The sequence below is a fragment of the Lutra lutra genome, chromosome 9 (genome assembly GCF_902655055.1).
Source record: "Lutra lutra chromosome 9, mLutLut1.2, whole genome shotgun sequence".
In the NCBI taxonomy this organism is placed as follows: Eukaryota; Metazoa; Chordata; class Mammalia; order Carnivora; family Mustelidae; genus Lutra; species Lutra lutra.
In genome coordinates this window covers 118,578,971-118,719,264 of record NC_062286.1, presented here as the reverse complement: position 1 = coordinate 118,719,264, position 140,294 = coordinate 118,578,971, and the positions used below count along the sequence as shown (strand labels likewise).

Here is a 140,294-nt window from a genome sequence, read left to right as displayed (position 1 = left end):
AAGGACTGGTCTGTCTGGAATATAGTGGTACAGAATCTGATTAACCCTTAGCCTATTGCTCTTAAACTAAGTGAGCATGCATTTTCAGACCTCATCTAGTGAACCTAGCTTAGGTTTTTAGGAGAGACCACAAAAGTGCTTTTGAGTCATCAGTTTAATTTTTACCCTTCAGTCCATCCCTCCATCCATATACCTCCTCCATCTATCCATCCAACCATCCATCCATCCATCTATACTGTATCCATCCATCCATCCATCCTCCCAGCCACCCATCCTCTCACTCATCCATTCATCTGCCCAGCCAGCCATCTACTCATTCTTTTCTGTCTTTTGCTCCAGTGTATCTCCAGGAACAACACTGTGGTGACTGGTTGAATATTTGTTGAGTAAATAAATGAACAAATGAATAATAAATATAAGGCAGCTTCTGCTCTCACAGAGCTCCTGTAGGGATATGCACTCAGTTACAACATAATGTGAGAAGTGATATGACAGAGATCCTGCCCAGGATCTCTCTGTCCAGGATCCTGCGCAGAAAAGGGACCATGCAACACTCATGGCCACTTTCAGGGAAGACATGTGCTTCCAGTGAGAAGCTAAACTCTCTTGTTTAGAAATCTAGGTTCCCTGGTGGTTGAAATGAGAAGAGAGATGCTCTGGTGGTGTGGCTTGCTGCATCCTGGCTGTGGTCCCCAGTGAGCCTGGTAGTTGCCACTATGCACAGCATCGCCCCCCACTACTCCCGCACAGCACTCAGCTCTCCCTGCATGGCACCTACCGTGTTTGGGTGTAGATCCCGGTGAAGACGGGCTGGCAGTTCTGTAGAGCGAGTGACACTTGGCCGGATGTGGTCTGGGACAGTGCTAAGGGAGCCTTGATGGTCACATCCAGTGTGGAGCCGCTCAGGAAGCTGAGCATCCTGGACACCCAGCAGAGGGCAGTGTGAGCTGAGTTGCTGGGGAAGCTGCCGATAGGGGCCGAAGGGGGGTGGCCTGGGACGTCATAGCCAAGACACTCTCTGGGTCCCAGGACTGTCTTAGGGGCAGGTCACTGGACTTGTTTCTTCCAAGCGATGCAGGAAACCCTCCCCTTCCAGAGCAAATGTTTGGGGGCTGTTCTAAAGATGTCCCTCAAGCTTGGAAATAACCACTGGCATTTGTGGGCTTGAAAGGTGACCTACACACATTTATATTTTTAAATGATATCTGCTCTTGGGCACCTGGGTGGCTCAATCAGTTAAATGTTTGCTTTTGGCTCAGGTCATGATCCCAGGGTCCTGGGATCAAGTCCCACATCCGGCTTCCTTCTCACTGGGGAGTTGACTTCTCTTTCCCCCTCCCCCCCTTCCCCTGCTCGTTCTCTCTCTCATTCTCAAATAAATTAAAAATAAATAATCATGCCTGCTCTTCAGTATATATTTTTAACTTAATTTGTTTTTGAATATATATTTGAAAGTTAAAGAAATGCTTGCTTTTGTTTCCTGTTCTGTAAAATGGGCCTAATAGCAGAACTTTCCTCCTAAGGTTATGGTGAATAATATATTTTATATATATTTAATAATAATTCATATATTATATAAATATAATTCATAAACCTCATCATGGTGCCTGGAATATATTAAGCACTCAATAATATTAGTTATGTCATATCACCATAGTCATCTCTTTGGAGGACAATTTGGCAATACTCACCAAAAGCTATAAATTAACGCTTATGAGAATTTCTAAGTAAATAATCAGAGATCTGAAAGGAGATCAATTGATTTATTCGTTTTTAAAGATTTTATTTATTTGAGAGACAGAGAGTGAGCAAGTAAGAGAAAGAGAGAACATGCACGAGCAGGGGGAAGGGCGGAGGGAGAGGGAGAAGCAGACTTTCTGCTGAGCAGGGAGCCCAGTGTGGGACTTGATCTCAGGACTCCAAGATCATGACCTGAGCCGAAGGCCAGGTCATAACTGACTGAGCCACCCAGGTGCCCTATGAACAAAGATTTATAAGGCAAGACAGTAGTCACAGAATTATATATCAGAATGAAAATTCAGGGGTGGTGTCTGTGGCTCAATCAGTTAGACATCTGACTCTTGATTTCGGCTCAGGTCATGATCTTGGGGTCATGAGATTGAACCCCATGTTGGACTCTGTACTCAGCAGGGAGTCTGCTTGAAATGTTCTCCCTCCCTCTACCCCTAACTCACTCTTTTCTTCTCTCTCTCTCTCTCTGAAATAAATAAATAAATAAATATTAGAAAAAAAAAGAATGAAAATTGGGAACACCTTAAGTGTCTAACAATAGAAGAATGGTGAAAATGTATCATGGTATATCTATGTGATGGGATATTTATTGCCATTCAAAATGGTGCTGAACAAAGTCTGAAAAGGAGCAAACTGAAATGTTAATGGCCATTGTCTTTGGGCTGTGAATTTAGGTTTATACTTCAATTTTTTCTCCACGTTTATTACAACAAACCATGCAAAAATGGCAGAAAAAGAACAGATTTACTCTCACACCTATCTTCCTCTTAACAACCACCCCTGAGTAGCTTGTATGTTTAGAAAGATACTGTCAAGAACCTCGGGTGGGTAATTTAAGTAGCCAAAGCACATTTTGCCAGTTGTTTAAAAATTGCTCCTATCTCCAGGGATTCCCTTCTACGCCCCCTTCTCTAGCTAGAAATGGTTACTTAACCTTGGGAAAGTGATAGTCAGTCTCGTCTGAAATTGCAGTTGGAGATCGGAGAAAGGATGGACCTTCCACGATACCTGGACAGTGTCAAAGTCAGTGATTGTGAGCCTGCAGAATGGGAAGCATGAGGGAAAGTGAACAAACAGGAATTCCCAGTCTTCTCAACTCAACACCCAAACTTCAATGTGGCCTTTCCTCCATCCTGGGTCCTCCCTTTCTTAACCTGGGTTTCCATTCTGAATCCCACCCCTCCAAGGAAAGCATTAGTCATCAACTGAGATGTTTCTCAGTTCATTAAAATGCTAAAGGAAAATGAAGACCTAAGATTCAAAGCATCCCTGGGAACTATGGTCTTAGCTTATATACAGAGATGCTCTTTTAAACTCTGGGGGTATTAAGAGATATCTAAGATGTCAGCTGGGAAGGGCTTCCTCTGTACCCTTTTCCAGAGCCATTTGTAACTCAGTTGGGGCATGGACAAGCCTACATAAATCCAAGAGATGAAGCCATATGGCGGAGTGTCGGGTGGTGGGTTGACAGTTTGGACGAGGAAGCCGTGTCTGATGCTGCCTTCTCAATATCTACTTTCCAAGCAGGTGAGTGAAACTCTGATGCTTATAGTGCAGGGTGATATCTTTCAGATACCTGCAACCTTCACTAAGCAATGCTTTGGAGAATTATTTTATTGCTAAAGGACTCAAACTCACCAGCTGTTGAGTTTCCCCAAAGGAATCGTGCTCTTCAGAACATCGTTGATGCCAGCAAGACTCCCATGGCCACAGAGGCCCCCAAGAGAACCTTTGCAGAGCAGGCCTTCCAGAGCCAAGGACCCAGCTGCCTCCAGGAGGTGCTCTTTGCCTTACTTTGCAGGTAAGGTCCTGCTGCCCAGGAGGATCTTAAGTAGCATATCCCTCTCCCCAACCAGATTCTGACTGTTGAGAATGATGACTCCCAGCAGCCCTTCCTGAGCCAGGAGATCTTTGTTGAGGACATTTGTTTGGCCAAGAGGGTCTCCAGATTCCATTTCAATACCTTTTCCTTGACTGTGATGAACCAGGGGAGGCAGCCCACCGCCATTGGTTGGACTCCTGTGTTGGGGAGCCCTGCCATTCACTGGAGTCCCCATGTGGCCAGGATTTCCAGATTGTACCTCTATAGTGGGACCAGAGGGGCCAGGGATGCCATATCCAAACTGGTCATGACCTAAGGATGACCCAGCCTCAGACTTGCCATAATCATTATGTGTCTTAGCTCCAAAATAGCCATAGCCAAAAGTTACTCCAGCCCCAAATTGATTGTAAGCTCCAGATGGTCCAGCTCCAGGCTGACCATGACCACTAGGTGACTTAACTCTAAACCGACCATAGCCAAAAGATACTCCAGCCCCAAACTGACCAGAATCTAGAGATGATGCAGCACCAGAATGAGTATAATGATTAGATATCCTTTCTCCAAGCTGAACATTTCCTCCTGGTGACCTGGGCCCAGAAGGAATATAACCATCAGATGGTCCAGCCTTGAGCTGACCATTCACTGACCAAGCCCCAGACTGACCCACACCAGATGACCCGCCTCTAGGCTGATCCAGTCCATTCATTGATCTAGTCTCAGATTGACTAAAATGACTAAATGACCCATACCCAGGTTGGCCATATCCTCCATGTGATCTTGCCTCAAACTGACTGTCACCAGCAGATGTTCTGTGCCCAAGATGACCATTCATTGACCTTGCCCCAGATTGACTATTCTTTCCATATGACTCTGTCCTAATTTGATTGTACCTGTTAAATGACCTATCCTCACTCTGACCACTCATTAACCCCACCCCAGACTGACCAAAACGACCAGTTTTCCCTGATCCGAGATGATCATTCCTTAACTCTCGTATAGTTTGACTGTAACAACCAGATAACCCAGCCCCAGACAGACTATTTAGTGCCCCTGCCTCAGATAGATCATAACCACTAGATGACCCATCCCCTATTGGACTACTCATTGACCCTGTTCCAGGTTGACCCAAACCACCAGATGATTCAGGTTCAGACTGACCATACTGTCCAAATGACACTGTCCCAAAGTGACCATGACCACCAGATGACCCAAACTCAGTTTGACTATATCCTTCTGATGATCCAGCCCTTAGCTGATCATAGCCATCAGATGATCTATCCCTACTTTGACTATAACCACCAGATGACCTATCCCCAATATGACCACTAGCTGATTGATCCCCAGTCTGACTACTCATTAACCCCATGCCAGACTGACCAAAACCACCAGTTTTCCCTGACTCAGGCTGACTATTCACTGGTCTTTCCCCAGATTGACCAAAACCACCAAATGACCCAAGCCCAGGCTGACCATTTAGTGCCCCTGCCCCAGATAGACCATAACCATTAGATGACCTATCTACAGTTGGACCACTCCTTGGCTCTGTTCCAGATCGATCCAAAACCCCAGGTGACCCAGACTCAGGCTGACCATTTATTGACTCTCCCCCATACTGACCATACCTTCCAGATGACCCACTCCCTAGTTGACTAGAGCCATCAGAGAGCCTATCCTCACTTTGACTATAATCATCAGATGACCTATCCCCAGTTTGACTATAATCACTAGATGATCTATCATCAGACTGACCGCTCATTAACCCCATCCCAGACTGACCAAAACCACCAGCTTTCCCTGACCCAAGCTGAGCATTTATTGACTCTTCCCTAGATTGACCAAAACCACCAGGTGACCCAGGCCCAGACTGACCATAACTGCCAGGCACAGATGCCCTAGACATGACAGCACTTCCTAGAGAAGCACCTGTGGGAAGACCACTGCCTGAGACACTCAGACTTCTCACACCTGGAATGTCAAGGTGGGCTGGTGACATATGGTCAGAGTAGCCAGGGCTCTTCACAACCTCTTGACCAAACTGTCCGGGGGGAGTCACTCCTTTGTGGTCTAAAGATCCTTGGTTAATCACATCACTTTTGTCAGCAGAACCTTGACCCCTCATCTCACTTTGACCAGGGTAACCCATGGTGACCTGATTGGCCACATAGGTTCTCATGGGTGGAATAAGACTGGGCCCAGCCATTCTTACTGGAGGTGTGGTCACCAGGTTGGTTTTCAGGGGCAGGGCTGGGAGCACACTGGATTTCTTAGGCTGGACACTGTACTCAGTGACATCTTCAGTATCAGGGTCCTTCAGAGAAATGTACTGGTCATTCTTAGGGGAGTTCTGTTCATAGAAGTGGGCATTTCCTCTGCTACTTGAAGAATTGCTGGTGGTCCGAACCTGCTGGTTGCTCCCACTGAGAAGGCCTGTGCCAAGCACACCACCATTGCCAAGCACCTGGCCAGTCTTGAGAAGGCCTGTGCTCAACAGACCGCCGCTGCCCAGGAGACCTCTGCTCCTACTACCTGCTGGGACAAAGGCACATAGGTGAGTCCTAGGCCATGCCCTCCCACTAGAGCCACAGGAATGAGGAGCTCAGCTCCAGACCAGCTCTGTGACCATGGCCAGGAACCAGATAAGGATTACCCTTCGAGATTTAGAACTGAGACTCAATCTCTTACTAGATTTTTTTCAGCATTTGACCCAAGGGGCAATGACAAGTCATACAGAAGGTAGTCACATTGGGGCCATCTATGGTGGAACAGAGAGAATGATGATACAGTTGTGCTCTGAGAAATAAGCACTGTGGCTTCATGGGAGGTAGTGGGTAACCACTTAGTCGTTGACAGCTTCCCAGATCTTGGTATTAGTGCCCTGGGAGGCCCAGGGAATTCTGAACTTCAAAATCACTGGGATAACACCTCTCCTCTTTTTATAAATCAATTTTTTTACTCAACTGCTTTGTAGGGAAAGTTTCTGTTCCTTGCAACCAAACAATCTCTAAGACAGAAATTGATGTCAGGAGTGGGGTTCCAGACAAGAAAACTTCAGAGAAAAATATGGTCCAAATTTTGGACTTAAGGCATGTGAGTGGTTTCCAAAGTCTTTTATCAAAAGATTGCAAACTTTAAGTCTGCAATATGTGGTTCCAAAGAAGCTGGCTAAGTACTCACCTGCCATCTCACTGGACGTAGGTCATCAGAGACTAAAGCTGGAAAGATTTGCCTGGGAACTCAGTGTAAGCGGGGAAGACCACAATCAGAGGGCAGAGAGGTGACAAGTGGTTTGCATTAAACATATGATCTAGACACCAAGTGGGATCTGAAAAGTACTTCTGGGAACTTCTGGGAACTTCTGGGAAAGGCAAAGTGCCTCCTATTTCCCCTGCATATCTAAGCACTAATAATGAAATAGCCTTGGTGACAGGTGTCAGCTTGTCCAGCAGAAAGGAGTTTGTTTCTGGAATCTTCTTGGGGCTTCCAGGAAGGATGGAACAACTCACCTGTTTGGGAGCTGGAACCTCCGAGCTGAGCATGGCTTGTGCTAAGCAGGTACCAGCGGGGGAGGAGAGCCCACAAAAACAACCCCATGTTGACTCCAAGTACCTGTGGACACAAGAGTCGGTCAGCAGGGAAACACTGTTCTGGGGCCCAGGAGCCCTGGCGTCTTATCTGATCTTCACCATCACTTTCTATGTGGCTTAATCTAAGCCTCTATTTCTCAGAGGCTCAGTTTCTTTATCTGTACAACTGGCTATCTTTACTTGCCCCACCTCTTGATAGGAAAACACAATAGCACAGAAGCATTTCAGAAACGTGCGGCAGGTTCCCCTGTGCCTGGAGTCCTCATGATGGCTAGCACTTAGTAAGCGAGTTATGTGCCTGACATTGTGCTTTGACAGCGCTTTGTCTGCATTACCCCATTCCATCTTCCTAAGGACCTTATGAAACAAGTGCTTTTATCCTGCCTGTTTTATGGGTGGAGAAAGGAGGACAGCTGGAAAGTGGCAGTTAGAACTCAGAGCCAGGCAGGCTGGCCTCGGAGCGCACACTATGGTATGGTGCTTCCGTTGGTAGACATGCTTGAAGTGGGAGTCACCATTTACTGAGGGCCTACGCTGTGCCAGTCCCCCTGCCAAGGGATCTCCATTTACCATTTCACTTCGTCCAAACTTCTTAACAACCCTGAGAGGCACGCACTATTAACTCCAAGTTACAGACTAAGAAATGGGAGTAAATGATTTTGCCCAAGGTCACTCTGTGGTAATGACAGAGCTAGAACTATGAGAGATGGTTATTGTTTGAATTCACTCTAATATTTGGGCTAGTGGGTAAGGACGTTATGCTAGACTGCCTTTTCCAAAGATGACCACGGCTGTATATTTATCCTGGCCCACATGTTCTTTATACAGTATCATTGATATTTCCCCCATGGAGGCGGGGGGGGGTCTGTATTCCTTCTCTTCGAGTTGGGAGGAAGCTGGTGATTGCTCCAAAGAATGCAGCATGACCATAGTGATGCTATGTGACTTCTGAAGCTAGGTCATTAAAAGAACACAGCTTCTAGACTGGACTTCAGTCACTGTGTTGGGAGGCAGTCCAGGCCACACACTGTTCACAGGTAGGCACTCCAGCTGACAGGCCCAGGTAAGGACCTGGCTAACTGCCAGCATCACCCACCATACATGTAAATGAGCAAGTCTTCAGGCGACTACAAGCCCAGCCAATACCTAATTCCAACCTTATGAGATGTTGGGCTGGAGCTGTCCAGCTGAACTGCTCCTGAATTCCTGATAGAGACCACCGAGCGTTGGGGGCAGTTTGCTGTGCAGCAATGTATAACCAGATCAGATGCAAAGGAAATGGCAATGAGAGGTAAGCCCAATGACATCCCTTATCACAGTCATTACAGCAACCTACTGCCCCTTGGGTGTCACCTCCTAAAGGAAGGCTTTGATCTGCTATCTCCAGATCTCAGCGCAGGACCTATGTGTATGCAGTAGGCATTAATAGTGGGAATATTCTTCTCTACCAGTTTCCTTCAGCTTAGTCCCATCATGGGGGTGGGTGGGCAGTGAGACCGTGGCAGGAGGGGTGGTGAGCTGTGCTCTCCTCCTCAGCTCCAGAGAAAAGCAGCAAGGACTCCCCTTGGGCAAGGATGGGAGTGGATCAGAGTAGGGGCTTGTAGGTGGTTATGGGGGACAAGTAGATCTGCCTCTCGATTCCAGCTCCACCTTCTAATTGCTGGGTGCCTTTGACTGAGGTCACTTTCCCTCTTTGAGCTTTAGCCTCCCTAGCTGTAAAATGGGGCTTAGAGCAGGTCCTTCATTGGAGGGAGGTTGGAGGACAGAGTGAGATAAGGTGCACAAAGCCCCTGGCATGGCACTGGGCCCATGAGAAACCCTCAGTGGATGGCAATGACCATGGAAAAGTCATTTCCTAATAATCCAGTGGAGCTGGTGGCCTCTTGAAAATCACCTGGAATTTATTTTTCATACTGTGGAAACTGGAAAGGAATATTCTCTCCCCCTAACCCTAGGCCTGGGCTTTTTCTGTGCATGTTGGGGATGGGGAGGAGACAGTGTGAGCAAAGTGGGGAGGGGAGAAGGCAGGAAAGGGTCCTTTTTTCTTTTTTTAAGATTTTATTTATTTATTTGACAGAGAGAGTCAGAGTGAGATAGGGAACACAAGCAGGGGGAGTGGGAGAGAGAGAAGCAGGCTCCCTACTGAGCAGAGAGCCTGATGCGGGGTTGGATCCCAGGACCCTGGGATCATGACCTGAGCCGAAGGCAGAGGCTTAATGACTGAGCCACCCAGGTGCCCCGGGAAGGGTCATTAACAGCCTTTCTTGTAGATGAGGATTGACAGTAGTTGCCTTCCAGAGGTCTAGACCAGGAGGTAAAGAATCCAAATGCCTCCAGGAGCCAGGTGAGTGCACAAGTGCAGGAAGGAGGCTGCCACACACTGGAGGGCAAGTGCCTTTTAAAATGTGCAGCTCTTACAAGACACCAGCCAACTAGTGCCACATGGGAAATGTGGACCCCTTCTGGCTAGAACCTAGAACCTAGAATTTTCAAGAAAAGCAGGGATTGGATTTTTTTTTTTTTTTTTAATTCTTAGGCAAGTGCCTGTAAAAGGTCAGGTCCTTTTTGACGAGGTCCTGGTTTTGTTCACTGTTGTATTCCTAGCTTCCGCAGTAGGGCCTGGCTCACCAGAGACACACCAAACAATTTGTCAAGAGGGTGAATTGAAGCTCTCAATGTTAAGATACTGGTAACTAAGTCAGATTTTGAAAATTATGCAAATATACTTTGTGGAACGAACACACACATGCACACGCGCACGCGCAGGTGCGCACCACACCCCTGTGGAACCATCCCTGAGAATGCTTGTTTGAGAACTCAAGCCCAAAAGTACAGCTAACTGAGCTGAATGGAGGGAAAACAGACCCAAGGAGCTTGGGACTGGAGGTCACTGGGGTAGGGCAGACGCCACCCGCCCTGGGGACCTGATGGTAGATACAGAATGTTGGGTCTGGGCTCTCACCTGAGGGATGCTCATGAAGGCCTGAACATGAGTGAGAAATGCTGGAAAGAATGGCCTGTGGCATTCCTCCAGGCCTCAGGTTGACCAGGAGGCTGAGAGTTCGAGTCACCAGCAGGACCTTCCAGGGCCACTCTGCAGCCTGGGCGAGGGGCAGCGGGCCCAGCCAACACTGACAGGGAGGACTAGTTTGGGGCCCGAGTGCACCCGAGGGAGGGGAGGGCAAGAGAAAGGAGGAGCCAGGGTTCCTGAACTAGATTTCATTTGCTTGAGAAGAACAGGGATGTGAGAGAGAGCTGACAGACAGAGCAAGACGAGTGAGTGGGCCCCACAGGCCTTCTTCGAACAGAAGAAGCCAGTGTGATTCCGCTTACACGGAGCTCATAAACAGCCAAGACAAGACTCACAGGTGGTGACAGAGATCAGAGGAGGAGTCCCCTCTGGGGACAGGTCTGACCAGGATGGAGCCTAAGGGAGCCTAAGGGTAACAGAAATGATGTGTCTCCGGATGGGGGCGCTGATCACATGGGTGTCCAAGCCTAGTCATCAAGCTGTAGGCTTTACTGCATGTGACCTAAGCCTCAACTTAAAACCTGGGACAGAAAGAAAGACATAGGACAGTGGGCAGGTGGGAGGAGAGCGCCTTGCCCCTCCAGGGCTGAGAAGCTTGTCCTATTATGCCTTCACAGTTTTTACTGCCACGTTTCAGTTTTCTCCCATGACTGTTTCTCTGAAATCAAGAGGCATCTTACAATCAATGGGCTTAATTCACAGCGTGTCTCCTTTCTTGGTACATACAAAGGGGTGATGTCCCGCAGTCAGTGGGGCTCCGGTATCCCCCTCTGAATGCTCTGCAGATGGCGGAGGTGGGAATTATGTCCCATACATTGGACAGAGACATGGAACAACTACAGCTATGATTTTTGCAAATACCCAGCGAACAGTCCTCACCCCGCCCTCGGAGCCCTGCAGGAGCTCAGTCCCGTGACACCAGCCTGCGCCCCATTCTCACCCGGGCCCGTGGAGAGGCAGCCAGAACAGTCCCCAACGCGGAACTCTGTTCTCTTTGGGCTAAACATGGTCCTCCAGAACAATGACAATGACAGCAACTGCCATGGGCCAGCAGCTTCCAGATGCCAGGCCCTGCACTCAGCACTCATCTCGCATCATTTCTGTGTCCCCCCCCTCCTGGGTGGGGAGTGTTTGGAATCCTTAATATTTACCATCAATGAGTAAAGTCAACACAGCCTGTCCATAAGCAGACAGGCTTTTGGTCTTTGGACAAGTGGGCTTTGGATTCCCCATAGGTGTGGTGTTGGCTATCTGACAGATGTCATATACCAAAGGTGGAGGGCTCCCATTTGGCGGATCTGGAAACTGAGGCCTCAGGGTCACCTTGCAGGTCAGTGTCAGAGCTAGAACCAGAACCCAGGGCTCCAGCTCCTTCTCACCACCACCTGGCTGCTCTCCAGGCCTCTGAGAACAGGGAAATGTGGGGACCTTACCTGGGTATGGCTCCTGTCTCCTAGGACCTTCGGGTCTCTGCCACCTGCCCCTGCAGTGAGAGCCTGGGCTGGAGAGGAGCTTAAGTAGCAGGCGGGTGAAGGGAGCTGGCGGATGCCCTGGGGGCCTGAGCAGGGCTCTGGCTGATACCAGAACAGGGGTGGAGGGGCAGGGGGTTGGGAAGTTGTTGGAGAGCAGGGCAAAGGCTCTCAGCCCAGGTGGCCTGAGGAGGATGAGGCCATGAGGCCCTCTGGGCCGGCTACCTGGGCAGGGAGTTGTCACTTCCTGAAACCACCCTGAATCCTGGCGTGTGTATCTGAGTGTGTACGTATCTGCGTGTGTGTGCGTGTCTGGAGGGGCTCTCTGTGCGCGTCCACAACCTGTGTGTATCTGCAACGTCCTGGGAGGAGGCCACAGCCGATCGCCTGATGCTCTGAGGCATCCTAAGCGCTCCAGAAGTTAGCTCCTATTTTAAGGCAACTTCCTGTGGAGTCTTAGTTTGCTGGAGAATCCCTGCCTTGGGGAAGACTGTCAGCCCACCTGGGGGTGTCACAAATCTCAGAATTCACAAGGAAACTCGCATTTCTAAGAAGACACTTGAATTCTTAGGGAATGCTAACCTTTCCTTATGATATCTCCCTATTTCTCAGATACTTGGTTTCTAAAAAATTCCTTTTTTTTTTTTTTTTTTTGGTAAAGATTTGTATTTGTTTATTCTAGAGAGAGAGCACTCGTGGGGAGGAGCTGAGGGAGAGAGACAAGCAGACTACGTGCTGAACACAGAGCCCAATGTGGAGCTCAATCTCAGGACCCCGAGATCATGACCCGACCCAAAGCCGAGAGTCAGACGCTGAGCCAACTAGGCCACCAAGACACCCCTATTTATTTGTAAGAGAATTCTAATGACAGCTCAGCGTTTCCTCAGAACCACGAGTGCTCTCTCAGGGTATGATGTCTCTGAGAAAGCTGCGCTAATCCTGTGGGAATTCCAAGGTATCGTCAACATTCCTAAGTATCTCGGTATTCCTGGGAGAATTCCGTTTCTGACTGAGGGAAGTATACTACAGTTTCTCTGGAAATGCCAAGACTCATGCCAGAATTCTCCCTTCACCCAAGGGTCACCAAAGGAGTGTCGGAGCCCCCAGGCTGGACCCAGAGTCCCCACAGTGGCTTTAGGGGTGAGTCCCAGCTCTGCCATTGGCCAGTTGTGGAAGCTGGGGCATCCCTGGGTCTCAGAGTCCCCCAGGCACTGGCCTTAGCTGTGCTTCCCAGACAGTCAGGAAGGGGGACTTGGACACTCTAAAAGGTGGTGCCATTGAAGGGCTGTTTGGGCCTCGAGGACGCATGGGTCTTGCTCTTGCCATTCCCTCTTCCTCGGTGTGTTTCTCCTGGGCCCCTTCTGGGGTAAGAGGAATGTCAGAGGAGAGGAAGCTGCAGCCCAGGAGGCAAAGGGACTCAGCAAGGACACACAGCAAGTCAGTATTGCACAAGAAGGGACCCAGGTCCCCTGATCCCCACAGGCTTCTCTTAATCCACTTCCTCATCCCTCCGAGGCACCCAGGCTGGCCCCAGTGCCCTTAGGGTCTCACTGGTGTGGGAATCTGGAGTCAGTCACAAGGTAGCCAGGCCAAAGGACGCCTGGGTTGGGCAGGCTGCCGGGCAAGAGCTGGCTGGCCTCCTTCCCTGCCTGCAGGCTCCTTGCCCATTTCACAGCTCACTCAGCAGGAGGAAGATAATGGTGGGACAATGCCAGGCCTGAGGCAGCACAGCATGGCCAGGCTCAATCAGGACTGAAGGCTCTCAGAGCCAAAGGGCCAGGGTGGCCCTTGGGAAAGTCCTTTCTTTTGAAGCCTCAGTTTGTACCATCTGTAAAATGGGCATATAAGGGCATGGAGACCTCCATCTGGGAGGGTTGGCTGGGGATTTATCTGCTGAAGATGGCAGAACAGCAGGACCAGCCTCCTCCTACTCCTGCAGGTGGCCGTCCTCCAGAGTCCAGATGTGGAACCTGGTGGACTGTCCCTTTCTCTGGGAATTTATGTGGGGTGTCACCCTAGAACCTTGGAAGACCCACTATGATTTTTAGTCAGAGCAACCTCCCCTGAGCAGACTCCAAATCATTTTGTATGTACTAATAGAGTTTTTTAAAAAACAATGAGGCTCTCACATCTTCCTTACGTAAAAACATAAAACACACAAATCATAAGCCTAGAGCTGGAGGAATTAGTATAAAGGGAAGCTTCCCATGTGTTGTGGGCTGACTTGTGTCTACCTCCCAAACTGATATGTTCAAGTCCCAACTCCCAGGACTGCATTTGGAGAGACAACTCTTAAAGAGGTAACTTAGTTAAAATGAGGTCATGAGGGTCAGCCCTAATCCAATATGACTGGTGTCATTATAAGGAGATTGGTACTGAGAGGGGAAAAAGGGGAGGCAAGATAAAGGGTTGAGAGGAAGGGGGAGATACTTTTGATACAGAGGTCCGAAAAAACCTCACTGAGAGGGTGATTGAGAGCAAAGACAGCAGGAGGTGAGAAAGGAGGCCGAAATTATACCTAGGGGATGAGCAATCTGGGCAGAATGTGCAAGTACCTGGGGTGCTAGTGTGTTAGAGGAATAGTTAGGAGGTCAGCAAAGCTGTTGTGAAGCGAACAAGTGGGAGAAGAATAGGGGATGGGGTTTTAGGAAAAGAGGGAAGCGCACCTCTCCGCATCAAAAACATGTATCTTGATTAAAAGTTTTTCAGATTTTTTTTTTAACCATAAAGCGCTAAGTACTTAAAAATAATCTTTTACATTGTTATCACTCTAACTACCATCCATGTATAGTCTTATTAAACTAATAATAATTATACACAAAGTAATGTTGATTTGGACATGGATGTTTTAAAGCAATAAACAGAGATTTTTCTCCATTTGTTTTTTCATCTGTGAATTAATTTAGTCACTGCGAAGGAGGCAGGATTCAGCAACCCAGCAGAGCCCTAATTTTCAATTTTGGAGAACTAAGCGCTACAAAAAATCACTGTTTATTTGTCTGGCAAATGGGTGGACATGGGAGTTTTTATTAAGGCAGTGTTTCTCAATTCTTGGAACTGCTTCCAACATTTATGCCAAAAATCATGAGATGGTATGTGATCAAAGATTGTTTCTCAATAACTCTAAGTAGATTGTCTGGTAGCAGTAATAACACTCTTTTGTTGAAAGCAAGCTGAAAACCACCTGGCTTGCTTCCCAGACATTGGTGGGCCATCACAGCCTCTTTGTTCCTCTTTGTTCAGAGCCCTGGTGGTGAGGATCGAGGCTTGCGTGGCCAGCCGATGCCCTTGAGTAGGGACTGGGGACAAAGAGGGAAATATCTTTCATAAAGAGGGAAAAGGAGTGTTTGGAAAGGGAAGGTGGGAGGCTTTGTGAGAGAAGCCAATCGAGAGGATGGTTCTTGGGACAGAGAACACAGAAACACTGGGAATCAGGAAATGAGGAAACAGAGTTCCATAAAGAGTCCTACAGATGAACCCATGGAAAGTTCTGTTGTGTCCCTGCTCCGTCCCACCGGACTCGGTGTGGAAGTGCATCTGTGGGCTCTGGGCTTAAATCTCGAATCTTCCCTTCATTATCAGTGTGTTCTCACACTGCTTAACTAACTCAGCTTAGCCTTACTTTCCTCGTCTGCAAATGGAACGAGAATAAGGAAGTAATGAATGGTTTGGGTGAACGGCAGCCCACACAGGGCGGGTGCTCATAGAATCTTCACTGCTTTGGTGAGAATAGTAGTTCGGGACCGCTGTTGTTAACGCTGTTATCCTCATCAGTTAGAGGCCATCTCGGGAGGGAGAGGGGCTGGAGGGGCAGGGCCTCCGAAGCCCACCCGAGCATCCCCTCACCCCAAAAGCTGCTGGGAAACTCTCATTTGGTCAAAGAGCTCAGTCTGAACCCTCTGGTAAGATGTGAGCTGCTGACTCCCAGCCTCACAGCCCCCTCCTCTGGGCACTCTGCATGACCCCGTGTTTGGCTGGGTTTAAATGTCACCCCATAATCCCTGTGGCTTAGGTTAGAAGCACGTGCTCTGAAAACAAGAGAAGCTGCGGTTGAATCTTCGCTCTGCTCTTCACGCACGGGGTAACCTCCAGCTACGTCACTGAGTCCCCGTGTCCTTATCAGTGGGAGTCACAGTATGTCCCCGCTGTGAAGGGCTATTGTGACGGCTGGGCGAATTGCCCGCCAAGAGCTCCTCATGATGCCAGGCACGGCTGCTGGGAGGATGAGGGCGAGCAGGAGCCTTGTAGGCGACATCAAGAGCCCTGGGGTGTCGCTGAGCCCTGCCTTTTCCTCTCCAGGGGGCCTTGGTAAATCCCACCATTCCTGTGCCTCAGTCCCCCATCTGTGAAATGGGAATCCCAACCCCTGCTTTGCCTTACAGCCCCCGGATGAGGGTCAAATAAAACCACAATGACAGCACACTTTGTAACCCTCCAGTCTGGGAGGGTGTGCTCAAGTCTGGGAAGGAACACGGGGGCTGGCACCCGGCTCTCGGTGGTGTAATGGAGAGACGATAGGACCCCGGCAGTTGGAGGCTGTGTAGGGGCCAAGGTTCCAGCACTTGCAGCCCTGGCAAAGCTTTCCAAGTTCAAACATGGCCCCCCAAAACAGTACAGAAATTCAAAGCGCAGTAGGGAGGGGAGGCTGTCTTATTCATCCTGCATCCCAGAACATAGTAGTCATTCAATGAATGATCGTTAGATGAAGAATCAAATGTGTGGCCCACGCTAGGGCAGATCTGGGCAGGGACAGGAGCTGGGAGACTTTTCTGGCACAGAAACCAGGAAACGAGGTCCTGAACCAGGACAGGGACAATGAGCCGTTTGAATGATCTGGGCAACTTGGCGAGGGGGACAGTGGCAAGTCTGGGAGGAGGGAGGAGGGTGCGTAGAGAGAGGACAGAGGGAGCTCTGAGGGTGCAGCCTGCCAGACTGGGTGGGGGAGATGCAGAATTCTCCATGGGGGCGGTGAATGGTGCCGGCCCACAGGGGAGATGGGGCATGGGTGGCAGGGCCTGGGAAGGTCAGCTAAGCCCTGAGAACAAGGGCTGCTTAGAGCTGAGCCCTGCGGCCCCTAGGGCAACAGCCTGAGTTGTTTTTATCAAGCCCAGGCCATGCCAGTTTCTGCATTTGCCCTTTACCGAGTTACCTCTTGCCTGGAAAGCGACTGGGGCAAGGAGCGGACAGCTGAGCGGACTCTTGGTCACAGTCACCTCCGTGCAGCGGAGAGGGGCAGACTCATGGGGTTTGGGAGATGGCTCGAAACACCCTCCAATAAGTCAGGCCCAGCTAGGTTCAGGGCTGGGCATGAATACCTGGCACCTGAAATCAACCCTGTCACCTGCTTGCTATATGCCCCTTGCTCTCTCCCGGCCTCAGTTTCCCTGATTGCACAATTGAGAGTCAACTAAAACAATGTTTTTCCAGGTCTTTCCCCCCAGTCCTCCCGTGAAGCTTATTAAACTCAGATTCTAGTTCCCCATCTTGAAGCTGCTGAGTCAGCAGCGCAGCAGCGCCAAGGAGTGGGGGGCTCGGGGACCCGCCTTTTCCCATGCTGCCCTGGGGATCCCACATTCACCAGGGTCTGAGACAGTGATTTTCACAGTGATGAAATGGGAGGACCTTTGATGTGAACTCAGGAGACTTGGTCCCGACCCTGCCATACTACTGGCATGCGGCTCTTTGCCTCTCTGGGCCTCAGTTTCCCCATCTCCAAAATAAAAAAGGCTATGCTTAGCGATCCGCAAGAGGGTGGGGAGTTGCATTTCTCAGGCACCTGCCAGGTGCCCAGAACCCCACACTGGGGCTTTTAGGCTGATCTGTCATTGAATTGCAGACATTGTCTCTAACCCAGGATTGTGTGCAAAGTGAAAGGTTGAATCATTTGAGAGCAAGCTTTAGTGACATTGGTGGGAATCCCATGTCCAGTCAGAGAGCCTCAGCGTGGCAGCTGTAGCTGGGGGCATGGGACAGCCATTGTGCCAAAGTTCGGACCTCAGGGCTTGGCAGTAGGGACACCTCAGGGATCCAGGCCTCAGACTGGGTGGGCATCCTTTTCACACAAGGAGGTCCTAGGAAAATGAAGTACCAATGTCCAGTTAACCAGGCCTATACCAGTGGTTTCCTGTTTTCCTCCAAGGCCCTCACTGAGACTCCAGACTTTCCTGCTATGGTCTATCTTGTCCACCTCAGCTTAGTCAACATCAACATTAAGTTCCTCTCCTCCTCAAGAACCTTCCATAGCTCCCTACTACCCACAGGAGGAAATCTGAACTTTTCAGCAAAACTTCCAGGCCTCTGCAATCTGGTGCCCACTCACCAGCCCCATCCCCATCTGCTCTGATCGGACCAGTCTTTTTTCTAATCCCCAGGTTCTCTGGGCTTTCCTCCTTCTGTGCCTCTGCTCTGTGTGGTGAAGTGAAAGAGAGCAGGTTCTGAAGTCAAACCTGGGCCATGTTCCAGTTCCTCTGCTCATTTGCTCTGTGAACTTGGGCAAGTCACTTAACCTCTCTGAGTATCACATTCTCATTTGTGAAGTGAAGATAATACCCTTCCCCTCCGAGGATGACTCCAAGGATTTTTGCAAGATAGTGGGTAGGAAATGCCTGCTTCTGCTCCTGGAACTTGCTAGACATTTAATAAATGGTGGCTCCTTTCCATTCCATCCTTCTCTCTTTGCTAAACTTGACCTGCCTTACTGGGTGTAAACTTACAATATCATTTCTCCTCCCGTGCTTTGACCAACCCAAAGACCAATCCAATAACACCAGAAGGAACAAGGTAGGGCTCTGGGGGCTGCCTTCAAAGATTCCCCAATGGCTTTGAGAAGACCAGGACCGGAAGTGTGGGGATAGACAGGGCAGAAGGGGTCTTGGGAGTTTGTATTCAAAGAAGAAGCTCTCGGGGCACCTGGATGGCTCAGTCGGTTAAGTGGCTGACTTTGGCTCAGGTCATGATCCCAGGGTCCTGGGATCCAGCTCCACATCAGGCTCCTTGCTCAGCAGAGAGCCTGATTCTCCCTCTCCCTCTGCCTGTTGATCTGCCTACTTGTGCTCTATTTCTCTATCAAATAAATAAATAGAATCTTAAAAAAAAAAAAAAAAAGGAAGAGGCTCTCTCAGCGGGGATGGTGCTGGCATAGGGAAGGGTCACACTCAGAGCAGAAATGCACCTAAGAGTGGGGAGTATGGGAGCCACGGGCCACGGGCCAGGGAGTGTGGCTCACCACACGGTTTGTTACTTTTCAGATGATGTCATCATCTTGCGAGCAGCCCTTCCAGGGGACCCAATGTGGGTGTCCCACCAAATGGACCACTGGACAACAGAGATGACCACCACCTCCAGGCAAAGCCAACACACAGAAAAGCATGCACTAGGTCTCTCTCTCTCAATCTCCCTCCCCGGTCCCTTTGAGCCTTTTTGTTGCTGTGCCAACTGCTTGTCACCCCTCATAAGACCACCACCACCACTGCTACCCCAGGTGTCTCTCATCCTCACAGCCACGCACCAACAGCTGGAAGCTCTGGGAAGCCGTGGGTCCAGCCATTGCTTCCTGTCCTTAAGGCACTCCTGCAATCGTCCAGGCCCCCCTCTCCCAGATAATAATAAATCAGCAAAACTCATGTATGTATGTGGCACTCAGCATTCTCTGCAGCCACTCACTTAACCCTTACCATGCCGTGGAGAGGTTAAGGCGCCTGCCTGGGTCCTGCAGCGGAGGATGGCAGCATTAGACCAGGCAGCCTTGCTCTAGGCCGCGCTGCTCCCGTGTGATAAACCTCTCTGTGTCCAAGACAAGGAACGAGAACGTGGGACCTGCCCACGTGCCCGACTGAACATCTTTATTTGTCCGGGAGTTTTGCTTGTCAGGTTTCAATGTCTCTAACGAAGACCAGGAACCTCACTGAGGTGCCTCTCAGTGTCCTAAATGAGTTCAGAGAGGTGGATGGGCTATCACCACAGGCCATGGGCTCTGCTCTGAGGAGCTCCGCTGACGGGATCAGAGCACCTCCTCCCTCCGTCCAGCTGGCTGAGGTCAAGTGCCATGGCCGATAGCAGCTCTCATCTTCCCCCAGATCCAGGTGAACTGAGTCGGTTCTGGGGCCTAGACATCTCAAAATCTGAGGGTGCTGGCTTTAGGCAAAAGGCAGCAGTCTTGTAACTAACACCTGAGTTCCTGGCACCATATTTAAAGGGGAATAAAGTCCATAAATCTCCCTGATTGGTTTCTGTCTCCCAGGGTTCTGTAAATTCATCTGATTGTGATAAAATCCAAATACCATCTTGCCTCAGGGTGTCCAACATCTCTAATTTTGGCAGATCATACAGAAATCATGTTCAATTAACAAAAGGTCCTTATAACTCAGAATAATTCTTCCCATTATACACCTGATCAGTGACCTAGAACCAATGTTGACACCATTTTCCCCTAAGTCAAGACTCGTGATGGGGTGGCAGGAGGTGGCTGGCTGATGGGGGATTCTGGCCATGTTGGGGAGTGACAAGCTATAGGTTAAATGAACATCTTCTCTACACCTGGCTCAGAACCTGGTATCCATTTGGTATGTGTTTACTAGGATGATCTTCTGTTCCTTCTGCAAAGAATAGTCCCAGCTTACACCTGTTGTCCAAGGTAAGTATTACTGTGCCCCTTTCCACTCACAAAACTGTCCTAGTTTGAGGGGTGCTTACGTGGCTCCATTGCTTAAGCATCGGACTTCAGCTCAGGTCATGATCCCAGAGTCCTGGGATTGAGCCCCGCATCAGGCTCAGTGCTCCGTGCTCGGTGGAGTGTGTGTCTCCCTGTCCCTTTTCCCCTCCCCACACTCGTGCACATGTTAGCTCTCTCTCTCTCTCAAATAAACAAACAAAATCTTAAAAAAAAAACAACTGCCCCAGTTTGGATGATAGATTAGATGCTACACGAATGTAGCATCTATAATATCATGTGTCTGTTTGGCAGGGGTCTTCCTCGACAGCAGGGCACCCACTTCAGAATGTCACTGGCCTCGGAAGAACCCCAGCGCTGCCACCTGCACACTGAAGGGCAGTGGGAACTTAGCTTCTCAGAGCCTCGGTTGCCTCATCTGTGTAATGGGAAGGATGAGTGACCATGCTTGCATGAATGTGGTTGTGAGTACTCAGCACAGTACCCAGCACACAGTAAGTGCTCAGTAAGTGGCTGTTATTATGGTGATGACCTTGGTGATGGTTGTGGTTGCCATTGGTTGAATCAAAGGACTGACTTTCTCAGATTCTCAGAGAAAGCCCGAGCCTGCACAGTGCAGACCAGATGGGCTCAGCCTTGGCGCCAAAGAGTGTTCTAGTGCCCTTGGGGACCTACTGTCCCCTTCATGGTGTGTCTAAGTCAGAACTGTCTGCTTACATGGGGAGTGCCCCTCCCTGGGATTGGTGATTGGGTCTTGGCACTCCAACCCCAGATGGGACCCGGGCTACAGTGGAGACTGACAGGACTTGCAAGGGCATCAGGCAAACACCAGTGTAGATGGTCTGGGACAAATAGGCTCTACGGAAGGATGCTGGCAGGACCCAACCTTCTCTTGGGATGCATGACAGATCACCAAAAAACTAGCAAGTGGAAGGCCTCAGGCTCAACGCTGAAGCTTGCAGCCATCCCTGGGCCCCCACTTAACACATGTGGCAGAAGAAGGGGCCAGGTAACCAGCAGAAGCAGGATAAATGATGAATTGTTGGGTTTTTTTCAGCCATTAAGTTTGGGAGTGGTCTCTGATGCCGTAATAAATAACGGAAACAGAGTCTTTCCTAGGAATCACCAGCCTCAGAGGCAATTTTATTAAACACACCAGCACCCTGGGCCCTCCCCTTTCTGAGCCTCGATTGACTCAACAGAAAAGTAGGAAGACGGACTAGAACAGGACTCTTCCCAGTAGAAGACCTACAGCTGAGACCGTGCATGTGGGATCGAAGGTCAAGGTGCTATAGATGGGAGGGAATGGAGTGGACTTCAGAGGCAGTACGGTCACTCACAGGTTTCCACGACATTGTGACAAAATGAACTGGAAGGGCCTTTGTGACTGCTTTGACTAAATGAGTCTCACAGAAGTGACACTATGTGACTTCTGGAACGAGATCATAAAACACCATGCAGCTTCCGTGTTGTGTGCCCTTGGGATGCTCACTTTTTGAACTCCGCAAGCACACGGACTGGTGTAGGTGTTCTGGCTGACAGCCACCATCCACCACCAGATGGGTGAGTGAAGGAGCCTCTAAATGAGTCTAGCCCCCGGCCGTCAAGTACCCCCCTTCCCCCTGGCTCTTCTCCCCAGCCTGTGGTCCCAGACAGCCTAGAGCAGAGATAAGCTGTCATGGGCCAGAGACCCTGGGAGGAAACGAAAATCAGGTTTTATGCCACCAAGTTTTGAGATGGCTAGTTATTCGGGAGTAGTAGCAGAAACTACTAAAGGAGTTGGGGGCAGGGGGAGCTTCCAGAGTTTGCTATTGGACTGCTACAGCTGAGAGAGAACATCAGTGAAGTCATAGGAAAAGGCTCCGTGCATGTCCCGCTGTGAATTTGTTCAAGGGCCCCTCCCTCCCGCCTTCACACGCACAGAGCCGGCATTCCTGCCGTTCTGAGGGCCATCCTTGGTTTACCAGTGAAACCTCAGTATCATCCAAAGCTCCTGACATGCCTAGTAAAGGCTCATCTCACTTTTAAATCGAAAACAACAGGACAGGTGCCAGGGTGGCTCAGTGGGTTAAGCCGCTGCCTTCGACTCAGGTTGTGATCCCGAGGTCCTGGGATTGAGGCCCGCATCAGGCTCTCTGCTGAGCGGGGGAGCCTGCTTCTCCCTCTCCCTCTCTTTCTGCCTCTCTGCCTACTTGTGATCTCTGTCAAATAAATAAATAAATCTTTAAAAAAAAAGAAAGAAAGAAAACAACAGTACAGAGGGGCTTGGCTGCCTCAGTTAATGGGGCATGTGGCCCTCGATCTTGGGGTTGTGAGTTCAAGCCTTCTGTTGGGTATAGAGATGTCTTCAAAATAAAATCTTAAAATATATAATTAAACAATGGCTCATTTGGTTTTGTCATTGTCAATTCAGGGTACAGTGGTGATTTCGATCGATGTCGTTGTGAGCTGAAGGAGGAGGGGGCAAAGTGGCTGAGGCTGAGCGGTCCTCTCAGATGTCAGACGTCAAAGATCCTCTCTTGTCAGCTGCACTAACCCACCGTGTCTCACTCCTCCGTCCGTACCTGTCACTGCCCCAGAAGTCCGAAGCATTCTGGGTCATGTGTTATCACTGGGCCTCTCAACCCCATGCTGCCCGGCTCCAGTTCTGATCTGATCCAACCTCGTCTCTTCCTCTCTCCCCACTCTTCCAAATCTTTCCATTTTTCTACTTTCAAGAATGCCCGAGCCCGTCCTTTGAATGTTGAGACACTCTAGTCAACGGAAAATGAAGCGAGTTCTTTATAATCCAAAAGTTTCCCCCCAAAGTTTTAAAGTCCCCTAGAAAATTAAATAGCAGCGGAAATGAGACACGTTGGAGCAGGTGGGTGTGTTTTAATGTCTGAGGAAGGAGTGTGAGGGACTATGGAGGGCTTCACTGCCCCTCCTACAGTGGAGGACCAGGGAGGGGCTAGATGGCGCTGGAGAAGGTTGTGGGGGCAAAGCCGGCAGGGCCTTGTGGGCAGTGATGGGGCATCTGGATTTTGCTCTGGATGCCATGAAAAGCCCATGGAAAGGCTTGAAGCAGGGAAGGGCAGTGATTGTATGCGTGCAGTTTAAAAACCCCTCTGGAGGGGCGCCTGGGTGGCTGAGTGGGTTAAAGCCTCTGCCTTTGGCTCAGGTCATGATCTCAGGGTCCTGGGATCGAGCCTTGCATCGGGCTCTCTGATCAGCACTAGAGTCTGCTTCTCCCTCTCTCTCCATCCCTCCTCTCCCCACACTGCTGCTCCCTCTGTCTCACACAGATAAATAAATAAACCCTTAAAAAAAATCACTGAGAGGAAAAACCATCTTAATTATGTAAAAGGGACTCCAGTATTTCTGTGCCCTCTCAGGGTAGAAGCTGAAACTGCTTTAAATGGGCCCTTTGGCTGTAAACAGAGGCAGAGGTGTTGGGGAGAGCAGCCTCTGCCTTGCTCTGGGAGCGGTTCCTGGGGCGCTGTCTTGTATGTCAACCGCCCTTCCTGGTCCTCCGCTGAGCTCTGGCCAGAAGCAAGGGGTCCCCATGGCCCACACTTTAGAAACTAGCACCAGCCACAGCAAGTACAGACTGAGCCCTTACCGTGTGCCAGCCTCAGGGCTGAGCGGCTCCGGAAAACAAATCTCATTTAAATAGCTTCACACTTGGAGTGTAATAATAATTATTAGGATCCATTTTACAGATGGGAGAACTGAAGCTCAGAAGGCTGAAGGCCTCACCAAGTCAACCAAGTGGCAAAGACGGAAATTGAGCCCCTCCTCCTGACTCCAAGATTTTCATTCTTTAATGACCCCCGAGGCCAGGGTTGAGACTGGTGATGCTCAGAGCTGTCCCGCTGGCCGGGGAATCTCTCTGGAGAATGCAGTTTGATTTTTTTTTTTTTTTTAAGATTTTATTTATGTATTTGACAGACAGAGATCACAAGTAGGCAGAGAGGCAGGCAGAGAGAAAGGAGGAAGCAGGCTCCCCGCTAAGCAGAGAGCCCGATGTGGGGCTCGATCCCAGGACTCTGAGATCATGACCTGAGCCGAAGGCAGAGGCTTAACCCACTGAGCCACCCAGGCGCCCCTGATTGTCTTTTATCTGAAGCCACTGGCTCTTCCCCTCTCTGTCTGGCAGACAGGTTTCCCAGGAGGCTCTGCGTGGGGGTGAGGGAAACAGGTGCTCTGAGAGGACAATACAGGGGCAGGGCCTAGGTTTCCCTGAACCTGTAGTCACTGGGCTTTATTTCTAGAAACCAAGGGCACGCTTGCAAAGAACCAGTTTGTGAGACTCCTTGCTCATTTTCTGGGCTGCTGCTGCATCTGTGCTCCCCAGTTTGGACCTGACGGCCTGGGGCTTTGCTATTCTGCAGAATCTCGATGCAGCAGGAGTTCCACTCAGCCCCTGGCCCTGCTACATCTCCAGCCTCCTCTCCCCAGGAGAACACAGGAGAGTGTGGAAGGCATTTCTTGTGTCCACCAGTATATCTGGTTTTCCTCCCTTCCTCGTCAGAGGAAGGGATCACACGTCCTTTATCCCTGGAGGTCAGGCAGGGTCACATGACCTGTGGTGGCTTCTGAAACTCAAGCAAAGCGATGTGCTTCTCTTTCTAGTAGCTGCACCAAAGTGGTGCTGGTGTGGGATTCCCTGCGCTTTCTCTCTGCTGAGGACTCACAGCCCTGGGGCCAGATTCAGCCCAGCACTTCTCCCTGCAACATTTGATCAGAGGCTATGTGGTGGGTGGTTAAGGCACAGGCTCTGGAGCGAAATCCTCAGGCCCTAACCCCAGCTCTGCTACTTTGCAGCTGTGTGACCTCAGGCAAGTCCCTGCATGTCTCCGTGTCTCTGTTCCCCCATCTGCAAAATAGGGGCCAACCCGGTACCTACCTTATGGTGCTTTCATGATGTTAAAGGAGATCAAATCCCAAAGCCTGAGTGCAGAGCTCAGCAGACAGAAAGCCCTCGATGAACATGTTCTCTCAGAAAGATGGGACAGAAGGGTAGTTTTTGTTTGTCCCTTTCACGGCTCCCCTGGAACCTGGGATACACCCATCCACCCTTCTGGACCTGGGCAAGTCGTGTTGGGAACACAGAAGAGGTGGGGATGGGGAGAGGGCGGCTGGAAGCTGAGAAAAGAGGAGACCCTTGTCATCATGGCACACAGGAGCTGGGCTATAAGGAAATCCCTCTGGTAGTGTGAATCCTGATGGCTCTGACCTTGTTGCTTCCGCATCTGGACCCCTTTCACTGGATGAGGAGTGGTGGGGGAAACTGAGGCAACAGGCATCAGCCAAATGAAGCCCAGAACCAAGGCAGTGAGAACTGAGTAAAATCCCCTCCTGTCCACCTGCAGGGTCCTCAGAGGTGTCTGACGTATTTCGTTCATGAGCTGAACCATCCTCCATCAGCTCGTAGGTGACAGAGGCAACGGCCAGGTGCCCCTGGCACAGCCACGGAGGGAAGAACCACCCAGACCCTGAGGGAGGGTCCTTCCTGGAGACTTACCCCAACTGCAGGGAAATTGGAACCTTTTATTGAAAGTTTAAAGTGCGCAGTGTGGAGTCTGGCATGGGGTCTGAGAGGCCTCAGTCCCCCGGGTGACCTGCTTCCCTCTTCGGGGACAGACTATAGGACTGATTGTGGATGGGACTTTTGCCAAACGAGTCTCTGGCTGGTTCCTTTCTCGGGGTGTGGGGGGAGACAGGTGGGAAGAGGTATGGGAAGCTGGGGGGGAACCTGTTGTAGGGGGCTGAAGGGACTCGGGGCTGGAGACTGTGTTAGCAGAGCCCTTCCAGGGCAAGCTCTGGCTTCTTCTGGGGCTGCAGCAGCGTCCCTGCCCCTGTCTTTCAGGCACTCAGCACCAGAAGGTCCTTGGAGGTCAGAACAGAGAACCCAGTTAGTGGAGGTGATGGCTTCTGCTTACAGCCTCAGCAGTCACCTGCCTGTGGACCAGGCAAGGCACATTTCCAGGAAGGAGCAAATGCGAACAGTGGGGGTTTACTGGGATTAAAGGGGCCCGAGGAGCACCCTGGCCATGTCATTAGCCTGCCCTGTACAGGGGACCTTGGGCAATATACTTCCCTTCCTGCCCCTCATCTCCTACTTCCCCCAAATAAGAGAAGCAAGCTTGAGCCTTTGTCCACATTCTTCCAAAATCCAATTTTCCTAACTCAAAATATATACAACAAAGTAAATAATAAATTTAACCCATAGAACACAGGACGTACCCATAATTTTGTACTGATATAAATAACTGGGTAAATAAATTAATGGAGGAGAAGGGATGGCTCTTCCTTGTAGCAAAATTTCAACTAATAAATGCAGAAGGAATGATCGAAATGGAAAGTCTCCATGAAAGAAACACCACAGTAATAACTCCTGCAGACAAGGGCCATTAAGGAATGCCAAAATGAGTGGGAGAAGGTGTGATGAGAACTAAGATATGTGGGTGGTTGTCTCCAAGTACCTCCTTGTGAGATATTTATTAGTTACAATGGGAAAAATAGTAACTTAACCAACAATGAGGAAACTGGCAGGGACCACCTTAACTGCATGATCAAAGTCAGTATCCCCAGGAACAAGACATTGACATTGCAAGCCCCCCAGACAGTGCACTGCGGGGCACAGCATCACTCCAGTGCCCTTCTTCTTGCCAAAAATACGTAACCTCAATCTCATTGTGAGAAAACATCAGTCAAATCCAAGTTGGAGGACATCTCACACAATGGGCCAGACTCATCAGAAATATCAAAGACATGAAACACAAGGAGAATTTAGGAACTGTCCCATGTTGGAGGGCAATGTCCCAGATTTGGAATGACAATCAAGTGCAAAGTGGGATCCTGGATCCTGAACCAGACCAAGGACGGTGGTGGGAAAACCATTGAGGAAGGTCTGTAGCTGAGTTCACAGTTTTCTATCAACGTGAACTTCCTGGTTTTGATCATTGTATTCTGGTTATAGGTGATGTTAACATTAGGGAAAACTGAGTGAAAAGTATTCTCAAACTCTATGTAGTATTTTTGCAACTCTTCTGTAAGTCTAAAATTGTTTTAAAATGAAAAGTTAAAAAAAAGGTCTAGACCCATACAATTACAGCAGTAATAACGAGAAGAAGAGCGGGGGGAGGGAGAAGGAGGAAAAGTTGCCTGGATATCTCAGTTGGTTGAGCACCCGACTTGGTTTCAGCTCAGGTCATGATCTCAGGGTCATGGGACGAGCCCTGTGTCAGGCTCCGTGCTCAGTGAGGAGTCTGCTTGGGACTCTCTCTCCCTCTGCCCCTCCCCCATACCCACACGCTCTCTCTAAAATAAAGAAATAAATATTTAAAAACAAGAAGAAGGAGGAGAAGAAGAAGGTAGCTATCAATTACAGAGGTTGTACAAGACCAAGTCTGGACTGAGTCTTTATTTTTTTTTTTAAGTTTATTTAAGAAAACTCTACACCTAGTGTGGGGCTCAAACTCACCACCCCGAGATCAAAAGTCACATGCTCCACCCACTGAGCCAGCCAGGTAGCCCAAAGCTGGGTCTCTCTTTAAATCAGTGGTCCTACACATTTCAGACCCAACAACCCTGTTTATATTTTATCACAGGTATTTGTGCTTTATTATTATTCTTTATTATTCTGAAATGAAATTCATAATCTATATAATCTTCTTATATCCCTTGCTGGACTATAAAGAAAAACTAAAAAGTAACATACGTGATATGCTATAATATGTATTTTTTTTAAAGATTTTATTTATTTATTTGACAGAGAGAGATCACAAGTAGGCAGAGAGGCAGGCAGAGAGAGAGGAAGAAGCAGGCTCCCCACTGAGCAGAGAGCCCAATGCGGGGCTCGATCCCAGGACCCTGAGATCATGACCTGAGCCGAAGGCAGCGGCTCAACCCGCTGAGCCACCCAGGCGCCCCTATAATATGTATTTGATGTGAAATACTCAAGCCTGATTATTTAGGAAAGAAAAAAATCATCCCCACGAATTTATTTTTTATTTTTTTTTTCTTTTCTTTTTTTTTTTTTTTTTGACAGAGAGAAATCACAAGTAGGCAGAGAGGCAGGCAGAGAGAGAGGAGGAAGCAGGCTCCCTACTGAGCAGACAGCCCGACGCGGGGCTCGAACCCAGGACCTGGGATCATGACCTGAGCCGAAGGCAGCGGCTTAACCCACTGAGCCACCCAGGTGCCCCCATCCCCACGAATTTAAAAAAGGCCTTTGGGCTGGGGAGGAGGCTGACAATACAACCCCAGTCGAGAACCACTGGCTGGAGTTGCGTCCCTTATTCCAGCACAAAACCCACTTCTCACTAGCTGGGTGACCTTGGGCAAGTGGCCTACCCCTTCTGATATACTGACTATAATGCATTTTATGCATAAAATCTCACTGTATTCTAAAAGCAGCCCTATGGAGAGGTGCTATGATTAACCCCTTTTACAGAGGCGAAAACTAAGCCTCAGAGACATTAAGTGACTTGCCCAGGGTCACCCAGCCAGATACTGGCAGAATCAGGATTGGAACCCAGGCCCTACTGAGCAAAGTCAGTTTAAAAATAAAACTCTAGAAAGATCGGAATGAACACCAGCAAAACACTCTAAGTGGTCATTTCTAGGTTGTAAACATATCTAAGAGGATAAATATGATTGCTTAATCTTTTCTGTATTTTCCAAATTTCAGATAATGAGCATATGTGGTTTTTATTGTGTCAAAAAGACCTCCTAAAACTGAATTTCAAGTCACCTGCCATGATTATAATTAGCAATAATTTCAGGAATATCTGTCCAAAGGCCCATCTTCCCACTGGCTGGGCGAGGTTTGCATGGGCCAGGATTGTCTGTTTTAGTCACTGCTGTATACCCCCCGACCCCGCCATGCACATCGTCTGGCACTCAGTAGATGCTCAATAAAAATTTTTCCAATGAACTATATTCCACTTCTACTGTGGGCGAGCCCCTTCCTGCTCTGAGCCTCAGTATTCCCATCTGCAAGATGGGGGCAATGACATCTCTCCTGGTGATGAAATGAGATGGTGGATGGGGAGGGCTTCACTGAGGGGTTCTTCACCTTTGTTTCTTGTTCCCTTAGACCCATCCTTTGAAGGAAGAGGCCTCCGATGCCCCACCTTTCCCCTCCCTTCTCTTCTTCCTCCCAACTCCTGAGCAGAGGGCAGAACAGAGTTCTCTCCTTACCTCCAAGACGTCGATGTCTGCATTGCTGAAGTCGATGTTGAGGATTTTGGGGAGAGGGACACCAGAGCCCAGCACAGCTGTGAAAAGAAACACCACCACCCAAATGGTCAGGCATAGTCAGTGTGGCTAAGAGGCATTAGCCTTATAGGAGGGCACCAGGATTTTCAAGGAGATGAGCCATTTCTTTTCCATCTCTAGGCCTTTGTTTTCGCAGGTGTTCCTGCCCAGAGCACACGCCCTCACCCTTGCCTGCCTGCCGAGTTCTGAGCCTTCCCCGAGACTCTGCTTGGACGTCAGCTCTTCTGTGAGGTTTCCCCATCCCAGGCCAAGCAACATTTGGCTCCTGCAGCTCCCCTGAACCACCCCCCACCATTACAGAAATCACAGGATATGAATTCTCTCTTTCCCCATCTGTCACCTCTACCCAGACTATGAGTTTTTTGCAGGCCAGAACTGTGTCCCTGGCATCACCCAGCTCTGGGCTGGGCACAGAGGAGAGGACAGATGTTTGCTGAATGGAGGCAAGGAAGGATACACACAGAGTCCTGACATGTGACCTCCCTGGGACATACTGTTTGCTTTTAGATTCATGCTGATTCATGTTCTGGGAAGGAAGGAAAGGAAGGATGTGGTGGGGGGAGGGGACTAGATTAAGTGAAATTCAGCAGATTTCTGCCTGCAGCAGGACTTTTCAGAGAGCTAAGGACATGGCGAACCTACCCCACGGCAGTGTATTCAGAATTTCCCAAACTTGCTTGGCCATGGAACCCTCTTCTTAAGAGCACCCCTTAGGACTAATTTTTCATGGAACCCACTTTGAGAATCACGGTCCTAATCCAGTCTCTCACTTTTGAGAATGGTAAATTGCATTACAGTGAAATTGAGGGACCTGCTGCAAGTTCACACCACCTCTTGGTGACCAAGCCTGGGCTAGAGTCTTCACTTCTTGCTTCAAGGGTCAGTCCGGCCCAGCCTCGCTCCTGACATCACTGGCCTTGGAGACCAGGGCCTTCCTGGAATTGCCATTCAGCCTCCTCTGGTGAGTTTCCAGGATAAAGGTCTGCTGGACACGGAGAGTTCCCCAAATGAAGCCCTGCAGAGCAGCCCCTCTCCATCCTCCACAAAGGGGAAGTGGAGAGAGGGAAGGTGGGACCAGGTTGGCGGAGGCCTTAGGGGTGCGGTTTGCAGTTACAACAGGTTCAGCTCTCCCAGCCTCCAGCGGGCCCGCACAGCTCCAGTAACTTCCTGGTAACATCCCGAGGCACCACAGAGTGGAGAGGTCACACTCCTTCCTTTTGTTCTATGAAGCAGAAAACCCTGTCACTGACACCTGGTTGCCGAGGGGCCAGATTCTGGGTTAGGAAGCTGGGAGATCGGTAAGAGCAATTTCAGCTTTATCTGTACTCACTGAACTTTTTACAACAATAACATATTCACATAGTCCCTATAGAAGTAAAATTAAATACACAATTAAAAATCAATCAGGGCCATCATGCTGTGAATATACCTACCAGTACTAAATTTGCACCTAACAAGGATTAAGCAGGTAAATTTCATGTGATGTGTATTTTACCCCAACTAAAAATAAACACACACCAAAAGAATCAGGAAATATATTGGACTTTTTTTTTTTTTTTAATGGAGAAAAAGAATTTAGAAGTAACTCTAACCAGGTATTGAGATGAATTGCTTCTGGGAGGTGAGGTGTTACTTTCTAAACTGTTCCAGACTTTGGAAAACTTATGCACATATCATTTTCATAGGTAATCAGAATTTTACATAGAAAATGAGAAAAACAAAACAATCAGCCAAATAAGGAAGAAGGAGGAGGAGAAGAAGGAGTAAGAGAACAGAGCAGAAGCAGTAAATAAGGAAGCTGCTGGCCCCCTGGGGCAACATTTGCATTCAGAGGGTTAAATACATAAGCTTAGGATGATGTTCTCAGAAAGACAGTTGAGGCAGAATGGCTATGTGTCAAATATTTCCAGCAAACCAGCAGCTTCCGGGCCCCCGAGCCACACCCCCTTACAGAGGCATGGCCATAGCTCTCACCGTTCATGGCGGGCAGAAATGCCAGGTCAAAGATCTTCTCCACCAGCACCTCCAGGAGGCCAACCTGCAGGGAACAAGGAAAACTCAGTCCTTGCAGCAGTTCACTTGGATCCCCAAGGGCTCCTTGAGGCCCCACCCTGTGGCCCAAGCAGGAGGCGCAGGGTTGCTCTGGGAGAATCTGGGTGCTGCCATGACTCCAGAACCACTGAGTTGGACAGCCACAAGGCACATCAGTCTGCCTGCTGTCTGTGTGGTTAGGAGAGGCCCAGAGCAGGGCCAGTGCTGGTCCAAGGCTTGTGGTAAGGCTGGGACTGGGGGAAGCCCAAGGCCTGTAGTCTCGGTGATGTCACACAGGGCCCCGAGGGCTGTGTCGCCAACACTCCGGGTTCCCATCCAGCTCAGCCTCTGTGGGGCTCTGGGAAGTCTTTCTGACCTCTCGGACTCTCAGCTTCCTCAGCTGTAAAATGGGCCAACAAGCCCCACTTGAAGGAGGCAGCCAGGATGACAGGCAGATCAGCTGAAATGCCCTGTCCTGAGACTTTTCATGTGTGTGTGTGCATCTCAATGTCTCTAAGCCTCGGTTTCCACAGCTGAAAATGGGTGTGAAGAGCTCTCCCTTTGTAGGCTGTAAAAGCCAAATGTAAACTCCTCTATGTAAAGTATGAGTCTTGGCGAGAACCACACGGTAGGACTGTGGCAAGCGCACGGGACTCTTATCCTAGTGCCATGACCTTGGACACGCCGCCCAACTTCTCTCTGCATTTGGCTGCCTTATGTGGAAAATGGGATAATAATTGTACCCAAATCAGAAGTTTGTCGTGAGGATTAAATGAGAGAAATTTGTTTGAATAAAGAAAAAAAAAGAGAGAGAAAGCAAAAGCTTAATTGGGTGCCCCGTGCCCGCATCTGTTATCCCCAAAATATTCTCTAATTTCACACTGTGGGAGCTGCTTCTTCTGCCTGGAGCCTGGAGATTCCAGTTCTGGTCCCCACTGTGTCCCAACCAGCTGCCAAGCATGTCGCTGCCCATGCCCAGGCTCCAGTTCCTCCACTTATGAAACGACGCTGGTGACACCCAGCTCCACAGGTTGGAGCAGCTGGGGTTGCAAACAGGAAGAAGGCAACGCAATGGGTACTTGAGTTTTCTCTGCACAAGTGGAAATCTCACCCCACCTCGTTCTGAAAAGCGGGCACCTGCTTAGTCGTCAATTTGTAAAGAAAAGGGAGGCATGTCTGGAGACTTTGGTGGTGTGGGGGGGGACCCAAGAATCAACAAAGAAATGAGGAAACAGGACCAGATCCTGGAATCTGGGCGTCTCAGATTAGAAAGGCAGCGCTCCGGAGCTCAGAGGTAAAATGGTGGCTAGAAATAAACCCAGACCTGTTTGCTGAGGTTCAGAGTGGGTTGGGGTGACTCAAGATTACATGGGAGTCAGTGACAAAGCCAACCCCTGCTTCCAGAAAGGCAGGGGTCCCGTAGGACATGGCTGTCCCGTAGGACACCGCTTCCCCAGCCTGGAGTGGAGGGATCGGGGCCAAGTGTCCTCCACGGGAGTGGTGGGTTACAATGGGACAGCCTCACTGGCAGAGCTGGAGCTGTGAGTTCATACTCTGCACCTCCCCGGCTTTGTGGGCCTCCGTTTCCCCACCTGTAAATGAGGCCTGCCAGAGATGATGCCAGTGCTTTGACATTCACCACCTCCCTGGGCCCCGGCCAGCCACACGGGGTGGGAGGCCATTCCCAGAAGACCTTGACCTGGGGCCTGAGCTTAGTACTTACATCAAAGTTGCCTACGTTTGAGGTTCTGAGGTTGAGGTGAGTCCTGCCGAGAAAGCAAACAGACCGTTAGAAGGAGCAATTGCTTGAGAGTCGTAAGGGGCTGTATTTCAATAAACTCTCAGAAGCCCCTCCACAAACATCCTCACAAAGGTGTCACGGGATCCCCGGGAGACATAAATAAGAACAGTGTTGAGGTCCAGGGAGTGAGCACCAACTGTATGCCAGACATGGTGCCTGGGCTTTTCTACCATACATGGTAGCCCCCTTCCCCGAGGTCTCGTTGTCCATGGGCTCAGTGGCCTGTGCTCAGCTGTGATCTGACTTATTATCGGAAGGTTCTACGTCATTCACCTGCCTTCATCTCATCACGTGGGCATTTTATTGTCTCACATCATCTCAAGAAGAAGGGTGAGTATAGGGGCACTTGGGTGGCTCAGTCAGTTAAGTGTCTGACTCTTGATTTTGGCTCAGGACACGATCTCAGGATGGTGAGATCAGGCCCCTCGGTGGGCGCTGCACTGAACCTGGAGCCTGCTTGTCCCTCTCCCTCTGCTCCTCCCCCAGCTTGTGCTGTCTCTCTCTCAAATAAATAAATGAATAAAATCTTAAAAAAAAAAAAGAAGGGTGAGTATAGTACAATATTTCGAAAGAGAGAACATTTACATAACTTTTATTACAGTATATTGTTATAATTGTTTTATTTTATTTATGAGTTATTTACTCTCCTGCTGTGCCTAATTTATAAGTTGTTATCACAAGTATGTGTGCTAGGCACACACGTGTAGTTGGGATGTGGTACTCGCTGTGCTTTCAGGCATCCACTGGGGGTCTTAGAGCTTATCTCCCATGGATCAGAAGGGACGGCTATACGTCAGGCTCAAACCATAGCTGTGACTCCTACTGGCTGTGTGTCCCTGTCCTGTGACCTATCGGCTGTGTGTCCCCCTCTGCAAAGAGAGTGGCTGCCAGAACTGAATGAACAATTCAGGTAGAGCCCGTGCCTGGTACACGGCGCAGGCCATGCACTCAGGAGCATTTGTCCCCACCTGGCTTGATCCTTTCTGCCAACCCCTGGGGAGGAACCTGAGGCTCCAGGAAACCCCACCATGTCTACAGAGCTCAGGAGGCAAAGCCCAGGACTCATGCCCTGATATGAGTTCTTGGCCGCTGCACTATTCTGAGGAGGGGGCCTGAGGCCGGGGTTTGAGGTCTCTCTCTGCACGATGAGGGTCTCTGTCTCGCTGTGCTTGAATCTCACCTGCAAAGTGACAGCCCCACCTGAGGGAGGCTGGACCAGACTTGCCTGGGCCAGAACCACTGGAGCCCTTGCACATTTTCAGCACAGAAACCAGGGCTGACTTCCACTCCCGCTCCTCCTTCCCCCTCAGCCACTCCATCCACAGAACCTGAGCTTTTCCCTGTCCTTCCAAGTTTGCCTGCCCTGCTCTCACTGCCTGAGGCCCCCTGCTGGCCCTTTCTCCCCCATCCAGGCCTCAGGTCAGCATCACCTCCTTAGAGACGTTTGGATGCCTCTGATTTGTGTCATGTTCTGAGAAATTCCCACTATTGGGCTTGATGAATATTTGTTGTAAGGAGAACAACTTATAATGAACTAGGCACGTGCTGACAATTGTATACACACTCTCATCTGTCTTGAGGTAGGAAATATAATAGTACTTACTGCCGTAGGCTGAGGTCAGGGATGAAATGAATTGGGACCCACTTAGGGCTTAACTCAATGCCTGGCCCAGAGAGAGCATCTGACGGGTATCGGCTGTTCTCATGAGCCCTACAAGGTAGGGACTATTATCCCCATTTTCAGGTGAGCAAACTGAGTTCCAGAGAGGGAGAGTCACTTGGCCCATGTCACACAGCCAGTCAGTGGTCACATTAGGATTGGAACTCATACTGCTTGGGTCTGAAGTGTGCGCTTGTAACCGAGCAGGGCGGCTCAAGACAGACCTGGGCTGGCCCAGAGCCCCTCTCTGTACCCATGGTGCGGCCCCGAGTCAGTAAACCCTCCTCTCTAAGCCTAGTTGTCTGTCTCCTCTTTAAGATGGGAGAATAGGAGCCTCGACTCTACAAGGCCATTGCAAGGCTAAACAAGGTCATGCATATTAATACCTTGTGCAAAGCCTGGAACCTCATCCTCACGCCCATCACTGTTATTATTATTGACACTGTAGTTGTTGTTGGCTGTGGGTCCTCTTTATGAAGCTCGCGGCATCCCCTGCCCTGCCCAGCTCGCACCAGTGGCCTTGGCGTCATAGCCCAGTTTCACCCCTACAGCCTCTGGGATGGACCCAGCCCCGACAGCCATGTGAGGGGACCTCCAGTGTCCTCCCAGGGGTCCCTTCAGGAGCTGGCTCCAGGCAGGGCAGCACCAAAGAGGCCTTTCTGAGCAGCCGGAGCCCGAGTCCACAAACCCCCTTACTTGTCCAGCTTGGCATCAATCATGAGCTTATCTCCCTCCACGGAAAACATGGCCAAGAGTTCTGTGTCCTGGAAGAAAGGGGGTGACAATGAGGCGCTGCTGGCGGCGGGGGCTGTGTGTGCAGGGTGACCACTAGGTGCTGCATTACACAGGGTGTCTCTCCCCCAAGGTCTTGGTCAAACCTCCCTTTACTAGCCAAGACCCCAATTACGCTCCCTATAGGATGGATATCCCCACTCTGGAGGGAAGGGGTTGGGAATAATAAATTGTCTACGTTCACCAACAAGTGTGTTGCTTTCAAGTAAGTCAGCAGGGCTGAGTGAACATTTGGCAGAAAGACCAGACTTGCAGGGAGCAGCGATCCCTTGGCTGGTGGGGGTGTCTGAGCTGTCTCGGGGTGGGGGGGCTGTAGCTTATGAACCCTGCTCCAGATGAGTCACTGTAGGGGATTGGGTATCATGGATGTCAAGCATAAGTGCCCCACCCCCATTCCCAGCAGAGGGCACGAAAGGTCCAGACTCAACCCCTCTCTGGCAGAGTCTTGGTCATAGGAATGTTCCTCTTTACTTCCCTGCTTCCCCCAGCAAATAATAAAATAAAATAAATATAAAATAAAATAAATTGATCTTATGGGAAAAAGGAAGCTCTAACACATCCAGGTGATGTTATTGCTAGCAACGATAGTTAACAAACATTAGGATGATAGAGGACTGGATGCTCTGGGTGTGTATGGCAGGGACCTGCATGGGCGTGCAAAATCATTCCATCCATACATGAACTGAGGCCTGAAGGGTATGTAGGATTTGACCAGGTGAAAAAGAAGGCATGAAGGTGATCCAGGCACTGGGAAGGGCATGTGCAAAAGCCCCGGGGCAGGAAAGAGGTTGGCATTAGAGGGAAGAGAGAAGGCTAGAGAGCAAGGAGGTAAGAGGACTGCAGGAGACTGGAGTGAGAAGGGGCCAGACCAGGCAGGGCTAGCAGGCTGGAAAGAAGTCATGGCTGCATTCCGGGGCCACTGAGGAGTAATGGTAGGGCTCTGAACTGGATCACATGACATTTGGGATTTGATGGAAATATTTCCACACAGCAGGGACTAAGCAACAAGGGGCAGCCATCTCCACTCCCTGGGTGAGAACCAGCCCTTTTAATCTGGCATCTGTTGATGCCCAGAAAGGACCCTCAGCACGCCCTGGCTTGGCATACTCTTGCTGAGTACGCCCATTTCCTGGATTAGAGGTGACCCATTCGGTCTTGAGCCCTGGGAGGCGAGCCTGATAAGACACAGCACATGGGACAGAAGCCTAAGTGTCTGAATCTTAAGCTTTAGCCATCAAGGGGGAAGTGGTACTTAACACAGCACATTGCTTCAACAAATATTTACTGAGCACCTACTATGTGCGGGACCCTGTGCTAGGCTCTGAGGATCCTGTAGTGAAGAAGACAATGCCCATCTCTGCCCAGCAGTAAACTAACAAGCACATTATACGGTGTCAGGTTAAGTCCATGAACCATGTAAAACAAGGGAGGCAGAGAGAGAGAGAGAGAGAGAGGCCAGGGGTGGGGATATTTTAGACAGCTGGTCTTGGGAAGACCTCTCCGGGAAGGTGACATTTGAGTAGAGACCTAAATGAGGGAATGAGTCATGCAAACATCTGGGGCAAGAGCATTGCAAGCAGCAGATAAAAAACATCCTATGCAAAGGCCCTGGGGTGGAACTCCACCTGGCATGTTGGTGAAAGAGGGAAAGAGTGAGGAGCTGAAGGGTAACCAGGGGATGATCTAGAAGAACTCTGTGGGTCATTGTTAGGGGATGGGCTTTTGGTTTCAGGATTGAAAGTGAAAGTTTTGCCAAAAGGAGCCTCATGGTTTTAAGAGGATTCCCCTCTATAAGATAACTGGAAATTACTGTATTTGTATGTGGGTCCCAAGGACATGAGAATCAGCACCATCTGCTTTGGTTCCCCTTTCTCCATCATCTAGTAGAAAGCGTAACCCAGAGTAGGTGCTCAGCACAAACTGTTGAATGCATGAATTGCCACCTGGGAAGGAACACTTACAGTTTGCCAGGTACCACTCTGAGCATCTTACTAATGCCCGCTGCCATCCCCACGAAGTAGAGGAGAAAATGAAGCCCCGACAGAGGGAGTGATCCAACTAAGGTCATAGCTACAAGTACTAAAGACTGGATTTGAATCAGCTCATCTGGCCCCCGTGGGGCTTGTAGTCACTATAGTTGGTCTGTGGGGATTTGAAGGGGTCTAGGGACTTCAGAAGACTGTGGCATCCCCACCCCGTCACTGATACTTACCACATCGATGAGGCAGATGGTGGTCTCGACGTCATTGGGCTGGGAGACCATGACCTCAGAGGTGGCGAACACCTTCACCAGTGCCTCGTCCTTCTGCAATGTCACTGAAGGTGGGTTTGGCACCTGGATCCTGATGGTGAGTGGGAAGGACTCGGGGTACTGCTGGAACACCTGGGGGTGGACACCAGGTCAGAGTCAGTGGAGCCCTGGAGAGTTGTGGTTCCCAGTGGGTCATCAACCAACCTCTAAACATATGGCCCAGGGTCTCAGACTGGGCATCTTCCAATCCAACAGCATTGCTCAAGCCCTACAAACCACATGTGGGGGCTCTGACCTGCTGCTGGGTTTGGGGAGGGGGCTGCTCTTTCTGAGCCTTTCGCATAGGGTTAATGGGAGAATTAAAAAGTGAGGGGGTGACAGCAAGTCTTCGAGCTCAATGCCCAATGCCTGGAAATGCTCAGAACTTGCTGTTGAACAAGATGGGTTCACTAGGACATTCACGATTGAATCGAGTCATCATAACAACTCCATGGGGTATTTTTTTCTCCATGTTACAGATTTAAAAAACGAAACAAAACTGAGGCTCAAGCAAATGGTCTAAGGCCAGCAGGAGAGCTGAGGCTCCAGCCTAGGTCTACGCCGCTCAGAAGTCTCTGAGCGGCCAGGGTCTCCCTCCCCTCCTGCTGCTTCTGGATGCCCCACCTGGAATGGGAAAGCCACAGTTCAGTGTGCCTCTCGGGGAAGTCCCAGAGCAGGACACAGCCTAGCTGGATCAGCTGGGGTCTCTACAGACCCACGGTGGAATCAGAGCCTGTTTGCTGCAAATGGACTCCCTAAATGCTAATTAGCTAAAAGGACAATTCATCAAGCAATCCATTCCCATATTTGCTAAATAACTATTTCACCAAAAAATTTATTTTAAGGAACGCTTTTCTTTTTTTTTCTTTTTTAAAGATTTTATTTATTTATTTAACAGAGAGAGACAGTGAGAGAGGGAACACCAGCAGGGGGAGAGGGAGAGGGAGAAGAGGCTCCCCACTGAGCAGGGAGCCCGACATGGGACTCGATCCCCGGACTCCAGGATCATGACCTGAGCCGAAGGTAGATGCCTAACCGACTGAGCCAGCCAGGTGCCTTAAGGGGAAATTCTTTTGAACAAACTGGGTCTATTGGCAAATCTAGTAAATTCAGCCAAATGACCACTTAGTGAACTCACCCTTTGGCAAACTGGCTTTCAACAAATCAGGGACTTGGTGGACTGGCTTTTCCGAAGGGATTTTCAGGATAGCTGGAGGGGCCTACCCCAACATACACAGTCTCTAACAATTAGCAACACCTTCCTTCGCAGGGACGTGGAGAGTCCCCCCTCAAACTCTCCCCACAGCAGCAGGAGACCCAGGATGCTCCTCCCAGCTCTGATGAAGCCTCTCATGGTGACTCCACCCCCACCTGCTTCTCCAGGAGATACTCCTTTGCGTCCAGCCTGAATCCTCCCCCTGCTGCAGACCCAGCCCTGCTACTGCTGCATTGTGTGGCTCCTCTGAGCCTCTGTTTCCCTGTCCGTAAAATGGAATGCTCCTCTCTTCTGGCCCCATTAATGCGGGGGAGAGGGGTGATTAAAACCAAATAAAAGAGCGCATTCTTAATTTTTTTTTCACAAGCTGTAAAGTGCAGTTCATATAAGAAGTGACCCAGTAAATGGAAGGTCCAGTTGACTGACAGCTCTCCCTGCCTCCCAGAGCTGCTGCTATTTATGACATTAGATAATGGTGCTTTGCCATTCAGCTTCCAACCACACGAGGGCGATAGTGACCATTTGTTGAGTTGGGTCTCCCTGCCTCTGAATTACCGGAAACAGAACAGGTAGAACAGGGAAATGTCTAAAAAGGTTGTAGGTTACAGCAATGACAGTTACTATGTAAGAAGCTCTTTGCTGCAGGGGCAGGGTAACAGGCTTAGGACCCACACTGGGACAAGAACTGGAATCAGAAAGGCCTTTGTTCCCACTGTACCTAGCTGCTAATCTGTTAAGAGCTCACTTACCCCCACCCCTTTTAAAGAAGATTTTGTTACTATAAAGAAGAACAATAACAGTGAACATTTATCAAATGCCTACTGTGCCTACGTTCAGATCCCAGGTTCACAGCCACACAGCAAAGTGGGCATTGCTATCCCTGTTTTCCAGATGAGAAAACCGAGGCCCAGTGAGAAGTCACTTGCCTATGGTAGTGTGGTTGAGACACGCTGAGCTAGAATTCAAAATCGTTTCTCTGTTCCAAAAACCTGACTCTTCCCGTCTAAGCCATCCTCTACCTGCATGTGCTCTGTGTCAGCATCTTTACATGAATTATCACCTTCAGCCCCTTACTCTCCTAGATGAAGCTGTAGAGCGGGAGTTAGTACCCTTTTTTGACAGATGAGGAAGCTAAGGCTCAGAGATGTTAAGACTCTTACCTGAAGACACACAGCAACAAAGTAGCCAGGGCAAGATTAGAGCTAGGCAGGCCAGTCTACTGTAGAGCTCAGGGTCTTTCCACCTCAACCCTCCATGCTGCCCCTGCCCATAAAAATTTGGATACCACACCTTCATCACTATACTCCTAAGGAGGGTGTCAGATCACCCCACCCTAGTGGTAAATGACTCCCTTCTGACCCAGTTCCTGGGACAGTTAGAAGGAGGGTAGGGCTGAAGACCAGGGGACACATCTGCCTTACCTACCTTGGGAATCAGAGCTCCCAGTGTGGACGTGGTGAGAGGAGGAAGCTCTTCAAACTACAGGACAAGAGAAAGGGTCATGTGAGTCGCTGAGGTTATGGGGATAGACGGAGTTGCTAACACTGATTAAACTTCCACGCACCCTCAGAAAACTGGTGGGGGGCACCTTCTTCTCCTTAAAGAGCCCTTGGGAGGCCCTGCCTGCCCAACAGCAACCACCATACTGATCATGGTAGCTGTTTTGTAGTTAAGTGGACAGGGCCAGCCACATAAGCTCACCGCAGACCTGACTCTTTCTCCTCTAAGTGTAATTCTTGATTAAAACAATTTAGCATCAGTGAGTCCATGTGCATAACCCAGTGTCCAGTAAAGGCATAATTCTGCCATATCTCTGAACAACCTGTATTATTATTTACTTAATTTATTCTTTCAATTGACTTGCTTTTGAAGACCTCAAACACTAAAAAATGAAAATCCAAAAAAAAAAAAAAAGAAAATCCAGTACCATTTGACAGAAAGAAATGGCAACTGGAAAAATAAATGCAATAAAAACAAAATAGTGCCATTACATTCTGCTTGGATATCATTGTCTGTGGAGGGCTATGGGTGTGAGATCTGTTCTCTCTGAGTTAAAAAGAGGACACTTACAAGTTCAAGAGAGGGTTAAGTATATACTAGCACTAAATGGAGACTTTCCTTTTGATGGAACCAAGATGAACACTAATCATATGGTGTTTGTTTTGTTTTGTTTTGTTTTGTTTTGAGAACGTCTTATTCTTAGTAGATAGACACAAGTCTATGGAGTGAAATGTCATGTTTCCAAAAACTTAAATTGTTCAACAATAACTAGCTAGCTAACTAGATGATAGATTAGATAGGTGGATGAATGGAAGGATGGGTGGATGAGAAGATGGATAGATAGATAGAAGGATAGATGGATGGATGGGTGGATGGATGACTAGAATGATAGATATATAGATAAGTAGGTGGGTAGATGGGTGAATAAGCAGATGGATGGATGGATTGGTAGACATGAAACAAATATGGCAAAATATTAACTGGTGAATCTAGGTGAAGGATATTTGGGCATTAATTGTGTTATTTTGTAACTTTTCTGAAGGTTTGAAATTTTCACGAGAAAAGGTTTGGAAAGAAAATTACTCCGGATCTCCTTATTCTTATGTATCACTTAGTTTTTTAATATCAATGTTTACCAAGTGAAAGGGTTCTAAGCATTTATATTGCGATACATATATGGGAATACATTATAAGCCTCTAAAGAAGGATTGGCATAGAATTAAATAGAACTGACTAGGGAGCAACTTTCTCATCATATGACTTGATGTTATTTCATTCCATGACTGTGAATTGCCTAAAATCATCCGAGGCACCATGCTTTGGTGAACACTGACGTAGTCAGTACACGTCCGTGAGTGGGAAATGAGTGGGGGATGGACTGTCTACTACAGTTCTTGCTTTAAAGCAATTTCCCCGAGGTTGTGGGGACTAGACAGGATCAAAGGGGAGCTCTTTGCTGCCCAGCCCAGGCCACCTCTCCATGGGGCCGTGACTCACCATGCCATTGGTGATGTCGATATCCAGTGCCCCCTGCTTCTGCAGGAGGGCCAACACTGAGCCCAGGAAGTTGGCAGAAATGGCCAATTGCGAGTTGGTGTTTTCACCCATGGGGGGCAAGTCTGGCATCCTTTGTCTGGGAGACATGGCTGGCCGCCCCAGTGGATAGTCAACAAGCTCTCCTCCAGCCTCCCCAACCAGAGTCTGGGGAAGCAGAGAGAAAAGGGGTCATAGGGAGGGGTACAGGGAGATGAGTGGAGGAGGAGGCTGAGATTGGGGTGAAGTCCTGAATCTGCCGCCAAGCAACCTTCCTTGATTAGACCCACTGGGTCTGGGTTACCCTTTCTTTCATGGCCCCAACTCTTCTCCATTTGTGATGGAATGGAACTTCTTAGAGTTCTCACTTTATGACCACTTCTAGCCCTCTTTTGCTTTCAAGACACATGTGACATAGATTCTTCCCCTTTCAGTTAGCATGTTTATGGGTCTGCCAAATGCTGTGGCATATCTTCTCTCTAAAGACCAGACACGTTTCCATGGTCTACAAATGCTTCATGGTCTGCCCTTGGGGACTTCTCCACCTTCTGGAGAGTCACTCTGTCCCTAGTGCCCCGGCCAGGCCCTGCCACCCACCATCTCATGACTCCCACCATGCCACCTTCCCCCACACTGTTCCAAACCTCCCCCGCACTCTTCTCTTATAATGGCCAACTTATCTGGCAGGTCTCAGCTTAAGTGTCACTTCCTCCAAGAAGCACTCCATGACCTGCCTGGTTATATCATTTCTCCTTGCTTTAGGCTCTGATATCCTGGGACCCTCATTCACAGTACTCATGAGCCTTAGTTGTGTATTCTTCTGAGTGACTCTTGGATGGCCTATCCGATCCAATGGACTATAAACTCCGTGAGGACAGAGAACTTACCTTGTTCAACCATGCACCTCCATCCACGGCCCAGAGTCTGGCAAACAGCAGGTAACCAACAAATACCTCTTGAATGGCTATTGTTTATGAATAGACGAGGTGTGCCTGTGTATGTGTGCATAAGCAGGCTGTGTCTGGGGCTGCGTGGGTGTTCACCTGCAGCTCTGTCTCTGATGGAGCAAAGTGGGGGGATGCACCCATGTTGGAACAGCCCAGGAGAAGCATGCATGCGTGTGTCCCATGCAGTCAGGGGCCAGATTCTGCTGTGGGCTGGAACCAGCTCACGCTGGCTCATAGTGCTCTTGTGACATTCTGTACTTGTCTTCCCATATCTTTAGTGATATCAAGTTGGTAGCTTGAAAGGCAGTATTTAGACCATGGAAATCCGCAAATACTACAAATCAGGACTTTTTTTTTTTTTTTTTTTTTTTTTAACATCACAAAGAGCTGGCTGTTAGCACTCATCAGCCCCCTACTGGCCGGATTCATTCCTCCAGCAGACCCAAGCCCGCAGCAGCAGAAGGTGGACTGCCTGGGTTTGGATCCAAGGCTCACATTTACTCGCTGTGTGACCGTGGGCAAGTGGCTTGATTTCTGTGCCTCAGTTTCCTCACTAAGGGTTCATCTTATTATGTCCTATGGTTGTGAAGATAGCCTGAGTTCATCTACATAGGACAATTGTAATGTGCCTGAAAAATAGTAAACCCTTGGTAAGTGTTGGTTGTGATTATGTTTCTAATGTGGCTCCTAGAAGGTCCTCAAGTCATCAGAAGAGGGTCCTGCTCAAACGTTGCTTCCCAGACATTGAGTAGAAGCCCATGGGTCTGGCAATCACCCCCTGCCCGCCTCCCCCGGCCCCCAAGCCCTGGCACTCACATTGAGGTCCAGCTCCAGGAATTCCCCAGTCACAAGCGGAAGGCTGGAGAAGGTATACTGGACACTTCCCAATATCCCCAGAGGAACCAGAGCTGTCAGCAAAGGTAGGGGTCACGGGAAGTCCCCTTGACCCTCTGAGATGCCTTCCCTCCTTGTTCCCCAAAGCAGGCAAAGCGGCAAGGCTCCAGATCCAGACAGCATGAAAAGACCAAGAGTTCTGGTTTCAAATTCCAGCTCTGCCTTTTCCTTGCTGTGTGACCTCTGGCAAGACACTGCATCTCTCTGAACTTGTTTCCTCCTCTGTAAAATGGGCTTAACAGAACCCCTTGGACTATACTGTAGGGTCCATGAGATTCTGGATATCGATAAGCTTTGTAAACTGTGAAGTACTGTGACCAGGGAGGAAGTTTTAAGGTTCCACAATGTGGTGCTGAGTTGAAGCTGGGATTTCTCTGACTGACTGCTTGTAACCAACAGCCCCATCATCTGGGCTCTTCCTCCCTTGTTCCTGGCCACAAAGGAAGAGAATTTTACCTGTCTGGGAAAGTCATCCTCAAACTGCCTGGGGTCCCGAGAGATGGGACAGCCACCCCAGAGGGGTGCGCTTTATGGCCGTAGGACCTATAGGCCCTCATAAGTCAGGAGCCTCTGTGATGTTGTGGTCTATATGAAAGGAGATCCCTGGAACAAGCTGTGCATGAACTGCACAACTATATGGGGCAGGTTTGCCTTCAGGAATGTTCACTAAGAAATCTTGGATCATGGGGTGGTGTTGGAGCCTGGTTCTGAGGACCTGGACAGTTGCCACCACGTCTCCTGTTCTTCATTCTCTAGTCCCTCCGCGGGCTGAAGCCAGTCCCCCATTGTAGAGATGAGGAAACTGGAAAGTCTTTCCAAGTCCACACAGTTTTCAGGGCAAAGCCAGGACTCAAACCCAGCACCGCCCCTCCCCCCTCCCCCCATCACAGTCTAGAGCCTGAGACTCCAGGCCAGGTGGGAAGCTCCTCCCTCGGGGGATGCCTGGCCAGGTAACCTCTCTCTAGTGGCACCAGCCACACCACACTATGAGGGCCTCAGCAGGTGTGTCCCCACCACATTGGACCCTCCTCCCAGACACACTATGTCCCCAGTGCCTGGGGACATGGCTGGGCCCAGATCAGGGCTGGCAGATGTTGGCTGAGTGAAGCAAAGCAGGAAGGACTTACAGTCCACGAGACCCAGCTGGTCGTTGACAAGACCCAGAACCACGTCCACGATGGGGCAGAGCTGTATGGGGAGACAGTATGAGGTTCCAGGGCTGGGGAGGGGAAGGGTGCCCAGATACTGACAATAGCCAGCATTTCCTGCCTGCTCGCTCTGTGCCTGGCACGGTCCACCCCACAGCCCTATGGGGAAGGCTCTCTCATAATCCCCATTTTATAGCTAGGAAAACCAAGACTCAGAGAGGGGATAGGATCATCATGCAGCTTGGAAGCGCCCGAGCTGGGATTCAAACCAGAACAGGGAGACCCTTATGCTCCACTTCCTTATGCTTTCACTAATCTGTCCGTCCATGGTCCTCCGGGTCCTCCCCAGACCCCAAGGATATACCCCAGCCCTCTGGCTCCCTCCATCCGTCTGGGTCACCTGCATGCCCACAGGGATGGAGCCAGACTGTGGTCCCTCAGTCTGGGGAATGTCTGTGCTTCCAGCTTCCCGATCCAGGGTGGGTTCTTACCAAGTCAGGGAGGACGTTGGCCAGGACTCGGTTCACTAAGTTGTCCACAAGGTTGGGGAGAAGCCTGAGGAGAGAGGAGTGGAGGGGAGGAGGGAGCTCACCAAGCTTGCCCACACTCAGGGTCCCTAGCCAGGCCCTGAACACCAAGGAAAATTGTTCAGGAAGTCAGAAGGACAGTGGCTGGGCCTGATTGGACAGGCGATTCCAGCAATCACTTGGCTTTTCATTCAATTCTTTCACTCGTCTGTCTGTCGGCCCATCCGTTCGTTCATCCATCCATCCATCTATCCATACATCCAACCAACAAACAAATGCTCCTTGAACTCTGCAGTGGGCCAGGCCCCATCAGGAGTGTAAAAGTCATTCCTTCCTGCTCATCTGGCCCTCTAGTGGGCTGCTTGGTGCAGCTTTGCGCAGTCTTCCCAAAGCCAAATGAACATATTACTTGATCCAAGCACCTAGCAGAGTTTCTGGTGCATAGTAGATGCTCAGTTAATGTCTGTGGAAGGCAGGGGAGGAGAAACACTGGCCAGTAAAACATGCTCATGGGGTCCACAAGCAGAAATGAATTGTTGATTTTGAAAAGCCTGGGACATGTGATCGGTCCTACAAAGAAACAGGTCCAGAGAAGGGGTCCAGAACGAGTTCTAAGTCCATCACCAGCTCTAAATTAACTGTCCTAACCAGTTAGTTAAGTGGTGGCGGTGGGGAAGATCACGGTGTTGATGCAAGGACAAGACACACAGATGGACAGATAGACAGACAGACAGACTTGTAAGACAAGCGTGTGTTTCTGAGGCCTTGCAGTGTGATGGGAAAGTGAGTGGAAACATGGCTTTCCTAACACAAAGAGTAACAAACAGTTTGTCTGCTTAAAAATCTAGCCATCTCTGCCCCCAGCAACCACTACCTGCCTGTGCCTGCCCACGTCGTAGCTGACCATTCAGGACTCGCCAGTTGGACAGAGCCAAGAACTTCTTGAGATCGTGTCCTAATTAGAATGTTTCACGATGCATTTTGGCCTCCTTTTTAAGGGGATGAGTACCTCAGGGGGCCTTATCTTGGTTCCAGTTCTCCTTGGAGGATAAAACCCTTGAGAATTCACCTGCCTGTTTACTCATGCATGGGTGCATGTGCCCACATGTGTGGGCGAGGGAGCCTCGGGATTTCATCTGTGTACACTCAGGGCACAGACTGTTTTCTCTTTCTGGGAAATTATCTGGCAGACACATCGGCCCACGTTTAAAATGTACGTAAATGGTTATTCATTGTAACCTGTTTGTCAGAGCAGAAGTTCAGACAAATTGTCATGTCCCCACACCAGACAACTAGACAAACACATGGTGGTTTGTCTAGACAATGGAATATTACACAGCCATTAAGACAAGGAGGAAACTCTCAATGTTCAAATATAGAAAACTCTCCGAACAGAGTAAAAGAAAAAGACAAAGTGCAAAATGGTGTGTATAGGGTGTACCCATTTGTGTTCAAAGGAGGGTTGGGAATGCGAATTTAAGTTCATGTTTGCTTCGTTTATAGAAAGGAATTGGAAGAAGAATCAGGAGAGAAGCATAGTGAGCTTGCTGGGGAGGGGCAGATGGGAGTCCAGGTGGGAAGGGAGCTCTTCAGTCTGTGCCTTTTTAGTTCTATATATACATATATATTTTTAAAGATTAATTTATTTATTGGCGAGAGAGAGAGCAGGAGAGGGGCAGAGGGAGAGAGAGAGAATCTCAAGCAGACTCCTTGCTTGCAGAGCCCAGTGCAGGGCTTGACCTCATGACCCTTCGATCATGACCTGAGCCAAAATCAGGAGTCAGACACTCAGCCAACTGAGCCACTCAGGCACCCCTATTTTTTTTTTAAATATTTGGAACCATGTATTACCAAACATATTTCCTAGTGAAAATATGAATGTAAAAATCTGTGAGGTTTCTAGGTGTTTCTCTCCGCCTCCTATCCTCACCAAAATATTAGGGGCCAATTTTCTATGTCCTTAACTACCCTAGAGCAGACACAAAGACTCAGAGGAGCTCATGTGAGTTAGAAATTTTTGAGTCCAAATGGCACAATGAGTTTTTCTACTCCCCAAATCTAGGTAGGATGAGCACAGGAGTGATAGGGAGAAAAGATTGATAACACAAGAGGGGAAGGAGTAGGGGGTGGAGGTCTCAACGAGAGAAGCCAAAGAAGCATCTCCCATGATGAGGACCAGGCAGTGAAAAGAAAGGACTCAGCTCTGAGCTGCCCTGATGTGCCCTCATCCAAGACCATCACTTGGGGACAGTGTACCCCTCAATACACAGACACTTGAAACCTCTCCAAACAGAGTATGGGGACTTGGCCATTTTGTGGGGAGAGCATAACAGAAAAAAACTCAACCCCTGACCAACACTGCCTTGGACAGAACCAGCTGGGAAATTTCCCCATGAGTAGGGGCTCCAAGGGACACAAAACTCCCACTAGACATATATTCAGAAAACCCTTAAAATGTACCAGATTCTGTACTAAGTGTTTTGAACTCATTATCTCAATTTCAAAGGGAAAAAAAAATCACCCCCATCCCATAGACAAAGAAACTGGAGTATAGAGAGGGCAACAGAGTAGCTCAAAGTCACACAGCAAGGAATAGTGGAGCTGAGGTTTGAACCCCAGGCTGCTTCTAGAGCCTTTACCCGGAGCCATATGGTTTGTCAAAGACAGACCACTCCACCATCTCCCAAGGCACTCTACTGCCCACTGGTACTCACCCTCGAAGCAGCTTGACTTTGATACCCCCCAGGAGGGTGTCACATCGCTCAATAACTAGCCTAGGGTAGCCCGTGCGGTCCATGGTCAGCCGGACTTTGGCAGTGATGTTCACTTCCACAGCAATGTCCAGGAAGCCAATGAGACTAGAGGAGATCATGGGGCCGGTGAGATAGGGAGTCAACCTCGACTGCCAGGCAGCTCAGCTTCATTCAGTTCTACCCAGAACCTTGCACCTTGGCCTTGAGCCTTGCTGTCCCCGCCTCTTGCTTTTGGGGATCCCTTAAGCCCCTTACTCATCTCTAGGGGTCCCAAACCAGAAGGCTTCCCTACTCCCTCTACATCTCTGAACAAATCTATCTCCCTCTTAGTCCATGAGATGGGTCAATAAATGAGCTCTATACATAAAATCTGGTTTCCAAGGTGACTACCCATTGACCTAGCAATATAGACATGACCTCATCCCACAGGGAGAACTCAGCGCAGAAGTCCACTGTTTGAGGTCTTTGGATAAGCACCTACTTTGTGGCAGGCCCTCTGCTTGCCTTTCCTCACCTGTGGCCACAGCCACCTGGAAAAGGAGATGTCATTACACCCATTGCAGGCGAAGACACAAAGGCTCAGTGACATGACGGGGCTGACCCGAGGTCACACAGCTTTAAAGAGAGTCAGGATTCAAACTCAGGATGTCACAGCTTCCTTCACTGCTGACAGGGACCACAGGATGACCTGAGCTCAAAAGTATAAGCCATGTACTGGTAACAACATTAGGTCTTACTATTCCCCACATTTTGGACAAAGAGGCTGAGGGCCAGAGAAGGGAAATGAGCTGCCCAAGATCACCCAGCCAGGACACAGGGTGACGGGGACCCCTCTGGGGCTGAGGGTACACACCTTTTCCCGTTGATGGCCACGCGGGTGTATAGACTCAAGTAGACACCCACGCCGGGCAGGAGCCGCACAGACACCCGGGGGAGGGTCAACTCCACGATGCGCAGCCTGCATAGGACCCAGGGTGGTAAGATGGGGGTCGTCCCCTCCCCGCCTGCCACCCTCCACTAGGAGTCTCACACCACCTCTTTCTCTGTGCTGCATTCATCCCTCCTGCCTCTAAAGAGACCTGAGCTTTGTGGATAGAACTTGGAAAACACAGAGAAGTCAAAGGGGAAGAATGCATGGCCCATAGTTCTACTGCTTGGAGACGCACTGTTTACATTTCCATGTATTTCCTTTGGATTTTTTTTTTCTCATAATGATGCCATTCCCTCTGCTTGTCCCTGCCCCTTCTTTGCCTGGTTCCTTCCTACATATTCTCAGATTACAGTTTAAGACCCTCTCCCTCCAGGAAGCCTTCCCTGACCTCCCCCATTATACACATCTTCATTTCCCCATAAACTGCTTACCAGCGTTATAATTGTATGATTATTTTCAGGGGTTTTTATGAAAGCCCATATCCCCCATCAGCCTGTAAGCTCCGTAAGGACAAGAGACATGTTTTTGGCTGACCATGTGACTGTGTGCTCAGTGCCAACACAACAGCCTGCACATAGGAGGAGCGCTAAGTATTTGATGAATTAGATAGTGAATGTGAGGAGGAGACTGGGCACAGTTGAAACTACTATATATGTGTAAGTTTAAATCCTTGGGTGTTTTCCACTTGAACTGTGACTAGGACCAGTCTCCAGATGAGGTAATCAAGACTCAGAGTGATGTAAAGTGTGGCCCAGAGTCACACACATATACAAAAAGGTGAGCTGACACTCAAATTCAAGACTGCTTAAGGACAAGACCCCAAGCCATACACCTGGGGACTCCTAAGACCTCCAGTCCTGAGGCCAAGCCTTGAAGTGCATGGGACTCTGAAGACTGTCACCCCTCCAACTCCAGGCCCTTGGGGGTGATCACCCAATTTGTAGGTTCATCATCTGAGTTTGATAGGGAGAACCCAGCCCCTCCTTACCCAGTGATACCCTGCACAGTGCTGATGATGCCGCCCTCGCCGAGCACGCCCAGGACTCCGCCTCCTCCGAGAAGCCCTCCATCACCAAGGAGACCACCTCCACCGAGCAGGCCACCTTGGCCCGCCAGGATGCCTTCGCTTGCCAGCATGCCTCCAGTGCCCAGCAAACCACCTGGGCCCAGCGCCCCGGTGGCTACACCAGGTGGGATCTCTCCAGGCCGCAGCTCTCTCCGGTGAAGCCTGCCCACGGCTACTGCACCTTCGGCTGACCTGTACCGCCCATGGCCCCTGTGGCCGTCATATGCATTCTCGGCATGGCGGTAGTTGCCGCTTCGGAGGTCCCTGATGCTTCCATCTGACTCAAAGATCTCACCGTATCTGTATTTGCCCCCCAGCTGAGCGGTGTTGTCATTGGTCTCGATGTGACCATACTTGTAATTACCGCCAAGCTGGTTGCCATTGGTATATTTTGGGGGGTGCTCTCGGACATGGAAATCGTTGTAGGGAATGCCACCGACACCTCGGGAGAATTCAACGCGTCTGTAGTCATTGTAATGGTGTCGGCCACCACCCAAAAGACCACCACCACTGCCACCCAAGAGACCACCACCACTGCTGCCACCACCACCCAATAAACCTCCCCTGCCTCCACCCAACAGGTTGTCTTCACCCCCTCCACCCCTACCACCAAGCAGGCCCCCCAGAAGACCACCGCCCTTACCACCACCACCACCAGCCAGCAGCACCCCACCCTTGTGTCCTCCGCCACCCAATAGCCCCTCATCCCTGCTGCCTCCGCCACCCAGCAGCCCCCCACCACTACCACCCGGGAGCCCCCGACCACCGCTGCCTCCGCCACCTAGCAGCCCCCCACCACTACCACCCAGAAGCCCCCCACTATTGCTGCCTCCACCACCTAGCAGCCCCCCACCACTACCACCCAGGAGCCCCCGACCACCGCTGCCTCCACCACCGAGCAGCCCCCCACCACTACCACCCAGGAGCCCCCGACCACCGCTGCCTCCACCACCTAGCAGCCCCCCACCACTACCACCCAGAAGCCCCCCACTATTGCTGCCTCCACCACCCCACAACCCCTCATCCCTGCTGCCTCCACCACCTAGCAGCCCCCCACCACTACCACCCAGAAGCCCCCCACCGCTGCTGCCTCCACCACCTAATAAGCCTCCCCCAACTCCACCCAGCAGGTCACCACCACCCCCTCCACCCCCACCACCAAGCAGGCCCCCCAGAAGACCACCGCCCCCACCACCTCCACCTCCACTTCCACCAAGCAGACCCCCCAGGAGCGGTCCACCACCATCACCACCGGCTTTACCCACGGGCACCTCTCTCAGGGCTGAGCGGAGAGCGTCACTCTGCTGCAGGGTGCCTGAAATGGCTGCCAGGAAGCAAAGGTACCGGTCAGGGCTTTCTCCCACAGCCCCTGGGTGCCGCCCTGGAACTGCTCACCTCGTCGGGCCCTCCTTTTCCTCGTGGTAAAACGTCAGGGTCAAATGGGAAGATGCCTCCAGACCAATCCAGCCCTGACGTCCCAGCATTCTCACTAGCTGCTGACCTTGACCTGCTCTCACTTTAAGTAGATTCACACCATTCACCAAACCTGGAAAGATTTTCTTCTTCATCCCCCCTTCCGAGCGCTCCAGACTTTAGAGCTTATAAACCTGCTTAGACGGGAATCAGGACAGGGAGTGTCTTTGTTTGCCAGATGACAAAAATGAGGTCCCAAGAATTAAAGGCAGGACTGATAACAGCTCCTACATTTGAGGGCCTCCTATGCACCAGGAACAGTGCTAAGTTTTCAAAAGGCTTTCTCATTCGTCCTCTAATCTGTCCTCCACGATTCGGCCAAAATCATATAGATTTTGCAGATAAGGAAACTGAGGCTCGGATAATGCAAGTAGTGGACTTAAGGCCACATTGTCCGTATTTGAGCCCCAGGAAGGCCAACTCCAGGACTCCAGGCTCTTAGTTACTGGCGTCTGCTGCCTCGGCTCTAAAGTCCTCAACACGCTATCATGCATACAGTGAGTGCTCAAGAAACGGTACCCAGAAGCAAAAGGCATGATGGGGTGCCTGGGTGGTTCAGTGGGTTAAGCCTCGGCCTTCGGCTCAAGTCAGGATCCCAGGACCCTGGGATCAAGCCCCGCAACAGGCTCTCTGCTTGGCAGGAAGCCTGCTTCCTCCTCTCTCTCTGCCTGCCTCTCTGCCTACTTGTGATCTCTGTCTGTCAAATAAATAAATAAAATCTTAAAAAAAAAAAAAAAGCAAAAGGTGCAATAATTCATCCATCCACCTGACGCAGAACCTGCCAGTGATGAAGGGTGTCCCCGGGCACCTCAGAGGCGGCTGTACAGCCCCACCCACCCCGTGTCATCCCTCACCCCCTGCAGTCCTGGACTCACCGTTGCTCAGCACATCTTTGGTGACCCTGAGGACAGTGTTTGTCTCTGGGCGGGTGCCACAGACAGCTGCCACGGACAGAGCAGCCACGCACCAGGCCGTCCACATGCTGGTGCGGCTTCTCTGCTGAGGAGACAGTGCATGGGATGGCTGTGGCCGGGAGTCACCACCCTGGCCAGCAGGTGGAGCTAGGGACCCCCCTCCCTAGGGTCCTACTAGCACCCTGAGGCCCAGAGACTGAGGGAGAGGGGATGTACTGAGGTCACACATGGGGCGGGTCCAGAATTCCCAATACCATCTTCTAAGTTTTTCAAAATGAAATGAGTCTGGAGATATAAAGCAGACTTATTAACCACCTGTCCTAGAGCCATGGATGTCTGATTATCCCCCAAGATGAAATTTCCAAATGGAGTATCAGGAAGGGGGGTCATATTGATTCCAACCGAAGTAGCAGATTAGTAGCAGACAGGCTCTAGAGGAAATCTCTCCAGTATCTACCCCTCTGTTCACCCACCAAGCCATCCATCCTCCCATCCATCCTTTTTTCCATCTATCCATCCTTTTTTCCATCCATCCAACCATCCTCCCATCCCTCTCTCCATCCATCCATCTATCCATCCATCCATCCATCCTCCCATCCATCCCTCCCTCCTTCCTTCCTTCCATCCATCCATCCATCCATCCATCCATCCTTCTATCAGTTCATCTACCTATTAACACATTAATCTAACCACCCTTTCAGTGCACCCAGCCAGCCAGAAAACATTTCTGCCTCTTTGGAGGAGATAGTCCTACACCATGTAGTTACGATTAAGGGCTCTGGATCAGAGCTATCTGGGTTTTAATCCTTAGACAAGAGACTTTACTTTTCTGAACCTCTGCTCCTAATTACTGACACTGTTTCTAGTATGAGGTAGACACTCAATAAACAGCAGCTGTTGCTGATGTCTTGGTACTATTATCACAGAGCCCTGAAGAGTGGGTGTGGCTTGTTATGAGATTGGAGAGGAGGAAAGCATACGTTTTGGGATGAGCTGCTCAGCCTCTAAGAGACTTTATGCTGCTGCCACCATGCCCTCACCCGCTTCTCTCACTCTTAATTCAGTCTACCCAGTCGTCAGCTTTAGAGGATCATTGACTCCCCTCTGGGCCAAATTGTAAAATCACTAGCTTCAGCCCCCTCCACTTACGTAACCTGTTCTCTTCTCCCAGCCTCCACTTCTCTTAAAGTTCACAAAGCCCCCATGTTTCTTCCCCACTCCCATCTACTTCCAGAATATTGGAAGCACTCACTTATACTAGAATATGAAGGACTAATATATGCAAAAAAATTTTTGTCCTGGCTTCTTCACCTCATCTTTACCTACTACCTAGAAAGTTCTGTGTACAAAAAGGGATCACCATCTTCAGTTAGAAAGATGGGCACCAATGGAGGGGTTTCTGGCAAGCAGCTGAGGAGTCTCAGAGAAGCAGCAAAGGTGCCGGGTACCCCAAATCCCTGGAAATGTAACTGCAGCTCTGTTAACCCATGGTCACTGGTGTGGTTCAGGCCCTTTTGTTGATCCCTGAGAGGCTCTCCTGTCTGTGTCTATGTTATAGGCAAGACAACAGAGGCTCAGAGAGGTGTCACCCTCATAGGTCTCCTGTCTGAGACTCTTCTCCGTGCCTCCCAAGGCCTTAGCCTCCCCCCTACCCAGATACTGAATGGGAAAGGGGCTCCTCCTTACCCCTGAAATGTCCCTGAAGTTCCGGTTTGAGAGGTCCTGTCCACCCAGCCCTCTGCTTTTGGCTGAGTCTAGTTGCAGGCCAAGCTTATATAGCAGCTGGGTCGGAGCCCAGACCTAGAGAGGGAAACACCATGTAATTACGAGAGATTGGTATCCAGATGTGCTCTGCAAATCGGGCATTGAGCCCCCAAACCACAAAGGTTTGCGGTTTGTGGCTAATTCTGAGAGTTATGTTCAGCCCCGGATGGTGTCACAAGAGCTGGGGTTTATCAGCCTCTGTGCACATTACTGGGTTCTCTGTAGAGGCAGGCCCCAGATGGGAGAACTAGAAAACCTAAGACGCATCTGGTTTCAGCTGTGAGTCAAGCCCTGCCCTGCTTCAGATGGCCTGGGCAGCCAGGAAGAGCCCCGGGACTGGACTCAGCCTCAGGCTGACTCAGGTTCAAACTCAGGTTCAACCCCCAACTCACTGCATGACCTTGGGCCAGCCGTTCCCCTTCTCTGGGTCTCTCATCATTTCCATCTGTTAGATGGGTATAATGCCTGCCTCCCGGGACAGATTGGAAGATTCGGGGAGATGCATATAGGTCTGACTCTTCAAACTTGGGGCTGGTGTGAAGAGAACAAGTAGATGGGCTTCTTTTTTCCTGTAGAAGGTTTTCTCCCAGTCCTTCATTCTGAAACGTTCACACATACAGCGAAGTTGAAATAATTGTACCTTGAAGACCCACACACTTGTCACCTTCAGCCCTCCCAGCTACCCTGGCCATCAACGCTGTTCCTCTTACTCCATCTCCTATCCACCCATGCATCTGACAATCCATCTTTTTAAAAAATGTATTTCAAAGTAAACTGCAGGGAACAGTACATTTCCTTCTAAACGCCTCAATACGCATGTCATTGTGACTCTTTTCTGTGGATGTAAAGTATAAACAGTGAAATGCACGGATCTCAAGTGTTTATTTGTTGAATTTTGACAATTTGGTACAATCATGTAGCCCATACCCCATCTCCGAATAGAACTATCTCCATCACCTCAGAATGTTGCCTCCTGCCCCTTCCCAGTCAATGCCTCAGAGGCAGCCACTTCCCCTCCAAGACCTGCCGGGAGAGAGCCCCGGCCCCTTCCTTGGCATCCAAGGTGGATCCACTTCCCACACTCCATCCTGCTCTTCTCCGTACAGTGTGCTGCTCATTCCACCCCACCCCCCACCCCATTCCCTGTCTCTGGGCCTTTGCACGTGCAATATTTGCCACAGGATTCCCTTCTCCAGACTCCATTGGTGATAATTGTACAGAAATGTCGGCTGCTCTAGTGAGCCTTCTGTGACAACCCCAACCCTGACCCTTCCCCTGGGCCACCCAGGGGACTCTATAGCCCATAAGAGATGGTGTTGCTCTGGACAAACTAGACCTGTCCCTCAAAACCCAGCCAGCACGGGCACAGCTGCCAGTGTAGGGAATGAATGTAGGGAATGAATGAATGTGAGCACTCACTCTCCACTGGGCTTGGAGTTCTCAGAGTCCTTGCTTCCCACCCCCAGCCCCCATCAGGGTCCTGCCTCCATGTTTCATTGATGCCACCTCCTCCCTGCCCCCACTAGGTTCTCCTGGTTGGCGGTGGGGGGGCATTTCTTTCTCCATCAAGGCCTGGTCTCAAATCGGGCTGAGAAGAAATGTGTTTCCCTGAATTCTGCAAGGAGATGGCTTCCTCCTCCCTCCCTGGGGGCAGCAGGGGCATCAAGTCCCGCCAAGCTCACTGTCATCACTGGCCCCTGGGTCTGCCCCACTCTGGGACTCTGTTTCCCCATCTGCAGCGGGTGCATCAGTGAACAGACTTTGGAGCTGGATGCTGGATTTGAGTTCTGCTGCCATGTCTCTCCAAGCCTCTGATTCTTCGGTTTTGAGATGGTGACCAGGATGGGTCTGCCTCAAGAGTGTTGTGAGGATGGAGGGACTTAATCACGCGCGGCCTTGAAAACAGGGCTAGACACACAGGGGGTGCTTAGTAGGTGGCCTTCTTATCCCCATCATCCAGGTCCCTGCTGGTTCCACATGGCAACAAATCTGAGCGAGCCGTGAACATTGCGGGGGGAGTGGGCTTTAGCCCCAGCCCTGGGCTCCCTGATCACTTGTGGGGGCTGGAAGGGCTCTAGGGCGGGGGCCCTGAGAACCACGCATACCTGCATTCCTCCCATGTCCCATTTGCTCTCTCCACCCCACACAAGCCCCGCTCCAGGCCCTCAGTCTCGCATAACTTCACTGCCCTAGCTGGGTTTGGAAGGTTACATAGAAGATGCCTGGAATGTGCCTAGAGCCTCGTGAGGGCTCAGCAAACAGCAGCCCCCTTGTTGGTTCCCCATTGTCTGGCATTTAGTGTGATATAAATGCTTCTTAAACAAATATCTTACCTTTAAAAATGGAAATACAATGCAAGAAGGCAATGGTGCTCTGTGCCCCCCTCCTCCCCTGACAAGGACCACTGCGCACTGGAAACTAGAGGGCAGCACACACAGGAAGGTGGTTGGCTAGCGCCCGCCACCTGAGGCTCCGTGCCCTTCCCAGTCCTGAGACCCGCCAGACCCCGGTGGCCATGAGGCTGGCCTGTCCCCTGGAGCCCCAAGAGGATTAGCACAGCTCTGGCGCCAGGGAGATCACCTGGGATTAGTGTCCAAAAGGCACCTTTGTCTAGGGCTGAAGCAACCAGGCCCTGGGAGGTGACGGACTCATCCAAAGGTGACTCAATTGTGCAGGGGGCCACGTGGGGGGCTCAGGCAAGGGGCTGAGGGATCAGGAAACAGAACCAGTCCCATTACTTGCCCTTCCTTCTGCCGGGTCTCGTGGGCTGTCAGCTGCAAGGGGGCTGCCCGTCGAGGGGCTCTCTACATATCTGATTTCATCCCCCTACTCGAAGTGCAAAGGTTCAGAGCTTGGGCTCTGGAGTCAGGGAGCCGGGTTCAAATCCTGACCTTGTCTCTTCCTAGCTGTGCTGGGCTGGGGGCCAGTCACTTAACCTCTCTGTGTCTCAGGGTCCTCAACTATGGATTGAGGGTAAAAACAGTTCCTAGAAAGCAGGGTTGGTTCAAGTAGTCAAAAACACAACATACCTAAAGCCCTTGGAACAGGAAACATAATAAATACAGCAAATACTTTACAGCATGACAGGGGAAACGCCCAGGTGTTAGAAATAGGGTCAGAAGGATCTGGTTCAAATCCTGGCTCTATCACTCTGGGGCTGGCCAGTTCTATTTCCCTGAGCCTCCGTTTCCTCCTCTGTAAAACAGAGCCATCACGTCCACTGATTCCGGTCGCTGTGAAAATTCACAGCGTGAATTTAAGGTGACGGGTGTTAGGCAGGAAATGCCAAGACTGATATACAGTAGGTGCTCAGTGGAGATCAGCTGCTCTCACAGCTACCCCACGAAGCCACGGTGCTCACTGTGATGCAGCAGATACCGTCCCTGATTTGGCAGCGCTCTTGGTCGAGGGGGAAAATGGGACCAAGGAGTGACAACCCAGTGTGGCGGGGATAGTAAGGGACCCTGCCTATAGCACGGGGAGGCCGAAGGCTGCAGGTGTCCTGCATGTGGAGGGCTGGCAAGAGTCTGCCAGGCACACCTAGGTGAGGGGTGCTGCTCCAGGAATAGGGGAGGCCCCACATGAGGGCCTGGCCACATAGCAGGTAGGTCTACCACATGCCAGGCACGCTTCTCTATACTTGATGATGATTTTCTCACATAATCCTCAAACGACCTATGAGTGAGTCCTAGAGTGTTCCCATTTCACAGATGAGGAGCCTGAGGCACAGGGACCACTCTGCTCCTTCTCCATGCTCCCAGAGGAATTGGAGTGCTATCAACGGTGGTGAGATGGTCAGAAGTGGTCAAGGAAGGGCTGGAGGAGGATGGGAGTGGGAGGGAGCGGATGAAGCGTGCTGGGAAGGCAGAGCCATGTAGCAGTAACAGGAGCTCACCGTCCTGAGTGCTGGGTACCCGCAAAACCTCACTACTATCATCCGCAAGTTACCAATGAAGAGATCGAGAGTCAGAGGGATTGAATGACTTGCCCAAAGCCACATGGCTCATGGGCACTTGGGATGGGATTTGAACACAGACAGCTAACTTGGGCCACTCATTGAACCACTGCCCTATTCTGGGTGGGAGTCAAGAGACAAAGGAAGTAAGAAAAGAGGCAAAGATAAACCCCAACATGTCAGTTAGCCCCAGGCTTGGCATACATGCCAATAGGGGCCGATAACTGTAGGGTGAGTGGGTGGGATGAGGAAGGAGGAGGAAGGAAGGAAAGGAAGGAGGCTGGGAGGCTAGCTGGATGGGTGGGTGGTCACAGGGTCATTCCTGTTAATGCAAAACCCTTCAACCTATTAATGCACAAATGCTGCAACTCTCTTCTGTCTCCCCAAATCCTGAGCCACCCCCCTCCAAGACTTCATTGGCACATCTTCCCTCAAGCCCACATGTAAGTGCCAACTTGGGGTCATTCCCCAGAACCCAGGGGGCCAATCCTGAGCAGTGGAGAGGAACCCAGCACTGAGGCAGGACCCCCAGTTTCCCAACGCAACTCTACTGTGGTGTGGTCTTGGGCCAGCCAGGCCCCTCTCTGGCCTCAGTTTCCCCATCCACTCTATGAGCATTTGATGTAGTTTGTTCTGAGGCCTGTCCTGCGGCAAGTCCACCACTGATGTGAAGCCCATAGGGATCCCTTCAGGGCAGAACCAGGTCTTCCTTCCTTCCAAGAATGCTGGCTCCTTTTCTCCCTGAAAAACTCCTATTCACCCTTCTGCTCACAGATCGCTTCTGAGAAGTGTCCCCAAGTCGGAGAGGCAGAGACAGACAGACAGATACAGAATCAGAGAGACTCAGAGTGAAAGATCCAGGTACTTAGAAAACTAGAGATGGGAGGGGAGCAGGGGTCAGGCAAGGGGTACATGAAGAGCCCGAGGCAGAGGTGAAGGAAGGCAGGACAAGACACAGAGGCTTCCCAGGCCAACGAGGTAAGTTTGGGAGGCAAAGCTACAAGGACTAGGCCCCAAGTCCCTCACCCTCCAGGAGCCCCGGCCTGGAGCTGGTGAGGAGGGTTCCACAAAGAGGCCGAGGCAGCCCCCCTCCATGCTCGGGAATAAACAAGCAGGAGGTGCTAAGAGAGAGAGAAGCGGTTTATTGAAAGTTCAAAGCTCTCCACTGAGGCCAGAGTGCTCTTCAAAGCAGTGTCCTGTGGCCAGCCCTGCAGTCCCCACCCCAGACTGGGGGCAGAGCGGCAGGGCCAGAGCACCTGGGTGGTCCTGGGTGGATAAGGGACACTAGCCCTGTCACCGACACAGGCTAGAGACCAGGAGGGAAACTGAGGCCGAGTGGGCAGGGCATGGACTCTGGAAGTCAACGAGGAAGGCAGGTGGCCATTCTCAGCTTCAGGAGGCCACAGTCAGCACAACGGCATTCTGCAAGGAGCAAGGTTTTCAGTTAGCCCATCTGCCATGCCCTCTGTCCCCGGGGTCTCCATGTCGACCCTCCTCCTCCCCGACACCCTGGCCCTAAGTCCTGCCCTGGGGTTAGCACGGAACCTGGAACCCAGCAAGTACTCGTTAACTAAATGAACAAACAAGTGAGTGGATGATGAATGAATGACATCTAGTGTGGGAGAGGTCACTGACTTCGGGACTTAGGTCAAGAGACACAAGTTCAAGTGCCATTTCTCCTGCTAATTTACTGAGTGGCCTTGGGCCAGAAATTTGACCTCCTTCATCCCCCTTCCTCTTCTGAGAAATGGATCCACAATTCCCTGCTCTGTCCACCTCCCAAAGCTGTTCCAAGACTCAGAATGGTGCTGGATTGGAAAGGATAGTGAGGCCATGTTGATACTCAGCAAGAAAAAGTGTCATGATCTATTAGCCATGCCTGCCAATGCCTGCCACAGGCAGAGGATAAAGGAGACACGGGACATAGATTTGCTCCCCCTGGGCCAGGGGAGTTGGGACTCTGCGAGTGAGTCTGAGATCCCATTCTATAGGTCAGTCGCGTGTCTGCATTCAACAGGAGAGGACTCTGTGATCAACTGACAATGTCTACCGTGGGCAAGTGAGGAAGGAGTTGTAGCACCCATCCTATGTTTGACATTCCCAAGTGAACTAACCTATAATGCCCTGAGCAACTTAGAGAATGGTGCAGGGACAGACCAGACGGTGAGGCAGGGCATTCCCCTCAGCTCAAAGCCATACCTGCGTGAGAAGCTTACCTCGATGATCTCCAGGGCTGCATTGGCAAAATTGACATTGAGAACCTTGGGCAGGGGAATTCCAACATCCAGGTCCACTGTGAGGAGGAAATGGTTGAAAACAAAGGTATGTGGGGGACTGGGACCAGTTTCCTTGAGCCAGCCATTTCTGTTCTTGGGGACTCAGTTGTCCTGATGGGCAGACTCCTACTCATCCCACTAAACCCAAACAAAAATGCTCCTGTTCTGAATTGTCATCAGTGGCTGCCTTCAGGTTCTATCAGTCCCTTGCACACTCTGAGTCATCTGTATTTTAATCACTTGTTTATATGACTATTTCCCTCTGGACTGTGAGCTTAAGTCAACATCGGTCAGACAGATTTCAGGGCCCAGGGTCTGGCGTGATGGAGGTGCTCATCAATGCAGTTTGAATGGAAACATCAGTGCCTCAGTTTCTACATCTTAGAAAAGGGGATCAACTCCTCCAGCCTCAGTGTCTCTATCAGAACAATGGACAATCTGATTTTAGGCATTCCATGTTTCCAAGAAGAGAGCAAAGCCCACCCATACCATTGAGCTTCGGCACATAGGCCACCCGGACCACATCACTGAGCCATTCTTCTAAGCGGGTAACCTGCAACAGAGAACAGGGAAGCCTGGGAGGTGTGGCTTCACCAGGAGCAGCACCTCCGTTCCTGGGCAGGGAATTCAGAAGTCCAGCTGCTGAGCCTTCCCCAAGCCTGAGTACACATTCCTGGAGGGCATAGGGCCCACTGGGGTGGCTGTCCATCAACAACCCCAAATGGGACTCTGATTTAGAACAGTTTCATGCAGGCCCCATGAGTTTGAAGAGCTGTCTTCCTAGAGGAAGGGTCTGTGGGGCTGGGAGGGGGAATGCCTGAGAAAGTGCAGAAAACATGCCCAGCTCCAATAGAACTTTGAGTGGTCTACTCTTAGATTCCTATCCATTTAGGGACCCTTAGAATGTTCTAGAACCTGAGACCATTGTGGGACTCCAGATCTTTAGAACTCTGAGACACCAGGGATCTGTGGGGCTCTGAAATGTTAGAACTTTCCAAGTTTAGGAACATTATTACTTGTGTGAAATTCCAGAATTTTGAGCCCTTGTGAGATTCTGGATTTTTACAACTTTGTGAGGTTCCAAGACTTTTAAAGATCATAAGAGTCCCTTTCCTAAGACGATGACACACACGTGCATACTTGCTCTGATGTTTGTCCACTCTGGCTTGCCGGGGCAGAGCCCAGACTGGAGTCAGCTCAGGCATATGAACCATGACTCATCCTGCCCCTCTCCACCCCCCACTTGAAGACCCTCCCCATTGGGAAGCTGCTCCCCCTCCCAGGAACTTACATCAAAGGCGTGGGAGAAGGAGGAGGCCAGCTTGGCACTGAGCCTGGTGGAAAGAAGAGAGCCACTGAGGGGCCACAGCACCCACTTCCCCAGTCTGCCCACCCCACTCCCAGCCTGCCCCACCCCTAGCTCTCCAGGATCAGGAAACAGGGTTACAGCCCCAGCTCTGCCTCTGTTCAGCCTTGACTCAGGGACTCAGTTTTCCCACCTGTAAAATGGACCTGAACAGATCTAACCTTCTGAGAGATCATGACCGCCACCTCTGACTCTGTGGTCCTGTTTTCTTGATCTCCCTCCCAGCTGTTTGGCCCTGAGCAAGTGGCTGAACCTCCCGAAGGAATGGCCCTCCCACAGACTAAGCACTGGACACAGGGTTCCCTGCATCCAGCAGGTGCACACTAAGCAACGCACTGACAGATCACAGTTGGTCCAATATAGGTGCAGCGCCAGAGCCTGGAAACACACCTCTATTTCCTGAAGGTCTGACATTATGAACTATCCCCAGGAAGGAGAAGCAAACCCAGGCAGGGGCCAAGGCTAGAGTTAGGGTGATAATGGAGACTTGCAGGGGGGCCTGCAGAGGACATGAATATGGTGGGGTAGGTGAGCTCTGGGTGCCTACAGTTCAGGACAGGCAGATCCCAGAGACCCCTAGGAAAGCTCTCCACATCTAGGGGAGGGACAGGCAGGTCCCCAGGCCGCAGGCCATGGTAACAGCACTGGGCCTGGAGAGTGGAGGCCCAGACCGCAGCCTGGCTTCTGGGGAAAGACTGCTGTGTGAGCCCGGGCTTTGCTGGCTGTCAAGTGCCATGCATGTGTCAGGAAGGACTGTCACCAACATAACCATCTCGGTTTTTATGGTTATCTTGGGGCCTAGTTACCACGGGCAGCGGAGAGATTAGAGAAGTAACTAGTCCACGGGAATAACAAAGCATTTTGCAGTTATCTCTGTGGCTAGTCTCTGGGGCTGGTAACTCAGATACTGGGGCTCCATGACCTGGAGGCTGGTTTATCTCCCAGGCCAGGTTTGGAGCAGATGTGGAGGAAGAAGCCTGCTCTGGATCCTGCTTCCCTGAGCCCTGGTTGTCCCATCTGTAAAATGGGCTAACACCGACCCCTCCCTGGCAGGTCCTGCAGGTTAAGGAAGAGGCTGGTAGAATACCAGCAACTTAACTGATGCTCCACGAATGGGTGGTGGTTCTAGTTGGCCCTTAATTCTTGTTCCTAAAGACAAGGCCCAGGACCCCATGTTACCGTTCCAGGGACAGTGAAAGGTGCAGCTTGGTAGCCGAGGGAGCCAGCTGGGCATTTAAAGTCAAAACCTGCATGGAAAAAGCAAGCGGAGGTTAACCATGAATGTGGTAGGAGGAGCTTGAGGACAGGTCCGCTTTGGCCAACAGGTGAATTTCCAACATCCGTTCCCTCCATGAATCCCTACTGCAGCCCTACTGTGTGCTAGGGTCCCTCCCGGGGCCAAGAGGAGGTGACTTGAAGGTTCTGGTGTCCAGGAAGCAGAGCACTGAGGGCACCTGGTGTTGCATGAGAGGAAGCTCTGGGGCTCCGGAAGCTTGGAGAGACCCAGACTCCAGCCTACAGGGGGGCAAGGAAAGGCGCTCCCTGTTGACGTGACACCAGAACTGAATCTTGAAAGAGGAAGAATTAGCCAAGGGCAGGGGGAGACGGCACTGCAGGTGGTGGGCCCTGTCTCAGGGAGAGCCCTGAGTCACTGAGGCAGAGGATGGCGGGAAGGCACTGAATGCCAGGCGAAGGTGCTTGGTCCTGGGGGCTCAGGACGGAGGGGGAGCAGGGAAGGACCTGCCTCTCCCAGCTGTGCATTTGGGGAAACCAGCAGAGGTGGAGGGCCAGGAGGAAGCGAGAGGGTCCCCCGAGAGCTATCTGAGCACAGAGAGTCTGAGGAGTTGGGGAGTCCTTCCTGGGATCTGGGGAAGACAGAGCAGACAGGACCAGACAGATGCATGATGGAGCGGGTACCCGGGCCTTGGCTCAGATGACGGCCATGGAGGGGGTGACTTCCTGTGCTGCGTCATGCCGACCCTCCTCCCCAAAATCAGGGTCCTCGACAGTGTAGAACCCCAGTGCCAGGCTCCCATTCCTGGGCCACTCACCGCATTCAGCTCGAAGAGGGCTTCAGGGGTCCCTTTCGGGTGGTAGGAGAGCACATGGATGTTAGCCGGAATAGAGATGATGGCCTTGCCCTTCTGGAGCGTGACTGACGGTGCTTCCTTCACCCGCATGGAGAGCAGGAGCTGCTGGCCAGGGGGCAACTTTCCCAGGGCCTGGGGAGAGGCAGGGGCAGGGCAGGGGGCATGAGGGCAGCTTCAGTGCCCCAATAATACAACCAGTCAGTCAGCAAACACTCCCTGAGCACCTGATGGGCACTGGGCGCCATGTTGGGGGTCTAAGGTTACAGCCTTACCCAGACAGTCCTGCCCATGCCCCCCCAACCCCCCCTCCCGAGCCTGACATTCAAGTGGGGAGATGTCAACCCATGGAACTGAATCAGCCTTCCGTCTCGAAGTCAAAATCCCCCGCCAATCCACAGGCCCTGCGCGACCCATCCTCGGCCCTCCTCTCCATCTCCCCTCCAACCACTGGCCCCTCATTCTGTCCAGCCTCACTGGCCCCTCTGCTGTCCCTCCAGCCTGCCAGCACACTCCTACCTCAGGGCCTTGGCCCTTGCTGTTCCCTCCTCCAGAAACTCACGTGCTGCCCTCCCTCGCTCCTTCGGCCTACTGTTCAAACGTCACCTCCTTAGGTAGGCCTTCGCAAAGCACCTCCTTAAAATCACTACTCCCACCTCTTCCTTGACCTTCACCGCCCTGTCCTCTTCCGCCTTCTGATGCTGCGAATAGTCTCCTTATTCATGTGTCCAATGTCTGTCACCCTTACCAGGATGGCCGCTCCTGAAGCAGACAGACATTGGTCTGCTTTTCCCCTTTGGCTCCTTCTGGATGCCCAGTGCCTAGCGCAGGGCCTGGGACCCAGCAGATGCTCGGTGAGTGCTGCTGACTGAATGAATGAATTTCACAGTTCGGAAATTCCACGCTTCCCAATCACGACACCATGGAAATGCTGGAAGCCAGGGAGTCACCGAGGCTTAAGACCACCTGAATGCTGGAGCCTGGTGACCCATCCAGCCCCGACTGCCAGAGTCACAGGGTCATAAAGACAGAATCGCCAGATTCCATCCTTATGTGTCCAGATTCTGAAGCCACAGAACCAGCCTCAGAGCTGGGGCCACGGGGCTCTGACCCCACAATTACAAATGCTTCTGCCTCCAGACAGGCCCAGCCTCCCCACACTGGAGGGACAAGGCCCAGCTTGCTATAGGCACAGGTCCCCCCCATGCCACCCCTGGCTTCCCCAGGTCCCTCTCCAGCTTCCGACTCCTGCTCTTGGGAGGTTCGTCTTCTTATCTAGCCCCATCCCCTCCCTTGCTGAAGACCTGTATGCACTTTGGCCAAGAACTCCCAGAAACAGCGGCCCCAACCATGCCCACTAAGGTGGATATAAATCACCACCTTTCAAGGACTCAGTTTGTTCTCTGTGCCCCCAAACTCAGCTGCCCCCCTCCATCTTCCCCAGTAGAAACCCAGACCTTCTGGACCTCATTCCAAACTCTATCAGAATCTGCTATTATATAAGGACCTTGTAGTAGTCATTTCAACTTTAGTATGAATTCAGATTCCCATAGCTGGAAAGTAGCTGGTCCAGCCCCAGCTGAACAGTCAGGAAAGCTGGGCCCAGGCCCTGAAGTCACACACAGAGGGATGCCCACTAGACAACCCTCCCTGAATCCTCTCCTTCGCCTTCCCTCCTCAGGGCCAGCACCCGGAATCTTCTCCCTCGGGGTGGAGAAGACCGAGACCAAGATGAAGTTGGGCTGGCGGAAGGAGAGGAAGACTCTCCTGTCCTCTGCCTGACGGAGCGACAGGACAAATGCGCGGTTGACTTTTGGGCAGTTAAACTTTGAGCAGAGTCTGCTGTCAGGAAAGTTTAAGTGGCAGTCATTGAAATTTTAGTGTGAATTTGGGCTCAATGAGAGCTGTGTTGAGAAAGATCCAGGAGTTCACTCAGGCTTATCGGGAAAGAGCAACAAGGATCAAAGCCCATGAGAGGGTCACTCACCTCAGGGACCAAAGCCGCCAGGTCTGTAGTTGTCAGTGGCACATTGCTGGGGACCTGGACCCAAGCCCAAGTGGGGTGTGGGGTGAATAGACAGGACAGGAATTCTTCAGCATACATGAAGGGTTCTGCCCACATCCCACCCACCCCTGCCAGTTATATAAACACACATCCCTACACACACTTAGGTTCCTTCTCTTGGCCAGTGATGAGTGTTTACCACTTGCCAGGCACACGCTAAGGGCTTTGTGTGCCTTTGCTCATGTCAGCATTACATTACACTGCAGGCAGGAAACCTGATGCTCTTGCCCAAGGTCACCCTTGGTAAGTTGCGCTGCAGGATCTGACCTGGGAAGCTGACTCCAGAGCTCTTACACTACTCTGCCAGAGCTTATGATCTGAAGGCCCAGGGATCTGAACCCAGACATTTCTGCCCTTTATCCAAACGGTATTTTCAAAAACTGAGAATTTGTTTCCAGCATTTACAAATCAAGAAATTTCATATAAATTTGCCAGGCTCTGGCTAAGAATTTGGAAAGCCTGATCACACTCGGCCTGCACCCCATCTCCTTGGGGAAACTGAGTGGCAGCTGCCAGAGACATGAGGCACAAGGTCCCTAGCTCACTACAGCCCCATCAGGCCTGTTTTCATCGATAATGGCCCAGCCACCCAGCCCTGACATCTGAGGTCCCTGAACTACACATCTACTTTTCAGAACATAACTGTTCACACAGGATAAACATACAAACACATTCTCTCCTGGTCAGAGGATTCCCAGACACTCACTCAACACACAGCTATCATGCATGGCCACTGAGGTCCCTTCCTCCTTCCCACACACGCACGCATGCGCATGCACGCGCGCGTGCGCACACACACACACACACACACATAAGCTGCTCAGACACACACATTCTCACACTCATAGTCTCTGCCTAGCCTTCCCTGTCTCTTCCCTCCAGCTAGAAGATACATGCCTCCCAGCTCAGGGCCCTATTCCCACCTCCCATAGGCCTTCATGGTACTCTCTGGACCCCACCATCAGGAAGTGAATGATCAACCCTTGCCGCCTTGGGCCTGAGCTGCATGTAGAGGCCTCAGGTGGCTCAGACTCACTGTCTTTGGAAAGGGTGAAACTAAGAAAAATGTCTCTGGGTGAAGCTCCTGAGGGGCTCTCGGACATCTGTGAGGGTAGGAGAAGGGTCAGAATGGAAGCAGAGAGGTCTGAGAAGCTTTAGAACAAATGTCCAACCCTAGTTTTCTTCTCTCCAATGCAAATCTGCCCTTGAGAAAGCAATGGAAATGTCAACCATCCACACTTTAGTATAAAATTGGGCTTTGACTCCAGAAGGTCTCATATGGAATGGGGACAAAAAACTAGCTACATTTCATCTGCCAGTTTTGACCAGTTGAAAGGAACTTCCTGGAGTGCCATGTAGAGAAGGATTCAGAGGTCCCGTTCAGACTTAGCCAAGTAAAGGGCCTTTATTGATTAGCAACAAGAGTGGGCCTCTGTTTGCAGTAAACCTGTCCAACCCTCTCTAGTTATAGAGAAGAGGGCTAGTCAAGGCTGGCTGGTGGTGATAGGACTGGCTTATTGTTAGCACTGTCTGGCCATGGTGGGGCAGGGTGCCACACTTACCAGTTCCGGGGTGATGTCTATGTCAAGGGCACCATTGGTCTGCAGGAGCCCAAATACGGTGCTGAAGAGGTACAGAGGCACAACCACCTGGGATGTGTGGTCCTCCTTGGGGGGCACCTTAATGGGTTTGGGGGGCTTGGGGAAGTCAATGACGTCACCAGCTACGCTTTTCACGATGGGCTGTAGGGGAGGAGACACCATGGCTTGTCCACCTCTCTTGGACCCAGCATCCCCTACCCAGCCTCTGCCAGCAGCCCACACCCCACCCCACCCCCAGCTGTGGGCAGGGCCTGGGTAGGCACTCACATTAATGTCCAACTCTATGTACTGGTTAGAAATAAGAGGCAGCGTGGCCAGAGTAAATTCCACGGATCCAAGAGCCCCAAGGGGCACCAAGCCTGCAGGGGGAGGGGAGGAGGGAAAAAGACCCCATGAGCCCAGCCCCCAATAATAACAAGCCCACCTTCTACATATTGAGTGCCTAGCATTCCACTAAGTGCTCACTTGGGCACTATAGTCATCCACATTTTATAGATAAGGAAACTGAGGCTCACACAGAGGAAGTCACCAGCCCAAAGTCACACAAGCCACAGAATGGCAAAGCCAGGATTTCAGTTTTCCAGAGCTAATTGGCCAGCCATGACATTGTCCTGCCCTGCCTCTCTCCCATAATACCACATAGAGAGACATGTGTGCCTTTAAGTTCTCTATCCTTATCCTGGATATGTTTTTTTTATATTTTTCAAAGGCACCTGTGTCTCCACAAGGCTCAAAGAGACTGGAGGTCACTGTGGCTGTCGGGCTTTGGGTTCCTGACTTAAGCTCTGGGCCTCAGTCATCTTGTCTGTCCAGGTAATAATAGTATCTGCCTCATGCTTCTGACAGCGCCAGACACATGGCCTGTGCTGGACAAGTGGCCCTCAGCCCCTGGCAGGGGGAGACCTGCCTCCAGGCCCCGCAGAACCAGCCTCAGCCCAGAACCCCACCATTACACCTCCTCCAGGTGCCGGCCTCATCAAGTCTGAGGAGGAAGCTAAAGCCCCAGAATTCGGCCCCTTCCTCTGTCCTTGGTACCCGCCCCTCCTTGGGCTAATGGGGTGGGGGAGGGAGAAGGGGCAGGGAGAGGTGGGATGGGCCCCAGCTTACTCAGCACAGTCCCCAGGAGCTCATTCACCACGCCCAGCACACTGTCCACCATGGGGCACAGCTGTGTCCAGAGGAAACTGGTGTTACAGGAAGATAGTGGCCCCAGCCCAGCACAGGGGACAGCTGCCTTTTCTCTAAATCATTTGCTCTGTGGTCCTGGGGTCCAAGGCAAGTCAGAATGTGCAGACGGACTAGGGGACACACAGGCGAGAGGCAGGGGAGGGGCTGGACCTTGGTGTCAGAGGGCAGAGCAGATGGCCTAAAGGGCCAGTTACAGGGGCCCCCTGAGAAAACCTAGAAGGATGCCGGAGGAACAGGGGAGGCATGTTTTAGAGGCCAGCGGGGGTGTGCCCTCCCCGGAGGAGACAAAGGCAGCTGCCCCTCCAAGGTCTCAGGCTCCTCCTGCTCTCCAGGTGGGCTCTGGACAACCTAAAATTCAGACACTGAAGAGGGGAACCCCTCTCCCCCACCCGGAGAGTCAGGCCTGGGCCCATCTAATATGCACGCTACACCACCGTGTGTGTGCTGAAAGCCCCTGGGAGAGGAAGACAGACAGCAGGTAGTTTGGCTCTCAGAACCCCAGGTCTGGGAGTCATAGAGTCTGAATCCCCCGAGCAGGAAACCCAGAGGTGACCCAGTCCAGCCCCTTCATGCCACTGCTGGGGTGGAAGAAAGGCAAACTGCCCAAGGTCACAGCTATTCTCAGACAAGAGAGGGCTGCCTTTTCTTTGACACTCAGGGAGCCCTAACTCCAGGATTTCTGGGGTCAGGCATGTCACAGAAATGAGAGGAGACCAGAGGGGCTCTGCTGGGCCGAAGGAACCCCTCCTCGCCCCCGGCGTACATAACCTGCAGGAAGGAGGGACAGCAGCTGGGCTGGCTGACTGCACCAGAGACTGTTAGGAGAAACCTCCAATCTCAAAATGCTAGTAACCAACCCTCACTTTTAAAACTTCTTTGAGTTACACAAATCCTGCCTTGCACCCAGTTGTCCTAGGGACCCCAGCTAGGGGCTGAGATTAAAATGCACCCACTTGTTAAAGCCTCTGCCTTCAGCTCAGGTCATGATCCCAGGACCTTGGGATCGAGCCCCACATCGGGCTCTCTGCTTAGCAGGGAGCCTGCTTCCTCCTCTCTCTCTGCCTGCCTCTCTGCCTACTTGTAATCTCTGTCTGTAAAATAAATGAATAAAATCTTTAAAAAAAAAAAATGCACCCACTCCATGGTGCTGAAATCCACCTGGGATGGGCCTGGGCTGGGGGTTTGTTGCTGCTGGGAGCTTCCCTTCTCCCCTGAGCTTCATTTCCAATTGGCTTCTTCAAGCCCAGGGCAGTTTTGCTAACCATGGGCTCCAGGTATTCTTTGCAAGGACTCACAAGAGAGGTCCTACCAGGACTGGGGGGCAGGAGGCCTGGCTGCCCTTGGCTCTGTGACTCCAGCAAAGACTGTCCCCTCACTGGTCCCAGTGAAAGGCTGCTTTGGGCAGACCAGCTGTTCTCAGGGGTGCATCATGTCCCCTGGAGGACACCGGGACAGCTGGGGCAGGCCACGCCCGGGCATTCTGGAGCAGCTTAATCATGACATGTTTGACTTAGGTTGTATTAATTGATATATGTGTGCTTTTCGGGACATGTTTGCCAAGCCCAGGGCTCAATTTTAATTCATTTTGAAAATGAGTGACTCAATTTCATTTCAAAGCTAGTTTTAAAGAAAAGTATAAAGTCAATAATCCTACAGGAGGCAAAGACAGAGCAGGGGGCAAGAAAGGGGCTTGGATTTGGGAATGGGGGCTCAGGTCATCTGGAGCTGTCAACTCGGGATCGGGAAGTCTGGGGATGGGTGGTGTCAGGCCCCAGAGAGACTGGCTGGCAGCACCTGGGAGGCTCAGGGGCAGGCCAGGATGGGATTACTCAGTGGGCGTGCAAGGGAAGGACAGCCTAATCCTGCCTGGCGCCCAGATTTACTCAAAGCTGGGGAGGGAGAGGCGCAGTCAAGGGCAGGGGCATGTCTGGCCCGGGGCCCACACACTCACCAGTCCGGGCAGCACCTTGAAGAGTGTCTGCTCCACGACCCCGAAGAGAGGTGGGGGCAGCAGCCTGTGCCAGGAGAGAAGGGTGAGGGTGGGGCCACCACACAGGGACAGCTCCAACTGGGGTGACAGGGAGGAGTGGGCACTGGGGGCTCTGTCTATCTCTGTCTCCTCTCCCGGCGGAAGGGGAGGGGATGACTCAGGCTCTGAGGACCTGGGTTTCAAACTTGACTCCGCCTTGCCGTGGAAACCAGGGGATGACTTCCATTTCCCCATCTGTAAAAGCCCACCTTAAAAGAAACGTTGCTCGGGGTGCCTGGGTGGCTTAGTGGGTTAAAGCCTCTGCCTTCAGCTCAGGGCATGATCCCGGGGTCCTAGGATCAGGCCCCGCATCAGGCTCTCTGCTCAGCAGGGAGCCTGCTTCCTCCTCTCTCTCTCTGCCTGCCTCTATGCCTACTTGTGATCTCTCTCTATCAAATAAATAAATAAAATCTTTTTTAAAAATGTTGCTCGACGTGGATAGAACTAGAGGAGAGAACCCTCGTTCACCCAATTCCTGGGAGTGACCACAGAGCTGTCTGATTACCCCTCCCTGCTCAGAGCCACCCAACAAAGATGGGCTGGGGGCATGGGGTTTGGCCTGAAATGTAGAAACCAATGTGGAGCCGCAAAGAGACAGAGGAGCGGCGGGTGCCCAGTCCTGGGGAAAAGCCTGGGATCTGAGTCCAGAGACCAGCCCATCTCCATCCTTGCTGCAATCTGTGTGTGACCCTCGGCAAGTCTCTTGCCCCTTTAGACCGCAGTTGTCCCACAGAAGTGATGGTTCAACACAAGTGTAGGGAAGGTCACTGTGTCCTGAGCAGTTCAGCAAAAACACGGATGTAAAGGTGCCAAGAGCCTTCTGGATCATCAAATTTAGGTCCCCATTATACAGCTGGGGACACTGGAGCCCAGGCAGAGGAGGAGGTTCCTCTGGGGTCACACAGCGAGTCAGGGGCAGAGCTGGGTCTCTGATGTGCTGAGATGGGGAACTGAGATGGCCAGGGTCTACTCCCTCTGGGAGAGGAGACTACAGGATCTCGGGGTCGGGGGGGGGGGGGGGGGGGGGGTGGGTGGGGGGGTGCCCGGGGAGGAGAAGGGAAGCGCCCAGGAGTGGGTGATGATAGCTGGGGGCTGGGCCGAAGTCCCAGTCCGTGATTGGTCTCAGTCTGCGGGTCCGGGTCTACGCAGCAGGTTGAACAGGTAGGACCGACTGGAAGCTGGGTGACGTCAGGCCCCGCCCACCCGGCGGCTCCCAGGAAGCCCACCCGCGGGTTTGGGCGCTGGCCAGAGGCTGCGGACTCACCCGGAGAGCAGGCTGATGTGGCCCAGGAGCGTGCTGCAGCGCTTGAGGACGAGGATGGGCGTGCCCCGCGAGCTCACGCCCAGCGCCACCCTCGAGGACACGTTCACCTCCGCAGCCAGCTGCAGGAGGCCCCCCAGGGGGCTGCGAGACCGGATGCTGGGGGCGTGGCCAGGCTGCCAGGCCCCACCCAACAGGGCCCGCCTTGGCCACGCCCCCGTGGGCTGCGGGAGCCCTGAGTTGTGGGGGGGTAGTCCTGCGAGTGGGCTAGCCCCTATCCCTTCCTGTCACCCACTGCGTCTCTGCCCCATTTTGCATGTTCCTGTATCCTCTTCTTCCCACCCTGTCCCAGAGCTGTGCAGGGGGTGGGAGGGAGGGAGAGAGAGAAGTCCCTGGGGAGCAGTGGGATGGAGGTCCCTGGGGAGGGTAGTGGGATGGGATCCAGGAAGGGACCAATGTGGAGAGGAAGTACAGTGGGTGGAAGTACAGTGGTCAGTGAGTTGGGGGGGAGGGGCAACAGCGTAGGGGTCCCCAGTGGGCTGGGGTGGGGGCAGAAGGGTAGAGGGACACACTCACCCAGAGCCATGCAGGCCCACCTTGGTGTGCAGGCTCAGCTGCACCCCAAAACCAGGCAGCAGCTTCAGTGACACCTTGGGCAGTGTGAGTTCCTCGATCTTCAGCCTGGGATGGGGGTCAAGGGGAGGGTCGCTCACCTCCAAACGCCCGCACCCCCCAGTGTCAGTCCCGTTAGTGCTTTGACCTTCTCAGACCAGTGGTGCCTAGAGCCTCTCTGGCCTGTGTCCCACATCCTATCTGTAACCCATAAAGCCAACTGTGGGCCCAATTACTTTGTCTACTGGGCCTCAGTCTTTTCAGCTGTAAAGTGGGCCAATACTAATAGATGCCTCAAACGTTGCAAAGGCAAGTGAGATAAATGTGTGTGCTCAAGCTGGTACTGCATGTGTTCAGTAAATGTAATATTGCCCTCATTGGAGGCTCAGTGAATTAAAGTGTTCTCACCCCGTCCCCATGGCCTCCGTCCTGGTTCAGACCTGTCTGTCTGTCTGTCAGATCCAGACAAAGATCTGACCTGGATCATTGTCTCCCTACTTGCACCCCCCAGACTCATGCACATGCAACTCAGCCGGGTTCCCAAACACAGCTCCCCACAGCTCATTGCTTTCTCTGTCCTCTGGGCCTTTGCCCAGGCTGTTCCCTCAGTCTGGAATACTTTTCTGTTGACTTTCCTTCCATTCTGCATCCACCTTCAGCTAGCTGACTCCTCCTGGCTATCCAGGCTGACCTTGCCCTGATCACCACCAACCACCCCCCTGGGGCAGGCAGATAAGGCCTATGATTAATACCCACACCCCCCACCACCATTCTGGCTGGATGAGCTTGAACAGGTACCTTGGCTGCTGAGGGCCTCAATCTCACCTGTTAAATGCTATTGATAACAGTCTTACCTCTAGATTCCATGGGATACTTAATTTACAACGTTCAACACAGTGCTAATTACACAGAAAACCTGGCTAGGTGGTAATTAAGTTAAGTTATTAAAATATTAGCCATTATGTGATTTCATTCATTCATTCAAAAATAACTTTCGAACATCCATTATATATCAAGCACTATTAATGATATTGGGGATATGGCAATAAACCAGCCAAACAGAAGCCCTACCCATCCTGGGGTTTATAACCTAGCAGGGGAGGCAAGAAACAAACCAGTAAAGCATATATGGGGTGGAGGAGGGATTCATCTTCTGGAGAACTTGAAATCAGGCAAGGGGACAAAAAAGGGTTGTTCAGAGCAGGGCTTCTTGGAGTAGACACCCAAAGGATGTGAGGGAGGGAACCAGGCAGATACCTGGATTAGTCCAGAGAGACTAAGCAACTTGCCTTAGCTCACACAGTGAGTAACTGAAGTCAGCCCCAAAACTAGAGCCCTCAGCCACAGGGATGTGCTGCTACACCCATGTTTCCTGATAGGCAGTGAACTCATTATTTCCTGACTCAGGCCCTGGGACTCCCTATCCGGGGCTTCCCACATTACCCCAACTGCCTGCCAACAAATTAAAGACCATCAATCTCTCCTCTCTTCCCTGAAGCAAAGAAAGGCTTTCTATAGGACTCATGGTAGGTGAAGAGTTGCGATGCCACAGGGTACAGACTCACCCAGAAATCTCTTCCACAACGCCAAAAACCCCTCCATAGCTCAATAGGCCACCTCCTCCGAGCAGTCCCCCAGAGCCCAGGAGGCCCTGGTTCACAGATGTGACCGTCCCCAGGACGTTCTGCAGAATGGGCCCCCCAACCAGCGAGTTCTGGATGGCTGCAAGGAGGGTTGAGGGAGGAAGTTCATTTTTCAGAAGGGGGAAGTATGGCCCAGAGAAGGACAGAGACTTGCCCAAAGTTGCACTGCAAATTGGGTTTGGGACCAAAAGTATGACTAGAGCTCCTTGACTCTGGGCCACTCTGTAGCACCAAAAGAAAGGGGAGAGCAAAGGAGGAAGCCCACAGCCACCAGGGCTTGACCAAGATGGAAGAGGTGACCTCTGCTCTTCCTGGATACCCCTGGCCTGACTCTGTAGATTATAAGAAAGGCAGCACAGAAGGGACCTCCTTGGGGAGGCTGGGGCAGGCCGGGTCAATTCCCTGAAGCATTTCCTATTCACGGCTGTCATACACTACCGCTGAGACTGTGACCCTGGGCCGTTGGGCCACGGAGCACCCCATGCCTAGTTGAGTTCCCCCATCCTGGAAACATGGGGCAAAGACGCTGGCCCAGCCAGCCCCCTCCTCTTCACCTCCCCCAGCCCACCCAGCCCCATCCTTGAGGCAGACGCAGCCTCCACAGGGCTGAAGACCACCTCACCCAGCCCACCTCTCAGGAGAAGGTGAGCTGATCACCCACGGGAACCCACAAGCAAACCTTTAGTCCCTGAGCTCTCTGAGTAGATGAGAGTCACTGCTCTTCCTTAAAGCAGCCACCCTAGCATATCAATGCAGACGTCCACACGGCAGCTGGACCCCTTACACACTACCCGCCTCAGGCTCACCTTTGCCAAGTTCATCCTTGTCAATCCGAGCAAGCGTGCCCACCTTCTCGAGCAGCCCCTGGCACGGAGTTGCCAGCCCCCAGAGGAGAAGCAAGGACCACATACCCAACATCTTGGATGGCACACCTAGCAGGGGCAGAACCGGGAACTGAGGCATCCCTTGTGCCCAAGTCTTTGCCTGGCCCCTGGGCCCCATCACCAGCGTGGGGGCCCCCCTGTCCACCCAGCCCAGCTCCGTCCAGCCTCCCTCCAGGAGAGTAGCGGCTAATGTTCCTGACTTAGAAGTCTCAGTCCTTTGAATCCCCGGTGAACGTAGACCTGCAGGTCTCTGAGGGAGAGTGACAGAGGGACCTTCCTTTCAAGGACAGCAGGATGGGAGCTTCGTTTCCTGGCCCTGCTTTCTCATTGGCTCATGAGGCCATTTCAGAAGGTGTGGCTGACTGGGGACCCGCTACTTAACATGTCCCATTTCTCTCCTCCCCGCTTTCTATCCTTCCATGTTGAAAGGAATAAGACAGAAGGTGAAAGCATGGCTGACTTACTAGTTTCATAGGATGAGACTTATCTTTATGGAACAACTGAGAGCAGAGTTACGTTCCCATCTAACCTCTTGTGTAACCTCTGCTTAAACCCTGCTTCCCACTGCCTTTGAGATAGAACCCAGGCTTCTTGCCATGACCCACTAGGTCCCTGCCTGCCTCTTCGACCCCCTTGGTCTTAAACATGCCAAGCCCTTTTCCACCTCAGGGCCTTTGCATATGCTCTTCCTTCTGTTAGGAAGGCTCGTCCCCTGGTTCTTTGCATGACTAACTCTTCGTCTCAGGTTCTGAACAAATATTACCAGCTTGGAAAGGCTTCCCTCCTTTCCTTTGTCTAAAGAAGTCTGTTTGTCACTAGACATCACTCAGAATATTTATTTTAAGGTGCTATCATAATTTACCACTATGCATTATGTGTTTGTGTCCTTGTTTGCCATCTGTGTAAGCTCCATGAGGTCAGGGACTGTGTCTAGGGCCTCTGTGCATGATTGTGTGCTGGCTGGGTACTTGCTGAGGGGGCAAGAGCGGAGGGAAACCCAGCCATACCTTACTAACCTACCATCTGCCCTGGTACAGGATGTGTCTGCCCAGGAGGGCACCCTCCCTTACTTGCACGAATGTACAGATGGATGCTGTAGGCACCGGTAGCAATCTTGGTGGTGTCTATCTTCTTTCTCTAAGAATCGTCCCAGAACAGCTCCCTGTAACCTCAGGGTCCCTTACAGAAGGAAATATTCCCACTAGGGGAAACCAGCTGGTTTCTATGGCTTAAAGAAAAATGGGCCCCCCTCGAGCCCTGTCCGTAGGGTGGTTCGGTCCTCTGTCCTCTGTCGCACCCATCCCTGCCTTTGCCCCTGGCTGAGCCCCAGTTTTCCCATCGGTAAAATGGGATTTTTGTCCCATCACCCTCCAGGTAACCCCAGTGCCCTCCTAGGGTGAATTCTTTCCGTGCCCGTTATTCAGATGAGACAGCAGGATGGTCGCAGGGTCAATGGTTGGGGATCTGGATGAGGCTGGGGCTGCCACAGGCTGCCTTACCCACACCGGCAGCTCCACGAGGGGTGGGTGGAGGTTCCCAGCCTCTTGCCAGCTCCTCCACCCTCTTGGGCCTGGGGGCAGCCCTTATATGCCCACAACAGCTCTGGGGACACAAAGCGGGCACAGCCGCCAGAAATCCATCAATGGGTTATGTCAGAAGCAATTGCGGTTTTTCCTGCGGGCCTGAGCTAAGCCTTCCTCCTTGGGGGAGAGAGAAGGGGGAGGGGGTGGGGGCTGGGGTTATTGCCCAGGGGTGGGAGTGAAGGTGTGGGGTTTTGGAAGCAGCCGGGTCTTCCCAGAGCTGGGGGCAGGGCGGGGCGTTCACCTGTAGAGTCTCTCTTCAGGGTTCCCCGAGGGCCACCCGGATGGCACAGAATCTATTCCGCCTCCCACCGATCCCAGGCCTGGCATGGAGATAGCGGTGGGGTCCGGAGAGAGGAACTCTGCGCTAGCTTGGGGGATGGACACCAACTCCACCCCCACCTCCCAACCCCCAGCGTCCCCAGGCTCCAGAACAGGAGCTTTTCCTCCTTCCTGAGGCTGGTGCCCATGATGGTGGAGAGAAATTCATCCATCCATCCATCCATCCATCCTTCCATCCATCCCTTCCTTCATTCGTTCCCCTTTTAGCAGGCATTTGCAGAATACCTACTGTTTGTTGGGCACCAGGGATCCAGAAATGAACGGAAGGAGCAAACCCCAACCCCGAAGGAGGTGACCCATAGAACCACGACACGAATGCATGTGTTCTAGTAGCCACGTTTTTATAAAGGTAAAAAGAAACAAGTGAATTCATTTTAACAGCACAGTTTATTTAACCCAATATATCCAAAATATTGTCATTCAACATTTAATACATAATTATTAATGAGACGACATAGACTCTTTTTCTCATATTATGTCTGCAAAATCTACTGACCTCACACCAAACTTAGACTCATCACATTTCAAGCGCTCACCTGCCCTATTGGACAGCGCAGCTCTGGAGGAAGGACCAGATAAATCCATGACACAGAAAGGCAGAGGCTGATGACAAGAATAAAGCAGGGATGGGTGCAGCTTTCAATATGGTGGTCAGAGGAGGCCTCCGATAGGCTCAGGTGTGCCTTTGACCTGCACGAGGAGAGGGAGTGGGCCGGGGGGATGTCTGGGAAAGAGCCCATAAGGCCAAGGGCAGGGCAGTGGGAAACAGATGGCCAAGGGGACAATGGGAGCCTACAGGTCACTGTATGGATTTAAGAGACTTTAGCTATTGTTTCGCCATCCTTCTATAGGTACTGGCTCAGGCATCCCCTCCTCCAGGAAGCCTTCCTGACCCCCAAGCCTGCTGTGATCCACAGCCCCCTGGGATTCCCTCTCTCAGAGTCTGTGACACATAGATCTGTTGCCTTGTTTCTGAGTGTTTGTGGGTCTGTCTCCTACCCAGGGCCCGGAACCACTACCTGGTGAGATGGGGAGGAGGGACGGTGTTTGCCACATTCACCCCATAGCCTCAGAACCCCTACAGTATTCATCCTGATGACTTCAGACGCTGAGCCAGGTGACACAATCACACCACTTTTTTAAAATTAACTTTTTATTCAACTAGAAAGCACATACAGAGAAGGGCCCAGATCCTAAGTTACAGCTCGATGCATAATTACTGATTGAGGACTCCAGCAGCCCCTTGTGTCCCCTCCAAATCATTGCCTGTTGAGGGCGACCACAGTCCTGACGTCCAACACAAGGGATGAGTTTCGTGTGCTCTCGAGGGTCCCTGCGTGGAGTCGCGGGTGGGCATGGTTTCCTGTTCTGTGTCTCTGAAACTCATTCATGTTGTGTGACGCAGTGATGTGCTCCCCTTTGCTCTCTACCACTCTGTTCTGTGAACATACCACAGTTTGGTTCTCCCTTCTCCTGCGAGCAGCACCTGGACTTCCCCAGACATCCCCTGGGGTCCTGCAACGCAAGTCCAGCCAGGCTAGCTGACTAACGCTCACCATTACAACCACTGCCCAGCCTGGTCCCTTGGAAGGCAGGAAAGTGCTACCTAGTTTCTGGCCTGCCTTGTCTTCTCCCAACTCCTTCCAAATACCATCCACATCCCAGACACCTGTAAGCTACCTCAGGCCCCCAAGCCGAGTCAGAGATTGCGCCTGCCTTGGGGGAATTAAAATACATATCTCCAGGCCCCACCTGGCCACCGTGACCCAGCAGGGCAGGGCTGGGGGACCTGGGAACTGGCAGATCTAACAAGCCTCTGAGGGCAATCTGATGGGCAGCCATATTGAGAGCCCCAGGGAGGGTGATGGGGAGCCAAGGAAGGGATTAGAGTGGGGAGGGAGGTGGCGGGGTGGGGGGAGGCAGACTTGAGGAGGTCAACTACCTCCAGGCGTTAGCTCCTAGAGTGAAGACTCTGAAGCCAGAATTCTGGGGTTCAAAACCTGAGTCTGACTGTCCAGTGACTTCTCTTGCAGAGCTGTGAGTTCCCCATCTGCAAATTAGGTGCCCACCCTCCCCCGAGCGGTCTGGCTGTGAGGACAAGTATCCTGGAAATGGACTTTAGGGCATTAAGAAAGGGAGCCCAGACTGCCCGAGAAATCCTGGGGATGGCGAGATCCCTGGGAAGTCTTCAAAGAGTTGAAAGTGGGCTGGGACGGTGATTGGGGAGGACACAAATTTGGGGGAGCATTGTGTGGTGTTCCTCTTCCCAAGGCTGGGCTCCTTGGCAGGCCCCTGAGTCGAGAGCTGTGGACCCAGGGTCAGAAACCTGAATCAAAGACTTGCTTCTTCCTCACTCTGTGACCTCGAGCCAGTCACACACCTTCTCTGGATTTCCTTACAGAAGAATGATGCGTCCCACTGCTGAGTGTGGCGTGACAGGGGAAGGAGGAGGTTTAGACGCGGGCAGGCAGGGTTCATGTCCCAGCTGCACATGTGTGTACCCTCGGGCCCGTCACGTCACCCCTCTGAGCTTCCACTTGTTCATGTAGGGCTGGGAGAGAGTGGAAGCTGAGCAGGGCCCATGGGCTGAGAACCTTCAGCGTTACCTTCCGAGGAGGTGGGGTCACAGCACAGGGCTCCCCTGGCCAGCTTAGACCCCATTTCTGCCCTGGGGGAAATCCGGGGTAACTAGCCACTCAAAGAATGTTGAAATCAGATTAAGGTCAGAGCATCCGACCATCATTTCCCAGATGAGAAGACTGAAGTCCAGAGAGGAGCTGTGGCTTGTCCAAGGCCACAGAGTATGTCCCCAGTCATATGGGGGGAGCCCAGACCTCCTGACTCTCACAGATATGTGCCTTGATTTCTCCATCAGAGCACTGGCCTGGGGAAGGTGACGGCGAGGTTTCAAGGGGCCGTGCGTGTACTGTCGGAACATCCAAGGGCGGTCTGGGGGAGTGGAGGGGCGTCTCTGGCATGCCCAGGGTAGGGTATCAGCCAGCGCTGGGTCACCCAGACCTCTGGATCTGCCAGGCCTGCCTCAATGCTGCCATTGTCCTGGCTTTGGGGAAATGATGGGTAATGGGATTAGGCCTGGGACGGGAGATGAGGAGACAGCCCTGGCATCCGGACCGTGGCAAGGGAGGGCCGTCCCTCCTCTGTGGCGTCAGTCCAGGCCAAGCTGGGCCAGGGCAAACCTGCCAGGGCTCCATAGGCTCTGGGAGTGCTGGCCTCCCAACCCGACCTCTGGCCACACCATGCCACCCACAGACATGGAGCCCCCCACCCTCACAGACCCACCCAGACCCCCCACGTACAAAGACTCACCCCTTGGGAGACAAAGAAAGCCTAACAGACACACGCACTGAGGCCCAGACACACAGCTCCATGGCTACCAACCCAGGAATTTTTGGGGCTGGAGCACCAACTGATCACCCCTGATGTACATTTTTTTTTCCCAAGTCATGGATTTTTTTTTTTTTACATTCTAGCAAATGACACCGATTTTTAAGGACCATATAGAGCAGACTTGTTTTAAAATGCGTTGTTCACTTTGTTATGTATAAACATACATATACTTTCTATTTTATATTTATTTTTAATTGAAATATACTTGACATACACCATTGTGTAAATTGAACGTGTACAACATTTACTTGTAAACGGAGTCCATGTAGAGAACAGTAGCCATGCCAATCTTGGAAGAGGTGACGGGGCAGATACGGCAAATCCTGGGAGCCGATCCTCATGCGAGTGTTGTCTGTGAGACACAGAAACGCCCCCACACAGACTCTGTACACGGGAACACACGGACACCCAGACAAGGATGGACACCAGAGCTCCTACCCCATTCAAACCACTACAGTGGACCCTCCCATCCACACACACGCGCCAGACCGCCCTGACCCACAGGCTGTTTATTGACTGGCATGAGCTCACAAACACACAAGTTGGCCCTTGGCCTTATACACGTAGCATCCCCCCACCCACCAATGCCAACCTGACACACCTGTTCACATCTCTCCCTGCCTCAAAAACTCATTTGTGGCTGACACTTATTGAGCACTTACTGTGTGCCAGGCACCGTGCTCATGAGGACTTTTCATCATTTGATTGACTTAAAGTTCAGGAAAACACTGCAGAAGTTGGTACTGCCATCATTCCCATTTTATAGGTGAGAAAACAGAGAGGTGAAATGACTTGCCCAGGGCATATGGCAAGGAGACAAAGCCAGGATTTGAATCCAGGGAGACTGGCCCAAGAGCCCAATTTCCAATCCCAGCCCTGTCTCCTGACTTGCCAGGTGCCTGGGGCCAGTTGTTCAACTTCTCTGAGCCTCATTCTCCTCATCTGTGAAATGGGTACAGTTCTCGTGTCCGTCGGGTGTTGTGAGGGTTGCAGAGGCTGACATGGGAGAGCTTCTGCAGGCTCCTTGTGGATGGGGCCATCCTCAACACAAGATCTGGGGCAAGCAGCTGAGATGGGCCGAGAGGGGCTTTGCCATTTGCTAAGATGTGTGATGTCATGAAGGGAGTTGGCCCTGTGCCTCAACTTCCCCATCTGTAAAATGGGGATGGCCATGGTTGCATGGGTTATTGGGTGGATGAAATGAGATAGTTCAAGTAAAGTCTGGAGCATGGCATTCAGCAGGCGCTCCATATATGCCCACGTCTGCCCCCGAAGGCTGTGACCAGTGTTCCTGTAGACTCTAAGCCAGTCTTACACTCCAAAACCCACTGAAGCGGAAGAAGAGGCAGGTGTCACTTTACTACAAATAAAGAGATCAAACCATCAGATGTTCGTGAGGAGCTTTCTCCTGTTTATTGCCAAGGCCCAGCCCAGGCCGGCCCCGCTCACTCCTTATTAAAGAGGGTGGCCACTCGCAGTAAGAGGCCCTGGCCCACAGGCTCCACTCGGGGGCTCCTCCAGGGGGCGCAGCTGGGCGGGTCCATGGGGGCAACCAACAGGCAAATCCTGCTCTGGTCAGTTCAGCTTCAAGTTCAGCACCAGGGCATTCTGAAAGGAAGCAAAGGGCCAGGTGGGGCTGGGGAACCATCACACAGGATGGCTCAGGCCCGTGGCCAGGAAATGGAAGCCAGGGTGTTGTGTAGGAGCAGAGGATACGCTAGATCTTCCTGTGGCCCTTTGCATCTCTAAGTGTCCGTTTTATCAACGATCAAGTGGGGTCAGCGTCCCTACCTCCCAGAGTGGAGAGGTCAAATGAGAAACATGTACATTTATGCTTGCTATTAAATACTTGGCATGCAGTGTAAAGTTAATATTTATTAAGCACTTACTGTATGCCTTTAGGTGAATTATCTCAATAGTTCTCTGAGGTAGATACACCCATATTATCAACCCTATTTTAAGCCACAGAAAAAGGTGAAGTCATTTGCCAGAGGTACCAGAGAAGGGAAGTAGCAGGACTCAAGTTTCCTTCTGGGGAGCCCCTGGCCAAGGGGAGCCCTAGGTCTGAGGAAGAGGTTCTTGTTCAGGAAAGCAGCAGGATTGTACTGATGGCCGCTGCCCTCCTCAGGCCTCCTCCCTCCAGGCTGACAGAAGCAGGCTTTTGCTCATCATTCACTGGCCAAAAATACTGACTGACCCAGCTTTTCTTAGCTCCTTTCCTCACCTCTACTATGCTCAGCTCTGCCAGGTTGTAATCCATGTCCAGAAGGTCTGGAAGTGGGAACCCAACTTGGAGCACATCTGAGAAACACAGTGGAAGTCATTTGAGCTGATGACTCTGCAGTCGATTGATTATTCCTTAAAGCCACTCCTTGGCCACTGTGAGCAGAGTAGCCGGGAAATAGCACAGGGACGGATTCATGATCTCTGCCAGCCAGCATGGCGTAGAGAATGTAAGTCTGGTCGCCACGTACTCACATCCCAGGTCTGGGGCAAGATCTGACTCATGGTGTGGGGTCCAGAGCCGAGGGTCCCAAACTGTGGGAGGGGCCTTTGTCCCCAGACAGGCGACAGTCAGACGCCAGTAAGTTCAAAGACCCGGCAGTGACGATCCACTCCCTCTTAGCCTCCCTTATCTGGGGCCAATGAAGGGGATTTGAGGCCACCAAGGTGGCATCCCCTCCTTACAGTGTTTCTTGACACCAGTAAAATCAAAGCCCCCTGGAGCCCTCACCATTGACTACTGGGATGTACGCTTCTTGGAGATAATCAGTAATGAAGCCAGTCAACTTCTTCTCCTGGGGGTAAGAGAGAAAGCGAGAACACCCACATCCCATCATTTGACTCAACTCAGTCCAACAGATTTTCGCAGCCCTCACTTCACCCGGGTCTGGGGCCAGAGGAAAGCATATTAGAGACATCAAATTGTTCACCAACCATCAAAACTGGAAGGACCCTGTTTGACTGTATGCTAATGCATACAGTTTGTCCCTGTTGAGTGACTTGATGGGCCTTGGGTCATGGTGCAGGCACGGAGGAATTGAGGACACGGAGGGTGACCTGTGGGTCCCATGTTGCTCCTACAGAAAACTCAGTAGTTTTGATCAGTCATTCATTCACTACCTCTCTGTACCTCAGTTTCCCCATCTGTGAAAATGGAATGTAATAGTGCCTATGCCCAGGGATTCAATGAGTTTGGGTAGAGCACAGAGCACAGAGTAAGTGTTTAGGAAGTGCTATTGTTGTTGTTATTATTATTATTGGAGCCTACTGGTCAGGTTCTGTCCTAGGACCGGGCTACAGAGACTAATAAAAATGACAGCTGGGCCAACCAACCCAGCCCAGGCTGCTGCTATGCACAACAGTGTAATTAAAATCAATCCGCGGAGATGTCTAGATTCTATTCAGAAAGGGAGAGGGACTCAGAGAGGCTAAGTGAGTTTCCCAAGGTCACACAGCAAGCCAGCTGTCCCAAGCCCCAGCGTGAGCTGCTCTATTCCCTCTGCCTCCATTTCAGGGGCCATCCCTGCAGTGCCAAGGGAGAACAAGCACAGTCTTGCCCTCAAACCAGACCAGAAAGAAGCACTTGAGATACTTACATTGAAAGCACCAATCGATGAGGACTCCCGAGACAGGCTCAGTAATCTGCATGGGGTTGCCGGGGCAGGGGACAAGGTGTGGGCAGGGCAGTCAGAGCTACTGCTCCTGGCCACAGATAAAGGGGATCTCCAACACCCACAGACCCTCCCTGAAGCAGAAGTCCCTATACAGCCTTCAGATCAGGTGCTCGTAAGTCCCTACTTGGATACTACCTATGACGGAGCACTCCTCTCCTTTCATTACAGCCTATTTTGTTTCCTACAGCTCAAACCACTCCTTCTTCTCGTGGGTCCTGACTCTTCCCTCTGGGACTCCCAGCCATGTCTCTGCTCCTGCCCAAGGCTAGGCATGCAAGGGTTTGCTGCCCAATGAATCAGTCCCACATCCCTGCAGGGCATCGGATTAAGACCTTTCATGTGACCCCCCCTCCCTGCACAGCCTCCAACAAGCACTAATACACGATGGCACTCGTGACGGTCATCTGATTTTGTCTTCCCAAGTTCTATTCTCTATTCAATAGCAGACCTCCCATTTTCCACTCTCATTCCAAGGCATACAGAGTCCCAGGGTGAGCACGACCCGGACCTGACCAATCAGAACATTCCATCTCTGGCGTCAGTGGCTAGTTTCCTACTGGTGAGGTGATTCATGCTAAACCAATGAGAAGCAGCCTTGGACTTGGAACTGAGCCCCCATTGGACAAGAGGCCTTTCTTGGTGTTGGGGTCACTTAGCCAGCAGAGTGGACAGTGGAGATCAAGGGAGGAGGGAGATCCTGAGGACTTTGTGTACCTAAGATCCAGCCATGCCTGAAAGTAAGAAATTAAGATCTACCTCTAGAATTTTCAATTATGTGAGCCCAAAGATTCTCTTTTGGGCTTAAGCCAGTTAAGTTGGAATTGTCTCTGGCACCGAAAGAATCCTGGCCTGATACAAGTCAGATCCAAGATTAAGACAAATGTAAAAAGTAATGAGGAAGACTACGGTTTTGAAGTAAGATAATGAATATAACGTATGGAGCCAGTGCTTCACATAGAGACAGAGCTCTATTAATGTTAGCTATTAGTAGTAGAAGGACAGGCTTCCAGGAGGAGGTGGCATTTATGGTGGGTGCCAGGTGGCAGGTGGCATTTGGATGACATGGGCAAAAGCTTATTAATGGAAAAGGGGACATGGACCCATGATCCGACTCACTGTGCAAGAGCCTAGAAGAGCAGAAGCAGTGGTGGGAGAATTTGAGCGGGGCCTTGAGTGCCAGGCTAAGATTTAGGAGAAGATCATGCAAATAATGGGGAGCTATTGAGGATTCTAGAAGAGAGATGGTGACCAGAGCAGCCCGGCAGTGTGGGTCATGCTGGATGGATCAGAGGGAGACCCTGGAGCAGAAAAACCAAGCTCTGTGATAATGCCCGTGCAGGGGAACAAGGACACCAGCACGGGCAGCAGAATCTTACCTGTTCAGAGAGGTGACCATCTGCAGACGGTTCTCATGAACTGAGTACTGGATTTTCAGGTTGAAGTGCTGGCAGGTGGCAGAAGGGGACAAAAGCAGGGAGAAGGCAGTGGGTACCCCATAAGGGCTGGTAAAACCCAGGGGCTCCACTATCTTCCCTGCATCATTGCCATGGCAAAGCAGGGGTCTTCCTCTCTGCCCATCCCACCTTCAGGAACTGAATCTAGTAGTCTCCCCCTGCCCCCAGCCCAGGTTCCTTGGCATCTCTGTACCTGCCTCAGGACTAGACTCTTAAAAATATCTGGCACTGGGGCACTTGAGTGGCTCGGTTGGGCATCTGCCTTTGGCTCAGGTCATGATCCCAGGATCCTGAGATCGAGCCCCATGTCGGGTTCCCTGCTCAGTGGGAGCCTGCTTCTCCCTCTCCTCCTTACCCATGCTCTCTTCTCATTATCTCTGTCTGTCTCTCTCTCAAATAATTAAATAAAATAAAAAATATATATCTGGCACCTTGTAGGTCCTTGCACACACCACGTTATTGCTCCAGCCTTTGCACATCCTGTTATATCTATGTGGGGTGCCTTCTATCACCAGCATTAACCCTTTCTGTGGCCAGCTCCTGCTCAACCTTGAAAACATAGCGCAGGCATCACTTCCTCTGGGAAGTCCTCTGTGATTTCTTCAACTAGATTTAAGATCTTTCTAGGCTCCTGTATTTCCCTAGGTGAGCCCTTTTCAGCCCTTGTATATGCTAATGAATGTTGGAGGAAGGAAAGGAGGTAGAAAAGGGGGGAAGAAGATAGGCATGGAGGGAGGAGAGAGAAAGGAAGGACCCAACTATTGACTCTTGGTTTGTTGATCTTTCTATCCATTCAAAGCTTCAGTGGCAGAGCCAAGGATCAGATACCAGGTGACAGCTCCCAGGAGGTTAGGATCACATAATTGGGATTAATTAAGGATATTTCAATACATTACTTGGCTATCAACTAAAATCCTACACTGAAGCCTTGAATATCCATAAGGTGGGGCTTAAATAGGAAAGAGATTGTACTCACACTTTCCAGGAGAAAGAGGGATACAGGAGCCTTGCCCCGCCGCTGAACAGCAAACATCTCCAGGGTGCCATGGAGTTGCAGCAGGCTATTGCCTGTCTCCATGGTGATCTTGGGGGGCTTATTTATCCTGATCTGGGTCACCAAGGGCTTCGGCTTGGGATAAGCCTTAGCTACCTACAGAAACCAGGACACTCCCCTCAGGGCCCACCCTCAGATGGGTGGCTTCAGCTGAAACCAGGAGTCCATCATGAAGTAGGTGATTAGTACCCTGGATACAGGAAACATGACATGAAAGGGCTAGGATGTGTCTACTGGGAAATAAAAGAAACAAAACAAGCAGTCTGGCTCTTTCTTATTAGACATAGAAAGTATAACCCACAAAACCTGAGCTGTTTCTATGCTAGACCCAAAGAGTACTTTATGGAGAAGTCAGGATGATTCTATATCAGACAAGGGAAATGTGACCTTGAAAGTCTGCCTCCCAAATCCCTTGTCCCTTCAACTGGAGAACAGGGCAGGGAGACATGGTGATCATGGGCAATCAGAGCACTCACTTTAGGGATGAAGCCAGCCAGGGTCTTCGTGGTTTGTGGGGGCAGTTGACCAATCTACAAAATAAATCAAGGTTAAGATTACTGAAGTCTTCCCCTGTCCTTCTGAACAGACATCTCCTTTGAGTCTATAAGGTAAGCTCTCTGTGGTTCCCTCCAGCATATTATCACTCTGTGATTAAGTAGATAAGGAGCTCCCGGATAGCCCAGATTGTGGCTTACATGACCCAATGTCCATGGCTCTTAGCATAAGGTCAGATGCTGAGAAAATGTTGGATGAAAAACTGGCAGACAGATGGGAGAATGGATGGATGTGATGCATGAGAGGAGGGTGGGTGGACGGACTTGTGGGTGCATAGATGAATGGGGAAATGGATCAACAAATGAGTGCTGAATGGATTCGTGGATGGATGGATGAGCACTTATGCAAGAGAATGAATAATAAATGGGCAGGTGGATGGGGTGGGTGGAGGGATGAAAGGAATGATGGATGGGAGGCTGGGTAGGTAAGAAGATGTGAGGTGGTCTGATAAATGGAAGGTAGAGTGGATAAGGAATAGACTGATAGGGGGGAAGATGGATGAGAAGGTGCATGGATGGATGGAGGGTATATGGATGGGACGATGAATTGACAGATCAGTGGTGATGGATGGAAAGATGGATGAATGGCCAGATGAGTAGGAGTCTGGATAATGGAGAGTTGGGTAGGTAGATGGGTGTTTGGGTGGTGAAGGACAGATGTATAGACTCCCTTCTTTGGTAGTATCAGACCCTGTGGTTGGATGGCAGCTGGATGGATAGAGTCTAGGGCATGAATACATGACGGTGAGATGGATGGACAAGGGGCTGATGACTGGATAAGAAAATGTGGATGGATGGCCAGAGCATGAGACTTGTAGCTTGATCTATAAATACTTGGTTGCATGGACAGTTGGACGGACGGATGCGTAGATGGTGGTTACGTGGACAGAGAGATGGTCGGTGCTGGGGCATTCTGATGATAGAGACCCAAATCAGTCCCGGCAACTCCAGTCTTGGTGCTTTCCCCAGTCCCAGGATAATTCTCAGAACAGACACACCAAGCAGGGACTGTCATTCTGGGGCAGCTCACCTTAGTATCATGGACATTCACATCGAAAGACTTCTGCAGAAGAGCCAGCTCTGTGGTGAGGAAGGTGGCCGAGAGCAGCAGCTGTGAGGAGCCTTCAGCATAGCCTTCAGGGAACTCGAAAGCCTCCCCAGCATTGGCAGACTGGATGGTGTTGCCCTCTTGCTGTTGCACCGTAGGCTGTGGGGCAGCGGGGAGAGAGATGCTCGGCCTTGGCCATGAAGGTCTGTGGCTGGGGACAAGACTCTGTCCTCCTTGGTGCGCCTAGGTGGCTCAGTGGGTTAAAGCCTCTGCCTTCGGCTCCAATCCTGATCCCAAGGTCCTGGGATAGAGCCCTACATCAGGCTCTCTGCTCAGCGGGGAGCCTGCTTCCCTTCCTCTCTCTCTCTGCCTGCCTCTCTGCCTACTTGTGATCTGTCAAATAAATAAATCTTAAAAAAAAAAAAAAGACTCTGTCCTCCAAACTAAGTGGCACTCAAACCAGCCCTCAAGTCAGCAAGTCACTAGATGGTAGGGCCAAGAGCAGGCTATCCTCCCAGGGTACAGATGGGTAAACTGAGGCCTGTGAGGATAAGGGAATCAGTCACTAAGCCACAGGTGGTCACTCATGGGATTGCTTAAGTAACCCCAGTTAATTTGACTGGGTTGGAGCTCTCATTGATGTAGACATGCTTTCTGCTTATACTCAGAAGGAAGTGAGTGGCAAACAACGAAGGGCCTAGGAGAACCGCACCAGAGGAAGGCTTCACAAGAAGATGATGTTGCATGGTTTTTCTTCCCAATCCTGGAAGAGGTGTCTCACCTAGTCACCTGGAGTCCTGGAGACGTGGCTGAGGACCCACCTCTGCCACCAACTCCCAGTGAGACCCAAGTCCTGTCTCTCCCACCACCTGGCCCCAGTGTTCCCATCAGTACAACTGGGTGAGCCACTCTTTGCAAGAATCAGACAGCCTTCAGAAGGTGTGAGTGTGGGGTCAGCAGTCCTGGGAGTCAGCTCAGGACTCAGGATTCATGTTGAGAGCAGAAAGAGGGAGAAAGCTTCAGTGTCAGGGAACACTCTCCTCATAGGCTTGGTCTGCCAGGGCCGGAAGGATCCTCCCACCCTCCGCAGCCCAGTCCAGCCACCTCCCCAGCAGAAGCAGGCTGGTGAGATCCCAGGCCCCGGGTGGTCCCCTGGCACTTACGCTGAAGTCTACTTGGACGTAGCTGGCCGTGGTGGTCGGCATGGACGTCAAGACATATTTGATCGTGCCCATCTGGCCCACGGGCATGGGGGCTGTGCAAGAGGGGGTCTACTCAGAGAGGGTCCTACTAGGGGCAGGTCATAGATGCTGGCATCAGCCAGCTGCTACCTGAGCTGGCCCGGGTACCAGGAGCCTTGGCCCTCTGTGACCCAAGGCAAGCTGCTTAGCATCTCTGGGCCTCAGTAATTTCATCTGTAGAATGGAGCCAGTGGTGGCTGGCCTGGAAATCCCGCTCCCTTGCATCACTCTGCGGCCACAGAACTCGAGAGTTTCCTGAGGGCTGTTGTGGCTCAGTTCCCACAACAGACTGGCGTGATCAGGATTCTTGGCCCTGTTTTACAGATGGGTAGACTGAGGCTCAGAGGAGTAAAGTGTCCCAGGCCATGCTGCTGAGCACATGGGCCAGTTTTCTTCATTCCCAGCCATTGGGTTTTCCTCTCACCCCACTAAGGAACCCCACGAACACTGAGATAGCAGATGCCATAGATACCCAGGGACAGAAGAAAGAGTCAGGTATCCTCACTATAGGATTACTATTCAGGGTGCGAGTTTTGTGGAAGAGCCCACCATGACTACTGTGCTTGGAGTCTCGGGGGTCATGGATAGAACATTGGATGGAAGACTGAGACAAAAATCCCAGAGTCCCTCAGGCCCTCAGGTTTCCCATCTGGACAGTCGGGGGATGGACAGGCACAGAGACCTTAGACCTCTTCCGTCCCAAGGCTGGGCTTGGAGCAGGTGCTTGAATGTGGAATGAAGGCTGCTAAATCCAGCCATCCTGATGTCCCCATGTGGGAGCGAGGCATGGCTGGGGCCACTCACCATTCAGGCTGGCCCACTTCCTGTTCACGTATACCAGGACTGTGTCGATGGCTGGACACATCTGGAAGCAGAGAAGGCGCTGGGCTGAGGGGGCCCCGGCATGGAGGACCTCATTCCTCACAGCTGAATGGGACTCCATAGGGAGACCCAAGAGTCCTGGAGGAACAGGGACTGGAGGGGAAACCGAGGCGCCAAGTCACACAGAAAGTCAGTGGCAGAGCCTGGCCTAGAGTCCCAAGCTCCGGACCACAGTCTGCAGAATCAGCAAGGACTGGTTCCCCAGCAAATGGTAAGCATTCCTCCTTCTGTACTCGTGGCAGACATCCCTAGATGATCAAAGCACTTTCTCCCCCTGAGGTAGCCATAGCCTCAGAGTCCTCCTCAGTCAGTCAGAGTGGCACTTGCCAGCGCTGGTCCGAGCACTGCCCTGGATGTGGGTGCAGGTGGAGGCTTGCTTCGGGCACTCACCAGGCTTGGAAGAACTTTGTGTAGTGTGCTGTCCAGGAACTTGTTGACAACCTTAGGCAGCATGCTGGACACAGAGGATGGGGCAGGGCATAGATGGTAGGCAGTTAGGCACAGGAGACATACAGGGACACGACAAAGGGAGTGACTCAGGGAGCAGGACACTGGGCAGGGGCAGCAACGTGGACCCCACCCACCTCCCCAGCCACGGAGTCCCTCACTTGCTAGGCATGTTGGTCTTCACGCTGACCAGGATGATCTCACAGCCCTCACTCTTAAACACGGGGAGGCCCGTTTCCTCATCCTGCAGAAGCCGGTCGGTGGCTGTGATGTTCAGAGCCATGATGATCTCCATGTTCCCACCCATGAAGCTGGAGGGGTGGGCAAGCAAGCATCATGGACAGCTATGCCACTGTGGCCACTATCCCTGTCTCATCTTTGCTCTTAGTCTCAGCAGCTCTGGGAGGGGGAAAGGGTAAGAGGCACCACCCCCATAGGACAGAAAAGAGGATGGGACCTGCCCAAGGTCACAAAACCAGCCTTTCTCTTCCCTCTTGCTTTGGGGAATTCCTACACAACCTTTAAAACTCTCCTCAGCTATCATTATCTCCCTGAAGCCTTTTTTGATTGCCCTCACACTGCCAGTGCTTCCTCTGTCCTAGGCTAAGCGCTCAGTCTGTGATATCTGGGTTCAGGTCTCGTTCCCACCCAACACAGGAACCATATGCCCATCTCAGAGCACAGCGCCCAGGCAGTCCATAGTAGGTACTCAATAAATGTACACAGAAGAGTAAGACAAGGGCATTCTCCTCTCCCCCTCCCCTCCTCTGCCATCCTCACCTCTTGCCCGTGATGGTCATGCCAGTGGACACACACTGGAAGATACCCACTCCAGGGATGAAGTTCAAGGTGATGACAGGCAGCTGCACATCCTTCACTTTCACACTGGGAGGGGTCAGACATCCACAGCAATGAGAACCCGACAGTTGAAACCCAGGCCCTGAACCCGTTCCTCCACCACCTTGTCGGGAACTCTTGGACAAATCCCCCCGTCCTGTCACAGGGATAAGCCTGCGTCATGGGGCCATCGTGAGATGCAAAGGCTGGAAACTGTTTCTACACAGTACTTGCCATGTGTGAATCAGGACACTTGGCTGTGTGACCTTGGGCCATACCCTTCCTCTTTGGGGGCTTCAGCTTCCCCATTGGCAAGATGGGGAGGTTTGCCAGTGGTGTCACTGTTGGCATTTTGGACAGAATAACTCTTTGTTGTGGGGGCTGTCCTGTGTCTTGTAGGATGTTTAGCAGCATCGCTGTTTCCCGACATTGCCCAACGTCCCTTGGAGGCAAAATCCCCCATGGTTGAGAACCACCAGTCGAGATCCAGGATAACAAAGATGTGGCTCGTTTAACACCCTCTATCACCACCATTGCTGGCCAGAGCTCTCGGCCGACGCTGCTAATTGGTCACAGTCTATTTCCTGCTCAGTGCAGAGTGCTCAGAGTCCATCCTCCCCAGCATATCCCAGGCAGGCTCCTCTCCCTTCTGCCCTCTCAGGTCCTGGACACAGCATTCCCCACCACCCTCTGCCCTGCCACCCCCAAAGCCCATCCCCTGCTCACTTGGTGATGCCCTTGATGGGCTTCTTGCTTGCCTCAGCTGCCATCTGTTCCAGGATGTGGCTCTCATCCATGGCGCTCTGCACCTCTGGATGGGACAGGGTGGGGGGTGTCACAGAGAGATGCTTAGCGGGGCTCCCCACTGCTTTCCTGTCTGGAGCCAACCTCTCAGACATCCCAGGCATAGGCCACTCACAAGTGGCACGACTCTGTGCCCTTGTGTCCCTGTGTCCCACCCTGGGCTGGGTGATCGGGGGACTCAGAGAAGAGCCACACGTGGCCCCTGTCCTCCTCCAGCCTCATGCAGCAGACAGTCACCAGCGATGACAGTAACAAGTGGCAAGAGCCATAGTATGCAGACAGCTGGAGGAACCGCAGGAGGGGTTTGGTCCAGGAGGAGAAGAGTTAGGGAAGGCTTCCAAGAGGAGGTGCCCCATCGGCTGGTTCTTGAAGGAGGGATAGGAATTTTCACTAGGAGGCAGAGACATAAAGAAGGCTAGTCCATGAAAATGCGTAAGTGGAGAAGTGAGGAAGAAGGCAGCATAGAGAGTTAAGAGAGAAATTCGGCAAGGCTAGAGGGCGGGGCCGGACATGATAGGGAGGAAGCAGTCTGCAGGGGGCATATTATGGAGGTCCGGACCCCAAGCTAGAGTATTGACTGTATCTTGTGGCCCAGCCACCCTCAAAGCTGTGTGATGAGGGAGCATCTGAGAGCTTGTTAAAGATGCAGATGCTGCTGGTTCCCCACTGGGGGGCCCAGCCCTGAATGGCACCATGCCAGAAACACCGTCAGAGACCGATTCCCAAAAAGGGGATGAAGACAGAGCTGGAGGAATTGTCATCGGCTCTTTGCAGCAGCACGTGACTTCATTTCCCCTGATGTCGTGGAGCCAGGAGGTGGCAAGTAACTTTTACTAAAGACCCCCCAGGAGAGTGTAATCTCACACTTCATTGTAAGGACTGGTCACCCTATTTCACATTTCTTTACATTTTACATTTATGGATGAGCAGACCCTAACAGAGCAGTAACACCTTGCCTGAGGTCACACAGCAAATTGTTGGCAGAGCTGGAGTTTGGCTCCGGTCTGTCTTCCCCACAATCCTCTTATGGCCCCAGGCCTACTGTCAGGGCCTGGAGAGGCTCTGGGGAAGCAGGGTTTCCAGCTCTGCCTCCAGCTTGTGGAGGGACCCTGGACAAGTCACCCCATTTTCTCTGGGTCTCAGTTTCCTCCTCAGCCAAATGGAGGAATAATATCATTGCCATTAACTTTTATTTTGAGGATCATGGGATGCTCAAGGCCATGCAAACAGGAGCGGTCACCACGCCCCACCTGCCCCCAGCCCCGAGCCCGGCCTGCCAGCTCACCGCGGTTCATGATGTCCATGCCCAGCCGCAGCCGTGCCCCGGGGTCCGCTCGGGTGTGGGTCAGCAGGCCACAGAGGGCCAGAAACAGGATCAGCATCATGGCTCCACCTGTACCACGGGTCCGCAGTTGGGTGCAGCCCCCCAGGCCCCAGTTTCCCTGGGGACCTCCCATGCTCCAAAAGAGAACAGGTCCCCTGGATGGTCTTGGGGGTCCAGGAGCCTTTGAACTCCATCCAGTTCCACAAACCTCATTGCTGACTTCCAGAGGGGTCAAAAAGTGTCCAGATTAAACAGAGCCTCAGGGGCACCCCAGGAAGGTCACTTCCCTTTTCTAAGCCTCAATTTCCCCATCTGTGGGCATGATGTATTCTGACCAGCCTGCACTATGGGGTTGGTGGGGGGGGTTCAGCTGCCGTTTTTCATAAATTCAAGGGCAGCTCAGTGCCAGGCAATGCTGGGGCCACAGAGGGGACTGGGAACTCCCACCATAGTATGGGAATGGGGGAACCCTCTGCTCCCCCAGTCCTGATACTACAGCCAATGGCATCCCCCACTTCCTTTGGCTCAATCTCACTTCCAGAAATCTCAACTCACAGCTCCTTAAGGTCCCTTGAGATATTACCACACCAGAAAGGAAACTGAGGCATGCACACAGGTCTGATAGGCAGTGAGTAGAGAACTGAATAAGGACCTCCCCGGGCCCTTCAAGGTGTCCAGAAAAGCTTCAACCCAGTCCCAGACCCCCAGAAATCCCACCCTCTTACTTTCCAAGACCTGAAATTCTCCCAAGCAGAGGGCAAGTGATTATTTCAGGTTTGAGCTGAAGACGAGCAGAGAGGACGAGAGGAGGGACCGTGGGGGCCTGGCCTGAGTCACCCAGAGATGGGGAGTTCCAGCTGGACTCCTGCTAACATCATGCTCTATCACTGGGGGCTCCATGGACCCACAGAGCTGGGCGCCTACTGGAGCCGCCTCCCCGGCCAGAGCCCATACCTGCGTTCATTCATTCACCTCACATTTACTGAGTGTCTATTATGTGCCAGGCAGACCAGGCCACAAGTTACACATGGCAGAGATACTCCTACTCCTCCTGAATCTTAAAGAGAAGCAATAGAATGGGATAGTGTGCGTGCATGCGTGCATGCATGTACGTTGGGGGGGGTGTGCGTGCGTGTGTGTGCATGTGGGGGGGTTGTGCGTGTGCGTGTGCATGTGCGTGTATCTGCATGTACATGTGCGTGTGTATGCTCACTCAGGACATGAGGGCTGGGGGGGGGGGTCAGGGAAGACCCCCTTGCTGAGAAGGAGATATTGAGACTGAGACCTGAAGGATGAGAAGCAGCCAGCTTTAATAAGGCCAGGAAGACCATTCAGGCCTACAATCAACATTTGCTAAATGAAAATGTGATCCCTTTCTCTCTCATTCAATTTTTTTTTAATTTTTAAATTTTTTATTAACATATAATGTATTATTAGCCCCAGGGGTACAGGTCTGTGAATTACCAGGTTTACACACTTCACAGCACTCACCATAGTCTCTCATTCAATTTTTAAAGCTCTCTCTGGGCTTAAACAAAATCAGTCTTAGTGTTTCCTCGACCTCTGTACACACACACACTCATGTGCCACGGGCATGTGTGGGGTACCTGCATGCCCAAGGCCAAGCTTCTTTGAAAATCCCCAGAGTTACTGTGAAGTTCAATGTCAGGGTGACCTAGCAGGAAGGGGCTTAGTGAAGGTCTCCTCCAGCCCCAGTCCCATCTCCCAGCCCCAAGACAGCCCAACTCAGTCTCCCATGCCCAGGCCAGCACTATTGCCAGGTATTAAGGCCACTCTGGTAGGGAACGCCTGGGTGGCTCAGGGGGTTAAGCATCTGCCTTCAGCTCAGGTTATGATCCTAGGGTCCTGGGATTGAGTTTCGCACAGAGTCCCGCATCAGGCTCTCTGCTTGATGGGACGTCTGCCTTTCCCTCTCCCTCTGTCCTTCCCTTCCACTTGTGCTCTCTGTCGTGTATGCTCTCTCCCTCTCAAATAAGTCAATAAAAACTTTTTTAAAAAATGAAAAGTCTACTTGGGGGATAAGCAGCTTGGGGTAACAGGGTTGTGTGAGTGTTTCTGGGACAGTCAATGCTAAGGTTTTGTTTCTGGCTTTGCTTGTCCTTTGCCTAGGCTGTTCTTCCTTCTTAGAATGCCCTTCCCCACCCCAATCCACAGCCTGCTCATCCTCAAGTCCTAATTTCAGCCTTTGTCTCCTCCACCAGGAAGAAGAGACAAACAGCCCCAGTCTCAAAGATCACAGCTTGAACTTGACTGTTTTAATCCATCCTACTGAAGATGAGTGTCTCCAGCTGTCCCCACCCCATCCTTTGCTCACATGTTTTCTTCCAACTGAAGTCCCTTCCTCCCTCTCTCTGCCCCTGTTGCCCCAGCTCATCTCTGAGCTCCTGCAAAGCAGGATCTCCACGGTCTTCCCTCAGTCTCAGAGCCCAAAGAGGCCCCTTGGATCTTCTTTCTCCATCTTGCCTAAGTCCTGCAGCATCTGAAGATTTCAGTGGCTTCCTGTGGGTCAGGGGGAACCAGGCAGGGGTCGGGACATTGATCCAAGCCCTGACCTTCCACCCGCTTGCTGTGATCTCAGGCAAGTCCCTTCTCTCTGGGCCTCTTCTCATCTGTAAAATGACAGAGCTGGAGATGACACCATCTGGGGAGAGTTCCACGGATGGGGCCTGTCCTTACCTTGCTGAGCCCAGGGATAGCCTGCAGATGACAGACCTCTGCCTCCCAACCCTGGGACGAGAAAGTCCTTATATTCAGGAACCTGATTAGCTGTTTGGGTAATTAAGGGTTTAATAAGGCCCAGATAATTATCTAGCGGCCCAAAGAACAGGAACCCCGAAGCTCACGTGATGCTTCAGTCTGTTCCAATGTCAATAACACAGAGGAGGAGAGTGGCTGGGGAGCCTGGGTGCTGCACGAGGGTGGGCGCTGGGAAGGGGAGGATGCGGTCACCTTAGCCCGTGTCAGGGCTCACACTGCGCCCCCCTTCCCTGCATTCAATACCTCCCACCAGGCTGGACACGTAGTTGGCACTCATCTGTTTCTTCCACAAACGTTTATTGAGAACCTACTGTGTGCCAGGCCTGTGCAGGTGCTGCATTGTACTAGGCTGTTGGGCTCCTCCTAGAGCCTACAGCGGGAGATAGACGTGCCACAAATTGACAATCACAGAGCCAGGTCATTCCTGGGGTGGTAAGGGTGGTAGAAGCCGCTGACCCAGGGGGATGAGACAGGAAGGGAAACAAGGAGTTGACGTTAGTGCCGAAGATTCGTGGAGCAGAGGGTATTATAGCTGATGCCCGAGGAGCAAGCAGAGCCTCTGCTCAAGGTGTTCCAGGTCGGTGTCGGCAAGTGCAAAGGCCTGGCAGACATTGCGGACCGTCGGAGATGCACAGGGGACACAAGGAGCTAATGGCCCCATGGGGGATCCTCAGAGGGACCCTCCTGGAGGAAATGCCAGGAGTTGATAAATAGCCGCTGAGCTTCTTTCTGGGTCCGAACCTAGGACAATGAGGGCAGGGGGATCCCGGGGCCGCACCCACACTGGCCACAGAGCTGGGGCTGGAACCCAGGCTTGGCTGTCTAGCTTCTCGTGTGCTTTCCATGATGCCCTAGGAGGCCTGGCGGGGGGACTCCTTGAGAGTGTCAGAGAGTCCCGGGGTGTTGCTGGAGGACGGAGGTTTTCTTCATCCACCCCGCAGGGAGCCCGGAGCTCTAGAAGATGGAGGAGGCTACTGTGCTCAATGTGCACTGGGGTTCCTGAGGCCGAAGGGGGTGAGGGCCTGCCTGAGGTCAGCGGGAAGGAAGCCAGGTTGGGACAGGAGGAGAGAAGGTCCTAGGTCAGCCCAGTCAGGCTCCATCCTGATCTGAGCCCTGAGCTGGAGGAGCCAGTCTGCAGATAGCATCGTTTTATCCCTGCTGATCCGCCCCTGACAGGCAGACGGACAGACAAACCTCACCTCCTCCTCCTGGGGGCAAATCTCCCCTCACACAAACACCGTGTGCCTCCAGTCAGCCGGCCCTCCCTGCCTCTCCCCAGGGCTGTCCTGGGTACTGTGGGGAGAGCGAGGAGGCAAGGAAGGACATGGTGGGGAGGCTAGAGAAACCCCCTGCCTAAGATGTCCTGGGAGAAAAAAAGCCAAGGCAAAGGCTTAGAGGGCAAGTGTGCAAGGTGTGGATGGATCTGTGGAGGGGCCAGACCTGAGAGGGTCAGTGACCTTCTGAACACACCTACACTGTCCTATGATAAATGAGGGAATTCAATGCATCCCCGTCAGAGTGAGGGCGATGCTGACTTTTCTCAGCAGCTGGTGGTCGGATCCCTGCACTGACCGCTTCCTGCATGGACCCTGGATCCCGACCCCACAATCTGTTCCTAAGTTATTACCTTTCTCTCCTGGCTGGGTCTGTATCTTAGAATTTTATCTTTCTCCTATTCTAAATCACCCAGCCTTGGGTTAAGCCTGTATTAAGTCCCAATAAAAGTAGGATTAATGCATGAATTAACTAAGCAACCAAATGAAAGAAAAGTTGTGCTCTCCTGAAGACAGTCACGAGGTTGGATGTTACAGCCGTGCCCCACCCCCTCAGCACTGCTCACACCTGTCACCTGCCATCCAGACTCTGGGTTTGTCCAGGCCCCTCAGCCTGTCCCACCAAGACTTCAGGGTGAACCCGTAAGCCTTAGAGGGAGACAGGCTAGTGTCCCACTGTCCCAAAGCCCTTGCTCACTGAGGGTTGGAATTCAGGCACCTTTCACCTCCCGAGGAACATAAACAGAACGTGAAGCCTCTCTATCTAGGCAGAAAGGAACACTGTCTGGCTAAGAGCTTAGGTTATCAAGGGAAAAAATCACATGGTTTTCGCCAGTCAGGGTTTACGTCCCTTGTCTTCCCTAGGCCATCTTGTCGTGCTGACCCGCGGGGTTCAGAGAACTTCTAGAGGTAAAGAGGTAAAGGAGTGAGACTGGCCTGTGGGGCCACAGCCCCAGGAAGCAGGCCCCCTCCTTTCTACAGACTCTTGCCTATGGCTCAAGTAAGGCCAAGACAGAGAGGCTGTCCAAGAAGGCAGTGCACTCCCTGTCACCTGAGGCTTGTGACCCAAGGACAAGCCCTAGATGCAGGGGTGGGGGGTTGGGGGTAGGACTGGACATCTTATTCCTGGAGCTCAGGAAGGCCTTGGGCTTAGGCATCTGCTGTCACATCCCGCTCTGAGACCCGGCACATGGCTCTTCTGGCTGGGCCTCAGTCTTCACCTCTGCCAAATGGAACCCCACAAGCCTGCCTGCCTTGTAAGACTCCTCTGAGGTTCTAGAAACAAGACGGGTTTGACACTGTAGAAGGGGGACGCCACCAGTTGAGGACAAGATGTGTCAAGTGTCACCGTGGTATTGGTAACTTCCAGCCATTCTGCGGCTCTCCAAGGGCCCCCTTTCAAAATCCAAGCTTCCCTGGGCAAGCAGGAGAGGGAGGCAACAGATCTGGTCAGCAGAGACCTGGTAACACGCTATTCTTCTACAGGTGGCTTTGGTGGCTCCAGGGACAAACAGGACCCAAGAACCGGATGGAGGCGGCTAGCCTCAGGTTTGTGCCAAGTTCACCAGGCCTGGTTGGAAGTTGTGGCTCAAGAGGAAATGTTTAATGCGAGAGGGGACAGGTCGGTACAGCCTGGAGGAGCAGAGCGACCTACTGCTCACATCAAAGGAGGGGGAGGGAAGGGAGAGGGAGGGAGAAGAAGAGTAGGGGAGCGAAGTGGGAAGGGGAAGGATGGGAGGGCAGGGAGGGGTGCTCAGGCATTCAGAGAAGATTGAGCAGCCTGGCTGGATCCTCCAGCTCGCTGGTGATGGCTAAGCGTGGCTTTGCCTCAGTTTCCTCCTGGTGGTCCCCCCTCAGCGCTGGTATAAGAGTCCGCTGGATACCACAACGTAGCCCTGGAGGGCAAAGAAAACCTTGGGCCAGGCTGGAGGCCACCTGAGGACTAATAGGACCCCCAGCTGCCCTATCAGCCTGGCTTTGAGCTCACGCTCTGCCACTCTTGCTGGGTATGTCCTGAGGACAGTCCTTTGCCTCTTCTGGCCTCAGTTTCCTGCTGTCCCTGCAAGCCCACAATGGGGACACAGCCAGAGCACAGGGACAGATCCCCCAGTGACACAGTCTGGTGGGCGTGGTGGGGACCAGCGCTGTGTTAGGACTGGGAGTCCAAACACTGAGTGTCTTCTCTGGGTGCAAGTCTCCCCAGCAGAGCCAGGAGCCTCCCACATGTCCTCTGCTCTCTACACAGCACTGCAGAAACATGCTCAGGGCCTGCTGATCATTCATTCATTCATTCAACAAATCTTCATTGAGCCTCTGCTCTAAGCCAAGCCTCTGACCTAAGGGAAGCCCTGTGCCATCTGCTGGGAACAAGGCAGACCCAGTCCTGCCCATGCGTAGCTCATGGTCCAATACCGTAACCGTTATTAAATTAGAACCAATTAAAATTAAATAAAATTTACAATTCAGCTTCATAGCTGTACTAGCCACATTTCAAGTGCCCAACAGCCCCCTGGGCCCAGTGGCTGACCGTGGCTACTGCACTGGACTGGTCAGACTTCCATCTTCACAGAACATTGTTTTGGACAGTGCTGGTCTAGGGACCTTTGACTTTGGACCCAGTTGGCTGGACTTCTGAGTACCAGGCTGGGTCAGCCCCCGACCGTGTCTGTTTGCGAGAGTCTTGGGGAAATTCCCACTAACAGCTCAGGCTCCAACATGTGCCGATTGTTGCTTTTTTGCAGGGTGGAGGGGGCAGTCCCTCAAGGGCCTTGGGACCATAGTTCTTAAGCAAGCAGGGCATCATCTCTGGAAAAACATCAGTGGGTCCCTCTTGGGGGATCTGAATAACATGCAGACGTTGCGCTTGTGGGACCTTGGCTAAGCTTTCTGTCCTATGCGTGTCTTGTTGAGTGGATAGAAAGAATATTATCTTTTTTTTTTTTGGATCCCAGGTGAAACAGAAAGAAGTTGTAGGGTGTCACCCTGGGCAGTGGTGACTGAACTTCTCCTGGGCCCACAACTTCTCATCACGGATAGTGATTTTAGAAGGGTCGGGAAGGCCCCCATCCCCCATCCAGCCTGCAGGGGTTTTTGTACAAAGCTGGAAGAAGTTTCTCTGTCATCTTCCCCAGACACCAAAGGGCTGTCTGTGCCCACCCCAGGGCACAGATCACAGGTTGACTGAAGCTGCCGAACGTGGCCTGGCATGATATCTGATGAGGACTAAAGGGTGGGCAAGACCTTTGCCCCAGTGTCTCTGGACATCCTAAATTTTCCGTCTCATAATGGCTAACGATTCATGGCATGGTCTCAGCAGGAAGAGTGGACACTCCCAGGCCTGGCTAAGCCTGTGATTACACTGCTAGTACTGGCAGGGAGGGAAGACAAGAGGGGGTCCTGCCTCCCCAAGCCCAGCCTTCCCCCGAGGGTGGGGAAAACCCAAAGACGCACCTCGTAGACGAAGACCTCAGAATTGACATAGCGAAGGTTGACGACCTTGGGGAGGGCGATCCCCATGCCCAGGAGAGCTGAAGGAGGGGAAGGAGAAACTGAGCTCAGCCCACCGGGAGCCCCGCTGGGAGCCAGCCCCGTGTGAGGTCCTCATGTGCGCTGTGACACAGAGCCCCCCACGTGGCCAGGGAGGGGGGCCATCATTATTATACTCACTCTACAGAAGGGAAACCTGAGGCTTAGAGAGGAGAAAAAACTGAAAAACTCCCACCCTCTTCACCTTTGAGCCCGGGAGGTGGGAAGCTGCCCGGAAGGGAATGTGGAGCCATAGTGTGTCAGGAGGGGACCCCGGGGAACCACCAGCGTGGGGGGCAGGGCTCACCATTGAGGTGATCAAGCAGGGGCTTCTGGAACAGGGTGTCCACGAGCGGGTGCACTTGGTTTGTCTGCAGCCGTGTCATCAGGGAGATGGGGGGCCATTGGCCCGCTCCAGTGAGGGGCCGGGAGAGATGGACAGATGGGCCACGCGTGATCACACAGACAGACACAGACAGACACACAAAAAGCAGAGACACAGGTCGGGGGAGGAGGGCAGGTCACCCCTGTCCTGCCTTCAAGCAGAGTCCAACTACCCCTTCTGGGAGGAGACTGAGGCCAGCACTGGCCTTACAGATGCTACACGGCCGACAGGTGGCTGGCGGACTGCCCGATGCCAGGTGCCCAGCCACCTTGCTGGTGCTGACCAATGGACAATGGACTGATGGTGGGTGGCCTTAGGGACTGAGAGGCCAGCCAGTGAAGGACCCAGCTGCATCACGTGGCCGAAGGAGCAGCCAACCCTGTGTGACACTGTCTTGTCAGATTTACCAATACACTCCGAGATTCTTGGACTAACCAGTCATCACCCACCTGGCAGGGACAGGTTGGCTGACTGACCGACCCCACTGAGGAACCAAGGCTGACCGGCCGACTAACAGGCTGACAGCCCATCTGATGGGTGGGCCCCCCACTGACCACTGTTCCCGAGCACCCTGGGAGGAAGCTTGATCATAGTGTGCTAGCACATGGGTTCAAGGTCTGTCCTACACAGGGAGGGTTCTCTGGAGATCCCAGCCCCACACTCACATCAATGAAGCCCACATTGGAGGAGGCCACGGTGAGCTGGATATCCCTGAAAACGAAACAGGAGGGTCAGAGCTGGGGCCTAGATCCCCCTTTCTACCACACCACACGTGCTGCCTCCCAGGCTCCTCTGACTGACACTGCGACAGGTGACACTATGATGAGTGGCTGTAGGCCCACTGCACAGAGGAACACACCGAGGCTGCTGGACCCAGGAGGCCTTGCTTACCCCAGCACAGATGTGGTCCCCTGAAGCTTCACGTTGGACATGGAGAGCTGGAGGCTCAAGTTCACAACCTGGGCATGAAGGGAGAGCAAGGTCAAAGAACACAGAGCCACAGCGGAGCCCTTAGGAGGCCACCGGCTCTCATCCATTCCCTGACTGATTCAGGTGTTCAAGAAGCATCCGTGTGTACCAAGCCCTGCACACAGCACAGTGTGAACGAGAGAGACCAGGCCTCTGCCCTTGGGAACCCTCACAGGCCAGGGGAGGAGGTGAACAGTGACCAAAGTAACCAGACAGGGTCCTTAGGAGCAGGTGCCTGGAAATGGTAGCATGGGGGGTTGGGGGCCTGATGGGGACCATCTTTCTCAGGCGGTCCAAGAAGGCTGCCCTGAAAAAGGCTGCAACATTTAAGCTGAGACTGGAAAGATGAGGAGAAGCTAGCCATGCCAAGGGCTAGAGGAAGAGTGTCCTAGACACAGGGTCCAACAGCACATGCACAGGGCCTGTGGCAGGAATGTCATGGCAGAGAGAAGGAACAGCAAGGACACCACTGTGGATAGAGCAGAGCAAGTGAGGAAAGTGGGGCAGGAAGTGAGATCTTGGGAGTCACAGCCCTCCCGGCCAGCCCCACCAGCCCACCTCACTCACCACATTGAAGGAGAAGAGGGACCGGAAAGCCGAGTTGGAGGCCACAGCCTGGACCTCCACGAAGGGCTGCAGCCGAATTGTGGCATTGTTGGTATGAAGTGTGGCCACGGGTGTGGCACCCAGCCGCACCTTGAGTGCCACAGGCATGGGCTCAGGGAACTGGCGGGCCACCTGGAGGAATGGAGAAGGAGAGAAGGAGGAGTGCACCTAGGGGCAAAGTCTGGGTGGCTCTCTGCGCATTGTGCCTCAGACGCTGATCAAGCCACCAATCATACATGACTGGGCCACAGAAGTGTGTCCCCGTCAGGCCCCTGCCCTCGGGGGCACCCAGCCTGAAGGTGGTGGCAGGCATGAAGACGGGCACAGCCTGTGTGATCTGTGCCAGGAGGGACAGTAGCTCAGGGGCTGTGGGAGCTCAAAGAGCCTCCTGGACCAGACTGGGGATTGGGTCCTCCCCTAGGAAGCCACCCCTGGGCTTGGTCTTGAAGATGGAACAAGAGAAAGGGAAGCAGAAAGGCCCTTCAGGCAGAAGGCAGCGCTTGGACAAAGGCACAGAAGGAGGGAAATAGCATGATGTCTGGCGGGGGCGAGGGGGAGCATCCCTGGGGTGGAGAAGGCGCAGAGGTAAGGACAGAAGCTGAAGCCCACAGAGGACAGATCCCAGCCAGCGCAGGCCGCCAGTCAGAGAAGCTCCCACCCCAGTCTCAGGTCTCAGTCCCTGAAATGACTAAAAATATCACCAACCTCAGGGATGAGCTGGCCCAGAACGGACGTGTTCAGCAAGTTGTCCTCCGACTTCTGAAATCAGCCCCCACGTCCCGACAGGGTTTAGGGCAGCCGCTCCTCAAACTCAAACACCTCTTGCCTCCCCTCGGCCCCCTTTCCACCTTTCCAACAGCCACCCTGTGTCCCCAGAACTTGGGCGGCCCCACCCACAGATTGGCCCCTGTGGGGTCTCCCTGTGCTGGGCCACTGCCCCGTGCTTGGGGCAGTGGGTCCGACCCTCACCAGCTGCCCCGTGATGTCCAGGTTGAGGGCACCAGCCTTCTGCAGCAGCAGGAGGGCAGAGTCGAAGAGGTCCTGGGAGAGGCCCACGGTTGCCATGGCACCAGCGGCCCCCACATGAGTGGGCAGCACAAAGTGGGTGGCCTCCACGGGCAGGACGATGGGCTTACCCAGGAGGAAGAGAATGGCCTGTGGGGTGGGTGGGCGGCAAGAGGGAGAGGAGTGGTCGCCTCAGTAGGGTGGCAGCTCTGTCCCCGACCCTGGGCTCTCAGATGCCGCCCGACCCGACAGGCCTCACACCCATGTCCGCCTCTAAATGCCATTCCAGCTCCTGTCCCTTCAACACCCCTGCTCCTCGAGGAATGTCCCAGGACCCCAAGGACTCCAGAGGCAACAAGCCCCCCAGCTCTGGGCAGACAAGGCAGCACTTACACAGACATCCAAGGAAATGTAGTCCTCAGTGACGGTGGGTGCGTTGACCATGGAGTAGTGGATCTGGGACTCCGGACCCACAGGGGTGAGGCCTCGATAAGAGCAGGATAAAGAAGAAAAGATGGTACACTTAGCCATCTCCACCAAAGCCTCACTGATCCAGAAAACTTGATTATCGGACAACTTTGGTTAGCCAGACCCAGGCCAAGGAACAGAAAAGGGAAGAAAAAAGGCCTCTGAGTAAGGGACCTTCGGTTGCAAAACTCACACATCCAGGAATCAGCCACTTGGGGCCTACGGACTTTTGTTAAGACAGTACTAACAGTTCGGGTTTTTGTTTTCCTAATCAGTGAAAGACGAGAGACACGGAATTAGAAGGAAGGAAAAAAGCAAGAAGGAACCACAGAAAAAGAATGGCGCTCACACTTATGCAGGTCTGGACATTTGACTTACACTGTCCCATTCAATCATCACCATGATCCTGTAAGATTAGGAGCCCATTTTACACACACACACAAACGCGCGTGCACGCGCGAGCATGCACACTTTGATGAGTTCAGTTGTGCCCAGGGTCGTGTATCTGGTCTCCTTGGCTCTAAAACCACGTTCTCTCTCCACCTAATCACACAGCCCTCCTACAGAAACCCAAAGTCACGCACCCCTGGGGCCATGCAATGCAGAAGCATGGAGCAGGGGTTCCCCAAGACACCCTCAGGGAGCCCTTCGGGGAGGCATAGAGGAGAGTCCAGTTCCTATCCTATCCCTTTGGGGCAAGTTTCCCCCAAAGCTCAGGATATTCTTTTTTTTTTTTTTTTTTAAGATTTTATTTATCCATTTGACAGACAGAGATCACAAGTACGCAGAGAGGCAGGCAGAGAGAGAAAGGTGGAAGCAGACTCCCCACTGAACAGACAGCCGGACGCGGGGCTTGATCCCAGGACCCCTGAGATCATGACCTGAGCCAAAGGCAGAGGTTTAACCTACTGAGCCACCCAGGTGCCCCGCTCAACATATTCTGATTGGAAAGTTTGCAAAGGGCAAGTGCCTTGTGGGAACCGTATCTCTGGACGCAGTGAGGCTAGCCAGCGTGGCAGATGAAGGCTCAGCCCCATGGTCAGGAAAGCCCGGCTTTTAGCAATAGGTCCTCAAAGGCTCCAAATGACCAAGGGGTGTGTGTGTGTGTGCACGCACACACACATCAGATTTCTGCTGGATTTTCTATGTCTCTTCTGGATTTAATTTTATTTCCTCTAATGTTTTGGTAGTTTCTTGTGATCATAAAAACAATACACTATGATTCCATTTCTACAGCTCAGTAGGCTGTCAAAGATTGGGGTGGTGGCAGGAGGCGGGCAGCTCAGAGGGACTTGAGGGGCTGGCGAGATGTTCTGTATCTCGAGTTTGGTGGTGGTCCCATAACTGTGACTCAGAGGACAGGACACTAAAAAGAATACAGGACTCCGTGTTTTTAAAATGAATAAAAACATGAAAAATTTTAAAATAATATGTATTCGCTGTGGACATATAGACATTTTTTGAAGGAAAAAATATAGCCCCAAATCTCAAATTTTTTTTTTTTTTCAGTATTTTCTTCCGCAGAGACAAACGGCCTCCCATCTGTCCCTCCCTCAGTAAAGCTGCGACGAAGCTGGGTGTCGCTTTGGGTCCTTCTCTGTTTTCTTTACAGAGTGTCATTATAGCTTAGTTAAGGGCACAGCTCTCAAGGCAGACTGCCTCAGTTTCTTCATCTGTAAAATGGCGCTAATAATGTTATAGGAAATATTGGCGCTCATTATACTGTATTTTGCCAGGCATGTTGCTAGGCGATTGAATGACCTTTTAAGTTGTGCTTTTTAGTGACTCCTGCCAGCCCACACTCTAGGTACCCATGACTCATATATACAATCCCCGAGGCCTAGATTTCCTTTACTAGATTGTTTTCAGTTCCTCAAAGAAAAGGGCAAGAGCCAGTCTTTGCTGGGACCCCAATTACAAGACGTCCTGATGGAGATCGCCACACTGAGGAAGAAGGGAGGGACGAATATTTACTGAGCCTGTTGTCCTCCAGGCCCTTAGCCTGGGCTGTCTGGTAGCAGCACATGGGAGAAATGGGAATTCTGAGCCCATTTTTTTTTTATTGAAATAGGCTCAGAGAGATGGTGACTTCATTTCACTTAGTGACTTCACTAAGATCACACAGCAATGGAGCCACAAGGCCAGAATTTAACTTTATGTCCTCTGATTCCAGATCCTTTCTCCTTGTCCTCTTGGTGCCTCCTGTTAAGGTAATAGGCAGGTTGTGGCACTGAGGGGGGTGGGTGTCATCAAGGAATGTTCCCTGAGGGGACTGTGAGGTGGGCCATGAAATGTGGGCAGGGCAGTGGCTGGACATGAGAGCAGGAGAAAACCAACACAGGTCTGTCAGTGGATGACTCTCACACCACAACGAGGATTTTAGGCTCAGAGCCTGCAATTCCCCATCTATTAATCGGGGATACTGATGCCATCTCATGGGACTGTTGTTAGAAGTCGGCACAAGAAAGCCAAAGCTAGCTTGATGTGAAAAGATTGACCACAGAACCCAACACAGATAAACATGGACGCTGCTGGCCATCCCTCCCGGCTGAACAGCAGCATGGCCCCTGCCTCCTGTCCCCACACACTCATTCCCGTGCACCTGTCCCACGCTGTGTCACCGTCAGATGTAAACCCCTGGCACAAAGGAAAACCGACCAATTGCAAAGTGCAGCTCACAGCAGTCAACAGCTCTGGAGTTTCCAAAATCAGTGATGGTGACCCAGGGAAAGTGCTAGAATCCCAGGCAAAGCCGTCAGATAGAAGAAAGTGTGGTTCAAACAGGAGCATCTTCAGATAGGTGTGTGGGGAAACAGGGAAGCCCGGATTCTGTTCAGAGCTCCCCGAGCACATGTTACTTCCCAGGTCAACAAAGGAAGCATTTTTGGCGGGTCTGGGGATAGGAAGGGGGTCACCAGTGTTGTTATTAATGTTGATGAGTACTACTGAAAAGAAGACAAGGCTGTGGTATATGTATACAATGGAATACTATGCAGCCATCAAAAGAAATGAAATCCTGCCATTGGCAACGACATGGATGGAACTAGAGGGTATTATGCTGAGCGACATAAGTCAATCAGAGAAAGACAATTGTCATACGATCTCTCTGATATGAGGAATTTGAGAGGTAGGGTGGTGGGTCATGGGGGTAGGGAAAGAAAAAAATGAAACAAGATGGGATCGGGAGGGAGACAAACCATAAAAGACTCTTAATCTCATAAAACAAACTGAGGGTTGCTGGGGGGCGGGAGGGGAGGGATAGCGTGTTTGGGTTATGGACATTGGGGAATGTATGTGCTATGGTGAGTGCTGTGAAGCGTGTAAGCCTGATGATTCATAGACCTGTACCCCTGGGGCAAATAATACACTATATGTTAATACAAATAAGTAAAAAATAAAAAGAAGAAGACGAGGCTGGCCTGCTTTCGTAGCTTTTAGCTTCGTATTGTGAGATGAAGTCCTGATCGAGCCTTGTTTAGGCCACCACCAAGGCCACGCTTCTGTGTGGACCGTGCGTGGTAGCTGTGAACCTGGGGACCCAGCCTGCAGCCGGGGAGGAAGGCATGGGGGGCGGTAGGGAGGCAACTGATGAGTGGTGTGGGTTGGCCGATGTACAGCCCAGCTCCTGCCTATCAGGGAGGACACAGGCGCAGACCCCTTAGTTTCCAAGAGCCCCTCGGGGGGAGTGAGCCCCAGTTGCACACCGCAGTGCCTGCTCCCGAGCACGCCCTCCTTCCCTGTGCTGCTGGGTGCCTTCCCCACCCGTGTCCTGAGGACCCGCCGCATCCGAGCCTCTTACGTCCACATTTTGTCTCGGGGTCTCCTTGTGGGGGGATTAGCCTACAGGGCTTTCTCCTAGTATATGCCTAGTCCGCCTTGGATAGGAGGATCCCCGGGAAGATCAAAGGCGGACTACTAGCCTGACAGCAGGTGGAGAGGAGAGAGAGGCTTGCCTCTGGGTGGGGGGGGCGCTGAGAAGGGGAGCTGGGGCGGGGGCACTTGCAAGTAGATGAGCCTGAGTTCTGCTGAGCACACACTGAGTCAGAGGAGCCCATGAGACCTCCAGGAGAAGGGGTGCAGCAGGAAATGGAATGTGAGAGCCTGAGCCCCAGAGTGCAGGGGGAGAGCCCTCCAGACACTGTGGGAGATGTGGGAGCAAAGCCAGGGGAGGATGGGGTCTCTGAGTCTCCAGGCAGGGGAGGAGAGAGCTGCAAACAGAATGAACTACACACACACAGACACACACACAGACACACACGCATGCTTGCACACTTGCATGCACACACTAAACATTTGAAGACTCGATTCTAGAATTCAGAAATTCCTTGAGTTCCTCAAGAATTGTTCAGTCATCTTATGATTGCTCTCCCAGAGGTCAACCCTGATGAGGGGGGATCTTTGAAGAGTCTTGGGGGTCCCAGCAGGGCTCAGGGGCCCCAGTCTCCCCTCCCCGCCCCCGGCTTCCAGGTCTTACCAATTAAAGTTCCCAGGTGGACGTTGAGGCCTTGCACCAGGTTGGAGATGCTCAGGCACAGCTGCGGCAAGACAGAGGGGAAGGCTGGTGAGGAAGGCTCTGGGGCTGGTGGGGTGAGGCCGGGATAGTCTAGGGTCCTAGTCCTGGGCCTGGCATCCCTCCCTTCCTCCACCATCTAGCCAGCATCTTCCAGCACCTCTCCTGGGCCCTGAGAATTCAGAGAAGCTAGGGCCCGTGGGCATGCAGAAAAGAACAGGAGCAGGGGGCCACACCCAAGGGGGCCACAACTGGGCCAGGACAACTGAGGCAGGGAGCCTGCTGCACTGGGACCCAGAGGGCCAGCAGAAGGGAAGTGCTGCAGGCAGGGAAGGCAGGCGGTGGTCAGTGAGCAAGACTGGAGTTCTCCCGGGTACGGTGGGCAGCCTGAGAAGTATATTAAGCTGGGGTCAGTATGATCAAAGGTGGGACTTCAAGAGGAGCGACTACAAGGCCAAGGGTGGTCACAGCCTGGTGCAGGCAGAACTGAGGAGGCTGGGCCAGGGGAGGCCAGGCAGCAGAAGAGAGGGCCAGGTTGGGCTGAGCTGCCTTCAACCCTCGGGCCTCAGTCTTCTCATCTGCAGGATGGGAATGCTGGGGCCCACTTCCGATGGGTGTGGGACAGCATCAGGTGGGTGGATTTGAGGCTGTAGGGACTGAATCAGGAGATGGGGTGGGTGGGAAGGGGCAGAGATGGACAAGCGGCTCCCCCCCATCCCCCAGCAGTGGGACCCTAGCCTGAGGGGCACCATCTCTCACTCTGCCACACTGTTCTAAACTCCTCCCAGATGTTAATGTACCCCACCTCTCAACCACTCCAGGTTGTGGGGTGAGGGGCAGTGCCCAGGAAGGGAGGTTTACTCTCTGTAGGACAGGTGTGGAATTGGGGGTAGAGGGAGGTTAGGTGACTTGTCCAAATGTCCCAGCTGGGAAGGTGGGGAGCAGGATTCAAAACCAAGCCACCCCCGGCTCCAGTGCCCGTGCTCTTGTCCACTTTCATTTTGTCTCTTTTTCATAAGCCACGGGGCTCCTGAAAGCACTGCCTCCACCCCAGCCTCCAGCACGAAACTGGGGCTGGCCCAAGAGCCTGAGCCTCCCTCCGCCGCAGCGCTCCCCACAACCCCAAACCTGCCCTTATTTGGGCCTCTTCATCACTGCCCTGGACCCTCACCCCAGCCTCTTCCCTGCTCTCATGGGACAATGGAGAAACAGGGCACCTGGGTGGCTCAGTCGGCTAAGCATCTGACTTCAGCTCAAATCATATTCTGAGGGTCCTGGGATGAAGCCCCGCATCGGGTTCCCTGCTCAGTGGGTGGGGGAGGGGGGCTCTGCTGGTCCCTTTCTTTCTGCCCCTCCCCTTGCCTCTGCTCTCTCTTTCTCAAATAAATCAATTAAATCTTTCTTAAAAAAATTAAAAAAGCAGGGGTGCCTGGGTGGCTCAGTGGGTTAAAGCCTCTGCCTTCAGCTCAGGTCATGATCCCAGGGTTCTGGGATCGAGCCCCGCATCAGGCTCTCTGCTCAGCATGGAGCTTGCTTCCTCCTCTCTCTCTGCCTGCTTCTCTGCCTACTTGTGATCTGTCAAATAAAAAAATAAAATCTTTTAAAAAAATTTAAAAAGCAGTAAGAATCACAATCTCTCCCATGCCTACAATCCCCCTTTCATCCATCACCTCTTATGAGGTTAGAAGGTCCTCTGTCCCGGGAGAGCTGGTCCTTTACCTTATTCTGCAGCACAGCTTTGATGTGCTTCTGCACCGGGACAAGCAGCCCAGGCGCCACACTGAAAGAGAGAGAGAGAGAGAGAGAAGGCGCTCCTAAGCTGTGGGTCACGCATTCGGGCCCGTTTCTCTTGGCAGAGCCACCGTCTGAGACAGAAGTGTCTCCCCCAAGCCAGGAGGCCAGGAGCCCCATTCCACACCTTGCCAAGTGCCGGACACAGTACCAGCACCACTGTCCCCACAGATGAGGAAGCCGAGCCTCAAAGAAGAGGTCACCGGTTTCGGGGTTTGGAAGTGACCAAAAGTGATGATGAGGCCAGGCTTAGGAGAGACAGAGAAGATGTTGCAAAGGCCAGACTCAGCCACATTCCTGGCCAGCGGGCTTCATGGCCGCTCTGAGCCCGGTGAGCTGCAGGTGCTTCCTGCTTGGGCTCCAGTTCTCTGTGACACACCCAGTAAAGTCCCTTCCTCATTCTGCACCTCAGTTTCCCCTCTGAACAATGGGAGATGCATGTAAGTGGTTTCTCAGCAGGGATCCATAGCAAACCATGGTTCCTTGGGGTTTCTTGAAGTTTTTATTTAAATTTCAGTTAATTAAGCATCTGTTTCTTTGTTTGCCTCTCTCTCTTCTCTTTTTTCCCCTTTGTGCCTCTGTTTTGTTTTTTAAATTCGACATATGAGTGAAATCATATAATATTTGTCTTTCTCCGACTGATTTATCCCTTTTAGCATTATACTCTCGAGCTCCAACCGTGTCATTGCAAATGATAAGATTTCATCCTTTTTTATGGCTGAGTAAATTTCCATTGTGTGTGTGTGAGTGTGTGTATCACCATTGAATTATCCATTCTTAAGTGTTGATCCAAGCGGCACCCCAAGCTCACTGACTGTGCCTCAGAGGAAGTGGGGAGATGGCAGCTGAGTTTTTAATGCCCTTAACTTCTGGGCTTCCCTTTCCATGAGCAGCCTCTGCCCATGAGGATGGAGAGGGCCACAGGACATGAGCACGGGGGGATTGATGCCCAGCCCCCTCTGGGGGAAAGGCCAGCTCCAAATGCCCACCTAGCTGACGTGTGAAAGGAGGTGAGTCAGGCTACCGGGGTTTGAACGCACTCCACCGTTCGCCAGTGGTATAAACTTAGGCAAGTCACTTACCTATTCTGTGCCTCCATTTGTAAAATGGAGGGAGTCCTTAGTCTTCCTGGCGGGGCTACTGTGGTGTAGCAAAGGGCTTAGAACATGCTCTGCACACAGCAAACAGGTGCTCCAGAGGTGGGAGCCACGGATTTGACTCACAGTGAGGTTGACGGGTTGACGGGTCCCAGCCCCCTGGACCTCAGAATCCCCATCCCTGCAGGGAGGGACAGCCCCTGAGGCCCGCAGTGGCCACATCAGGCCAGCATCCTCCCTGAGTACTACGGCAATGGCTGGTGTGCCACGGGCTGCAGGGTGGGGGCGGGGCACTGGGGGTGCGGGAGAGGGGACATGACCTCTGGCTCCACACTCTCTGTGTGACTTTGGGCAAGTCCCTCTCCTTCCCTGAGCCTCAGTGTCCTCAGCCATAAAACAGGTGTGATCCTGGGGGTTCTCTCAGGCCCCTCGTGGCACCTGGGTAAAGGCTGGAGTAGGAAGCTCAAGAAATGGAACCACCACCTTGGGTTTGGACTCTGCAGCCCAGCCCCACCAGGCACTCACCCGGCGCTGCCCTCAAACACAGGGGCAGCGTTGAAGAGTGGGAAGCAGGCGGAGATGCTGACCACGGGGGTCCTGATGGAGCCTTGGGCCACGCGGGCGTCAGCCAGCAGTACCACGGGCAGCGTCAGCTCCAGGGGCTCGGGGATTCTGTGGGACACCCATTCCTGAGCCCCGGCGGCATCACCCAGCACAGCCCACCCTAAAAACTCCGCCCCCCAGCCCCCTCCCCCGGTCTGGGCCTGCCCTCCACTTGACACAGGCAAGACCCCCACTCAGCATGACATGGCCGTCTGGGGGGCAGGCTCAGGGACCTCCAAACTCCACTCAAGGTGATGGACATTGCAGCAGATGGGTGTGAACTCTGGATCTCAAAACCCTCTCCCTGTGACATCCTGGGCCGGCCACTGCCCATCCTGAGCCTCAGTTTCCTCTTCTATCGAATGGACATGAGAGTGACGGCCCCTCTCTCAGCTGTGCTGAGCTTGCTGTGAGGTAGCCTCGTGAGTGGAGCCTGGCCCCCAGCCAGCACTCACACAACGGCCGGCCGTGTCAGCACAGACTAGTTCAAATGGAAGAGATCCCTCTGGAGGCCCAGCCGATCTTTTGGAAATCAGACACATACAAAGTGACTGGGACACAGGACTAATTCTAATAACGACATTTACTGAGCACGGACTCTGTGGCTCGCACTGTGGAAGGGGAGGTGTGATTTTAACTACAGCATGAAGCCGTTCCCTGCGTTCCCCAGCGCCGTGCTGCAGAGTTCCCTCCCACTTCCCAGAGCAGGAGACTGAGGTCTGCAGGGGTGAACACTGAGGGCTGCAGGGGTGAACCTGCTGCCCAGCATGGCTGCAGAGCAGGGCCTAGGGTCTTGAATTCTCACTGTCTCATGCCTCCACGGGAGCGGGGGAAAGAGCACCAGACAGGGAGTGGAAGGCTTGAGCGCAGGACCTGGGAGTTGCTCGCCCCTCTCCCCTCACTCTGTCCCTTGGAGCTTCCCTGAAAATCCATCTGCCCTCCCCACCAGGAGATTCACTCACCGGAAGACCTTGAAAGTAAAATTGGCTGCTACCAACATGCGTACCCCAAAATTGGCAATGAATTTCAGGTCGAATTGGGACACACGGACATTCGAAATCTGGATCCTACGGGGTGAGAATGGAGGTGACACGTGGCTCCCATTAAACCTCGAAATCAACTCCAAGGTGGCTGTTATAAGCCATATCCCCACTGTTGAGGTTGCGAGGAGGAACTCTGACTATTGGAACCGTGGGATGAGGAAGAGGTAGTGAATTCTCCGCCATAGGGAGCATGTAAGCCCCATGGTTGTTGGACAACCAGTTGGCAGGGAAAGGGTGCAGAGAGGATTCCCAGCCTGGGACAGGAATGGTGGGAGATGAGTGTTCGGGTCTTGGAGGGATTTTAGTTTCTGACAGAGTTCGGGAAAGCTTGGAAGGTGGGATCCATGGAAGGCAGAAATCCCCTCTATAGCACTCGCGTCAATAGCTTCGGCTGGCAGCCCTCCAGGGACAGGAAACTCATTCCCTTCAAAGCTGTCTATGCTGATTGCTAAGTACTTTCTAAGTAACTTTTCCTTTTTTTCCTAAATGAGTCATCTTTTCCCCTACACCGTAGGTGGGGGTGGGAACAGACATGACAAAATGATATAAATTTGAAAAGTCACATCAGAACTCCACCCTCCAGGCGCCTGGGTGGACCAGTGGGTTAAGCCTCTGCCTTCGGCTCAGGTCATGATCTCAGGGTCCTGGGATCGAGGCCCACATTGGGCTCTCTGCTCAACAGGGAGCTTGCTTCCCCCCTCTCTCTGCCTACTTCACTGCCTGCTTGTGATCCTTCTCTCTCTGTGTCAAATAAATAAATAAAATCTTAAAAAAAAAATATTCTCCACCTTCAAACGCTCTCACTGTTGGCACTTGGCGGACATCTTTCTGGGACTTTCCCTGGGACACAGGCTGACCTCGACCCTGCTTCTGTTTGCTCGACAGCTCCCTTTGGATAGAGTCCCACTTCTGCTAGCAAGCACACTCGGTGCTGTGGGCCAACAGTCACGTGGGACCAAGCCTGAAACACTGAGTAATCCTCGACTGTCGGGTGTGTCCGTTGTCATCCCGATTCACCATCCGCAAGAGCTGTGCCCCATTCCTACCCTCGGGTCCCCGCCCTGGGGGTCTCCACCCCAGCTGTTGGTTGGTCTGCCCAGTGTCTGAACGTTTTAAATGTTTTTAAATTAGTTGCCATCATTCAGAACTTGGTAGATTTAATCTAAAATTAGATTTTAATATTAAAATATTATTATTATATTATATTATATAATAATTATATATTATAATTAATATATTATAATATTATTATAATATAATAATATATTATTATTATATATATTATATAATATTATATATAATATATAATATATTAAATATATTAAATATGTATATTTAAAATCTATCTATCTATCTATCTATCTATATATATATATATATAAAATCTATATATATATATATGACTTCTCTTGGGAACCCAGAGATCCAACAATAGTGAGTCTGTTCCCACGTGGCTGGGGACAACTCCCTCGGCCCTTGGATCTGAGTTTGAGATGGCCCCCATCTCCCTTGGCCTTTGAGTCTCTGTGGGGGTGCTTAGGCTCCGACTTGTGTCTAAATTTGGTGTCTCATTTTTGGAAAAAGTAGCCAAGGGTCCTGCCAGCCCTGGGGACCCAAGAGCTACAGTCTTATGCCCTGGAGGCAAGATTAATTCAGAGGCACCAGGCTCCCCCTGCCCCCGAGTCTCCACCTCCGTCCCACCTCCTTGATCATCTGTAACCACTCACTTAAGGGGTGGGAGGGAAGGCCTCATCCAGCTGTTGGGAAACACTCCCTTCTATGTGGGGTACTCATCACGGGGGGGTGAGCAACAGGCTGAAGCATTTTCCCCCTAGGTGGGAGCACTCACCTGGTGGGCTGGTGCACCCCTCCATTCCAGTCCAAGAAATACGGGACTGTGACCTTCAGGGCCTGCTGGAGAGGGGCTCTGCCGATTTCTGACACTGCGGGGCCGGAGCAGGATAAGGTCAGGCTGCCTGCTGGGGCCACCAAGCAAAGCCACACGACCCTCCACCATCTGCCCTACATCTTGGGCGGGGAGGACGAAGAGGCTGGAAGGGTCACCCTGGCCCTCAGACAGGTTCGGGGCAGGAGTAACAGCTGGGTCGCAGGGAGGCCATCACAGGGACATCACTCACACTCGGCCCCGCCAGGCCTGCTTTTCCTCTCCTGCTTCTGCCTTTCCAAATCTTACTTGTCTGCCCCACTCCTCAAAAACAAGAGCATCCTTTGCTCTTTTGCGAGACTCTGATCCAATCTCATCTCTTCAGGAGCCTTCCCCAAGTCCCCAAGCAGAAGGAGCATTTCCCAGTAGAGGGGGACAGAAGATGGGGGTGCTATTCTGAGGGCCAGAGTTTGAGGACTCTGGAGTCCCTCAGATCCTGGGTACCAATCCCAGCTCTGCTACTCACTACTGATGTGGCTGCTCTGTGCCTCAGTTTCCCCTTCTGTAAACTTCCAGTGATTTTGATGGTGCCCATCCCATAGTGTCTCCTTAAAGCCTTGGGGCACAGTGGATGTTGGCTCTTACTGTCGCTATTTACTGTGTAATAATTACGAATGTCTCTTCTCTAGCTCTCCCTTTGGGCCAAGCACTGTTCTGAGTGATGTAGCTGCGACCCTGTACCCAGTTTACCGAGAGGTGAAGACACCCGGCAAAGGGGAAGTTGGATAGGCAGAGGCACCCGGCGCCCGAGCCCTGGACTTCCTTACACACCTGTGCTTCTAGGTGAAGGAGGTGCTAACTAAGCAATTTAACACAAGTGGAATGAAGACGAGGGGTAACGGGGTGGGAAGGGAGAACCAAATGAAGAGTCCAGAGCCCTGAACTTCGCTCAGACTCACTATGGGAACCGACGAGTCACTGCACCTCTCTGGGCCTTAGTTTGCTTAGGGCCTGGAGCAGGGAGCCTGTGGTCTCTATGTTCTTGATAGCCTTCCCCAGCCTGGCCTTCTGTGGCTAAACCAAAACTCACACCCAGGCCCCTGGACTCCATTGACAGTGCTCCCCCGACACAGGGCTTCAAGTCTAGGACTTGCGAGGTGGGATTGGAAAAACGCTGTGAAGAAGCCACCCAGCCCCACCTTAGAAAGAGGTGTGTGTGGCCTGGGCCTCCCGCTGGATTTCCACCAAGAACATAGGCAGGTGCGCCTGGGATGGCTCGCTGGAGACAAAGGAGCCTCACAGAGGACGGGCAGAGGGAGGCTGGCCAGCGGAAGGCAGAAGGCCTTGTGTCCCTGCCTATAGCTTCCGTGAATGGCACCATGTGCCAGACATGGACTAACATGGGTCACTAACACGGGTCACTGACCCCCTTCACTGCCTGCCTCTCTGCCCGGATACAAGGGATCCCTGCGCCACAGGGATGCTGCTGCCTCGATGCTCCGTGGCCTGGGCCACCAAAAGCCTCTTCTGCGGGCTGACTTGAGTGCCTCATCCTGTAATCTGAGTTTGATCTGGTCTTGGGGGAAGTGGCTTCTGATTTCTCACCCCTGACCCAACTTTGGTGGGATCCTGGTGGCAACTGGGGGAAGCTTTTGTCCCTCCCTGGATCTAGGTTTTCTCATCATGCCTTCCTCCGGGGATTGGGCAGGTCTTAGAAGGAAGGATGGGGCAGTGTCATAGGATAGAGACCTTGCCCCAGGGGGCCCAGAGCAGGGCTGGTCTTCTCCCTGTGACCCGACAGAGATCTAGCTCCGGGCCCCTCCCTCCTGGCCTGTGCTAGACCCTTCCCCCATCATGCATGTGCACACACCAACCCTGCCGGGCACACACGCGTGGACACCCCCAGGGAATGTGGCCACACCCGTATACACACACCCAGACACATACCATGGCACGGGGGACACGGTTAGACACCCTCCCCGACATTCAAGGACACACATGGGCACCTCCCCACGAATTTGCACTTCTACCCAGACACAGACGAACAAAAGTAGTCAGCCAAACCAAGCCATCCCACACCACAGAGACACGTGAGCACAACCACCCACGCACGCCAGCACAGGGGACGTGGCCATGCTCCCACGCGGGCATTCACTTCGTGTTTGCTGAGTGGCACTTTGTCAGACCTTGTCTGGGGGCCAGGGACACAACAGCGCATGAGATAAAATCCAGGTCCTCATGGGGCTTTTGGGGTCACGGACACACACACACATACACACACCCTTGGGGCCGTGCCCATGCCCGCGCTCAGACACCCAGGGCACAGGCGAATGGCATGTCTCTTACCGTAGCCCAGCACAGCCTTGTTGAGTCTGACCACGGTGCCCGGAAGGGAAGTGCCAACCACCGGCAACAGCAGCGCTAGCAGCAGACCCAGCCCGTGCGCCCAAGCCATGGCTGTCCTGGCCACTGCCCCCAGAGATCTGTGGGCTGGGGTGGGGACAATATCAGAGAGCTTGTCCAGGACACTCCCCCCACTCCAGGCTGCTTGAACCCCACCCACACCTGGAGGTCGCAAGGCCTGCATGGTGATACCAGCCCTGTCTGAGAACCCCCACGTCAGTGCCACGTCTCTGCATCAAGAAAGATCGCCTGCCCTGCCTGCTTCCTCAGGAACCCCAGGGAGATTGGGTCTGGAAGCGGGACCCAAGACCCAGAGAAGATGGGACCTCGCCTGAGGCCACACAGCAAACTAGAGCCGGCTGTAGGACCCAAGCCGTGCCAGAGCAGGAGGATGAGGTTCCTGGGGAGGGAGGCTGAGAGCCGCTTCCTGCCCCGAGGAGAGAGCCCAGGCCCACCACCCCAAGGTCTGGGGCTGTGTTTCCTGATGCCGGGGTCCAGCCCATATGACAGCCCATCCTAGTGTCCCCGCTGTTCGAACCCACCCAGAGGAGGACCCAGGGGAGCTCCGATCCTCATCTCATCCTGTACCCGGTGAGGAATGTCCTAAAAGCGGACCTCTGCCTTCTCCCTCCCCCCCACCCTTCCAACCCAGCCGTGAGCAGATCTGCGTCTGACTCAGGTGTGAGGGCCCACTGCTGAGATGGGCTAGTGGAGGCCCAGCGAAGTGGCACTTGCCCAAAGTCCCCAAATAAGACCGGGGATGGACCCTTCTATAGAAGGCGGTCGGAAGTAGTATTCCCATTGAACAGATGGGGAAGTCAAGGCTCCTTCCTGGAGGAGTGCCAGCCAAATCCCCATTCCTACCTCAGGTGGTTTCCTGGGACAGGTGAATTCTCAGCCCCAGCCAAGGCCTCCTGAGCCCCCTGGCAGGTGCGGAAGCTGCTTTATGAAACTCCTGGGTGTGCAGGGCCCGCTGCGAAGGGACCCAGGGAGGGGCGGGTTTGCTTGTGGTTGCGGGTGTTTTCCCTGCAAACATGGCCTTTGCCAAAATGTTTCATCCTTATATGTGTGATGGGCCTGCCACGTAACCAGGCTGCAGCCAACGGCTATAAGACCCTGGGAATGGGCCACTCTGGGGCCTCCTAGGCCAGGAGATCTGTGGAAAGAGGCCTGCTCTTCGGGGATCCCCCTCATCACCCCAACCAGGCCTGGCCTGGCTCCAGAGGACATGGCTGCCCCTGGCCAGGGGGCTAACTCACTAACCTCTCCAGCCTGGTGCCTCTAAGCTCTCAGAAATGTGACCCTTTTAGGAGGAACAGGAGGCTAATGGAGCCCTAGTCCCAGCCACTGACTGAGCCCCGCTCCTGGTCACACACTGAACCCTGACTCAAAGGGCAACAGACGAGAGGGTTGTCTACGTGTTTGTGAATTTACTGTGCACAGGAAGCAATAGCGTAATGACAGGGAGAGCCCATCTGTCCCTCTGCGTGGCTCAGCTGGAGTATAGGCACAAAGGGACTTGGAGCCTTCCCCCACTCCAGAGCCCTCCATGGCTCCCACTGACTCCATACCAGCCCCTATGCCAGGCCCAGAGGCCACGCCCCGCCCCCCTGTGTTGGATCCCCACTAGGGTCCACAGAACTGCCAGGGACCACAGACACCAGCAAGCCCTCCCCTCAGAGCACGGAGCCCCCCTGCCCAGTGCTCCCTCACACCCTCCTCCTGGCCTCCTGGCCCTCACCGTGGCGGGGGCAAACAGCAGGCTCGGTGGGAAGGAGCACAAATATTGACCAAAGCCACTCTCGGTGTTTGCTCTTGGCATGAATACTTCCTCTTCCTCGACATATCCAGTGTGGGGCGCATTGACTGACAGCCCGCGGACACAAAGGAGGGAGATTCTCAGCCCCTTCTCCCTACAGCAGTGGCCAGCATGGTTGGGTGAGTGCCTGAGACATGCAAAGTGCTCTGCCAGCCACTTTGTCTTCCTCCCCCAGGACAGGAGTGGTTCTGTTCACCTCTAGAGCCAGTGCCTGGAACATACCAGACGCTCAGTGAGTATCTGTTGAATGAATGGATGAATGAATGAATGAACAACTGAAGGGCCCTTGTACCAATTCTGGGGGAAGCATTTCAGGGCTTCCCCTTCACTGAATATTCTCAGAGGTACCGTATGAGTTTCCTATTGCTGCAGTAACAAATTACTACAAACGCAGTGACTTAAAACACAAACTTATTATCTTATATTTCTGGAAGTCAGAAGTCCAACATGGATGTGGCTTGGCGGAAATCAAGGTATTGGCAGGACTTTGTTCCTTTCTAGAAACTCTAGGGGAGGATTCTCTTGCCTGCCTTTTCCAGCTGCCGGAGGTTGCTTTCACAGGCTGCCTTAAGGCCTCATCAACTTCAAACCAGCAAGTTGGGGCTGAGGGTTCCTCATGCTTCCACCCATGTCCCTTCTGCCTCCCTCTTCCATTTACAGACCCTTCTGGGATAAGCCAGAATATTCTTCTATCTCAAGATCAGCTGATTAGTGGGTGACCTTAATCCCATCTGCAAGCCCCGGATCATCTTTGTTCTGTAACCTAACACAGTCCCACGTTCAGGTTCTAGTTTGCAGGCCTTCCTGAGGGGCAAATCTTTGCCTTGTAGGCTAAGTTGGCCCACAGCAACTTAGCCTACAATTTCAGCAACCACCACCCAGGGGCAAAAGGAGTTCCTTTTAGCTTCACAATCCAGATAAACTCTCCATCGGCAGGGCTGACAGGAAAAAAACGAAGCCAGACCTTTCCACTCTGTTATGCTTTTATTTGTCTCCAGGAAATGCAGAATTTTATTAAAACAATAGCATATGCAATATTCTGTGTTCCGCAAAACGTCCACCAGTGAGCAGACCCATATATAAGATGCCTTCACGTGCGGCCTAAGCAGATGGCAAGTCTGGGAAGCTTGGAGCAGGGAAGGAGCTGCAGGGTGAGGGGCACAAAGAAAGCCTGGTCTGGGTATTGGAGCCTCCGCTCTGCTCCTGCCCAGCCGCTGAGATCCTGGCATGACCCTCCCTGTCCTGAGGCCTCATCTTAAAAAGTGGAAAGTGGGTCAGAATGGGTTCAGCCAAGGAGGAGTTCCGGAACCAAGCTAGAGACTCGGCAGAGCCCTCCTGCCCCGCCGCCCCCTGCTCTATGAGGTCACAGTGCCCACAGCTCCACCTGACCTGGTGAGACCCCATGCGGCCCCTGCCAGGGAACGCTAGGAGCTGGTGGCAGCGGCAGCCACTTCTCCCTCGCCAACTCCCGCAGAGCCCCAGTACCATTTCCCCTCGATTTCCTAGAGAAGAAAATCTATGCCACGGTCCTCAAGGAGCCCCGTGGACCCGTGTGACCCACCGGAGGACGTCATCCGGCCCAGGAGGTAAGGATGGCAGCCCCCAACCCTGCTGCCCGGTTCTTTGCAGTTTACCCAATGCTGGCCCTCGGCCCTCGGCCCTCTCCCCGGAGATGAGTGGGCATGACTGACGGCCTTCACAGAGGCAGCGGCCAAGGTCGGGAAGGTTTGGCGGTTGCTTTCCTAAAATCTCCCCGCCAAGGGAGTGGAGGGGCAGTCATCCCTTCAACACGTGCTTACTGAGCACCTATTGTATGTGGGCACTGGGCAGGGTGCCGGGGACATGGGCTGCACCGGCCCCCACGGAGGTCCCAGGCTAGTGAGGGAGAAGGCGGGTAAGTGGGGAAATGCTCACCTCTGCCTATCGCTTGGGCCCCCAAAAGGGGGCGTGTATATTCCAAGAGGGTATGGAAAACAATCCCCTGCGTGAAGGGGAGAACTTACTAGAACTTCAGTGTGTATATTTTCAGCGCATCCTCTTTTGATTTCTATTACTTGGGAATATATGAACAGATTTGCACATTTGAAAGAGTAAATAATATTCATGTGGTATTATATATATAATTTTTTAATTAATTATTTATTATTAATTATTTATTTATTTGACAGAGAGAGATTGAGATCACAAGTAGGCAGAGAGGCAGGCAGAGAGAGAGGGGGAAGCAGGCTCCCCGCTGAGCAGAGAGCCTGATGTGGGGCTAGATCCCAGGACCCTGAGATCATGACCTGAGCTGAAGGCAGAGGCTTAACCCACTGAGCCACTCAGGTGCCTGTGTATATATCATTTCTTAAGAAATAAACATAAATACATTGGGAGAAGGTGTAATAATTAATGTTCAGAGACCATTGTCTTAAGAAATTTAAAAAATGTGTTATCTCACACACCAAAAGTTCCCAAGAGGTGGGTCGCTCCAGAGCACGTCAATTCCATGGGTGTGCAGTGTCCCCGAGACCCAGGTCCCCACTATCATTTTGCTCTCCCTGTTGGCCTCCCCACTGTGACAGCTGGCTAGTGCAGCTCCAGTGGCCCAGAGAAGCATGGCTGTCTAGGTACAAAGAGAATGGGACTTGCTTCCCGTGGGTCTCATTTTAGCAACAAGAAAGTCCCTATACCCAGCCCACCCCACCCCTCACCCCTGCAGACCTCCCCCCAACCCAATAAGCAGCAAGGCGCTGGGGGTAGGCTTAGAGCAATCAGGATTATCGAAACTCACACAGGGTAGGAGGGGGACAAGGGACCAAAATCAGCCTCCTGCCAGCGAGGGAAGGGATTGGCTTTTGGGTGATAACCACCGGTGACTGCCACAGCAGATGGAGTCCTCTTGCTGGGAGACCGAGCAAGTCAAAAGTCTCAAAAGAGACTTGGGTTTGCGGTCGGTCAGACTTGGCTGTGTCCCTGATTCACAGGTTGGGGGTCTCGGGCAAACTTCTCTGCACCTCATTTTCTCAATCTGGAACATGGGGGCACCACGTTTCTTGAAAATTATAAAATGGGATTGTGAATCTTGTCATCCCCAGGGTCGCCCCAAGAGGCCGGAACACCTGCCGGGTAACAGAGGACAATTTGTCGAACCCGAACCCGAGTGAGCAGGGATGGGAGGGGGAGCCCCGGGTCTTTGTGAGGAGCAAGGAGCCGAGGCTCAGAGATGTCCAGAGGGGCACCCCGGGGCCACCCAGCGAGGGGCGGGGTGGGGAGCAGGGATGTCCGCCCCCAGCTCAGGGTGCTTCTCTGATGTCTGCAAGGCACAGGGTCCCTGAGGCTGGCCCTGACATGACAGCCCCGTGCTCTCTGCAGGTGATGCCTTCGTGTTGCCCGTCCGCCTCAATGCCCCAGCCCCGGGCCTGACCCAGTGCCTGCTGGCCTGTGTGTGTACGTATGTACTGAGTACCGCCCTGGCCTTCAGCGTGGGCCGAGGAAAAGGGCCCAGCCACAGGCTGTGCTGACCTGGGGAAGTAAGGCCTCCGCTTGGCTGCCGGGGAGGGAGGGAACTCTGAAAGTGTCAGGGGTGTCATTCCAGCCAGGATCTCTTTGGTGGCTGGAGAGAGGGTGTCGGAGGGAGACACGCCGTTTGGAGGCAGAGCTGTCGGGCGCTCCCCTACTCGACCACCTGCCCGGGCCCTGGACCAGGAGGCCATTGGTGAAGTCATGGGAATGGTCTGATGTGATGCACCCTCACTTCCGGAACATGGTCTGAGCACACCCCAAAGTTCGGCCACCTGCCCCTCCACTTACTCGTCACCCAGTCGTTTCTCGGAACATCTGTTGTAATAGCCGTGCACCCCGTTAGCTCAGCCAGCCAGCCATTCAATGAGTCAACCATCAGTTCCCCCCAACCTTTATCTGCTAATATTCACACCCACCCAGTCGTCCACCTGTCCATCCTTCTAACTAACCTTCCATTTACTCATCTGTCTTCCTACTCGGCCAACTTCCAAGCTGTTGTCTCACCATTCTTCTGTCCGTTCATGCATCCTCCCACCTACTTATCTATCCTGAACCCCAACTTTTTATCCAGTTCCATGCTGGGCAACACAGGGCCCCCAGGGATAAACCAGACAGGGACCCTGCCCTTGAGAAGCTCCCAATGTCTGGGAATGGGCAGAGGCACACCCCAGACTTCTTGTGCTCTGGAGTCACTGTGAGGTAGCCATTAACTGCTAGTCACAAGCCAGGCTCACCTCTAGGACCTGTCCTCCCTCGGAGCTGGTGCTGACCCGTAAGCAGAGCAGGGTTACCCTGGGCTCGATTAGAAAATTGGGAGGGTCTCCCAGCAAGAGGGCCTCACCCCCTGCAAGGCTTTGTAGAGTAAGAACAAGGGTGCAGCTGTTCACGGCTCTCCTGCCTCCTCCGCAGCCTGGATCACCTGCCTGGCCTGCTTCCTGAGGACTCAGGTTCACCAGATTCTGTTCAATACCTGCAGGTGGGCACGAGCAGGCGAGGGGAGGCTGGCGGGGGAGGTTGGGGAACGGGAGCTGGCAGGGGGAGGCTGGCAGGGGGAGGCTGGAGAGGGGGAAGCTGACGGGGCTGGGAACATGCAGCGGGCTACCATGGCAGCCCCCTCACTGGTTTGAACCTCCTCTTGATCACCAGACCACAGAAGACATCCCCAACCTGGCTTTTATTATATCCTCTCTCCTCAGAATGTGACTCCCTCCTTTGCCTGCAGCCTTCCAGAATCCTTCCCCATGCTTCCTTTTTGAGCTGCCTCATTATGCATCCTGCTGTGGACCCACTGGGCCAGCAAGGCTAGGGTTCTTACCCCCTGGGCCTGCTATTCCTGTTTATGCCCCAGTACCTTGAAACATGCTGTTTTTCCTGCTTGGAGTGCAGGTCCCATCCTTTCCCTTCACCTTTCTGGTCCATGCAAACTCCTCCAAATTCCTACAGAGCTTTCCACATCATTCATTCACTTAGAGTTTGCATTCCAAACATCTTAATACCTATTCTGGACCCAGCCTTGACTCTCACCACTCCTGAGCTCCCAGTCAGAGGAAGGCAGACAGACACCAAAATCAGTGGTAAGAGGAGGAGGTCAGTGTTGACTCTGGAGGTCACAGAATGAGGGGATGTTCATTTGTGCTGAGCTCTGAAGGATGTGGTCACCAGGACAGAAGGGAAGGGACAGACAGTTTGCAGATAAAGGGTGTGAAGAAGATGTGGGTGACCACTGTCAGTGGATCTCTGATGGCCCCAAATACTGGGTAAGAGCTTTCTTTCCCTGTGATGCTGTGCAGCCCCAGGACTCAGCCAGCATCTTGGAGTGGGTGTCTCACTGCCCAGGGTGGGTCCTGCCCTGCCAGGTAGGAAAAGGGCAAAGGCCAGGCCAAGACTTGCTAGCTTGTGCAAAGCCCTTCTTCACCTTGACTGCTGATTCTCTGTCTTCCAGATGCAAGCTATTCTTCCAGAAGCTCATGGAAAAGACAGGTGTTCTGGTCCTCTGTGCTTTTGGTACGTTTCCAGGGCCCTGGCCCAGGTGGAGGTATCCCTGAGCTCTCACCCAACCTGGGGAGGGAAAGAGTGAAGGCTCTGACACTGACTATGTCATCCTAGGCAAGACAGTGACCCTCTAGGAGCCTCAGTTTCCCCATCTGTCTAATGAGTGTTGCTGTGAGGAGTAAATTAACTGATGACCAAGGAAATTTTTGGAAAGCTAAGAAAAGCCTTGAAAACTGTAAAGTTCTCCCCCAACCATGACACGATAATTATTACCGACTTCTGAGTTTTCTGTGGCTCCTTCCGGCCACTGCTATCACCTCCCACATCATGGCTTTACTTTCCCAAGCAAAGGGATCTCCTCTCTCCACTCAAGCATATTGGCCCAGGGACTTGGGGTCCGGGGAGGGGTGTGGATTTCCTAGGAAATTAGAAATTCCTAGGAAACTTAACCTAACAAATAACATTTTTTAAAATAACAGCTTTATTGAGATATAATTTGCATACCATAAAGATCACCATTTTTCACATGTCTAATTCACTGTTTTTTAGTATATTCACAAAGTCCTGCACCCATCACTACTATCAAATTCCAGTATGTTCACTACCCCCAAGAAGACATTCCTTAGTCCCTATCTATCATTTCCCATTCCCCCTCACCCCAGACCTAGACGACCAATCGCTAATCTACTTTCTGTCTCTATGGATTTGCCTATTCTGGGCATTTCATATAAATAGAATCATATTATACTATGGGGTCTTGGTGGTTTCTTTCACTTGTCATTCTGTTCTCAAGGTTCATCCATGGTGTAGCGTGGCTCAGCATTTGACCCTTCTTTATGGCTGAAAATATTCCATGTATGGATATGCCACATTTTGTTTGCCCATCTACTGTTTGATAGATATTACAATTCTTTCTGCTTTTTGACCACCATTAATAATGTTCCTGCAAGTGTTCCAGTAAAATGTTTGTGTGGATATGTGTTTTAAATTCTCTTAGATATGTATTTAGAAGCAGAATTGGCTGAGTTATGCAACAAGTCTCTACTTAACTATCTGAGGACTTACCAAATTTTTTTCCAAAGTAGCTGCACCATTTTACATTCCCACCAGCATGTATAAGGGTCCAATTTCTCCACATCCTCACCAACACTGGTTATTATCTGTCTTTTAGTTTAGCCATCTGAGGGTGGTGGTGGGTATCTCATTGTGGTTTTTAGTTCATTTCCCTAATGACTAATGATGTTGAGCATCTTTTCATGTGCTTATTGGTCATTTGTAGATCTTCTTTGGAGAAATGTCTATTCAGATCTTGGCCCATTTTTAAATTGGCTTGTCTTTTTGTTATTGACTTGTAAGAGTTTCTTATATAGTCTGGATACAAGTCCCTTATCAGATATACAATTTGCAAGTATTTTCTCCCATTCTGTGGGTTGTCTTTTCATTTTCTTGATGACACAATTTTTTTAATTTTTAAAAAAGATTTTATTTATTTATTTGAGAGAGAGAGTGAGCAAGAGAGAGAGAAAGCGTGCACAAGCTGAGGAAGAGGCAGAGGAAGAGGGAGAATCAGACTCCCTGCTGAGCAAGGAGCCTGTTGTGGGGTTCAATCCCAGCACCCTGGGATCATGATGTGAGCTGAAGGCAGATGCCTAACTGACTGAGCCACCCAGGCATCCCAAATTTTTAAAATGTTGATGAAATCCAATTTATCTATATTTTCTTTTGTCATATATGTGCTTTAATGTCAGATGCAACAAACTATTGCCTAACTTAAAGTTATAAAGACTTACTACCACTTTTTCTTCCAAGATTTGTATAGTTTTAGCCCTTACATTTAGATCTATGATCCATTTTTGTGCTAATTTTTGCATATGGTGTGAGGTAAGGATCCAACTCCATTCTTTTGAATGTAGATATCCAGTTGTTCGATTTATTGAAAAGACTATTTCTGCCTTATTGAATCGTCTGGCACCCTTATTGAAAATCAATTGATCATAAATGTGAAGGTTTATTTCTGGGTTGTTAATTTTGTTCCCTTGATCTATATGTCTATTTGCCAGTACTACCCTGGATTGATTGCTATAACTTTATAGTAAATTTTGAAATCCAGAAGTTTGAGTTCTCCAACTTCGTTCTTCTTAAATTATTTTGGCAGCCTGGGGCGCCTGGGTGGCTCAGTGGGTTAAGCCGCTGCCTTCGGCTCAGGTCATGATCTCGGAGTCCTGGGATCGAGCCCCGCATCGGGCTCTCTGCTCTCTCGGGGAGCCTGCTTCCTCCTCTCTCTCTGCCTGCCTCTCTGCCAGCTTGTGATCTCTCTGTCAAATTAAAAAAAAAATTATTTTGGCAGCTATACTCCTTTACATTTCCATATGAATTTTAGGATCAGTTTTTCCATTTCTTAAAAAAAGTCTACTGGAATTTTGAGAATGATTGCATTGATTCACAGATGAATTTGGGGAGTAGTGTTAGCTTAACAATATTAAGTTTTCCAATCCATGAACATGGGTTATCTTTCCATTATTGATATATATCTCCATGTCTTCTTTAACTTCCTCCAATTATGTTTTGTCTCTTTTAGAGTGCAAGGTTTGCACTCTGTTAAATTTATTCCAAGTATTTTCTTCTTTGAGATGCTATTGTAAATGAAATTGTTTTCTTAATTTCATTTTCAGATTGTTTATTGCTTGTGTTTAGAAATAGGATTGATTTTCATATACTGATCTTATATCCTTGCTGTTCTGATACTGGGCAATACACTCAGCCTTAGATACTTTAGGATTCTTTATGCAAGGTATTGTCATCTGCCTTTTATTTATTTTTCTTGACTAATTGACCTGGCTAGAACCTTCAGGACAATGTTAAATAGAAACAACAAGAGTAGGGGCACCTGGGTGGTTCAAGTAGGTTAAGCATCTGCCTTTGGCTCAGGTCAAGATCCCAGGGTCCTGGGATAAAGCCCTACATTGGGCTCCTTCCCCAAGCAGGGAGCCTGTTTCTCCCTCTCCCTTGCTTGTGCTCCTCTCACTCTCTCTCAAATAAATAAATAAAATCTTAAAGAAAAGGAATAGCAAGAGTAGACATACTAGTCTTGTTCCTTATCTCTGGAAGAAAGCATCCAGTCTTTTACCATTAAGCATGTTGTTAGCTGCGGGTTTTTCATACATGGGTTTTACCAGATTGAGAGAGTTCCATTCTATTCCTGGTTTGTTGATTGTTTCACAATCAACATAAATTTTAAAGACTTTTAATAATGGCTTGAATGGTAGGATTTCAGGTAGTACAGAGATCATAAAATGCAGGGAAGACCATCTTATTTTCTTCTCTTCATCAATTATCCCCAGTAGAATTGGGACAGGGGAAGGAGATGGGACATGGATTATTTGGTTTATGTGAGACACTTTGCATAGATGATATTGTTTGATCATGAAGTGGATATTACTGTTATTCCCATTTTACAGAGGAAGAAATTTAGGTATAGAGAGATTAAGTAAGTTCTTCCAAAGTTGTGCAATGTTAGTGCCAAGGCTGGAATTTGAATCCAGATACCTTAATGCCAAAGCCCAAGCTTTTAACCTTTCATCTTAAATGGCTTCCTTTCATTCTCTTGTCCTCACAGGATTCTGGATGTTTTCTATGCACTTACCATCCAAAATGGAAGTCTGGCAGGTGAGTGTGTGCTCTTTTCAGGCCCCACCACTGACTAACCTCACTCCAACCAGACAATGTTGCCTCCATCAGCTTCTCTCACTCTCACCATATCTGGACTCTAGTCAGTTCCTGACTCATCCCAGACCCAAATCTCTGCTCCTGCCACAACACCTACCTGGAACCCATCTCTCCCACCAAAATGTGACTTTAAAAGGTCAGATACAATAGTTCTTGTTCTTACAGAAGGACTCTCCTCTAACTCACTCCCAGAGGTGACCTATCTTTCCTTTGCCAAGTCTCCCTCCTAAAGTGGGAGAGTGAGGATGGAACACAATTCTCTCTCTACACAAGGCAGTTTGTTCTCAAATGAAATGAGACCATTTGCTTTGTAGTTCCTGGGGAAGAAAGAGGAGGAAATCAGTGGCCAGAGATCCTTGTCAGAGGACAGTAAAAAGTTTCAGAAGGCCTAAAGAGAAAAGGGATCTGAGGAGCTTGTCCCTCCCTCTCCTCTTCTCCCCTTTTAGACTCCTTTAAATACTTCAGGATCCAGCTAAAGTGTAACTTCCTGCAGAAGTTACAGGTGGAGGTGATGACATTCCCCTTTCCTCCCACAATTTTCTGTAATCATGAATGCAATATTTTGTAATCATGACTATTTTCCCAACTGTATCGGGAGCTCTCTTGAAGACAGAGCCAGGTCTGATTCATTCCAGTGATGTCCACCTAAGGGCTGGGGCACAGTGCTACCACTATCAATGTTGGTTGACTGATGATCAGATGGAAATGTGGAATGGAGAGAGAATGGATGGGACAATGGAAGTGATGAATTCAGGGATGTGGGGAAATGGCTGTGGGGATAGATGAATGGATGAATGGGAGATTGGATGGATGAGAAAATGGACAGATGGAAGGGCAGATGGGATATACAGGTGGATAAATGGATGGATGGATGGATGGATGGATGGATGGATGGATGGATGGATGGACATATGGTTGCTGAGAGGTTGGATAGATGGGAAAGTGAATGGTTTGGTGAAAGAGTCAATATATAAGTTAAGTTATATGGACAGGAGGGTGGATGAATAAGGAAATTTGGATAAATGGAAGAGTAGATGAGTGGGAAATGTGTTTGGATGGATTAGTAGATGGGTGGAAGGGTGGATGGATGTGGATGGATGGATTTTAAATGGAGGTTATATTGGGTTTTGGATAGATGGTAGGTGGGTGAATAGATAGATTTATGGTTGTGGGAGAATGGATGGATAAAGTTCAATTGGGCCCAGATTAGGCCATCTGAAAAAGATCCCTTGCTTTCCTCAACACCCTACCAGGATGACAGCATAAATAGTCCACTGCAAAGCTTGAGGTAAGAAGAATCTGCTAATTATCACCTAAAGAATAATCTGCTTATTATCACCTAAAAACCAGAACTATATCTAGGGCCTGTGATGTATTGCCTAAAATTTTGGGCTCTGCCATCAGACCAACCTAGATTTAAATCCCAGCTCCCATACTTCCTACCTGGCTAAATTTTTGCAAGCTACTTCACTTCTCTGGGCCTTTGTCTTCTCATTTATGAGATGAAGCTAACACCCACTTTGCTCTGGGTAATTATGAATATTAAAGAAGATGCAAAGTGTTCCGAATAATTCCTAGCCTAAGGTTAGTGCTCAGCAAATGGTAGCTGAGTAGAAATTTTAACTAACAAGATACCACCTGGTGGCAGCATCCTTAATTGCAAATAAATATTCAGGAATATTTGGAAGGAGTAAGTTGAATTTTAAAATATTCCAAGTAGGAAGAGGAGCATGAGTAGTATTTCAAAGATAAGAACCTGATGGATAGGCCAGGAGAGTGAGAAAACGTGATGCTAATTCTCTGTGGGCTGACTGACAAAAGCAGAAGCTGAGGGTGACAAGAGCAGCATCACAAACCAGTTGGTCCATGTTTTAACCCCTTCCTCTTAAGAATGTACCAGGAGAAGGTGCGGCATCACACTGGGGAAATCCAGGACCTCCGAGGTAACATGACCCAGCTCATTGCTAAGCTCCAGTTGATGGAAGCCATGTCAGACGAGGTGAGATACTGGCCATTCTCCTCCCAAACATTTGACTTCTCTCTTTGTTTAATGCCTTATTTCATTTCTCAAGTTTTAGTGGAGCACATCCCCCAACAACTTCCTGGAAGAGAGTGAAATAGGAGACTTATTAATTTGCTTAGAACTTGCACATTTGAAAATATCTTTATTTTATTCTTGCCTTTGATTGATAGTTTTGCTGGGTATAAAAGCCTTGCTAGGAAAGTTTCCCCTGAAAATTTTGAAGGAATTCCACTACTGTGTTCTAGTTACACTGTTGCTGTTGAGAAGTGTAATAGTGCTAGTATTGGTCCTTTGAGTATGGTCTGTTATTTTTTTTTCCTATCTCTGGGAGTTTGTAGGGTGTTCTTCTTATTTCCAGTGTTCTATATTTAACCTGTTTGGGGTGGGGTTGCTGAGCTTATTGGATCTATGGGTTGATGTTTTTCAATAGTTTTTTAAATTTCTTAGCTATTATTTCTTAAAAAAAATTATTTATTTATTTGACAGAGAGAGAGTGAGAGAGGGAACACAAGCAGGGGGAATGGGAGAGGGAGAAGCAGGCCTCATGCTGAACAAGGAGCCCGAGGTGGGGCTTGATCCCAGGACGGTGGGATCATGACCTGAGTTGAAGGCCGATGCTTAATTATTGAGTCTCCAAAACACCCCAGCTATCGTTTCTTAAAGTACTGTTTCTTCCTCATTATCTATCTCCATTCCCAGGACTCCAGTTACATCTATGCTAGATTTTTAGAGTGTGTTCCATGTAATTCCTATGCTATTACCTGGCGTGTTTTATTTTCATTCTTTTTCTCTATATGCTTCAGTTTTTGATGTTTTCTATTCACATTTCTTCAGGTTCACTAATGATCTAGTATTCTGTTCTGTCCAATCTACTATTAATTTTTTTCCAATAAGTTCTTAATTTCATATGTTGCATTATTTAGTTCTGAAATATACTTTTGATTCTTTTTCATAAATTTTAATTCTGTGGTGAAATTCTCCAACATAATTCTCTAATAAATTTTATTTTCTTTTATTTAACATATTATCATAGTTATTTTAAATCCTTGTCTGCTAAATCCAATATTTGGATCATCTACGGTCTTTTTCTATCATCTGTTTTTCTTTGGAGTATCTATCATATGGTCCTGTCTCTTCATGTCTAGATATTTTTTTGTTTTCAGGACATTGTATATGAAGTGATTATATGCTCCAGATATAAATTATAACTTCAACTAGAGAATGTTCTCCCTTTTCTTTGTAAGGAAGATGAGTACTCTGATCACTTCTATGTAGACCTTCATTCAGCTGATTCAGACCTGGCTTGCAATTTTTGAAAGATTTAGTCAGAGGTTAAGGGTAACCCTTCAATATCCTGCCCATGCAGCTTCAAACTTTTGGTAGATCTCTTAATGGGAAAGACTGACCACATGTCTGAGGCTTCCCAAGTCTCCAATTTTGTCTTCCAGCCTTGCATCAATGCAAAATCTCTGACCCCAGGGGTAACCTCTGCCAGGGACAAGCTTGGATTCTCAGCCTTTAATTGTGCCCATGATTGGTTTAGTCCTTAGGTGCAGCTACAGCTTCTCAGTATTTATTCACCACTCCTTCTAGGGCAGTGGTTCTTAGAGTATGACCCCCGTACCAGCAACATCAGCATTACCTGGGGAAATACTAGAAATTTGAGTTAATGGGCCACCCCCCAACCTACTAAGGATGGGAACCAACCATCTGTGTTTCAACAAGCCCTCTGAATGATTCTGATATATACTAGGAAGATGTTTGTAAGGCTTTAATCTCTCACTTAGGTTTATTTGAGGTCCCCTCACTAAAAGGGACTTAGTTTCCCAAACGTTGTGAAACTGGGAAGTTTTACTCTGTCTTTCAGAAGTTTTCAAGTAGCTCTTTAACCTCTTCCACAGTTCTGGGTTGCAATTAACATCTTATGGGGAAACTATTCAGGTTTGAGGCTCATCAAGTTTCTACTTTTGTCCTTTTAGTCCTTTGTGACTATTAAAATCTTTGCTGCTTTCTCTTTCACCAGTAGCAGCCCTTATTCAGCCTAAGCCCAAGTCTTCAGCCCATGCCCAGAATTAGCAAATGCCCTCAGGAATTAAAATATTGTCAGGAAATTTCAGAATGGTTCTCTCCTCTATAGAATTTTAATCCTTCTTGTCCTCATTGCTCCCATAGCTCAGTGGTGGCTTTAAAATATGATTTATAAACTATATGGCTTTTCCTAGTTGTTTTTATAGTGGAAGAATTGATCCTCTTTAATTTACTAAATCTTACCTGGAAGCCCTACATCTCACCTTACATCTTAAATGTCATGATTGTATGCCTATGGGCTGGCTACCCTTGGGACCATTACAATGTGGAAATTCATGTCTTTTAGCCCTAAAAAGTCTTCTTTACTCGTGTGATTAAATGGGTATTTTCCCCCCAGCCATATCTGTTTTATTCTCATTTTTTAAACTCCTATTGTTTGGATGTTAAATTTCTGAACTCATCTTCTGTATTCTTCCAATTCTCCCTTTTTTCTTCTCTTTGTTCTGAAATTGAGAACATGATCTCAACTTTATCTACCAAAACTTCTACTGGGTTTTTTGTTTCTGTTAATATATTATGAATTCCCAAGAATTTTCTTTTTTGCTCTCTGGGTGTTCCTTTCCATAGATTTCTATTCTTATTTTATGGATGAAATATATTTTCTAACATTTTGGGGGTTTGTTTGTTTGAAGATTTTATTTATTTGACAGAGAAGGAGGGGGAGCAAGCACAAGCAAAGGGAGTAGCAAGCAGGGGAGGAGCAGGATATCCCCACTGAGCAAGGAGGCTGATGCGGGGCTCCATCCCAGGACCCTAGGGATCATGACCTGAGCCAAAGGCAGCCACTTTAACCAACTGAGCCACTGAGGTGTCCCCTTTTCTTACCTTTTGGAGGTTAAGCAGGTCATCAAACTTTCCAAGTTTCCACATCAACAAAACAAATCATAATAACTGTCCTGTAACACCGTGGCTAGTCTGGTTACTCTTGTCACACATCAAACCACTCCAAAATTTGGTGATGCAAAACAATAATTTGATCACTCTCAGAGATTCTGTGGGTCAGGGATTCAAGCAGAATGCTATTTTGTTTGCCACTGTTCCACAATGTCTGAGGCCTCACCTGGGAAGACCTGAAGGCTGGGGTGACTTGGCAACTCTATCTGGACCCATCTGGAAGTTTCTTCACTCACATGTCTAGAAGTTGATATTGGTTATCAGCTGGGAACTCAAGGCTGTTGATGAAAGCACCCATACTTGGGGTCTCAGTGCTGTGTGGTCTTCCTCACAGCATGGTAGCTGGCCTCCAAGAATGAGTGTCCCCAGAGGACCAAGTAGAGCTGTAGCCCCTTTTAGGCTTAGCCCAGAAGTCACATGGCATCACCTCTGCCGTAGCCACAGGCCCTCCCAGACTGATGGGAGGGAACTTTAGTTTAGTATTAAAGTCATATTGAAAGAAAAGTATGTCACAGGAGACTTTGCTGTGGCCATTTTGGGGAAATACAATATGCCACAGTTTTCAAGAGTCTGATACAAATAATAGCCAGCCTTTCCTGAGCACCAACTAGGTTAAGTGCTTGCAGGCTGTATCTGGCAGGAGAGCTAGTAGCTAAGAGCCCAAATGCTGGAACCGAAGTGCCTGGGTCTGCCTCTTACCAGCTATAGGACTTCGCACGCGCTACCCTGTTGTTGTTTTTTTTTAAGATTTTATTTATTTATTCATGAGAGACAGAGACAGAGGCAGAGGGAGAAGCAGGCTTCCTGCTAACAGGGAGCCCAATGCAGGACTCGATCCCAGGACCCTGGGATCACAATCTGAGCCAAAGGCAGATGCTTAACTGACTGAGCCACTCAGGTGCCCCCCTACACTCCCTTTTGTACCCTAGTATTTTTATCTTTAAAATAGGGGTGATCATAGCACATACCTCCGAGGGTTGTTATGAGGGGCTAAGAGTGAACACATGGGACACCGAGGACGGTCCTGGCACACAGGAGCAGCCTTATAAGTCCTGGCTGTCATCCCCACAGTAGCAGGAGGGGGACACGAGTATCATCCCCGTGTTCCAGACAAGAAGGCCTGGATTCAGAGGGGATGTAACTAGCCCCAAACCCCTCAGCAGTGAAAGTCTGTCTGACCCCAGAACCCCTGCCACTTCACTTCACCCAGATTCCTGTCCCACGTGGGACACCCTGTCATGGGGCATGTGGAAGCACCGAGGAAAACCAGTGTAGAGGTGGGGTAGGGTGGCTCTGTGTCACCTGGGCCTCCTCACAGTGCAGCAACTGGGGGAATCTTGTGCCAAGACCAGCCACCGTCTCCACAGGCAGGGGTAAACAGTTAAGGACAAGGGAGTTCCTGCAGCTGCCTGTCATCTGGCGTGAACACACACGGGGACGTGATCTGGGGACGTCAGCACACAGCTTGTGTTTTCTATCTCCTTAGCAAAAAATTGCCCAGAAAATAATGAAGATGATACAAGGAGATTTTATTGAAAAGCCAGACTTTGCCCTAAAGTCTATAGGTAAGTGAGTCCCCCTCGCCCCCCATCCCCCACTAATCTGCCCTCCTCAAGTTTCCCCAGAAGCTCTTCAGACGATGGATTTCTGTTCGGGTCTGATGCACTCTCTGCTACCGGAAAGTTCACGGTCAGAACTAACCTCTGTCCCCCAGATGATTTTCTTGCTACAATTTTCTGTTGTCGAAAGGGGAGCTGAGGCAGGGAGAGGAGGTCCCCACAACCCGTCTACCCATTCACCATCCTCCAGACCCAGAGGCCAGCAGAGCCACACCTGCCCCACGTCGGGGAGTCTGATCACATAAAAACCAACTGGGGACGATTGCAAGTGGGAATCAGTGCTGTGGAAAACCAGAGCAGGTGGTGGGGAGAGAGGGGCCCCGGGCAGAGGGGTGTGCGGGAGGACCTTTGAGTTGCGACCTGGCCAGGAGGGAGAAGTATTTCAGACCCAGGGGAGCGCCTGTGAAGTTACCCCCATGTGGACACAGCAGGAGCGCAGGAGGAACATAGGGAAGAAGGTGAGGTGGGGTGGGCAGGGGGCACTGGCTGGCTGGGCTAACCCAGACCCAAGGGCATGAGGGGTCAGAGGGCATTGGCTTAGGCTCTCAGGGCAGGAGTGCCCTCCTCTGTGAAACAGTCCTAACAATAGCCGTGGAAATAATGAGGTTGACATCAACACGGAGGGAAGGACTTTGGTGGGCTAACTCATCTCCTCACATCAGTCCTGTGGGGTGGACGTTAGCATTCCTATTGGTGCTACTCTTCTTACTCCCATCTCCCAGAGAACACTGAAGTCCAGAGAGGGCCAGTGACTCACCCAAAGTGCTTGCCTGGTGCCTGGTCCGGGCCCAACCTGACCCTCCCTCCCATACAGGGGCCTCCATCGACTTTGAGCAAACGTCAGCCACATACAACCACGACAAGGCTCGCTCCTACTGGAACTGGATCAGGCTGTGGAACTATGCGCAGCCCCCGGACGTGATCCTCGAGGCAGGGGGGATTGGGGGGATGAGGAGAGAGTGGTAGGGGTGTGGTCAGGGTTCTGGGAGCAGGATCTGGAAGCAGACACTGGGGGTGCGCACAAAGGGGGTGGGGCCCCAAGGTTGGGGGAAAGGTAGGAATAGGAGACAGAAGAGGCAGGGGCAGGGAAGGGCGGCCTGCTTTGGCACTGGAAGGAGCCCCCGCACCTCCCCCTCAAGACTTGAGGGTCAAGGAACCCTCACAGCCCCAAGCAGGCCCCTGCCCTCCCTGTGCTGGGCTGAGGGAAGGCTCATTCTGGCTGCCAGCTCTCAGGGGAGCTTCCTGGAGTTGGTGGTGTTTGAGCTAAGCTTTGTCGATGGAAGATCTGGCTCATCCAGGAGGCAAAGGGCAAAGGAGGTCCAGGGAGCCAGGGTGGGACGAGGAATTCACCTTCACTCACCCACCCAGCATAGCCCCCACTGCACCTGCCCCTTCCAGCCCAACATGACGCCTGGCAACTGCTGGGCTTTCTCGGGGGACCGAGGCCAGGTGACCATCCGACTCGCCCAGAAGGTCTACCTGTCCAACCTGACACTGCAGCACATCCCCAAGACTATCTCACTGTCAGGCAGCCTGGACACCGCTCCCAAGGACTTTGTCATTTACGTGAGCATGCCCCAGCAGGGAGCGAGGCTTGGCTAAGGGGACAGCCTCTTATGGCGGGACTCTAGGCACTCCGTCTGCACAACCCAATGTGCTAGGGGGGCCGGATGGGGCTCTGTTAAGGCTGAGGGTGACCAGGTTCTGAGTTGATCACAGCCTTTGAGGTTGGAAGATAAGCAACTACCTTATTTCAAGCCAAGCTTTTCAGAGCCAGTTTGGTCTTCAGATGCCATTAACAAGGAAACTGAGGTCCAAAAAGGGTCAGGGAAAGACCCAAATCCTACAAGTCAATGACAGTTAGGAGAGAACCCTCGGGCTTTTGATTCCCAGTAGAATGCTCTTTCCTAACCAATATTCTGTCCTGCAATGGAATGATGCCCAACGAGGTAGGGAGTTCCCCATCCTGGGAGGTATGCAAGTCTCGGCTGCAGAGGGGCAGCACCCTCTGAAGGCCCTGCCAGATACCTGATACTTTTTCCTTGGTTCTGATTCTACAGGGCATGGAAGGCTCTCCCAGGGAGGAGGTATTCCTGGGGGCATTTCAGTTTCAGCCAGAAAACATCATTCAGATGTTCCAGCTCCAGGTAACTGAGAATAGCAGCCCGTGTTGAGCACATATTGAATGTACACATGTGCAGGGCTTTCCCCAGGGAACCCCTTCTCACCCCCCCACCGGGTGTGCACAATGGTCACCAGCCCACGTGACAAGCGAGGGAACTGAGACTCAGAGTATGGAGCCACTGCCCAGGGCCAAAGTGGGACCCCGAGGAGATCCATCCAGCTTCTAGGATTACATCATTTCCCCCAGCCTACCTACTGCGGTTCCTCCAGGGACAGCAGATGTGGAACAGGCTGCTGCTGGCTTCCAAATTAACATCTCTGTGCTGGGAGGCCCCGTCATCAGGTCCTGATCTAACAGAGGCCTGAAGGGGTGGAAGCCGGGAACAGCAGCAGGACTGTGAGGGGTGGATGGTAGAATGGTGCTGAGACTCAGGCTGACACTGACCCAAACCCCGACCCCACAAATCTGCGTGATCTTGGCCATTTCCTTCCTCTCGGGGCCTCAGGTTCCCCTTTGTAATTCCCTAGAAGGTTCAAAGCATCCAGTGAGATCTCAAAGGCCAAGACCCCAGCTTTTGCGTGGCTCCATCCCTGAGGGGAGGGTGGGGGGTAAGAAGAGGAGGAGGCAGCTCTCACTGAGCGAGTGTCTACCAGGTGGCAGGCCAGTTAGCTCCAGGACCTTGTTTCATGCCCACAACAAACCTGGGAAGCAGATATTACCCTTCCATCCTACAGAGAGGGGAAACTGAGGCCCCACAGGGGGCAACAATTTGCCCTTGGGTCCCACAGCCCTATGTGCCAGGGCCCGACGGCTGGGATGCTTTCTCAGTCACAGTATATCTGTCCTTCTGGCCTCAGCAACTTCCATCTCAGCCCCTGAGTGTCAATTTCCTGTGTGGCTTCAGGATAGTCCATTCTGCTCTCTGAGCCTCAGTTTTCCCACCTGTGAAATGGGAGAGTTCCCTTCCACCCCCAAACATCCCTCTGGACAGGCAGAGTGGAAGCCAACGGATCCATGTCTGTGAGTCTCTTCCAGAACCAGCCTGCCCGAGCTTTTGGGGCTATCAAGGTGAAGATATCGAGCAACTGGGGAAACCCACGCTTCACCTGCCTGTACCGGGTGCGCGTGCACGGCTCCGTGACCCCACCTAGAATGCCCTAGAGAGCACCCGAACCAGAGCCCCCACCCCAGAGAGATTAAAGTTTATTCTTCACAGCCCAGCCCAAGTCTGAGTGTTTCTTGGTGCCAGAGGGATGGTGGGCTACCACGTGGTATCTGAGGCCATGGTCTAAAGTGTCCAGGCCCCCTTACAAGAGCTTCACGAGGCCCCATTTCACAGAGGCAGACATTGAAGACTCCAAGCGAAAACTCGCCAGAGGTCGCCACTCACAAATGCAGCACCAGGATTTAAAGCTAGGCAGTCTCCCCTGTACCTAAGCCATCTCCCTGGCTTCACATCCCCTGGCTCTGCCCCTGACTCAGCTGTGACCTTGGGCAAGACCTGGCCCTCCCAGGGCCTCAGTGTACCCATCTGTACAACAGAACAAGATTGTGGCTGTTGTGTCAAATGAGGTGGGGGATTAGATGTCCCACCCTTGCCCACCACAGAGTGTTCCATCACACAGACCATCTACTGTGTGACATTAGGACACACACCCTCTGTGGACCTGCTTTTTCCCAGGTATTACATATCTATTCCATGTTGGGCCT

The 140,294-nt window shown here is 51.6% G+C and overlaps 5 protein-coding genes across 6 annotated transcripts; 1 reads left to right on the top strand and 4 right to left on the bottom strand.

Moving 5' to 3' along the window:
• Nucleotides 1–25,849: 25,849 nt before the first annotated feature.
• Nucleotides 25,850–54,793, bottom strand: BPIFB4 (BPI fold containing family B member 4). Its single transcript, XM_047745785.1, has 17 exons — nt 54,756–54,793; nt 53,031–53,154; nt 51,944–52,006; nt 50,605–51,124; nt 49,539–49,643; nt 48,647–48,790; nt 45,897–45,960; nt 45,385–45,445; nt 44,180–44,271; nt 42,381–42,584; nt 40,809–40,862; nt 38,090–38,260; nt 35,782–35,849; nt 33,348–33,390; nt 31,568–31,631; nt 29,516–29,592; nt 25,850–26,197 (listed from the first exon to the last, which is right to left on the bottom strand). Exons 2-17 carry the CDS (start codon nt 53,134–53,136, stop codon nt 26,174–26,176), a joined length of 1,860 nt encoding a protein of 619 aa, XP_047601741.1. The 5' UTR covers nt 53,137–53,154; nt 54,756–54,793; the 3' UTR covers nt 25,850–26,173.
• Nucleotides 54,794–59,921: 5,128 nt separating this feature from the next.
• Nucleotides 59,922–77,345, bottom strand: BPIFB3 (BPI fold containing family B member 3). 2 transcript variants are annotated; one of them, XM_047745645.1, is made up of 16 exons: nt 77,300–77,345; nt 75,723–75,848; nt 74,839–74,995; nt 73,238–73,342; nt 72,665–72,805; nt 71,323–71,386; nt 69,291–69,351; nt 68,451–68,542; nt 68,145–68,324; nt 66,505–66,558; nt 64,482–64,652; nt 63,610–63,677; nt 62,356–62,398; nt 61,554–61,617; nt 61,005–61,081; nt 59,922–60,210 (listed from the first exon to the last, which is right to left on the bottom strand). In XM_047745645.1, exons 2-16 carry the CDS (start codon nt 75,832–75,834, stop codon nt 60,181–60,183), a joined length of 1,419 nt encoding a protein of 472 aa, XP_047601601.1. In that variant the 5' UTR covers nt 75,835–75,848; nt 77,300–77,345; the 3' UTR covers nt 59,922–60,180. The 2 variants fall into 2 exon arrangements, with proteins under 2 accessions (XP_047601601.1, XP_047601599.1); XM_047745643.1 differs by lacking the exon at nt 77,300–77,345 and adding an exon at nt 76,001–76,022.
• A 5,360-nt stretch (nt 77,346–82,705) lies between these two features.
• On the bottom strand, nt 82,706–94,513 carry BPIFB6 (BPI fold containing family B member 6). Its single transcript, XM_047747233.1, has 15 exons — nt 94,414–94,513; nt 93,051–93,135; nt 92,268–92,372; nt 91,649–91,798; nt 91,431–91,494; nt 90,963–91,023; nt 90,081–90,172; nt 88,900–89,076; nt 87,792–87,845; nt 87,238–87,411; nt 86,184–86,251; nt 84,730–84,775; nt 83,865–83,928; nt 83,355–83,431; nt 82,706–82,738 (listed from the first exon to the last, which is right to left on the bottom strand). Exons 1-15 carry the CDS (start codon nt 94,511–94,513, stop codon nt 82,706–82,708), a joined length of 1,350 nt encoding a protein of 449 aa, XP_047603189.1.
• A 5,597-nt stretch (nt 94,514–100,110) lies between these two features.
• On the bottom strand, nt 100,111–118,846 carry BPIFB2 (BPI fold containing family B member 2). The gene is made up of 15 exons (XM_047746279.1): nt 118,738–118,846; nt 116,356–116,449; nt 114,426–114,530; nt 113,386–113,532; nt 111,692–111,752; nt 109,937–109,997; nt 105,388–105,479; nt 104,959–105,144; nt 104,695–104,748; nt 103,951–104,121; nt 103,306–103,373; nt 103,080–103,125; nt 102,337–102,400; nt 101,955–102,031; nt 100,111–100,399 (listed from the first exon to the last, which is right to left on the bottom strand). Exons 1-15 carry the CDS (start codon nt 118,844–118,846, stop codon nt 100,358–100,360), a joined length of 1,377 nt encoding a protein of 458 aa, XP_047602235.1. The 3' UTR covers nt 100,111–100,357.
• A 3,148-nt stretch (nt 118,847–121,994) lies between these two features.
• Nucleotides 121,995–139,798, top strand: SUN5 (Sad1 and UNC84 domain containing 5). The gene is made up of 13 exons (XM_047747186.1): nt 121,995–122,199; nt 123,691–123,755; nt 123,968–124,042; nt 125,027–125,093; nt 126,060–126,121; nt 129,726–129,775; nt 131,089–131,123; nt 131,726–131,834; nt 136,327–136,405; nt 137,274–137,389; nt 137,858–138,025; nt 138,520–138,606; nt 139,620–139,798. Exons 1-13 carry the CDS (start codon nt 122,132–122,134, stop codon nt 139,743–139,745), a joined length of 1,107 nt encoding a protein of 368 aa, XP_047603142.1. The 5' UTR covers nt 121,995–122,131; the 3' UTR covers nt 139,746–139,798.
• Nucleotides 139,799–140,294: the final 496 nt, after the last annotated feature.

Bases quoted from the DNA above. Each gene is read 5' to 3' on its own strand.
- BPIFB2 (XM_047746279.1), bottom strand. From the start codon at position 118,846: ATGGCTTGGGCGCACGGGCTGGGTCTGCTGCTAGCGCTGCTGTTGCCG. The intron at 109,998-111,691 runs GTAAAGGACCAG...GTCTTGCCGCAG, and splicing joins AAGCTGTGCTGCAGAATAAG to CTGTGCCTGAGCATCTCCAA. The intron at 105,145-105,387 runs GTAAGTGCTGCC...CCCACCCCACAG, and splicing joins ACATTTCCTTGGATGTCTGT to GCCATTCTCTTCCTCCTGGG.
- SUN5 (XM_047747186.1), top strand. From the start codon at position 122,132: ATGCCACGGTCCTCAAGGAGCCCCGTGGACCCGTGTGACCCACCGGAG. The intron at 131,835-136,326 runs GTGAGATACTGG...CTATCTCCTTAG, and splicing joins TGGAAGCCATGTCAGACGAG to CAAAAAATTGCCCAGAAAAT. The intron at 136,406-137,273 runs GTAAGTGAGTCC...CCTCCCATACAG, and splicing joins CTTTGCCCTAAAGTCTATAG to GGGCCTCCATCGACTTTGAG.
- BPIFB3 (XM_047745645.1), bottom strand. From the start codon at position 75,834: ATGTTGGGTATGTGGTCCTTGCTTCTCCTCTGGGGGCTGGCAACTCCG. The intron at 62,399-63,609 runs GTAACATGGGGT...TCTTTCCACCAG, and splicing joins CTTTCACTGTCCCTGGAACG to GCTCAGTGCCAAGCTGGCCT. The intron at 61,082-61,553 runs GTATGGGTGGGC...TCCTCCTCACAG, and splicing joins CTATGTGCCGAAGCTCAATG to TGGACCTGGATGTTGGAATT.
- BPIFB4 (XM_047745785.1), bottom strand. From the start codon at position 53,136: ATGTGGACGGCCTGGTGCGTGGCTGCTCTGTCCGTGGCAGCTGTCTGT. The intron at 49,644-50,604 runs GTAAGGAGGGGC...GGTCCTATGCAG, and splicing joins ACTGTGCAGGGTATCACTGG to GCTGCGCATCGTGGAGTTGA. The intron at 42,585-44,179 runs GTGAGTGCCAGG...CTGCTTCCCCAG, and splicing joins TCCTGGAGCTGGACCTCAAT to ACTCTGGTTGGGGAGGCTGG.
- BPIFB6 (XM_047747233.1), bottom strand. From the start codon at position 94,513: ATGATGCTGATCCTGTTTCTGGCCCTCTGTGGCCTGCTGACCCACACC. The intron at 86,252-87,237 runs GTGAGTACAATC...GCCACCTGCCAG, and splicing joins CCCTCTTTCTCCTGGAAAGT to CACTTCAACCTGAAAATCCA. The intron at 83,432-83,864 runs GTGAGGGCTCCA...TGTGTTTCTCAG, and splicing joins GTACATCCCAGTAGTCAATG to ATGTGCTCCAAGTTGGGTTC.